Source organism: Sciurus vulgaris, assembly GCF_902686455.1.
Source record: "Sciurus vulgaris genome assembly, chromosome: 17".
NCBI lineage: Eukaryota > Metazoa > Chordata > Mammalia > Rodentia > Sciuridae > Sciurus > Sciurus vulgaris.
The window spans coordinates 72,365,183-72,505,910 of NC_136478.1; the positions used below are offsets into that span (position 1 = coordinate 72,365,183).

The following is a 140,728-nucleotide window of genomic DNA, read 5'->3' on the forward strand; positions in this document are numbered from 1 at the left end:
ACGAATGTAAGAAATGTGGGAAAGCCTTTAGGCAGAGCGTACATCTCGCTGTTCATTTGAAAATTCATGCTGGAGAAAAGCCCTATGAATGTAAGGGATGTGGAAAAGCTTTTAGAGAAAGTTCACAGCTGAGTACTTATCAGAGGATTCATACAGGAGAGAAGCCTTTTGAATGTAGGCAATGTGGCAAAGCTTTCAAACGGAGGGTGTATCTTGCCAGACATGAGAAAATTCACACAGGAGAGAAGCCTTATGAGTGCGCCAAATGTGGTAAAGCCTTTAGCTATACTACCTACCTTATAAGACATAAGAGTTCACACTGGGGAGAAGCCCTATAACTGTACTGAATGTGGAAAGGCCTTTGGCGATGGCTCGGCCCGTACAAAGCACCAGAGGCTTCACACGGGCCACAGGCCCTACATCTGTGTTAAATGTGGGAAGGCATTCAGAACAAAGCTGTCCTTAACTGTCACCAGAGATGTCACGTTGGAAAGAAGCATTGAAGGTGTGTGCATGTGGCAAAGCCTTCAGCTGTTGTCAGTTGCATGCTGTTCTTCAGAGAAGTCAGTCTGAAGGAAAAAGTGCAAGGAGCAAGGAGGGCTTTCAGTCAGGTTGGACCCCTTCACCTGCATGGAAGAACTCACACTGGAGCGCTTACAAACCTGAGGAGTGTGGGCAGCCTGCTGACGTGTGTGTTTGCTCATCTTTGGTGAGTCCTGGAGCTACCTGGGCCCCAGCCTCTGCGTGTCCCACGGCACCAAGTGCTGCAGATGTATCTGCTAGGTGTTTGGAATGCATCCCCTTCTGGTTCCCATTGGCCTAGTTGAAATACAGTGACTTCACCTGGACTGTCCAGTCATCCGTGACTGATCTGCACTTGATTTCATCTCCTCAGGTTCATTCTTCACGTTACAGTGTAGTGTAAATGTAAATGTCATCTTTTATTCTCTTTTTAAAACCCATTGTTATGAAATTTTAAGTTGTTGGATATAAAGTGCTTAGCATCATGACTGACTTTTAATTTAGTATCTTTAATATGGAGAACACCTTTCTGGTGATTTGTAGAGGCACACATGGAGGCCATAGCCCTGCGGTCACAGAACTTGAGGAGACAGGGACCCATGGGCATGCCTCTGCTGGGTCAGGGTTATCCCACGTATCCCCTGGGGAGGCATAGGTGTGGGGTTAAAGCAGGCAGGCATGAGTTCCACCAGGTCCAGTTGTCTGAGTGGTCACTGGCAGGCCTGCACAGTCCATCTTTGATGGGAACTTCACATTTTCAGGTAGATGCTTGGATGGTCCAATTAAAGGAAGTGGTGAAAAAGAGAGCCCAGTCTGCTAGATAGGAGAGCTGCTTTTAAGTTCCTGCTTTGCACCAGCTTGAGCTGTTTGGGCATGTTATAAAACAGTCAGTGCTGAAGGTGACTGAGAGCTAAACTTCAGTGACAATGCCAACACAGCGTGAAGTCACAGAAATTCACGACCTGCAATGTGTTCTTCAGGAAAATTATTTTAAAACAGAAAACTCTGCAAAGCAGTGTTAGTATTAGTACTAGGTGACCGTAACAATTTTGAAACTCTTGTTTTTTTTTTTGTGGTGCTGGGGATTGAACCCAGGGTCTTGTGCTTGCGAGGCAAGCACTCTACCGACTGAGCTATCTCCCCAGACCAATTTTGAAACTCTTGAGAGATCAGATGAGATCAGGTGTATTCGGGGTGGTATAACTGCAGACACAGTTTTGGAACTCTAGTTGTTCAGATGGGTGATGACTGACACGTGGATTAGGTGTGTTCGACATAACACTTAGGGCTCTCATGACTCTCAGGCTGTGTTTCCTTGTTGATAAAGAAGTATGACTGAAACATGGAACATGTTTTAGCAGCTCGAGTTCTAGATAGGCTGGATATTTCTGGATAGGCTGGCATTTGTTGGGGAGAACATATGCAGCAGTATATTTAGTCAGGGCAAAAATTAAACATTACTAATGTTTAATTGAAGAGAGAACCTGAGTAGTCCAGCCCTATTTTAAGACCTGAATTCTAAGATTTTAAACTTCCAAGGAACCACTAAGCTGTTTAGAATATAGAAAAAAGGTTGGAAACGTTCCACCTCTTTCATGAGGTTAAGCCACTCATGTTACCAAATCAAGGGAAAAAATGAAAGTACAGTTAACTTTTTTTTTTTTTTTTGCAGTGCTGGGGATTTGAACCCAGGGTCTTGTGCTTGCGAGGCAAGTACTCTACCAACTGAGCTATCTCCCCAGCCCTTAACTTTTTTTTTTTTTTTAAAGGATTTTCCTATAACTTTACTTTTCATGTGGTGCTGAGGATCGAACCCCATGCTAGGCAAACGCTCCACCACTGAGCCGCAGCTCTAGCCCTTGTTTTGACTTTTTGTCACTGTGACCAGAACACCTGACACTAACAACTTGAAGACCCAGTCTGTGGTCCGCTGCCTCCAAGGTAGAAACATCAGGGTGGAAGTGCGTGCAGCTGGGAAGTGGAGAGGGGAAGGGGCTAGAGGGAAGAGAGGCCCTTCCAGGGCGCATGCCCAGTGAACTACTTCCTCCAGCCAGGTCCACTGCCCGGTGGTTCATTCAGCTATCAGTGGACTGATCTGTCAGGTCAGTGTTAGAGTCCTGATGTCCAGTCACTGAGGCCTGCCTCTAAGCCTTGCTGCTTTGGGGATGTGCCTGCATCACGAGGTGTGTGACAGGCACACATCATACGTACATATGTATGTACACACAGCTTACCTGGGAACAGCCGGTAGCCCCGCACGCCACTGAAGTGACCATCTGGTGTTCCACTTCCCAGGGCCTCATTTGCATTAGAGACTAGAAATCGCTTCCCCAAAATGATCCTGTCCCCAGCACGCCCAGTGTCCTGACACAGGTAAGGACAGCACTTTGTGAGGGGACAGTGCTTCCGGCCTCACAGTTTCAAAGAAGGGGTTGGCTGTCTGAGAGCGGCCACAGGGCAAGAAGAACCCTGGCAGGAAGGGGCAGGGTTGGCATGCCAGGCTCTCCAGCCTGCTGAATGCAGGAATGTGGAGCGCTGGGCTGTCACTGAGGATAGGCGGGTCTCCACAGAGGAGTCATCTGCACCAATCAGATCACATGTGCACTCCTGGTGTGCACACTTGTAAAAGTCCAGCCCAATTCAAAATGGTGTTCCAACCTACGAGGTGGAGTGCTAGTAACACCTATTTGTAGACCACGTCCTGCATACTGATGTAAACGTTGCCAAACCTTTAGGAGTCTTTTATCTCTTCCTTGTTATTATATTTTGGTGCTAAATAGAGACTGGCCCCAGGGATGCTGTACCACTGAGCCACTGACTGAGCTATGATCTTCCCTTGCCTGCCCACCCTCCCAACCTTTGTGCTACTGGACATTGAACTCAGGGTCACTCTCCTGCCTACCCCTCTTGTGTTTTATTTGGAGACAGAGTCTTGCTTAGGTCCCCAAGCTGGCCTCACACTTGCAGTTCTGTCTCAGCCTCCCAAGTTGCTGGGACTGTAGGCATGTGCCATGGTGCCTGGCTCCTTCCCTAATTTCTTGTATCAACCTGTCACAGGGCAGGTCCAAGGAGTCAGTGGGACCTCAACTTAGCCCTGGGTAGGCCTGAAACTTATGCCAGTGAAAACAATTCCAGAAAGTGTTGGAAATAAGGCAGGGATTGAAGGACAGCAAAGCCGTACTCGCCACAAAGGCAGAGTGCGGTGCTCCTTGCCTTTCAGAAAAGACGCCATGGAGCCTCTCCAGTCATGTATCCTGCACAGTCTTCCCCTTGGGGAGCTATGGTAAACCTTTACTGGCTTGTTGATTGCCTGCAGGACGCGATAACTTGCTGTGATTACTAGTAGCTGTCTAGCAACAAAGTCAGTAGCCACTTTCACTTTGTTTAAAAGCATGTCAGGTATGAGACCTCAGACCAGGTGCCTCTGATGCACCAGATTACCTTTCACCCTGCTCTCAGACCTGGTGTGGGACCAGCATCTGGGTACCCCTAAGGATACCTTCCTTAACACCACTGACCTTTCTAACCGGATTCCCAAAAGAATTGCGGCCAAGTTAAGTACATACTGAAGAAAGGAGACAGCATAGACTCCCAGTGCAGCAACCCAGAGGGTTATGTGCAATGGGTGGCCTGCTGTTGTGAAGGTCAAACTTGGTTGATGGAACTGTTCCAGATTCGTGTTGTCCTTGCTTATTTCCTGCCTACTGGAAGGAATTTCATTAAACCTGAAGTTTTTTTTTTTAGGTTGAAAAAAAAAAGGGGTATATTTAGAATTAGACAGCTGGACTCTGTTTAGATGATCCCAATTTTGTTGGCAACATCCAAAGCATCATAATCAGGAGCCAGTCGAACGTACGCCTTCTTCTCTCCATCAGGCCTAATCAGGGTGTTAACCTTGGCCACATCAATGTCATAGAACTTCTTTATAGCTTGTTTGATCTGGTGTTTGTTGCCTTGACATCCACAATGAACACAAGTGTGTTCTTGTCTTCACTCTTCTTCATGGCTGACTCAGTGGTCAGGGGAACTTAATGATGGCATAGTGGTCAAGCTTGTTTCTCCTGGGGGCGCTCTTCCGAGGATATCTGGGCTGCCTCCGGAGCTGCAACATCTTGGGTCGCCGAAAGGTAGGTGATGTGCGGATCTTCTTCTTTTTATGGCTGTGGACACCCTTCAGCACTGCCTTCTTGGCCTTCAAAGCTTTTGCTTTTGCTTCAGCTTTGGGAGGGGCAGGAGCTTCCTTCTTAGCTTTCGGCACTGTCTTGGTGAAAAGGCTCAAGTTTTTTTTTTTTTTTTAAATTGGTATTTGTTGATATGTTCAATCTATCTACAAAGTACCTCCATCTATTTTGATTTGATCTCTTTTATCAGCATTTTATTTTTAGCATACAAGTTTCGTACATATTTTGTGGTTTACATCTAGGTACTTCGGGTGGTTGTTTCTGCTTTCACTTGGACCTGGTATTTTTGATTTTGATTCCTAAGTGTTCATTCCCTGAAGCACTTCCTTTTCCCATTCTTTTTCTTGTGGTTCAGATTGGATAATTTCAACTGATCTCTCTTTAAATTCCTGGAATCTTCTTTCATTCCCATTCTGCTTCTAAGCCAACTGATTTAATTTATATATATTTTTGGCACTGGGAATTGAACCCAGGAGCCACACCTCCAGTCTTTTTAATTTGAGCAAGGTCTTGCTAAATTGCTAGGACCTTGCTAAGTTGCTGGGGCTGGCCTTGAACCTGTGATCCTCCTGCCTTAGCCTCTTGAGTTGCTGGGATTAGAGGTCTACCCTACTGTGCTGGGCAAGCCCGGTGAAATGTTAACATGCTGTATATCCCAGTTTAAATACATTCTTTCGATGAAGTCCAGTTTATCATCATCGTATTGCCTTCCAGGAAAGCTCATGAACGTTCTTGATTTATAGTAGGTGCTGTGTAAATGCTTTTTACAGAAGGCAAAGTCTGTGTCGCAGCTGTCTGTCTGCAGAACTGCCTGTGGCACTTTTTTTTTTTTTTTTTTTTTTTTTTTTTTGCAGTGCTGGGGATCGAACCCAGGGCCTTGTGCTTGCAAGGCAAGCACTCTACCGACTGAGCTATCTCCCCAGCCTGCCCTGTGGCACTTTTTAATTCCCAGTCTGACTTTCCCCCTTTACTTATTAATGGTTGTGAATTATGTAACAGACTTCCCACCCTAGCACCCCTTGGTATGTTAATGGCTGCCTGCCTGTCCATTCACCTCTTTGTCTTTCCTAACAAACCTCACCTTGTACTGGGGGGATCTCTTGCCCCCAGGATTCACTGGAAGCCAACTGCACACTCAGTGACAGGAGACTGTCTTTGGCTAAGCCATTCAGAATAAGGCTTCTCCTGCCTGACTAGTACTGGCTAGCGGTGGGATTGTGCCATGTTGGCATTGGGCCAAGGAAGGATTGACGTCTCATGATGTGGTTAAAGTCCTGTGGACATAAAGCAAAATCCCCCTCAGAAAAAAGATCTCAAGTTAGGATGTTGTAGAAAATCAATATTTTCACTAGGTTGACAAGATAATTAAATTCACTGGACTAAAAATCACATCCCAAATCAAATGCCTGCCCCCCATCACACACACACCTGGTGCCGCCGATTGTACGAAGCTCAGGGTGAAGCTTCTCTGGTTCAGTCCCCAGCGCAAAGAAACATCAGTGCTGTGCTAGCGTGGAAGTGGGGCAGAACAGAGGCTGCGTGCGTGGTGGGGGCGCTGCCCTTGTCCTTCCTACAGCACATGGATGGACACCGCACCCCCAACCAGGTTCAGACACGGAAGTCACTTTGCGTACATCTCTGAGGACACAGGCAGAGGAATTTGAGACTGGTTTCAATCAAAACGAACTTAAAGCACGAATGTGCAGGCAAAGCTTTAACTGGGAGAGGAAAAGCGGGAGGGAGGCCTCGCCTCCAGGTGAGGGAACTGCCCCAACAAAAGATGGGCCCAGCCTGTCACTGCGCGGCTGCGCCTCGCCGTGAGGGCCCGGCATCTTCGCGGTAATCCTTTGCGTTTGGTCCTTGTGGAAGACTGTCCACGGTCACCAGGGCTAGAGAGGCACGCTGCGCCCTCGTGAAGTGGGAGCAGAAGAGCCGTTAGCGCCAGGCGAGCGCGGCCCCGCCGGGACAGGAACTGCAGGTCCGCAGCTGCACGTGCGGCTGGCGGAGTTGGGGGGTGGACCCAGGCCACGCCCGACCCTACGGAGCTCGGAAAGGCGTGCAGGGTGGCGGAGTCTGGGATACCGGGCACCATCCGGCGACACCCGTTAGACCAGGAGAAACCGAAGGGCGGCCAGAGAAACCAGCCCCACGTTCCCGCGTCCGCATCTCTGTGGTCAAGGCCAGCGGGTCTAGGCCAGAGCCGGCTTGTCCCCGCCCCTCCCTAAGAGCCCCGCCCACCCGCGGAAGCCCCGCCCCCGCCGCGCTCCGCGCTCCGCGCTCCCAGCCCGGCGTCGACTCCCAGGAGGCTTCGGGACGAGCTGCGCTTCCTGCCGTCTTCCGGCCCGGCATGGGCTTTCTCTGGCTGCGGGCGCGCTGCGCGAAGGCCGGCCCCGGGGGGGACGATGCGCGAAGTAGGCCGTGCGGACCGGAACCCGGCAGCGACTAGGACCACGCTTCCCAGCGGGCGCTGCGCGCGGCCACGCCCACTTCCGGCCGAGTGCACGCGAGCGCCGGTCGCAGGGCAGGGGCGGGGCGGGGGCGCGGCCCGCGGGTGCTGGGGCGGGAGCGCGGGTGTGGCCGGGGGCGTGTCGCGGGAGCGCCCGAGGGCGTTCGCGTCCGAGACCGGGTGCGCGCGCCTCGGGTGACATGCGGGGGGCGGCGGGCGCCAGCGCCCTCCCCAGGCGAGGTGGGCCCTGCACGAAGCCCTGGGCGGGCCGAGGCCCGGCGGCGGGCCCGGCCCGTGCCGTGCGGGGAAGGCCGCGTTCACGGGGCGGCCTCGCCCCCGAGGCCGGGCGAGGAGCGGTGGCCTGGGCGCCCGCGCGGGAAGGTGAGCGCGGCGGCGTCGGGCGCACGGCGACAGCGCGACCTCTGGGACGAGGGTTTGGGGCGGAGGTCGCCGGCCGCGCTCCCAGGCCGGAGCCCGGCGGCACTCGGGTTCGGACGCTCGGCCGGGCCGAGGCCAGGCGGCGGCGCGGGCGGCCCTAGGCTGGCGCTCGCCGGCCGCCGCGGCCGGTTCCCGTGCGGTCGGGTAGCGGGCCTGCCGCCTCCAGCGCGCGGCTCGGAGCGCGCCGCAGCGCCTCTTCCCCTTTCTCCCCTGCCAGCGCGGGTGTCCCGGGACGCTGCGCCTCTCCGCGAGCGGACCCGCCGGCGGGCGGCGGCGCCGGCAGCCCGACCCGGAGCCATGGCTCAGGTGAGTTGGCGGCCCTCCTCCGCCCCCGCCGCGGCCTTTCCGTGGAGTTTGCTGTTGGCGAGGTCTGTCGGGGGCTGGTGGCCGATGCCAGGCCTCCCGCCGCGCTTCGCCCCGGCCCCGCGCCGTTTCCAGAGGGAGTCTCGCGGGGGAAGTGTAGTCGGGACGCGCGCGGCCCTTGTGCTGTGCCGGGTGGGTTGGGTGCAGTCCCCTGAGCCCCATTTCTTTTTTCTTTTCTTTATTTCATGTTTTGGTACCTGAGAGTGAACTGGGGCGACTTACCACTGAGCAGGACCTGGCTTTGAACTTGGAACCGTGCCACCACGCCCCCTGGCTAAGCCCCATTCCTTACTCTCAGGGGGCTCTCAGCCAGTTGTCAGAAAGTCAAGGAGCAAGCAAGGTGCCAGACACCAGGCCTGTGACAGCCTCCTGCTTCTGCCCGTCTTCCCACAGCCTCTCCCCAGTGCAGCAGCCAGTAGCCCTGCCCAGACATAGCTCTTGTCATTCTCTGCTTGAAGTCCTCCAGTGGTTTCCCTGAAGAAGGGCCAAAATCCCTAGTGTGACCCACAGGCCCTCTCCTGGCTTCTTGTTATATCCGACATCTGCTGCTTCACCTCATCATCACTCTTCCTGAAAAATTGCCTTCTCATTCTTCTGAGCATACCATCTAAAATCTCAGAGCCTCCCACCACAATTCTTCAGATCCCTCTTCCTTGCTTTATATATTTATTTGAAAAATTTTAGCACTTTTCAACACACTATTTTACTTAATATATTATTTTCTCCTCCCCTATTCCCATACTTCATAGGCAGAGAATCAGGACAGTTTTGCCCCAGTGCCTGATACAGAAAATATTAGTTGGATAAATGTGTAAATATATTCAGTTCTCTTATGACCAATGTTTTGCTCTTTAGTATAGTGTCAGACTGGCCTTGAACTTGGAGTCCTTCTATCTCAGCCTGCAAGTTGCTGGGATTATAGGTGTGTGCCACCTCACCCAGTTAGAATAATCATTGTTAAACCTGATAATTGTGTCATCTCTTATTTTATTGAGAACATTCCCAGATGTTTTTCTTTCCCTGTGGACTAAGGCTTCCCAAACTTAGATGAAAACATAATACTTTTCAACTTATATTTGGATACAACAGCAGTTGAACCTCAAAAATTAGAATTGATGCTCCAAAAAAGTAACCACCCAGGAAAATAATCATCACCAAATATTTGTTTCTTCGTGTTTTTAAAACAACTGAATTGAGCAAAACAACAACAACCCTTTTTAATACTTTTTTTCTCTAGAACATACTTTTAATTCACTTTCCTCTGTAAAATTTTAACAGAAAGCATTTTTTCTGTATGGAGAGTTGCTTTTTTTTTGGTTAAATGTGTGTTTTCAAATGTTTATTTCATATGCATACTAAAGAAGAGTTAAGTAACTGAATTTAAGGCTGTACTAGGTTCAGATTCTGTGCTGTGTGATGCTTTCTCAGTGGTGTGCTGTGAAAAGGTGGCGCCCATTTGGATGGATGTCTGCGTGTGTAAATTGCAGCAACAGGAATAGAGTAGGACTTGGACCTTTCAGAGAGTGTACATCCTGAATCAAGCAGTTTAATCTATCTAGCAGAAAGTCTATTTTATCTTGTCAGAAGATGTGTTTTTTCTAGTGGTTCTTGTTTCACAGTCAGGATAGGATGAGTAGGTTGGTGTTAAACTATTTCTGTCCCTATCAAAGTTGAGGTGTTTTTCTGTTTGTACCAGGGATTGAACCCAGGGGCATTTAATCACTGAGCCACAACATCCTCAGCCCTTTTTATTTTTTATTTTGAGATAGGATCTCATTAGATTGCTTAGGGCCTTACTAAATTGCTGAGGCTGGCTTTGAACCTGCAGTCCTCCTGCCTCAGCCTCCTTAGTTGTGCGCCACAGTGCCCAGCAAGAGTTAAGCATTTTAATGGAGGCAGGGTAGCATGACAGTTAGAGGCATGGATCATGGAGCCAGGCTTCCTGGGTTCAAGTGTTAGCACTAGCATTTAATCACTGGGTAACATTTTCTTCAACTGTAAAATGAGGAGAATGAAAGGACCCGCTCCAGTGTTCTTGTAGAGACTGATTCAGTTGATTCATGTAGTGCCTGGCACATGGGAAGAACTTGCTAGTCAGCTGGCAGCAGCCTCATGACATCATGGCAGTTTTAGAAATTCACAGATAAGCCTCTTAGGTGGCATGCTTTTAAAAAATGTATATAACATAGCACAGAACGTGGCAAACTATGGCTTCTGGGCCAAATGTGGCCCGTCACTTCTTTTTGTATGGCCCATGGCCCACGAGCTGCAAATAGTTTTTACATTTTTCAATTATTGAAAAAAATGCAAAGGAGAACAGAATTTGATGACATGTGAAAGTCATATGCAGTTCAGCTTCAGCGTCCGTAAGTTAAGTGTCACTGAAGCACAGCATGCTTGTCCACTTCATACTGTCCGTGGCTGCCATATGCCACAGGGGTGGAGTGTCTCACAGAGCCTAATTATTTTTTCTCTGGGTCTTTGCGGAGAAACTTTGCTGACCCTGATGTCCAGCATGGGTGATGGAGTCAGACTGCTGAGTTGCAGCCCAGCTCTGCAACTGACTGACACTGATCCAGGGTGAGTTTCAGCTCTGCGTTTCCTCATGTGTGAAATGGGTTTGTAATAGCAGCAGCTATCAGGTGGTTGAGGGATAAAATTAGCTAACGTATGAGGGTGCCGAATTGTGTCTGGAACGTGACAAGGGTCCTCAGCTGCTATTTATAGCCACAGGCATCTGCTAATAAAAGTCCTTGACTGAGAAAATGTCTTAGAAGGATATGCATATGATTAATGTTGGGTCCCTCTAGAACACAGAATTAAGGATTAAAGAGGTGGAGAAGGGCACTTTTCCTTCCTTCCTTCCCTCCCTCCCTCCCGCCCCCCTCCCTTCCTTCCTTCCTTCCTTCCAACCCTTTTTATTTTGAAACAGGGCCTTACTAAGTTGGTGAGGCTGACCTCAGGATTCTCCTGCCTCAGTCTCCTGAATCACTGGGATTACAGGAGTGTACCACCTTGCCCAGCAGGGGACATTTATTATTAAGAAACAAATCAAAACCAAAAAGATCGTTCCCAGTTTAAGGAAGTACTTGAACTTATTTTCTTCTCTTTAGGAGTCACTAGACTCCAGTTTTCTTGACAGTGACAGGTAGTTAAAAATGGTGAAAAAGTGGGCATCATTTTCTCTTGGTATTGACAAATTTATAAAAATAATAATAGAGACTTTAAAAAAGAGATCATAAAAATAACTTGCTCTATTTAGAAAAGTGTGCCTGAAAAACATTTGAAATATTTGAAAATCTGAAAAAAGTCAGCATAAGATGGAGCAGCCAAGGAGTGTGCATTTGGAATCATAAGGCTGTGTCTGTGGAAGCCTGTCTTAGGATTGGGAGGGGGTCGGAGCCGGAGCCTGCCCAGTAGCAGCACTGTCTGAGCACCTAATTGTGTCTGAGCTAAAACACAGTTCCAAGTACTGCATGTGTGTTGGGGTGTTTGAGGTGTTAATACGTTTCAGCTGCCAGGTTTTCCTTTGAGAATGAAGGCATTTGACATCATCTGGTAGACAGTGCAGGTCATGATAGCTAGACATGGTCAACCAGGAAATTAGCGGTGGTTCTTCCCATCAAGATAAGTTTCCTCCCAAAAATCAGTAGCTTTTTTCATACCAAGGTCCTGCAGCTGGCACGGTTGATGCTGAGGACTGAGCATCATTTGCTTAGCTTAGATGGCTCAGGCATGTCAGTGTCCCTTAGCTCAAGGGTGGTAAGCAGTTCTTGGCTCTTTTTAGGTGTTGCCAGAGGGTTTGTACTGCATAGGAGCTTGGGAGATTTCTCCACAGAGCCGTCGTGACTCACCTCTGCACTGTTCAGTTAAGGTGCCCTCAGAGCTTGGTGGCAGGCTTGGAGTCGTGGTCGTGTCTAATTCTGCAGATGCCAAGCCTCCAAGGACTTTGGTTCAGGTGTTCAGTGTTGGATTTGTCAAGTGTGTGTTTAGGTGGAAAGCAGGGCACGTGTGACACAGTGAGGGACCTCACTCAGATGGGGGGTTGCTTACAGGTCTCAGAGGGAAGAGGGCAGCATGCCCGGCAGGGCCAGCAGGAAGCAGGGTAGCCAGTACCCGCATGCATGCTCAGCCAGCAGGGCCTGTGGGTGAGCCCGTTCTGGGGGTCCAGGGTGTTTCCTATCTGGGTTTCCCAGATATGATGGGGTGGGATTGGTTATCTGAGGGGAGGGCAAAGCTAAGTGGGGAACTGGGGTTACAGTGTTGGGCGTGCCAGGCTGGAAAGCAGGTCAGACGGCTTGGAGCATGGGGCCTTATCTGTCTAGAACACAGTGGGAACTGGGTGGGAGTTGCCCTGGCGAATGCAGGTGGCATGCAGTATGCCATGTGAGAGTTTGGCTCATGTGTTACTCCCACGTGCCTTGCATGCCCTACACACCTGTGGGCTATTGGTGCTGGCTCAGAGGCAGCTAGCGGGGCCTCTGCGCTGGTGAGGCTGCGTGTGGATCAGCCTTGCGGCAGCCTGGCTATGTGGCTTGTCAGTTGCAGTCTGTTCTTTGAAGGTCACGTGGACGCTCATCATTCACATCCACCTTCTGCTAGCCACAGATTCCAGGGGTCAGAGTTTGATGGCACACACCTTAGAATTTGGTAGTGCATAGAGTGGTATGCTGAAATCAAGTGGCGTGTGTGCCATAAACATCTGCCAGCATTGCCTAGGGTGGTTAGCACAGGCCATGACTGCTGGCCCCTGGGCAAGTGTGCTCCTGATGCCTCCCAGTGCTCTTGTGCCCCAAGGGCATACCTTTGTTCTTGTTCTATTTGTTTGAACTGAGATTGAATCTAGGGCTGTTCTATCACTGAGCCACGTCCCCAGCCTGTTTTATTATTTTTATTGATTGTTTTTTACTTATTATTCATTTATTTAAAAAAATTTAGTTGTAGATGGACACAATATTTTATTTATTTTTTATGTGGTGCTGAAGTTTGAATCCAGTACCTTAAATGTGCTCACTAAGTTATCCAGGCTGGCCTCAAACTTGTCATCCTCCTGCCTCAGCCTCCCAAGTTTTGGGTTACTGGCAGGCTTCTTGGTTCTTAAAGGTATTTTATTTATTAAAAACATTATGGGGGGTGCTGGGGATATAGCTCAGTTGTAGAGTGCTTGCCTTGCAAGCATAAGGCCCTGGGTTCAATCTCTAGCACCACAAAAAAAAAAAAAAAAAAAAAAAAAAAAATTATGGGGGGCTGGGGTTGTGGCTCAGTGTTAGAGTGCTTGCCTCGCATCTCTGAAGCACTATTACTGATCTTCAGCACCACATAAAGGTTTAAAAATATATGGGAGTTTTCATTCTTTATCTTTTAAGGTTTTTTTTTTTTTTTAGTTGTGAATGGACACAATACCTTTATTTTATTTTTATTTATTTATTTTTATGTGGTGCCAAGAGGCAAATCCAGCGACTCACACGTTCGAGGCAAATGCTCTACCACTGAGCTACAGCCCTAGCCCCAGAGATTTGCATTCTTATACACTCATTTTTATTTTAGAAAAAAATGTTAGATTTTGTTTTAATGAACATCTAGTAAACACGAAAAGTAAAATAAAAGTCTTTAGAACTCAGTTTGTGGCATAGCCATGCTGATCTCCTGAGGTTGGTCTCCAGGTTTCTTTCCCTATTCTTTTTTTTTTTTTCTCTGACAATCAACTGTATCTTTCCCCAGTCCTCTTGCATGTCCCCATTTTGAGAAATGCTCTCGTACCTATTGTATGTGGAACAAGTTAGCCTTATTATGTACTGTTTGGAATTGCTGTCACACCCACAGAGCTGCAGACTCCAAGGCAGGGGCTGTCTCCATGTCACTGTCTTGTCTGGAGGCTGTGACAGGAAGCCAGCTGTCCAGGCCAGGATGTGACTCAGAGAGAGCGTGTGCTTAGTGTGCTCCAGGTCCTGGGTCCTGTCCCAGCACCAGGAAGAGATCTTCAAATCACCAAGTATTTATCTTTTATTAAAACAAACAAACAAAAGGCAGTCCTCAGCCCTCTGCTCCAGTTTGCTGGGCTGCCCCCACACCCTGGTGACATGGAGGAGGCTTCAATAACACAAGTTCCCTTCCTTGCAGCTCTGGAAGCTCAATCTGGAGGTCCTGGCGGGTTTGGTGCCCTTGGCTTATAGATGGTGCCTTCACCTGTGTCCTTGTGCCACCGGTCCTTTCCACCATGGCCACCCTGTTATCTCTTCCTGGTGTCCGAGGGCGTGGCTGGAATAGGGCCTCCATCTGTATGGCCTCGTGTGACTTGAACAGTCTTGTCTCCAATACAGCTGCATTCCCACGTGCTGGGCGAGGACCTCAGCTTGGGAGTCTGGAGTCACAGTTCATCTGGTGACAACCCACCAGTCCTGTGTGGGCACAAGTGCTGGTTTAGTAAGAATGTGGTCTTGGCATTTCAGGGCCTGGTGACATTTGGGGACGTGGCTGTAGCTTTCTCCCCCGAGGAGTGGGAATGGCTGAACTCCACTCAGAGGCGTCTGTACAGGAGGGTGATGTTGGAGAACTACCGGAACCTGGAGTCTCTGGGTAAGGGTGGCCTTTCCTTCTTCACCTCTTGTCCTGTCCACTTTTGTGACCCAGGAGCCCTTCGGTCCTCTATCTCAGAGCCAAGGGGATGCATCCCACGTCTGGACAGGCCCATAGCATGAACGTCCTGTTTTTCTAACGTACCTAGGACTTTGTGCTTCGAAGCCCAACCTGATCTCCTCTTTGGAACAAGGAAAAGACCCTTGGGTGGTGAAGAAAAGGGCGACAGGAGGCCGGCACCCAGGTGAGTGTGGAGAGAGGGAGGGCTGGGGCTGCGCTTAGCTGCTGCACCCACTGTCCCGCCAGGGGCTCTGAGCCCTGGGACAGGAGAGCCAGGCCTCGAGTGTGGCTGGGAAGTCTTCACAGCCCTTCTCCAGCGTTGCTGCCTTCCTCCAGAGACAGCCTCCTCTTCCTGATGCCTCCTCTACTTTGTCGTTCAGACTTGTGGGAGCATTTATGTTCTTTGAAAAAATCTTCTGCTGATTCTATATAGTCTGTATGTTGTACTTTATTTTGGTTAAGGGTTTGGTTAATTGAGTCATCACTTTGGGTAAAGCCCTCAGGTGTTGGGTGGCAAGATGAGTGGCAGCTCTCGGGGAGATGTATCTGTGCATCACCTAAATGAAATAGCAGCTGGTGTTCTGCGCATGACAAGGGAAGACAGGGACTTGAGAGGAGGAGAGTCCCCCAGTGTTAAGCCAGGGCAGCAAGGAGTGAGTTGAGCCTGGACAGCACTGGAGTTAGGAGGGAGGGTCATCAGGGCAGATTTGGGCTTCAGGTGGACTTCTCAGTGCAGGCAGGCAGCGTGCTGCTACGTAGTTGGCTCTCAGAAAATGCCTGACTGGCTCCATGAACGTCCCCACAGTCATTGCAGTGACGTTTAGACTGTTGGGGATAGGAGGTGCCACCGCAGCATCATTTCTGGAGCAACAGTTGATTAAGTGGACAAGTAGACAAGGAGTGGAATTGAATATTTCTTTTGGAGGCTTTATTATAATAGGAAATGGTTAACAATTTTTCAAAGAATTGAGAAACTTCTGAGATCTTTTCGTTCAAGTCTTACTTCAAAGGAGAAGTTTTTATTGATGGAAAAGTACAGGTCGCTTGCAGTTATAGATCAGGAAGTCGTAGTGGGCCATCATCCACAGGAGAGTGAGAGTGACAGTCTGTGAGTTTTCAGTTCAGTGTGATCAAGTCACATCCTTGGACGGACTGCAGGACACAGCTGGTTTTCCTCCTGCAGATGTTTCGTCCCTTGTTGAGACCAGTTACTCCTGCATTTTCAAGGCCAGAATCTGGACTCTTATGAATTAGCATTCATAAAAAAAGGAGGCATGAGGAAGTAGAGGTGAAGCTTTTGTTAAATTAGAGAAAGAGCAGAAGCAGTTTTACTTAATAAAGCTGAAATGAGGATTGGATAGCATCTGCTTCCTGTTTGTGTCAGCAGGATCTAGAATGAACCCTCATCTATCTCTCTCGCGCTGCTGCTGGGGTGGAAACCAGGCCTCGTGCATGCTGGGCTAGTGCCCTGCCATGGAGCCACACCCCTGCCTTGAGATCCCGTGTCTCTTCATTTTCAGTTTCCTTTTCCAGTCTTGGAAAAGCACAGACTGTGAAAACACAATTTGCACCACTTCTTCAACCTTTAGGTGGGAAAGTTCATACTGTACCTTTTAGGACTATACCACACAGATTTAGGCACATTCATAGTCATTTGTAAAAACTTCCAAAATGACATACTTTTTGAGAGTTTTAATTCAGCTGGTTGTGCTTTGGATGTCTCCTTCTTGCTGTCACGTAACGGAAGAGATTTGCTTTCTGTCTTTCAGGCGTGGAGGCTGTGCAGAAGACCCAGGAGTCACTTCCAGAGGACTTATGTGAGGAAAAACCACCCCAGGCGGCAGCAGCAGAGGGGCCCGCACACTGTTGCCTGGAGTACTCTCTTTTAGGGGAGAACTGGGATTCTGATGCTCTATTTGAGACACAACCAGTAAGTTGGGAGATACTCAGGCAAGAGAAAATATCTTCACTAAGGAGGGCTTTTATGACCAGTGCCTGGGAGACACTTCCATCTGATTGTCCCCAGAAGAGAGGTACACAATCTTGATCCACTTCAGAAAAGCAGGGGGTAGCGCTGACTCGGTCGAGCCACCTGGGATCCTGCTGGGTGGGGACGTGTGACTTGGAGAGGGTGCCAGCACACTTGGAGCAGGCTCTCAACCTGCTCCCCTGCTTCCATCAAGTGTCTGTGACTTAATGAGGCCCTGTCATTGCATGACTGAGACTACTCAGCACCTAAGTCATGCTTCCTGGTACAGAGGGTGTCGTGGCATGTGGCTGTGGCCAGCCCACTGGGGCTACGCAGGCTCGCGGGTGTGATCTGGTCAGGACGTGTTCACACCTTTCCAGGGCTTGGTGACTGTCACCCTCATGACTATGGACTTCTCCCAGCAGCGAGACCCAGCTCAGAGGACTCTCTGTCAGGACGTGATATGGGAAAAGCATAGTGACCTGGGGTCCGTAGGTAAGGACCTCCCTCTCCAGATCAGAATCTGTCTGCCGGAGCCCCACTGCATGCCTCAGGTTTGCAGGTGGAGGTGGGGGAGGGTCTTCTGAGGTGCCGCCTGAGGTTTCTGTCCTGATTGCCCGATGAGAGTCTGGCCTTTGTGGAGTTGGAAGTTGGCATGTCATTGTGCTCAAGGGGTCATCTTTGATAGACCCTCCTCCTGATCGCAGTGACACTTTCCCATCCTAACCAGGAATGGGATCCTCAAGTGTAGAGTGCCCGTGGTGTAACCAGACCCGTCTCTTCCCCTCACACAGGACGCGGTGTCTCTAAGCCAGACATGGTCTCCTTCCTGGAAAGAGAGAAGGAGCCCTGGATGGGAGGCAGAGAGCTGGCTGCAGGCCTGTTCTCAGGTGAGTGTGGGGAAGTTCCTGCAGGTGAGAGCTCAGCTTTCGTCAGAGACTGGATTCTTATACAGGTTGCAGGAATTCCGCCAGGCCGCTCAGACCTGGGAGGAAGTCAGGCTCTGGGTCCAGCATGGTGCTTGCCTCCTTCCCTCCTCCTTACGGCTCATTCTCACAGAGCTCCTCTTCCACTTGACCTCGGGCACATGTGTCAGCCTCTCAGTTTGAAGGGACTTTTCGTGACCTCCACATGCTCTTGAGCATCTTTCAGGTGTACTCCTCTGTGGTTGAACAGCCCACTTGTTCCACTGCACACCTATTCCTATAAGAAGCACCTGCATGCTGTGTAAGGAGCCCTGCACCTGGTGTTGGCAGGTAGTTGGAGGAAGGGAGAATTCACACTCAAATCTGATGCATGTGTAACTGTATAGGTAAAATCCAAGAATCACCCCAGTGCAGATGACGAGACAGCAGGTGGAGAACTTGCAGGAAGCAGAGTTGGCAGAGTTCTGCCTGGGGATTTAGAGGATAGGAGACGCTAATCTCAGCGGTGCCCGTGTTTCAGCAGGACAGGGTAGGCAGCAGTCAGCACCAGAAGGCAGGGGTAGCTGGTCCTCTCGACACGAGAGAAGCATAAGAAATTCCTTTGAAGATAATGGTTTGTAGAACATGTAATTCTATTGCCGGTTTAGAGAAAGAATGGAAAACCATGACCCATCACAACACAGTAGCACACAGCTTAGTCTCTTCCATGGTGGTAAGCGTTACTTTTCACATGGTGGTGGTTATGTGTAGGTTCAGCTGTGCACCAATGTTTATGCTCCATGTTGACACCCGTTGCTTAGTTCAGGTTTCTCATGTTTCTTTTTATTAAAGTTTTCTTGATGTCAGCAAAAACTGCACCTTTGGTGACTGTCGTATCCCTGGATATGAGTGTCTGCAAGACTCTCAGGGTTTTGTTCTAGTGAGTTTGGCAGGGACTGGGAGTGTGGGTTTAATTGCATCCTGAAGCCAGATGTGGCACACACCTGTAATTCCAACAACTCAAGGGGCTGGGGCAGGAAGATGGCAAGTTCAAGGCCAGCCTCAGCAACTTAGTTAGACTGTCTCAAGATAAAAAATAAAAAGGGCTGGGGTTGTAGCTCAGTGGTAGATCTCCCATGGGTTAAATCCTCAGTACAAAAAATAAATGCATCCTCAAAATCTTGGATATTTATATGCCAACTCTTGCTTATTATTTGGTGAAAAATTATATAGCCTAAAATTACCATTTTATCATGAAAGATTCTGATATAGTCCCTAAATTTTGTTTTCCTCTTTGTTTTCTTTCATTGTATGTCCTTGTTTACACTTCTCTATTAGTATCTTCAGTGTTTTCTTAACAGTTCCAGTGATGTTTACATATAAGCACACTAATTCATTGATGTATTGTTTCAAATTATTTTTGACAAATGGTAATAAGTTTTAATTTTAATACATCTTTTTCAGTTATGACATAAATGTTTGAATTAAAAAATTTTTTTTAGTTGTAGATGCACACAGTGCCTTTATTTTATTTATTTATCTTTTTTTTTTTTTTGGCTGCTGGGGGTCGAACCCAGGGCCTTGTGCTTACAAGGCAAGCACTCTACCGACTGAGCTATCTCCCCAGCCCCATATTTTATTTATTTTTATGTGGTGCTGAGGATCAAACCTGGTCCCTCACACATAGTAGGCAAGCACTCTACCACTAAGCCACAACCCTGAAGTTTTATATATTTTCTATTATGGTTTCTCTATTTGTGTCCTTATAAACTTCATACACATAGCTGTGCTTCATTTTTTAATGGTTGTTTAGAAAAAAAATAAGGTAAAAAACAAACAACCCTTTGGGCTGGGATGTAACTCATCAGCAAAGCACTTGCCTCGAATTTGCAAAGCCCTGCGTTCGATCCTCAGTTCCACAAAAGAAAAGGCAAAAAAAAAAAAAAAAAAAAAAAAAAAAAGTACCTCATCAAAAAAAGCAAAAAATAAGGGCTGGGGCTGTGGCTCACTGGAAGAGGGCTTGCCTGGTATGTATGAGGCAGTAGGTTCAATTCTTAGCACCACATGTACAAAATGAATAAAATAAAGGTCCACTGACAACTAAAAGTATTAAAAAATAATGGTTGTTTAGTATTACAGTAAATGGATATGCACTATACTTTCATTTGCTACTGAAGACATTTGAACATCTGGATCTTCTCCAGTTTTTACCTATAATCAGCAGGTCTGTCTGCACATTTCCTTGCTTATATGTCAGAAAACCTCTTTGAGGCACATGCCTCCAGGTGGACTCAGGTGCTCAAAGTCCGTGTGTTCGAGTCTCGTAGGTTTTGCTATACCATCTGTGCCCATTTCTTGAGATCATCCCCAGTGCAGGCATTCTGTGGTTTTTGTTTGTTGCCAGGCTGTTTTCAGTTTGCATTTCCTGCTCCTGATGCTTTGAATTTCTTAGAGCTCGCTTCGGTGCTGTTTCTGTTGGGTTGCATGTCCTCCTTACCTAGTGTGGATGTGCCCGGTCCCTGCCGCCGTGTGGCGGTGTCTGCTCGCATTGCTCACTGCACACTTGTTTGAACTGGGTGTCATCTTCGTTGACAGGAGTGCTGACTCTGACTTGCAAAGCTTGTCTTCTCTCCACACTCTTGCTCCTACTTGGACACCTAACCTCCTTCCTGTCCTTTGCTTCCTTCTCTTTCCGCCCTTTCTCGCCATTCTCTTTGTCCTGTCTTATGTTGTATGGGCTGGTGTTCTTTATTTTATTGACATATTTTTATCATGGAAAAGTACACATAAAAATATAACTATTTGGTGGCATTAAGTACATTCACAATATTTTACAACCAAAACCACTATCTAATTCCAGAGATTTTTAAAAATTGCTCTAAAAGAAAACCTTAGGTCCATTAAGTGGTCACTATCCTTTTCCTCTTCTGCCCAGTCCTTGGCAACTACTGGTCTGCTTCTGTCTTTATGGATTTTTCTGTTTTCGGTATTTCATATAAATGAATCATATGATACATGGCCTATTGTGTCTGATTACTTTTGTGTGGAATGTTTACAAGGGTCATCCCTATTATAGCATGTACCAATTCAGCATTTCTTTTTATGGTTGAATCTGTTGTCTGACTCTTAGCTTATTGGTGGACACTTGGGATGTTTCTACCTTTTGACTGCTATGACATTTGGGCTGCTATTTTGGACACTATGTTTTTATTTAAACACCTGCTTTCAATTCTTTTTTGTTTTGTTTTGTTTTAGGTGCTGGATATTTAATCCAGTATGCTCTACTATTGACCTATAGCCCCAGCCCTTTTGTTTTATTATTTTTTTGATACTAAGGATTGAACTCAGGGATAATGAATGGATGAGCCACATCCCCAGCCATTTTTTTATTTTATTTAGAGACAGGGTCTCGCTGAGTTGCTTAGGGCCTTGCTGAGGTTGGCTTTGAACTTGCAGTCTCTCTGCTTCAGCCTCTCAAGCTGCCGGGAGTACAGGTGCGTGCCACTGGCCTGATAGCCTGAGCCATTTTTATTTTTATTTTGAGACAGGATCTTTCTAGGTGATTTAAGGTTTTACTGCATTGCTAGGGCTGACCTTGAACTTGGAATTCTCCTGCGTCAGCCTCCTGAATCACTGGCATTATAGGCATGTGCCACCATGCCCAGCTAGATCTTTGTGATATCTGTGAGTTGGAAATATTTTTTCCTATTTTGTGGACTATTCTTTTGTACTTTTTCTCCCTCTCCCTCCTTCCCCCCACCTCTTCTTTTGGTATCCAAGATTGAACCCAGAGGTGCTTACCACTGAGCCACATCGCTAGCCCTTTTTATGTTTTAGCAGGGTCTCCCTAAGTTGCTTAGGGTGACTTTGAACTTGTGATCCTCCTGCCTCAGCCTCTGAACTGCTGGGATTATAGGCATGCACCATTACACCTGGCTCTCTTATACTCTTATTTAAAAAAAAAATAGATATTGATGGACCTTTATTTTATTCATTTATTTATATGTGGTGCTGAGAATTGAACCCAGTGCCTCACACATGGTAGGCAGCCGCTCTACCACTGAACCACTGAGCTACAACACTAGCCCCTCTCTTTGACTCTTGATGGTGGTTTTTCTTTTTTGCTTGTTTTTGTTTTCTTTTTTGGTTAGGAGAGATTGAGCCCAGAGGTGCTCTACCACTGAGCTACATCTCAGCCACGTCCCTCACTTTTAAATTTTTATTTTGAGACAGGGTCTCACTTAAGTTGCTGAGGCTAGACTTGAACTTGCAGTTCTCCTGTCTCAGCCTCCCATATTGTAGGAATTACAGGTAGGTGCCACTTCACCAGCATCCTGATAGTTTTCTTGTGTGTGTGTGTGTGTGTGTGTGTGTGTGTGTGTGTGTGTGTGTGTGTGTGGTGGTGCTGGGGATTAAACCCAGGGCCTCATTCATGCCAGGCAGACACTCTTACCACTGAACCCTATCCCCAGCCCTTGGTAGTATTCTTTGATGTACAGAAGATTCTAGTATTATTAAAGTCCAATTTACTTATTCTTTTGTTGCTTATTTTGATGTTATATAAGAAACCATTGCCAATCATGGGTCCTGGAGATCAGCTGTGTTTTCTTTTAAGATTTGTATGGTTTAAACTATTAGAGTAAGTTTTTGGTTTTTATGGTTTGTGTTTTTTTTTTTTTTTTTTTTTTGTTTTGTTTTGTTTTGTTTTTTGTTTTGATACTGGGAATTGAACTCAGGGGCACTTGACTGCTGAGCCACATCCCCAGCTCTACTTTGTATTTTATTTAGAGACAGGGTCTTACTGAGTTGCTTAGTGCCTTATTCTTGCGGAGGTTGGCTTTGAACCCATCATCCTCCTATCTCAGCCTCCTGAGCTGCTGGGATTACAGGCATGTGCCACTGCATCTGTCTACTAGAGTAGGTTTTGATCCATGTTGAGTTAGGTTTTGTATTTGGTGTGAGGTAAAGATCTTCCTGTCTTAGTTCCTCCTCCTCCTCTTCTCTCTCTTTCCTTCCTTCCTTTCTTCCTTCCTTCCTTCCTTTCTCTTTCTCCCCCCTCCCCCCCCTTCTCTCTCTTTCTTTCATTGAATTCTGACCTCATGTGTACATGGCAAGTGCTGTACCACAGAGCCATAGCCCAGCTCCTCTTTCCCCAGTGATTTGTCTCAGAACCCTTAGAGGTCAATTGACTTCAGAGAGGACATGCAAGTGGATAGCAAGTATGTGAAGAATGCACAGAGTCCCTGACAGGGAAATGCTGGTCAAACCACAGTGCCACATCAGCACACACTTGTTAGGCTGGCCAGGCAAAAGAAGCACTGTGGTGGGAATGCAAGATGGTGTGACCACTGCACAAAACTGTGGAAGTTCCTCATGATATTAAAAACAGGAGTACCGTGTGATTCAGCAAGCTGACTTCTGGGTGTTCATCCTAAAGGACTGAAATCAGGATCTCAAAGAGATAATAGTACTCTTATAAATCCACACTGCAACACTATTCGTAATAGCCAGTGTGTGGAAAATACACAGATGTCCATCAACAGAGGAATAAAGGAAATGTGTATAAGCCCACAAAGAAATACCACTCAGCTTCCACAGATAGGAAATTCTGCCATGTGTGACAACACGGATGGACTGTGAGGACTTTGTGTGTGCTTGCTAAGTGACATAAGCCAGTCTCAGAAAGGTAAATCTGCAGGATTCTACCCACGCCATCAAATAGTCAAATTCACAAAATCTAGGAGTGGAATGGTGATAGGCTGTGGCTGGGGCAGGAGGACATGAGGAGTCACTAATGAATGGGCAATCAAGCAAGATGGAAGAGTGCTAGAAATCTGCTCTACACAACATTTCTCTTACAGTTACCAACAGTAATATTGTAAACTTAAAATTTTTCTAAGAAGGTCAATTTCAAGTATTCTTTCTGTGATAAAATAAAATTAATAAAGTAAAAAAGTAAAAATAGCTAAAATAATGATCACAATTTTATTGAGAAACCAGTTGACCTAGATGTACAGGTGTACTTCTGAGCTCAGTTCTGCTCCATCGATCTCTGTGTCTGCCTTTATGCCAGTGCCTTACTGTTCTGGATGCCAGCTCTGGAGCAGGTCTTGAGGTCAGGAAGGGCACTCCTTTACCTCTTTGGAAAAAATCTTTTCCAAGATTTTTTTTTTTTTTTTGACTGTTAAGGGCTCTTGCAACTCCACATGAATTTTAGGGTTAACTTTTCCACATGTGCACAAAGATCATTGGCATTTTGCTAGGGATTGCATTGGATCTTTAGATTACTTTAGGGACTGCTATCATCTTACCATTGTTAATCTTCTTATGATAACTGTGACAGCTATTGAAGTTTTCTTCAGTTTCACTCAGCAACTTTTTGCAGTTTTCAACATATAATTTTACACTTCCTTAGCTAAATTTACTTCTCAGTATTCTATTTTTTAAATGGGATTTTAAAAAATGAAATCGCTTTCATAATTTTGTTTTCAAATTGTTCATTCATAGCATATGGAAATAGAACTGATTTTGTGTACTTATTTTTTTTTCTGAATTCACTTTTCTGCAGTTTTCCCAAATTTGTTAGCTTTAGCTGTAACACTTTCTCATGGATTCCTTATGATCTTGTCCACGTGGGACTGCGTCCCCTGAGCACAGAGGTGGTTCCACTTCCTCCTTTCTGATTCGGGCGCCTTCTGTTTCTAGCCCATCTGACTGTAGCATCCAGGACAGTGTTCAGAGGAGTTGTGAGGGCAGCCTGAGTTTTGTCCTGATCTGAGGCAGAGAACTCTGTCATTTGATATTAGGAAAAAGTCTTTTTCTTTTCCATTTTGTAAGAACGTCTTTTTGATGCTCTGCCTTACTTCCCTCAAGACCAGTTGAATCTATAATATTTTTGAGAAATAACTATACTTTCACAAAATTCTCAGATGTGCTAGGTGATTTAGAAGATGTCAGGCACACTCTTCCCCATGAGCATGTAGTCTGAGATCAGACTTGTGCTTATTCAATAGTGTATATGAGTATAATTAAATATAATGTTAGTATTTAGTGTTACTATAAAAACAGTCTTCAAAAAAGAAATCAGTATTATCTCAATAGATGCAGGGAAAGCATTTGACAAAGTTCAGTATTCTTTCATAAGAATGTTGTAGACCTCTCAACAAATGAGGTCTACCTCAATACAGTGAAGACTGTTACGACAAACCCACAGCTAACATGTAGGTCAGTGGTAAAAGTGGGACACGTTTTCCTTAAGGTCAGGAACAAGACTAGGTTGCCCACGCTTACCCAATAGCACTGGAAGTCCCAGCCAGGCCATTAGCCAGGGAGAAGAAATGCAAGGCTATGAGTTGGAAAGAAGTGACGCTGTCTCCGTCGCAGATGACGTGCTCCTGTACGTAGAGAACTAAAGAAAGCCACACACAATACCAGCTTGCCAGAACTGAGACAGCAAAAGAAGCAGGATATACAGTCAGTATACAAAAATGCTTTTATTTCTATATACTGACAGTGAACTCTGAAAAAAACCCAAGAGAATATCACTTACAGCAGTGGCAGAACAATGAAACGAAACACTTAGGAACAAGTCCAGCCCAGGAGGTGAAGGACATGTACATTGAAAATCGTAAACCACCCATGAAGGGCCTTGAACAGTGGCTAGAGAACTAGAAAGACGCCCTAAGCTCAGGGCTGGAAGAATGAATCTTGTCCAGCTACATTGTTCAAGGTGATCAGCAGACTGAAGTGTGACCCTATTCAAAACTCCAAAGGCATTTTCACTGGAACTAGGAAAAAGAACCTGAAAATTCATGTGGAACCCCAAAAGGCCTCGTGTAGCTAAAGCAGCTGGAAGCGTCACATGTCCTGAAGTAAATCATGTCACAAAGCTATTATAGTCAAAATAGCATGATTTTGGAGTTAAAACATACAAGGCACGTAGACCACAGGAGCAGAGATCCCAGAGATAAACTCATGTGTATAAGGTCAACCAGTCTTTGACAGAGAAGCGAAGAATGCAGTAGCATAAGTATAATGTTTTCAATATATAGTTTTTGGAAAACTGAATGTCACATGCAAAAAGAGAAATAGATAAAAGAGGCAGGTTCAGGGCACATACCTGTAATCCCAGTGACTCAGGAAACAGGATTGCAATTTTGAGGCCAGCTTGGTCAACCTAGCAAGACCCTCTCTCCAAATAAAAATAAAGAGGGCTGGGGATGTAGCTTACTGGCAGAGCACCCCTGTGTTCAATTACCAGTATCCCAAAGCGAATTAATAAAACAGAAAGGGCTGGAGATGGTACCTCTTGGTAGAATGTCCCTTGGTTCAACGTGCAGTACTGAGGAAAGAAAAGAAAAATCAGGTCCTTTTACCATATGTAAAAATCAACCCAAAATGGATTGAACATAAGATCTATGAACTAGTCAAAAACAGGCAAAAGTTGCCTTGATTTTGGCCTTGGCTGTGACTTTCTGCAGGTGACACTGAAAGTGCAGGCAACAAAGCATAAATAAACGGGTTTCATGAAACTAACATTTCTGCAGAAAAGAAGTGCTGAACCACGCGGAAAGGCCGTGTACAAGATGGGAGAAGGGTTCGTGCACAGAAGAGGAGCTGAGAACGACTGCCAGGGACTAGGGCTGCGGAAATGGGAGATGTTGGGCAATGCCTACAAAGTAGTGCAGAGTGAATTGTCCAGGAGACCTGATGTAACGTACAGTAGTGACTGTGATGAATGATAACGTACACTTGAGGTTTGCTAAGAAAATAGCCTGAAGTATTCTCACCACACACACAAATGGTTAAGTATGTGAGGTGACAGGTGTGTTTATTAACTGTATCATGGCGGTCATTTCACAATGTAGTTATATCAAAACATTGTACACCTTAGATGTGTACAATTATTTGTCATCTATACCTCAGTAAATCTGGAAAAAAGTTTCTTATAAAAAAGAGTGGCATTGCAAGGCACCATTAAGAAATGACAGAGAAGTGAGGGTTCTTCTTTTTTTTTTTTTTTTTTTTTTTTCTGGCTTGTAGAGGCAAGCACAAAAGTCTGAGAATGATTACTGAGTTTGAGCAATCCATTACAAATGTATCTGTGTTCAAATATGTTGAATAAAATAAGGTTAAGAAAGACACCACTTTCTGGTTGTAGAGAAAGAATTGGATTTTCAAATAATCCTAATGATTGCCATAGCATAAGGGTCTTTTATGTGCTTTTGCATGCTCCTTTAGAGACCAGTGATGTGATAGTGAGACATTTAATGCCCACTACCCTAGCATCCAAAGCAGGGTAGACCAAATAGGAGGGATTTGAAGGTAGTATCACAGCTTCTCAATTCCCGCCTTTTCTGTTATTGGCTCCATATGTACTTGGCTTTTTTTGTACTTACCTTCTGGGCTCCTAAATGAATTGTTTGGAGTGTTCTTACATACTTTGTAGACTGCATGTTTTAATGTAATAGCTTTTAGAGCTGCAAAATTTGCATTGCATTCACCAATTAGTGAATTAGCTCACCAATTTTCCTTTTACCTGAGTTCTCTTTTCTTGCACATGATAAAGGGATAATTGTTTTCTTGATATATTTCAGGCCAGCGATCTGTACACGAGACCCAGGAATTATTTCCAAAACAGGACTCACATGCTGATGGGGTAACAGACAGAACTTCAAGTGCTGAACTTGAGTGTTCCACTTTCAGAGAGAATTGGGCTTCTGAGTGTGTGTTTGAAAAGAAGCTGGCACTTCAAGAGACAATTACTCATAACAAAGCCCTCTCAAAGGAGAGAGAGCATATGTATAACAAACCTAGAAGGTGGTTCCACTTGAATAGTTCAGAAGAGAGAGTTCGTAGTTGTGATTCAGGTAAAGGTTTTCAGAAAACCTCAGTGGTAATAATAAAACAAACAGGAATCTATGCAGGAAAAAAACTTTTCAAATGTAACGAATGTAAGAAAACTTTTACTCAGAGCTCATCCCTTACTGTTCATCAGAGAATTCATACTGGAGAGAAGCCCTATAAATGCAGTGAATGTGGAAAGGCCTTCAGTGATGGCTCATCCTTTGCGCGACACCAGAGATGTCACACGGGCAAGAAGCCCTATGAGTGCGTTGAGTGTGGGAAAGCCTTCATACAGAACACGTCCCTCATTCGCCACTGGAGGTACTACCACACCGGGGAGAAGCCCTTCGACTGCACTGATTGTGGGAAGGCCTTCAGTGACCACATAGGGCTGAACCAGCACAGGAGAATTCACACTGGAGAGAAACCTTACAAATGCGATGTGTGTCACAAATCCTTCAGGTACGGCTCTTCCCTTACTGTACATCAGAGGATTCATACTGGAGAAAAACCTTATGAATGTGATGTCTGCAGGAAAGCCTTCAGCCATCACGCGTCGCTTACACAGCATCAAAGAGTACATTCCGGGGAAAAGCCTTTTAAGTGCAAAGAATGTGGGAAAGCCTTTAGGCAGAATATACACCTTGCCAGTCACTTGAGGATCCATACTGGAGAGAAGCCCTTCGAATGTGGCGAATGTGGGAAGTCCTTCAGCATCAGCTCACAGCTCGCCACGCATCAGAGGATTCACACGGGAGAGAAGCCCTACGAATGCGAGGTCTGCAGTAAGGCTTTCACCCAGAAGGCCCACCTGGCCCAGCACCAGAAGACTCACACGGGCGAGAAGCCGTACGAATGCAAGGAGTGCGGTAAGGCCTTCAGCCAGACCACCCACCTGATCCAGCACCAGAGGGTGCACACTGGAGAGAAGCCCTACAAGTGTGTGGAGTGTGGGAAGGCCTTCGGGGACAACTCCTCCTGTACCCAGCACCAGAGGCTTCACACTGGCCAGAGGCCTTACGAGTGCATCGAGTGCGGGAAGGCCTTCAAGACGAAGTCCTCCCTCATTTGTCACCGCAGAAGTCACACTGGAGAGAAGCCTTATGAGTGCAGTGCTTGCGGCAAGGCGTTCAGCCATCGGCAGTCCCTTAGTGTGCACCAGCGGATTCACTCCGGGAAGAAACCATATGAATGTAAGGAATGCAGGAAGACCTTCATCCAGATCGGACACTTGAACCAGCACAAGAGAGTTCACACTGGAGAGAGGTCCTACAACTACAAGAAGAGCAGAAAGGTCTTCAGGCAGACTGCACACTTTCCCCACCATCAGCGGATTCATTCTGGAGAGTCTTCCACGTCGAATCCTGTGGATCTGTTTCCCAAATTTCTCTGGAATCCATCCTCACTTCCATCACCGTAGCCTCAGGATGTCATTTAAAAACTCATCTGTCTGCCCTTTGCTTTGATTTGTCCCTTACAAGTTTGTTCTTCATAGATTGATTTTTAAAAGTAAAAATATAATTAATTCATCTGTATAAAACGTATTGAAATCCTCTCAATGATCAATGCATAAGATGTACTTAGCACAGTGCTGGTCCATGCTAAGCATTCAGTAAACTTGCTGTGTTTCTTTATTTTATTTCTTTTTTTTTTTTTTTTTGTGGCAATGGGGATTGAACCCAGGGTGCTTTACTACTGAGCTGTATTTACAACCCTTCTTGATTTTGAGATAGGATCTCTAAGTTGCTGAGGGTGACCTTGGACTTGTAGTCCTCTTGTCTCAGTCTTCTGAACTTCTGGGATTACCAGCCTCTGTCACCCTGCCTAGCTACTTAGCTCTTAAAAAAATATTGTTGGACATTGAAAAGTTACAGTAGGGGCTGGGACTGTAACTCAGTGGTAGAGTCCTTCCCTAGCACGCCTGGGGCCCTGGATTTGGTCCCTAGCACCAGAAGGGGAAAAAAAAAGAGAAAAAGAAAAGTTATGATGGTCACCTTTAGTAAAAATGATGCATTGGGATAAGGGTAAAAACCAGATCTTGGGTCAGGAGTGGAGCTGTGCAGACAGTTGATGTTTGCCTGTGTTCCGTTAAAATTGGATTCCATGATGCTGAGATGTATTAGGACATTCCCTTTGATCTACATGAACGTAAGGTGATTTGTCCTTTTTGGTGAGAAAATTCAACTTTATGTTTGACAAGAGTCTTTGACAGTGTAGAGAACATGAATGAATAGGCTATTTGGAACATATCAGTTAAATAAAAATGCAAGATTTATATGCAAAGTTAAAACTATTGACGCATTACTAAAGAATGAGAAAGTCAGCAGGACTTCATCTATTTAAAATTATTCAGTTTATGAATGAATTCCAGTAAACGTTCAAAGTATCATTAACGCTGGATGAACCAATCTAGTAGCAGGGGTTAGCAATCCATGACTTGTGCCCAGAGTCTCAGTGGTGATTTTTTTATGTCCCATGATCTAAGATTTTAACAAATATTTATAAGTACTCTAAAAAATGAAAATGTTTCCAACATTGCATCATGATGTTAGATTTCAGTGTCTGTAAATAAAGTCGTGTTGGCATAGAGCCACCCTCAGTCACTCACGTGTGGTTGGGGGCTGCGTTCCTGCTACAGTAGCATAGTCAAGTAGCCCTAACAAAGACCCTCTGTTTTGCAGACCCTAAGATACCTGCTGCCTGAACCTTTCAAGAAAAATTTGATGATCCCTGCTGTACAGATTGCTGAAGAATGTTTGGCTCATGGACAAAATCCTGTCTGCAGTCTGTCTGTGTAAATAGGGTCTCACTGAACCGTGACTGTGCTCATTTGTTCACCTACTGTCTGGCTGCACTTACAGCAGAGGCAGACATCGAACAGCGGCAACACTGATGATATTTACTGGTTTTTTTTTTTTTTTTTGTGGGGAGGTTACTGGGGATTGAACCTTGGGCACTTTAGCAATGAGCTACATCCTCAGTCTTCTTTATTTTAAGACAGGGTCTTGCTGAGTTGCCCAGGCCAACCTCAATTTGTAATTCTGCTGCCATAGCCTCTCAAGTGGCTGGGATCACAGACACGCAGCACGACGCCTACCATGTTTACTATTCTTTTATAGAACATTTGCTGACTACTGTTCTGGAGTAGAGGAAAGTTTACAAAAGTGTCTAATTTTGTGGGGTAATACAACTCTTACATCAAAAAATTTAAAAAACCGACTATAAAACAATTTATGAAGAGATGAAATTATGAAAAATAGAACATGTCAATAAAAGAAATAGAGTTGGGGTGTGGCTCAGTGGCAGAGCACTTGTCTAGAATGTGTGAGGCCCTGGGTTCCATCCTCAGCACCACATAGAAATAAAATAAAGGTATGTGTCTACCTACAACTAAAACAAAGAAGTAAAACTTTTAGATGAAATTCAATACTATTTAAATGATTGTAAATTATATATCCAAAACCTAATTCCAGTAGATATGTTTACTTTGATGGTTGTTTGATGGTTGTCCTGAAACAACATGAGAAAGTATAAATAGGCAAGAATAACCAAGATGTATTTAAAATAGTTTTCTTTGCATATGATATTTAGTATATGATACTGGCATGTCAAAATTGGCTTAAATAGTTTTTACATATGAGATTTGGTATGTGGTGCTGCCATAAAACTGTGGCAGGCATACATGAAAGGATGTGTTCAGAATGTAGGACATATAGTCTTTAAATGTGAGAGATGTATTTATATCTCTATAAAGTCATTATCACAGGCAGAAAGAAAAGAAACCTTCATAAAGAAGAACGTACATTCCTTTTTTTTTTTTCTTTTTTTTTTGCGGTGCTGGGGATTGAACCCAGGGCCTCATGCTTGCAAGGCAAGCACTCTACCCACTGAGCCATCTCCCCGGCCCACGAACGTACATTCCTTAAGATAAATGTGAAACAGTTGTACTTAACATCTGTCATATGAACTCATGTGTAGGAGAAACAAAGAAAAGGACACCTTCATCAAGTAGGGCACATAGATCTAAAAGGCACATAAGGAAAGAGGATGCCTTCACCAAGCAGGATGCTGGTCCTGGAAGACACAAGAAAGAGGATGTTTCACCAAGCAGGATGCTGGTCCTGGAAGACACAGGAAAGAGGACGTCTTCACCAAGCAGGATGCTGGTCCTGGAAGACACAGGAAAGAGGATGTCTTCACCAAGCAGGATGCTGGTCCTGGAAGACACAGGAAAGAGGATGTTTCACCAAGCAGGATGCTGGTCCTGGAAGACACAGGAAAGAGGACGTCTTCACCAAGCAGGATGTTGGTCCTGGAAGACACAGGAAAGAGGACGTCTTCACCAAGCAGGATGCTGGTCCTGGAAGACACAGGAAAGAGGATGTTTCACCAAGCAGGATGCTGGTCCTAGAAGACACAGGAAAGAGGACGTCTTCACCAAGCAGGATGTTGGTCCTGGAAGACACAGGAAAGAGGACGTCTTTGCGGGTCTTCTAGAAGCTGTGAAGGAAGAGAACAGACCTGTGTAATGATTTAGAACTCCATTATGGTGAAAGTTACTAGAATCGTGTAAAAAACAAATGGCAGAAAATGTAAGCAATTCATTTAAAATATGCCACTTAGCAAAAGTGCCATTCAACATGAAAAGTCACAGGGGATCTTTGTGGCACATACTAAAAAGGTGTGTCACAGCTGCCACGTTCCAGTAAATAAAGAAGCTTTGCGATGCTCACACCTCAGTAAAGAGGAAAGTTCTAATGAAAATAAATTTTCTTGACTTTTAGATGGATTAAAATCTAAAATTTGAGTAACATGCCATCCTGGTATCAGTGTGAGATAGCAATGTGGTATGATCTATCAACATTGTAAGTGTGTGTTTCTTTTGAGAGTCATTCCAGATCTAGGAATTTTATCTCATTGGAATACATGTAATGTTTATGGCAGAATTTAAAAAGTTGTGACAAATGGGAATTCTGTGTCCTGGTCGGCATATTGACTAAATTGATATTTAATACATACTGTCGTTTACAGTTGGTAGGAAGAGTTTAGGGTCTATGTACGCTTCAGTAGAATTGTCCAGTTACTAGATGAAATGTCATTTGCAGAACCTTACGTATGTACTGATCTCATCGTCAGAGCCAACGTGGTATTGAGTAGATCTGTGGGAGCATGTGTATGTGAACACACTCACATTCAGTAACATGCTGAAATCTGTTTTTGTCTTCAACACACTTTTTTCCTGGCTTTTTTCTTTTCTGGTACTGAAAATTTAATCCATGGATCTTCTGACTGAGCTATGTCTCCATGTTCTGGCACAGGGTCTCACTAAGTTGCTGAGGCTGACCTGGAACTTGGAATCCTCCTGCCTCCGCGCCTGCCCTTTCTAGCTTCTTTGAGCCCTCCTCCTCTCCAGTGTCGTTGTTCCGGGAGCTGCCACACACATCTGTGGTCAGGCCGACCAGATGTCTTGGCCTTTGGAGACGGATGGCACAGGAGCAGGGCCAGCACTAAGGTTCATGAACGTTGTGGCCACATGAGTGCCTGCTTTCAGTCACAGTCATCAGCATTAGCTGGAGTGCTTATTGTGCCAGCCGTTAGTGTGTGGCTATCATTCCTGGGCCAAAAAGGGTTGAACTGAGCATCCTTTGGCAGCAACCTAAAGACTCCTGCGTCTGTCACTGGGGCCTGTTGACATGATTCCTGCTTTTCTCACATCTGGTTTTTTCACTTCTTTAAATCTGTAAGCTATCTGGTATTCTAACATTTAATTTCTAATTTTACATTAAAGTCAGGTTTTTTTGTTCTCAAAGAAAGCTAGCTAATACAGAAGTTGATGCTAGAGAATGATTACCAGGGAATAAAGGTAGAGTATAGATCAAGAGACAGAAATTACTAATCCCATTTTGTACTAGAAAGGCTTATTTTAAAAAATGTGTTTGAGACGGGTCTTGCTAAATTGCCAAGACTGGTCCTGAAGTTGTGATCCTCCGGTTTGGCCCCAAGTAGCTGGGAATACAGGTGCGCACCACTGTGCCTAGCCACATCCCCAGACCTTTTGTTTTGAGACACAGTCTTGCTGAGTTACTGAGGGTCTCACTACGTTTCCCAGGCTGCTCTTGAACTTGTGATCCTTCAATCTCTGCATCCCGAGTCCCTGGGATTCAGGCACTGCCACTCCCCCCCCCCCCCCCAGTGGGAAAGGTTATTTCTGATACAGTAGAATCATAAGTTCATCTGGGGCTGGGCTGTGGCTCAGTGGTAAAGCACTTGTCTCGCAGGTGTGAGGCACCGAGTTCGGTTCTCAGCACCGCATATAAAGACAATAAAAAATAAAGGTCCATCAACAACTAAAAAAAGTACTTAAAAAAAAACCTCATTGTGCGTTAGGGACTGGAAAGCACCTACCCAAAGCTGAAGGTGGTGTGAGGAGTGTTGCTTCCAAAAGCGTGTGATACCTGTTCATGATGAAGTCAGGTGATCACAGGTCACAGCAGAAGGCCACTTGATCTTGACCATGAACAAGGAATCGAAGCCAGATCTTTGTGTCTGTGCTGGGAAACGTCTCTTACTGCTTCCAACCACGGTTCCTCTCTGAAAACCAGACCTGCAGCAGGTGCCTTGGGTGCTGAGCTGTGATCACTGAATTCCCGGTAACATTTCCAGCGCATCATGCAATAAGGCTATCAAGAATGACTCACAAATCTTAACCTCCCCGTCCTTAAGAAACCTGCTTGCTGATTCTACTTACCTCCCTTTTGACTGAAAACTTAACTGTCCCTAAACAATTATTGCTTGGCTGGTAGCCAAAACCCAGAATTTAATATGACTTGTGATTTGGAATACAGAAAAAAATTAATCTCATCCAGATATACTCTCCTGTACCATACCATCAAAAATCTAGGGATCATTTTTCAAAATGTACTTAGAGTTATGAATTACTTTGCACAATATTAAAGACCTGAAGGACTTCAGGGCTTTACCTTGCTGGAGTGGCCATTCTGTCCACACCCTAATCGTGAATGTCAAGGTTGCATTGGGGCCAGCAGCCTCCCTGTTACCAGGGTGAAGAAGCACCAGAATGTGAAACTGTCTACTTTGGATGTGGAGTCTTCCCTTGTGAGTGGCTGGATTATAAGGAGGCAGTTAACTGTGAGAAGATGGTGAAATGGTCACGATAAACCCTCAACTCCAGAAGATTTTGATTTCTGGTATTTACCCTCCATTCAGCATATGTGAGACCCTGGGTTCAAGGCCCAGCAGGGGAAATAAACCACTCCATGGCATGGCATCTAGTCTCACATGAACTTGAAAGTTACTGGTATGGGCTGGGGATACACCTCAGTTGGTAGAGTGCTTGACTGACTCACACAAGGCCCTGGGTTCCATCCCCAGCACTGCCAAAAAAAAAAAAAAAAAAAAAAAAAGTCAATGCAGTGGGACTTGGCACTTGTACAAGAGCTGGGCTTATGCAGAGTGAAGGCTTGTGGAGGACTCCTTACCTGAGAGCACCTTGCAGCAGATGCATGGAGGTCCCAGGTGTGTTTTTGCTGATGGCTCCTGTGATGTGACTAGGTGATCACAAGTTCGTGCTTCCTGTTTTACTGTCTGGACTCAGCTCTGGGTTGGGACTGCCTGGCATGGCCTCACTCGCTTCCAGTCGTGGCTGTGAATTTTCTTTCTGGGAACAGAAATGATATGTCACCTGCGGCTTGGTTACTAAAAACAGGATGTACTGTCCAACTGGGAGGATCTTTATCTTATGTAATGACAAAGCTAAAAGACCTCTGTGTCTAAATCACAATTTGGAGGAGAACCCCTGCTCACCCAGAACCCCAGCAATGGATTACCATGTGAGAAAAAATTTATACTGTGGTAAGGCATTGATATTTGGGCTTTAATTGTAAGAGCAGTCACTGTAATTACAATCAAAATGATATCTTTGCAACTGATGTTCTTTTTAACATCAAATCATGGAATAAGAGCTGTGATGGTGTTGCCTACTCTAAAAAAGATCACCCCTTAGTGGTTTAAGGAGCTGTTTATCATCACAATGCTTTCACCTAGGGAGTCCAGCATAGCTTAGCTGGAACTCTAGTCCTTGATCCTTTCCAAGGCTGTGGCCATGCTGTTGGCCAGTGATGCAGTTATCTGAAGGCTTCATTAGAGGAGAATCTGCTCCCAAACTCTCATACTTGTTGGCAGACCTTGATTCCCAATGACAAGGGACTCTACAAGGCAGCTCATAATATGGCACACGGTGTCCTTGAAAGTGACTGAGCAGGAGGTGCCCCAGATGTAACCTGGGGTCTTTCTGTAACTCGATATTAGAAGTGGCAACCCCTCATCTTTGTATTTGCTTGACTGGAAAGAATCACCAAGTGCAGCCCATTTTCAGGGAGAGGAACTACTAAAAGGGTGTGAGCAAGAAGCGGCAGAAATTGCTGGGAACCAAGGGAACAGCTGCCCAACACATTCTGCCCTCTTCCAGAGTGACCGCATCACAGCCTCAGCTCAGAGTCAAGAATCTTGTCATCTAAATAGCGCCAGGTGCTTATAAGGCACAGGTACTTTTTATGTACAATTTCTCTCATGTGCCAGCCTTTGGGGAAAAAAAAAAAGAGCAAGCTATCTGCACATCTGCCAACACAATGGAATCACACTGGTCCAACAGTCCTGACATTTGGCCAGGCGAATGTCTGGAAATGCCTTGATTAGGTCTCCAGGCCTGGCCGTAAGGGCCACCTTCTAATATCACACTGGAGGTTAGGGCTTCAACATGGGGATTTGGGGAGGACACGTTCAGCCCTTAACGTGCTGCCATAGTTAGATGGCTAATGCTAAATTAGGTGATTTTTAAAAACTGAACACCTACTATGCACCGAACACTCTAGTCAATGAAAATGTAATCCTGAAGGGGACTGAAGCTTTGTGCCTTCGTGGGACTCTCATTCTAGCAGAAATAAAATGCCGTAGGAGGATGATAGCGCGTGTCAGGGCACAATGACTGGGGGCCCTGCGATAAAACGGCTCGCTGGCGCACGGAAGCCACAAGCGCGCGAACCGGGCGTCCAGCTCCCCGAGGGCCCTGGTCGCCGCCCGCCGGGTGAGGGAGGCCGCGGTCCTGGCGCGTCCAGCGGGCGACTGTGTTCTGGCCCCGGCCGAGGGGCACGACCCCTCTACCGGTCCCAACACAATTCCCCACCCGAGCCAGCGTGCCGGCGCTCCGCCGCCTCGCTTCCGGCCGCCGCCGCCGAGGCCACACTTCCCAGGGTCCCTTGCGGCCGGGCACGCCCACTTCCGACGGGGACCGGAAGTCGCCGGAGCCGGCGCTGAGCGAGTCCAGCTGGCTGTAGGAGTGAGCGGTGGGTAGGGGTTCCGGAGGCGGCACCCGGGTCCCCTGCGGGTCCGTGTGGACCGCAGCCGGGGGCTCCGCGGAAGACCCGCGAGGAGCCGCGGCGGCGACCTCTCCGGTTCGCCCGCGGGGCGGCGGGCGGCGCAGGACCGTCCCCACTCAGGGGAGACTTGGGCCCTCGCTGGAGGTGAGCGGGACGGATGGGGTGGGGCGCCCGGAAGAGTGGAAATTGAGGCCTGGGTGCTGTCCTTTGGGGGCAAGTGCTGGTGGACGATGTCCCTGGCCTCAGCGCTGGTGGATGCCCGAGTCCAAAGAGTTGATGTGTCACTGTGGTCCAGAGCGTGGAGCGAGTTCAGAAGGGGGCCTTGACTCGCCGAAGTCATTGAACCAGGTCCCCCGCCCGCGTCAGTCCCTGGACCCGGGGGAGAGAGTACCCTCCACTACAGCATGACTGCTGGGTCCTCTGCCGCTCTTTAACGACCTCACCATTAGGTTTCTACTCATGGGATCCTTGTCCCATCTATCCCCATGGAATTGGACTCGGGAGGTACCGAAGAGTCACAGCTTCGCCTAGAAATGTGGAACAGTTCCATCTTTTCTATGGCTTAGTCACCTAGTCAGTGCAAGAGAATATCCCCATGGTTCAAACTTCTCTTACTTCTCTCTGTCACTGTCTCCTGGTAATTAAAGAGAGAGGGGAACAAATTGCTGCTCCTAGCCATACCTAGCCATACTATTCTTTGCTTGCTTTCCTGTGTGCAGTTAGAATAGCAAATCTTTAATGAGTGCTTTCTGTGCCAGACCTTGTTGAAGACCTCTGGGAGTGTTAACAGCAAACCTTACAACTTTATGAAGTAGGAACTACCTTGTCTTCTTATAGATGAGGATGCTGAAGCAGCGGGAAGATAAGTAATCACTAATAAGTAGAAGAACTGGGATTCAGATCCAGGACAGGCTGATTCCAGAGCCCCTTCTAGGACTTTTTTCCTTCTGTGGTGCAGGGGTTTGAACCCAGGGCTTGCACATGCTAGCACCTGCTCTTCCCCTGAGTTGTACCCCAGGCCCTCCAGAGCCCCTTCTGTACTGGCTCTCATGTAGTCCCTTAATAACTGTCTGTGGTAGATATTCCTAACCACCTTTGACAACTGAAGAAACAACTCTTGAGACTGCATATAACATTAAGAGTTCAGATCCTCAAACTTCCACTGAGTTTGGAGTTGTATTAAAGTTTATGGTTCTCAGAGTTCTTTCTTACCATCATTATAATATCCTTTGAGAAGACAATGGAATTTGGGGGAAAGAAGCCAGAATTCATTCAGATACTGTACTCTTCCTGATTAAAATAATGGATTAGGGTCGTCAAGGAACTTCATCAAAACTGCAGTTTGTCACAAAAGCAAAACAAAAACTTAGGTCTCACGACAGTTTTGTTGGCACAGTTATCTGCAGTCAAGGACTTTTTGTTGTATCAAAAGGTAAGGCCTCTCTGGGAACAATGGTGTTCTCCAAGGAATTCTTCATATTGAATCTACAGATCCTGGCTTCTTGCACAGAGGGCATATTTTCTGGTGTCAAGCAATTCATTTGTGTGGTGGAGTCAGGTAGACCCTAGGTTAGTGCTAATTTTTATTAATTATGAGCTGTATGACTTACACAAAAGCCCTCACTTGCCCAGAGATTTCATTTGTAAAATGGTGACAATATCTTCTACTTTGGTGATTGTGGAGATTAAAAGAGATGATTAACATAAGCAGCATACCTCATACATCTCTGTGAATGGTCGGTGGCTGAGAGAGAGAGAGAGACAGGGAACCGGGCCTGGCTGTTCACCCTGAAAACCCAGAGCAGAGGGGAACCTAGCTGTAGGTTACAGGTCTTCCAGTGGTATCTGGTCTCGGGGTAGAGTGGGGTAGGGGCAAAAGCAAACAAGGCTGAAGGCTCGGGAGGGTTTCCACTCTGATTCCTGGTGCCTCGAGGTCTCACGACTCTCTCCTCCTTCAGCTCTGTGCCCATGAGGCAAGGCCCTTCTCCACATGAAAAGCCAGCGAGAGGTGGAGGTGACAGGAATGGAACTTGTTAAAGCCATGTCCCTGGTGAGTGCATGTTCCCTCTCTCCCCACTAAAGTCATGCTTTTCCCGCTTCTGTAGTTTGTTTTCTTCTGAAAATTGTCTATTTGAGAGTTCCAGGCGGGCATGGTGGCATACACCTACAGTCCCAGTGACTCAGGCGGCTGAGGCAGAAGGATGGCAAGATCAAGGCCAGCCTGAACAACTTAGAGAGGCCTTGTCTCAGAAAATAAAAGAAGAGAAAACCCAAAAAAACACTGGGTCACACCCTGGGGCCGGTTTCCCGTTTCCTCCATTTCTGATGAATGCTGGGACTTCAGAGAGAGAGTCAAAGGGTCCCGTGGCCTTTCAGAGGTTCTTCCTCTTCTTCCTACTTGGTGTTTATTTCTTTATTTACTCAAGAAATGACTCACCCTGAGACCTTCCACTGTAGTCAGGTCTTTCTGCAGAAGGACAGTCGTAGCGGAAAGTTGTAAGAGCCACTCTGTGCTGCGTCCTAAATCTCCATCGTGGCTCTCTGAGAGCTGGCAGTCTCTTAGAGAAATGGAAAGGCAGCAAACACATACGATGTGATAAATGTTGTGGGCAGAGTAGACTCACTGTGGAGTGGTGGGGAGGGCCACTGATAGTCCCCACCGTGCTTCCAGGAGAACTGGCAGGAAAGGTGCGCCCTCCCTTGGACTGGCGAAGATCGCCCTCTGGTAAGAGGGCTCTTCCTGCTCTGGCTCTCGCCTACTTGCTGAGGGATCCTTGTGTGGGGTGTGACCTGTGCAGCTCTGCTCACTGCCGAGGGGCAAGTGTTGGGAGGACCTGGTAGAGGAAGTGATTCCTCAGTCCCATCTTGAAGTAGCAGAGGAAATCTGCCATCACAGGTGGGATGCAGCGATTTCCCTCCCACAATGCAGTCTGGATTGTGCCAGGGAACGTTCTGCGTCCTTTTTTTTCTCTTCAGGGTGAACACCATAATCTACTTAAACAGCTGGTTGTTGTTCCATAGGTCAGTTGTGGTCAGCATTTTGCTGTTCAGTTGTGTTACAGTGATCATCTTTGTGGTTGAAGTTTTGCTCTCATATCTGATGATTTTCTTTGACCAAATTTCTAGTTTTGTTATGGTTTGTGGATTGGAGTTTCTCAAACTTACTTTAGCTGTAGATGGCCTTTATTTGAGGTATTTTTATGTGGGGCTGAGGATCAAACCCAGTGTCTAAGACATGCTAGGCAAGTGCTCTACCACTGAGCCACAAACCCAGCCCAAATATTATTTTCAATAGTAACATTTTTATGACTAATAATACAAGGTTAAGCTTAATTCATATTCTGAGTAAACTGATAGTTTCATCAGCAAATTGATTATTATATATATATATATATTTTTTTTATGATTTTTGCACCAGAGTGTAGGACTTTAAATTTGTCCTAAAGTCACTGAAGCAAAAAAATCATAAAACATTCTGCTTTCCTTTACAATCTCCCATTGCAAAACAAAACAAAACAAAAAACTATTTATAGAAAAAAAAGGTTTTTTCTTGTGTGTTTTTGTTGTTGATTCATTGTACACAAATGAGGTACAACTGTTGTTTCTCTGGTTGTACATGAAGTAGAGTCACACAATTTGTGTAATCATACATGTACATAGGGTAATGATGTTTGTCTCATTCTGATATTCTTCCTTCCCTCACCTAAAAAAAAACCAGTTTTGTACATGGGATGAAACAATATAAATTTAAAATTTACAGATAAGGGTTAGCTCTATCACTTATTTCTTTAAAAAGTTGGGTTTCTCCTTTGAAATGTCATCTGTGTGGATTTCCAGATAGGTCACAGGACTGTGTACTGTCATGGAATGTCTCAGAAGGCTCTGGCATTGAACAGGTAGCAGAGTTAAAAATCCAAGAGTCCTTTCTTTCTTTCTTTCTTTTTTTTTTTTTTTTTTTTTTTTTTTTTGTGGTGCTGGGGATTGAACCCGGGCCTTGTGCTTGTGAGATAAGCACTCTACCAACTGAGCTATCTCCCCAGCCCCCCAGAGTCCTTTCTCTCAAATGGAGTGGGGAAAGACAGGGAAGAAGAAACTATTCAAACTTTGTCGTTTCTTGTGGTCTCCCCTTCCCCCTCTGCCTTCTCGGCCACCACCCTGCCTCCAAAGCCGCCTCTGCCTCCACCACAACCCCCAAGGACACCTTCCCCTTTAGGCTTGGCCCAGTCCAAGGTGACTGATTCCATCAGTCTTGCCATCTTCCGCAGCCTCTTTGGCAGCTTTGGCAGCTCCCTCACTGGAGAAGTCTTTGTTCTGTTTTGAAGTCTACAAAACCAAACTCTTTGGAGGACCTGGTTCCTGTCAGTGACTGTCCTTGCATGAACAGAGCCGTCAGGTGGGTCCTTTAGAGCTTCATGGGTGGTGTCCTCAGGCAGACCTTTGACAGAATGTCCAGGGGCTGGCTTCCTGCACTAGGTGCTCCCCAGGTCCTTGCAACTCCAGCTTGATTGCTCTGCCCTCAATTTCCCCTTTATTGCAGGAAGTTAAAGCTTCTGTTTCATCTTCACATGAAGCAAACTCTATAAATGCATACCCTTTAGACCTGCTGTTTTGGTTCTGGGGTACTTTGATAAAGGTTTCCTTCTCAAATACTTCTGAAGAGTTTCTTCTGATGCATTGTAAGAGAAGTTGCATAAAACCAGAGTTTTTGATTCACCACTCCAAGTGCTGTTTTTTCCACCTCTGTAGTCTTGATTTCAACCTTTCTCTCCAGTGTAGTAGAGGAAAACAGGTTGCCCATCCATCTCTATTCCCTGTCTTCAAAGGTTTCTTCTGTGTCAGCTTCTGTCTTAAATTCAGTATAAGCAATTCCTTTGCTCTTCCCATCCTTCTGACTAATTTGATCTCCATGGCATCTTCAAATTCAACCTGGTGACGTTGTAAGGGAGATTTTGACCAAAAGTGTTCTTGCATCTTGATCTTTTTTACTGTCTTTTCCTTTTGGTTTCTTTAGTTTAATTTCAGACAAATTGATTATTACAATAAATCATCAAATTTAATATGTAAACTTAGAAAATCAATCAAATAAAAATAAAAATAATTTGAACTATTCCAAATTATTTTAATTTTATAGCAAAAATATTATGAGCAACTCTTGGAAATAGCATGACACTTTTTCTTAGATACAGTACTCCAAGAGGTGTACTGCCATTGGGACTTGTTTCTTGGAACTTTTAAATCAATCAATTCTTCCTTCCTTCTTTCCCTTCCTCCTTCCCTTCCTCCCTCTCTCCCTTCTTTTATTTATTTTGCAGTACTGGGGATTGAACTGGGCACTGTTACCACTGAGCCACATCCTAGTCTTTATAGTTTTTATTCAGAGTCAGAGTGTTGCTGAGTTTCTGAGGCTGTCCTCAAACTTGTGATCCTCCTGCCTGAGCATCCTGAGTCACAGGAATTATAGGAGTGTGCCACTGTGCCCAGCTAAATATTTTAAACAACAACATTGTTGTTCATTGTCAGGGAAAGATATTTTAAGACTGGCATAAAAGTTTGTAATGTGAACTCTGGAACCAGACTTCCTGAGTACAAATTCTAGCTCCACTAAATGCTAAGTGTATCACCTTAATTTCAATGTTCTGAAGTGTAAAATGGGAATAGTAATTGTATCTAATCATACAACTCTTGTGAGAATTAATGAGTTAATATGTTGCCAGTGTTTAGAAAAGTACTCAGCATATGGTAAACACTATATGAACAAGGCATCATTTGATTATTGTTCAAGAACTGAGTTTTTCATGTACACAGCACACATATATGTATAAGTTGAACTGATGTTGAAACACAAACCTAGAGAAGGTTGGTTGGAACTTTTAACCAAAATGTCAACATTCTTTACAGTATTTAAAAAAAAAAAACAGTCTTATAGCATCATATCTGAAATGTCCAGCCTCCCATTTTGAATTACGCAGCTTACCAAAAGACAGGGAAATCTTAATTCAAATGAGAAAAGGCAGCAGATACTGACATCAGTGTAATCTGGTAAATATTTTAAAGCAGCTATTATAAAATATTCTAACAAATAAGAGCGAACATTCTTGAAACAAATGGAAAGATCAAACGTCTCAGGGAAGAAATGGAAAGTGTAAATAAGAGATGAAAAATATACTAATCAAAATTAGACTTACTGGGTGTGCTTAAAGGGAGAATGTAGGTGATGGAGAAGAGAGTTGGCGAACTTGAAGGTGAACAGAAATTGTCTAATGTGAACAACAGAGAGGAAAAAGAGTGAACTGAGCCTCGGAGCCCTTGGGGTGATACCAAAAGTCTGACATATGTACCATTGGAATCCCAAATGGGGTGAAGAAAGTGGATTGTAGAGAAAAATATTTGAAGAAACAGTAACTGAGAATTTTTCGGCTTTGGTGAAAGTTATTAACCTGTGGACCATCAAGCTCAGCAAACTGCAGCACACTCAAAGGAATCCCTGCCCGGGAGCTTCAGAAAACACTGCTGGAAACAGTGTTTGAAGACAAAAAGAAATCTCAAGAAACGGCCAGGGGAGAACAGTGTGTAACATGCAGGTCAGAAGTTATTTGAGTGGTTGCAACTTCTTTTCAGAAGCTGTGGAAGCCACGGGCATGTATGCAAGTTTTTACAGGCACCCAAAGAACTGGCAACCCAGAATTCCAGGTCCTGTGAAATAACCTCTGGGATAGAATGTGAATAGGTTCTCATAGGGAGGAAATGCAAGAGAATCATTGCTAGAATTCCAAAGACTCATTCAGACAGATCCTCTGCTGGAGGGGCTTTGGAACCTGTGGAACGAGGACGTGCAGTGGAAATGGTAGATACTATGCGGAAACACAGCTGCCCGTTCTGAGCCCTGGTGAGCACGTCAGTGGTCAGGAAAACGAAGAGGCGAGGCCTGCTTAGCAGTGCCTGAGCCTCGGTGGTTTGGACTCGGAGGCTGTGTCTGGCTCTTACTCTCCATGCAGGGGAAAAAGTCTCAGAACTTTACTAGTGTCGAACCAGAAGCTGCGCCTGTTCTCCTTGGCCTCCTTTCTGCCTCCTTCCTCTTTTTACCATGATCACAGGTTACAATTTTGAGTGATTACCTTGTACTAGGCACTTTATATCTGTTTTTCATTTAATTTTCACAATACTTCCATGAGGTGAGTACTAAAATCATGGTCATTTTTTCAGATGGGAAAATGGAGACCCAGGGGAGTTAATTAACTTGGCCAAGATCACCCAGCTAGTCAGTGCCAGAGCCTGAATTCTTTGGAGTCTGAATTCGGGTCTCACTCAAAACTGGTATTTAAAACTCTTAACTTACATGTTGATACAAGCAAATCACAAAAGAAAGGAGAAACCTGTGCGCAGCCACATGGTGGATTCCTGCCCCTGCCAGTGCAGCCCTGTGACCAAGCAGGCTGCTCAGCGAGGCTTGGCCACCTGGTCTCTCTTGACCTTTTTAGCAGATTATGAGAAGACAGCTTCCCAGATGTGTTCCTCTCTCCTAGTGCAAGTATATTTTTATCTGAAAAGAATATTGGTAGGTGCTTTTTCTTTCATTTTCTAGGCAAGCTTCTTAACATCTCAAGAACACTAAGATTTCTTAGACAACATTGTGGAGATTGAAATCATGTTCACCACCCTTCCTTGGAACTCCTGCACAGTCCCAGGGCTCTTTAGTTTCTCCCTGTGGAGAGTAGACCCGCTTCTAGCACTTGGTTACCTCTTACTGAGAGTCTCATGCACACTATTGTGAGACACTTTCACCACCACAGAATTGTGAATGAAGACTGGAGAGCAGTTCTCATTGTCTCCCAACCTACAAATATGACTAGGTAACTTCCTGACCTGGTCATCTGGAACCTTGATGCCACCACTTAGAATGTTTTTACCCCCTAGTGGGAACAGCACAGCCATTTGCCGTAGGGCCACATGGTGGGGGTGAGCACCGATTGAGCAGGACCGTGTTTGTGTCATTTTAGAGCTTGGTGACTTTCACAGATGTGGCCGTAGACTTCTCCCAGGATGAGTGGGAGTGGCTGAGCCCTGCCCAGAGGCGTCTCTACAGGAAGGTGATGCTGGAGAACTACCGGAGCTTGGTTTCAGTGGGTGAGTATGAGACTGTCTTTCCACGGCCCAGTGCTCGGCAGCCCCCACGCCTTCTGTCAGCCTGTTCCTTCAGTGCCCCTTCTTGAGGACCTTCCATCCAGGCTCGCAGCTCTTGATCTCCACGGTGTAGCCAATCTTCGTATCTTATGTGCAGGTCTTTGCATTTCTAAACCAGACGTGATCTCCTTCCTGGAGCAGGAGCAGGAGCCCTGGATGGCACAAGGAGAAGGAGCCAGGGGCCTGGGCCCAGGTGAGTGTGGGCGGCGCCAGGGCAGGTCTGTCCAGAGGGCCTCTGGCGTGCCCTGGGAAGACCCTCTCACACCCCTCCCAAGGTGGAGCTAGTGATACGTGCTTTGAGCGCTCCTCTCTTCCCCGCTGACTCTGTGTGCACCAGGGTCTCTGGACTTGGGTTCCATTGATGTTTACCTAGTTGTGCTCCTACCGTTGTAACCGTCCTGCCCTTATCATTTCTAAATTCTTTGACAAATTCATGTTCAGTTTTTTAAAAAAATTGTTTTAAGTATTTTCCTTCTTTAAAAGATGAGTTTATTATGTTACCATATATTGTAGCTGTAGTCGTTCTTCTGCCTGTAATTATTTTTCTTTGATGTTTCTTTTATTATTTATTCTTATTTTGTTTATTATTATTATTATTGTTTTTTTCTTATTTCACTTCATACCACCCTACCTCTTGATTGGAAGAATTTTTAGTTCTCTAAGTTGTTACCTCTTTGTCTGTACATTTTTTTATCTGTATTTTAATATTCATCTAGTTGAAGGTCAGAACATTTCCCTTGACACTCCTGTGGAAGATGAATGGGTTAGTTCATGAGTGTTGACTCTTCCCATATGTCCCTTCCTTTCCCACTTTCACTGACTGGCATTTGGGACTGTTTTCTTCAGAAAACTTTTTATTTCTTCACTTTGTGTTAGAGCAGTTTTTCTGGTTTAGAAAACTAGATAAAAGACTACAAATACTTACCAGAAGCAGGGCACAGTGGTGCACACCTGTAACCCCAGTGACTTGGGAGGCTGAGGCAGGAGGATTGCAAGTTCAAAGCCAGCCTCAGCAACTTAGTGAGACCCTGTCTCAAAATAAAGAACAGAAAGGACTGGGGCTGTGGCTCAGTGGTTATGTGCCCTGGGGTCCAATCCCTGGTATGAAACAAACATACATTACAGCCAAAAACAAAAACAAAAGACCTTTGGAGGGGAAGGTCACAGTTTATTCTGTGGCCTGTTGTGTGGCCTTTTCCTGCTTTCCGTTCTCATAGTTTCAAGAAGGGGATTGTTAGCAGGTCACTTGTGGCCATAACTATGTACATTAATTGATAAGTAATTAAATAAACATCAAATTCAAGGTAGTAGAACAAGAACACAATGAATCTAATGAAAACCAGACTAAGTTACATAAGTGACTTGTACTTCTAAAGATAAAAGTGGGAATGAATGATCATAAAACAGATCTGATGAAAATAAATATGTGCCAGAAAACCAGTGAAATATAAAAACTGTCAGGGCAAATGATTGAAAACACAAAACTTATAAATATATAAGGACTTAAAACAATAATATGAATCCGTTTTCCTCAACACTCTAATTTGAAAACCTGGATGAAATGAATAATGTTCTAGGAGAGTATAAAGTACACAGCTGACTCCACAGAGAAAGAACATTGAAACAGACCAGCTTCCATCAGCAAAGTGTGGGACGTAGTCAGTGAATTGCCTGTCCCAAGGAAAGAAGGCACAACCTGAGACAGTTTTATACATCTATCCTAAGAAACCCTTAAGGAAAAGTATCACCATCATTTAAAATATTCAGGATAGAAAGTAAAAAGAAAAACTTAAAAAAAAATTGAAAACAGCATAACATTTGATGCTGGAATCTACCAAAATAGCGTCAGAAAAAGGAAATCTCAAATTCCAATTATAATATTGTTGTAAAATCTTGAATAAAAGGTCAAACACTGTAATGTACCATGACCAAAGAGGGTTTATTCCAGCAGTGCTGGGAATGTCGTCTCATCTTGTTTAACAAATATCAGAAGTATGTACTTCTTGTGGGCATGGTTGATTCACATGGTTTCATTTTGGAAGTTTCCATTCTGCTAGCATCGAATAAAGGACATGTGTGTTTTCTTAATACCTTTCAGACCTGGAGTGTATGTGGGTGACTAAGGAATCATCTCCAGATCTGGACAGATGTGAGGAGAAATTATCCCAGGCAGCAGGAATGGGAAGACCTAGCAGCTGTGGCCTTGAGTGCCCCACGTTAGGGGAGGACTGGAAGAGTGGAGACCTGCTGAAGAGACAGCTGGTAGGTCGGGGGACCTGTCCTAGGCAAGACACCCTTGTTGAGGAAAGAGACCATTCTACAATATCCAGGACAGGGTTCCATCTGAACACGATGTCTTACATAACACAGATTCTTCCCTTGGGGGAGAGAATGTATGATTTTGATAGAGATAAGAAAACCCATTCAGTTCTAAAAAAACACAAGCAAGTCTGTGGAGAAAAGAAACTTTTGAAATGTAATGACTGTGAGAAAACGTTCACCAAAATTTCGACTCTTACACTTCATCAAAGAATTCATACTGGAGAGAGACCCTATGAGTGTGCTGAATGTGGGAAGGCCTTCAGCCAGAGTGCCCACCTTGCCCAGCACCAGAGAGTTCACACGGGCGAGAGGCCCTTTGAGTGTGCCGAATGTGGGAAGGCCTTCAGCCAGAACGCTCATCTTACGCAGCACCAGAGAGTGCACACGGGAGAAAAGCCGTACCTGTGCAAGGCGTGCGGCAAGGCCTTCAGCCAGCTCGCTCACCTGGCTCAGCACCAGAGGGTGCACACAGGAGAGAAGCCCTTTGAGTGTGTGGAGTGTGGGAAGGCCTTCGGGGACTGTTCCTCTCTGGCTCACCACCGGAGGATCCACTCTGGGAAGAGGCCCTACCAGTGCGTCGACTGTGGGAAAGCCTTCCGGCAGAACGCTTCCCTGGTGCGCCACCGGCGGTACTACCACACTGGAGAGAGGCCCTTCAACTGCGTTGACTGTGGGAAGGCCTTCACAGATCACATAGGGCTCGTCCAGCACAGGAGAGTCCACACCGGAGAGAGGCCTTACGGGTGCAGCGCGTGCGGGAAGGCTTTCAGTCACAGCTCGTCCTTGACCGTGCATCAGAGAACTCACACAGGAGAGAAGCCCTACGAGTGTGCCGCCTGCGGGAAAGCCTTCAGCCACCGCGGCTCGCTGACGCTGCACCAGAGGGTGCACACGGGAGAGAAGCCCTACGAATGTGAGGAGTGCGGGAAGGCCTTCCGGCAGAGCACCCACCTCGCCCACCACCAGAGGATTCATACTGGCGAGAAGCCGTACGCCTGCCAGGACTGCGGCAAGGCCTTCAGCCAGCAGGCGCACCTGCGGCAGCATCGGAAGGTGCACAGCGGCGAGAGCCCTCACGAGTGCCGGGCGTGCGCAAGGCCTTCGGTCAGGGCGCACACCTCCCTCAGCACCAGAGGGTGCGCACCGGAGAGAAGCTTTTTGAGTGTGAGTGTGTGCAGTGTGGGAAGGCCTCCAGCGATGGCTCCTGTCTTGTTCAGCACCAGAGACTACACACTGGCAAAAGGCCCTCCGTGTGCCTGGAGTGTGGGAAGGCATTCAGACAGAGGACATCCCTGATCTGTCACGGGCGATGTCACACCGGCGAGGAACCTTACAGTGTGATGTTTGTGGGAAAGCCTTTAGCCTTCGTAAATCCGTGACTCTACATCAGAGAGTCCACACGGGAGAGAAGCCTTACGAGTGTAAGGAATGCAGCAAAGCCTTCAGCCAGACCGCCCATCTGACTCTGCATCAGAGAGTCCACCCTGGAGAGAGACCCTATGAGTGCACCGCGTGTGGGGGGGCCTTCCCGCAGGGCGTGCATTCTGGAGTCGCGGCCTCAGCCCCGCCCTCCTTACTCCCCTGACCGGCCTGTGGAGCCGGTCTTCTAAATGCCTCTAGACTGCCATTTCCCAGTCCATGCCCATTCATTACAGTCCACTACACAATGTCATTTTTTTCCAGCTCAGTCTTTTAAATTAAAAATACATACTCATGTTTCTTTTCCGTTTAAAATACTTTCTTTGAAATATATAAGGTCATCTGTTTCCAGGTTTGCACTCAGTCCTGACATATATTTGGTGCTACATAAATACTAGTCATTTAGGTTAGGGCTTCCTTACAACCATTTTCAGACAAGAGAACCAGCAGGTCGAGACAAGATGCCTGCAGCTGTGCAGCAGATTGGAGACCCCACCCTCCCTGTGAGTCATGATCAAGCTCGGAATCAAAAGGTTTTGATGCATAGGTAACATAGTGGCTCACCCTCCTGTAAGAATGTCAAGTACAGGCAGCAGCACAGGAACTCTTTCCTCACCTGACACTTAGAGAATAAGCCAGTTATAACAGAAGCTTCTGGAAGCACATCGGACTAGCCAGGGGATAGTGTTAGCAAAACGGAGCTAGGAAGCTTAAATAGGTTAGTAGCCATGAAAGAAATGGAAAAGGGCAGTTTAACACACACATAGTGGTACAGACAAGTTCTGGAGTATTTTCAATTGCTCTGGAGCATTGAAATACTACAGTAACTCCATAGTGCACACCTGTAAGCCCAGTGGCTATGGAAGGTGAGGCAGGAGGATTGCACATTTGAGGCCAACCTCAGCAATTTATCGAGGTCCTAAGAAACTTAGCAAGACCCTGTCTCAAAATAAAAACTAAAAAGGGCTGAGGATGTGGCTTGGTGGCTAAGCACCCCAGTACCAAAACAACAAAAAACACTGCACTGAAACTTCCCGTCTTGTTCCTGAGGTTGACAAGACATATCCAAACAATTAAATTTGAACATAGATTTTAAACTTATTTCTAAAGTAGTAAAAAGCTGCTGGGAGCAGTGGTGCATACCTATAATTCCAGTGCCTTGGGAGGCCAAGGCAGGAGGACCTCAAGTTCGAGATCCTCAAAAGGGTTGGGATGTAGCTCAACAGAGAGCACCTCTGGGCTCACTCCCCAGTGCCACAAAAAAAAAAAAAAAGTTGGAAGGCTGGATATGCTTCTGTTGCTTCTATGCGGAAATATACAAGTGGGTCTTGATATTTCTCCCCTAGTATGTAGATTCATTGATATTACAATATAAATCCCAATTTTTTAAAATCGATGATCCTGAGTCCACCTATCTATAGATTTGTGATTGCAGTGAGGAATGTAGTATGTGTTGGGAATTAGTAATCATTCAGTTGATGTTAATTGAGCATTTACTCATGTGCCAGGCATGGTTTTAGGTGCTGGGGTACAAGATGGACAAAAAACAGTACCCTCACAGATGAGTGGGAGAAAACAAAAGCTTGACTGCTATTTGACAAGCAGACACGTGCCATAATGAGAGGGGTTAATGAAGGTGCTGGGATGCTGGGTGTGGGTGTCTTATTCCTCAGCACTAAGGGGCTTTGGAGGCAGAGGGCCGGGGAGACGCAGAGGGAACAGGCCCAGAGGGCACACTGAGAGCCTCACAGTCCTCACAGGACGTTTGAGTGTTGAGGGAGAACTGGGTCACAGTGAGTGAGAGGCTGTGGGAGGAATTCTTGGTAGTAGCTTTGTTGAGAAATAATTCACATGCCATACAATTTTGGATAAGGCCCCCATCCCCTGGATTCCATGCCTCCAACAGCAGAAGGAAAGAGGAGCCCCCAAGCGCCACTGGTAGTAGCACTCTGTGGCTCTTAGTGTGTTCAGAGTTGTGTGACTGTACCATAGTTTAGAATTTCATCACTCCAAAGAGAAGTCCTCTGTGCTCTAGTGGTTAACCTGTCCCTGTAGGGTATGTTTCTGGAGTGCCCAGAGCTCTTGGATGCTGCCTGCGACAGTCCAGAGGTCCCTGTGAAGGAAGCTCTTAAGCAGAGCCCCTGACTACTAGAAAAGCAGAGCTTTCCAGCTCCCTCTTCATTCTTTTTTTTCTTTTTATTTATTTACTTACTTATTTTGTACTTGGGACTGAACCCAGGGATGCTCTACCACTGAGCCACATCCCCAGTCCTTTTTTAATGTTTTATTTTGAGACAGGGTCTCACTAAGCTTAGGGCCTCCCTAAGCAGCTGAGGCTGGCCTTGTACCTGTGATCCTCCTGCCACCTCCCGGGCTGCTGGGTTTACAGGTGTGTGCCGCTGCTCCTGGCTCAAGCTCCTCTTCACTCCTGATGCAGGGTGCAGGTTACAGGATGAGCAGCCTCATGCAGAGCACATACAGCCTTCAGATTTCCTGTGTACATGGAAAAGATTGATTTTTCATTGCAGTGTAGAGAAATGGATTGACTAAATGGTATTGGTACACTTAGCTCACTGGAATAACATTGACCTGTACTGTGTACACTAATGGAAACCTAAAAGATTAAATATTTAAATGTAGTGAAGTATAGGAAAGATGTAGAATAATATTTCTATACCCTTGGTTTGAGTCAAACCTTAAGCGTTACACATAACCCAGAAGCTGACATTAAGCTGAACAAAATTTATGTGGTGGGAAAACTAATGTTTGCCATGTATATAATGAAGGATCATAATTCCTGGCATTCAGAGCACTGGTACAAATTGGTAATGGCAACATCTGCAACTTAGGAAAATGAAAAGCTGATGGCCAGTTGATAGAAGATGAAATATAATTAGTTAAGGGAAACTACCCCACATCGTTAGTAATCAAGGAACTGCACATTCAAGTGTATATGTACTTTCCCTCCAATAGGCTGATTGTAAATAATAGAAGAGTGATGATCCCAGTAACGGTAACTGCATGGAAATAAGAATTCCACTGTTGGGCACTTAGGTTGTTTCTAATAGTTTACCATTAGATTTTTTTTTTTGATATTATGTTTAGCTCTGCTTGTACACTTTGGTTTCAGAGGAATACTGATTCATGTGGCATATATACACAGTAGTATAGGTAACCATCATTTAGGGTACTGGATAAATTAATCATGGTGTATTCCTTCAGTAGAATTTATGTGCTGCTGGAAAAATAAATGTAAATGCACATGTAGCCATGCAAGTCAGCTACATGAAAATGACATTGTGCATTATGTGCAAACCCAGCCTCAGAAATACAATGTGGCTCGGAGACATGTTTTTTTCTGTGCAGTTCCCCTTGCCTCCGTTGGCTGCGAGAGCTTATCTTTTCAGGTGAGTAACTGACCATGCTCTACTGTGTGGTTCTGCAGGACCTGGTCAGTCACTTCATTCTGGACTTTGAAAGGCAGTTGGCACTGCAATCTCCTTTTCAGGTCCTTTTCTACTTTTGGTACTGGGAATTAAATCCAGGGGTGCTTTACCACTGAGCTAAGCTTTCTTTCTTTTTCTTTTTTTGTTTTGTTTTGAGACAGTCTAAGTTGCTGAGGCTGGCCTGGAATTTGAGATCCTCCTGCCTCCGCCTCCCAAGTTGCTGTGTTTATAGGTATGCATCACCGTACCTGACTCTCTTTTGGTATCTAAAAAGGCAAAATTGCACCAAAATTAGATTAAAGATCTAATCTTTTCTATTTGAGAATGGGGGTTCTAGTGCGCTGAGACGAGGAGGTGGGTTTGCAGGCAGGAAAGGGCGGGAAAGCAGATCAAACTGGAGCAGAGGTTTCAGTTACTTTCTTTGTAAAGGCCAAAGCTGAGGGGCCTTCCCCATGACTGCTAGAACTGGCCTGTTTCGGGATTTGGCCATTCCCCCATCCTGATTTCTTGGAAGAGCAGATGTACAAGCCGATTTCTCTTGGCGGTGTGGCGTGGTGTGGCTCCAGCGTGGACAACTGCATTATGGTCTCAGCCAGCTCAGCCCAATCAAAGGCCCCCTGGAAATTTTGTTCAGCACTCTCTGGGCTCATCTGCTTCTTTGCCTGCCTGTGGCTTACAAATGTTCTACTAATAAACCTCCCTTAGGTCCAGTCCGCCGGCATCTGCAAAGTGTCTTCAGAGGGATCGGCCTCTGTCCTCCAGCTTCTCCGCCTCCCGCCCTTCCTCCTGCGCCTGCCCTCCGCTCACTGGTCCCTCTTCCCTGCCCCGTCCTCTCCTCTGACTCTTCCCCAGTACATCCCTCCCCACCACCCCATCCTCGCCTCTGCGTCCTCCAGCGCCCCGCGGAGGACGGAACCCGCGGAGGCCGCTGGGAGATGGAGAAGCGCCCTGGACCCCGGCCCGGCTCGGCGGGAAGGGCGGAGGGACGTGGAGCGCGGGCTTCTGGGAGGTGTGGTGCGGCCCTGTCCGCGCAGGCGCATCGCGGCCGGGAGGGCAGGCGGTGCGGTCATTGTCCCGGCACAGCGCGGGTGAGTCGGGCGGCGGGGCGGGCCCGGTCCAGCCCAGCCCACCCCGCCCTCTGCGCGGCGCCGCCGGGCGATCCTTCCCCCGGAGGGGACGGGCTTGGAGAGGCGTGCACGGTGCGGGCGAGTGCAGCAGGGCTGGGCAGGGAGTGGAGACAGCGCGTTCGTGGTTCCCAGCGTCTCAGCGCAGGTCCGCCTGGGGCACTGGTGGCCCTGCCTTGTGTGTGTGCCAAAGCCCTTCACACGCAGAGGCTTCATCAGAGTCCTCGTCTCGCTGGGAGTGTGTGGGGGCGACTCTGCGGGTGCCCTGGGTCTGAGTCTTTGGTATGATCTCTGTCCATGGTGTCTCCGCGCTGCCCGCGGCGTGTCCACCTGTGTCTAGCCTTTCCTTCTGTGTCGGGGGGAGTGGGAGTGTCCGCCAGCGTCTGAGTGTTTCTGGGTGTTTGTGAGTGCTCTCTGGGTGGGTGCAGGCGTGCAGCTGCACTTGGGTGTGCCCCTTTCAAGGGGCGTGTGCCTGAGCTGGGGACCTAGAGAGTCCCAGTCTTCTGGTCCACAGTTCTGTCCACCTCCTGCCCTCCTCCCTAATACTGTCCCTGGCGGGCAGGAAACGTTTGCAGGTGACAGGGCTGGGCAAGGGGCCGGTGTTTCTCTCCGACTCCCACAGGGCAGGCTCCAGGGTCTCACGGTCCTCACGGTCCCCACCCTTTCCACCACAGGAATTATCTCTCCAGGAGTGCGTTGAGCTGGTGTTGGTCCTGGCACTTTTCCAGTGCTTCTGAAACTGTCTTACAGATGGGGAAACTGAGGCTTAGACTTTAAGCGAATCGCCCAAGGCTACACTCAGGCATCCAGGTTCCAGGGCCCCTAAAGTTAGCCACCAGATAGGTGGGAAATCCTAACACTTTGTGCTCAGCTGAAACAGGTCACAGGGTTTTCCCTAAGGGAGGCTCCCCTTGAAATAGAGGACACGAAAGAAAGGAAGGAAATGCCAGGAAGCTCAGCAGGGGCACGAGAAGCCACTGAGTTTGCAGAAGCCAAGCTGGGTGCCACTGGCACCCCCCACACTCCTGGTCAGTTTGCTTCCAGGGAAGCTTCTGGGGGCTCTTTCTGTTCATGGGCAGCTTGCCCCATTAAAAAATAAATCTGAAGTTGAATTTTGTGATTCTATCAATATACAGACAAGTGTAATCCCGGCTGCATTAGACTGACCTTTTTTCTCATGATTTTAAAATAAATCAGACGTTTCCCAGGCCCTGCATGTGTTATGGGACCCTGCTCTGTGCGGACTGGGTAAGTCGACTGTGGTCACTGCCACAGTCCAGTCAAAGGAGCCAGTGTGATCTCAGTGCCGGGGTGAGGGCTAGAGACCATTAACCCGGAAGGAATATGCTTTAAAAATGAAATTCTGTTAAAAATCTTATAATGGGACTCTAAGGTTGCTGTACCCAGGGACACGATTCAGAGGAATAGAAAGGAAAAAAAATGATGAGCAGATCCCCCCATTTCCATTCCCCACCTCAAGGCACCATCCTGGCCTCACCTACCACTTCTGGAAACACTGGGCAGAAGCAACCTTGCCCACCGCCCAGTAAAACCTCGAACACGTTGACAGGTGCTGGACTGAGTTCTGCTTTCCAGAACTGACCCATGTCTCCTGGTTCAGAGGCCCCTCCCTTTATTGGACCTGTTCCTTTCCTAACAGGGATTCATTTGTTTCCATTTCCCCACTGGCTCCCAGTAAGGGGATGGAGCCCAGGGCTTCACATGCTAGGCAGGGCTGCCTTGCCCTTTATTTTATTCCAGATTCTAATTGCCCACATTGGCTGGTACTTGAGATGCTGCTGCCTCAGCCTCCCCGGTAGCTGGGATTACAGACATGTGCCACGGTGCCCCACGACTTCTTCCTGCTTCCTGCTTGTCTTTCAGGACTGCAACCCCTCTGGGGCACTGCCTGTCCCACTAATTGCCAGTCAGGCTCCTTTCTCTCTCTCTCTCTCTCTCTCTCTCTCTCTCTCTCTCTCTCTCTCTCTCTCTCTCTCTCTCTCTCTGCTTTACCTCTGAGGCACACCCAGCCCTTTTTAATTTTTTATTTTGAGACAAGGTCTTCCTGCTTGGGGCCTCAAGTTCAGCTCCAAGGTTACTTGCAGAAGCGACTCCGGCCGAGCCCCTGCAGCATGCCCCACTCCAGTCTTCTCCTAGCACACATCATCACTTCAACAGGGCTTCCTATAGAGGGTCGCCTGTCTTCCTCCCCAGAACACAAGCCCCCAGGGGGCAGAGGATCATCACTTTGGGATGGTATCTCAGAAATCTAGGACATCTGTCACGTCCAGGTGGTGTGGCTCAGCCAGTGGCAGGAGGAACCCTTGTTTCCTTTGGAGGTGACTCAGGCAGTGAGCGCCCATCTCCAGAGGCTGCCAGTCCTGCCTCGGACCCCAGGTGTCTGCCCTGACTTGTGCCAGCTGTCCAGTTTCTTCACATTTAGATCAGGCACTGATTCTTCTTCTTAAATCAACTAGTTCAACATGGCACCCTGCGACTGGCGTAAGGTGAGGCCACGTGTGGCTGTGAACAGGGGATGGCAAACGGATGGGACCTCGGGTGAACCTGCCGCTGGGAGCTCTGGGCAGCCACAGCCAGGTCTGCCCTTGGGAGCAAAGGTGGCTCATCCCAGTAGTAATAATGGCAGCATGAGGTCTGGGCAGCACCCAAGGGGCTAGGGCTGGGGCAGGGCAGCTGCAGGGGCCTTGGTCTAGCACTGGCCCAAGGAGACGGTCTGCTAAGGTCAGTATGGGAGCCCAGGGGGTCCTGCAACCCCAGAAGACTGTGTGTGCATGGGAGCAGCTATGTGAGGTGCATTTGGGGGACAGTGGGCTAGTGTTAAGCATGTGGATCCAGACATACCCCACCCCACTCCAGGCCCGGCTCTGATCTGGGGCAGTGGCTCGACTCTCTTGGCCTCAGTGTCTCCATCTGTGAAGTGGGTGGGCAGTAGTGCCCACTTCTGGGCAGGCAGGGCTCCTGTGAGATCACGTGTAGAGTGCCTTGCATGCAGTGAGCCCCATAAATGTTTGCCCTGTGTGTATCCTGTGTGCCCTCCGGAGGGGCTGGGCCTGCCCTCTCACCAGGTCTCCCTCTGTCTCCCTCACGCACAGCTCTGTCAGCACCTCAGGCCGGGCCTCTTCCCCTGATGACTGCGCTCCGGTGGGGAGATGGCTGCTCAGCTACTGCCTGATGCGACACTGGTGAGTCATGTCACCCCTGCCCTCCTTTCAGAATCTGGGGCCTGGTGTTCTGGGCTCTTGCCTCCCATTGGGTCTCAGCCTGCACAGGCCCCTCCAGGCTGTTTGTTGGATTTTTTTCCCATAAGCTTACTTTTAGACCAGAGATATTTCATAATGAAAGTAAATGGTATGTAAGCGCTCACTTAGAGAACCGTGGGCACTGTAGCTGATGTAGGACAGATGGGGCTGGACACCCGAGGAGTTAGCAGGAGGCAGGGTTATTGGCTGCAGCTGGCCCATTCAGAGTGCGGCTCATGCCTAAAACTTCCTTTGAACCCCAAGCCTAGAAATTCTTTGGACTTTATACCCAGCGGGATGGGGGCTTGGAGGTTCACATTTTTGCAGAAGTCTACATAAAAATATTTTTTTTTCTTTGAGTCTCAGAAAGTGCTTTTTGTCCCATTTCTTAGAACAGTTAGGGATTTTACAGGTTATACCACAGAAGCAGAGTAACATCCATCAAACCTGCAGGTGAATTTAGTTTTTTTGCAAGACAGAGCAGAGCAACAGGAAATAGGACTCTAACCACGTTGAACCCTTCTGCAGAGATCTTTGCTGATATTCTGTTAACAAGAAAATTGTGGTGAGGGTCTCTGGAGAAGCTCAACTAAGATGCATTTGTGTGGGAGGGGGTGCCTCACATGGTGACACAGTCCATTCACAGGCCTCTGCCCAAGATAAGCACAGGGATGTTGGAGTCCCATATATGATCTTCCTTCCTGAAGGATCGTTTTAAGTTGAGGAAGAAATGTTGTTTCTGCCGTTTCAACCTTGAGGGTTTTTTAAAATCCAGTCTTGTGCCCTGGGGATCCCCGACCTTTGAAAGCTACTCACGTTGCTTGTTTGGCTGCAGCACCGAAGGCGTTGCTGTCCATCCAGTACTGGTGAGCTGCTCCATGTTTCCTGTCGGGCACTGTATCGTACATAGCGGTGGGATTGTTGTCGTATGTTCACACACACACGGTGTAGCTATGGAATTTGACCAGTATCGTTCCCCCAGTATTTCCCTCCTCCTCCCGTCCCCCTAGTTCATTTTCTCTACTTACTGATCACCCTTCATTTTTTATAAGATCCTCCCACCTTTCTTTTCCTTTTCCCTCTCTAGCTTCCACATATGAAAGAAAACATGAGACCTTTGACCTTCCGAGTTTGACTTACTTTGCTTAACATGATGATATCTAGTTTCATCCATTTTCCTGCAAATGACATGATTTCGTTCTTCTTTGTGACTGAGTAAAACTCCATCATGTATATATAACACATCTTCTTCATCCATTCATCCATCGATGGACACCAAGTCTGGTTCCGCAGTTTGGTCATTGTGAGTGCTGCTGTAAACATGGGTGTGCGTGTACTGCTCCTGGCATGATGACTTCAGGGTACCGAGAAGCGGCCTAGCTGGGTCACATGGTGCTTCTGTGCCTAGTCTTTGAGGAGATCCATACTGACTTCCAAACTGGTTGTACTAATTTATAACCCTACTAAATTTGTAAAAGTGTTCCTTTTCCTCCACATTCTCCCCAGCATCTGTTATGGCTTATATTCTTGATGACTCATTCTAACTGAAGTGAGATGAAATCTCAGTGTGCTTTTGATTTGTTTTCCTAATTGCTAATGATGTTGACCTTTTGAAATATATTTGTTGGACGTTTGTATTTCTTCTTTTGAGAAGTGTTTGGTTCATTTGCCTCTTATTGATTGGGTTTTTTTCTGGTGTTAAGTTTTTTGAGTTCTTATATATTCTGGATATTAACCCTCTATCAGAAGAGTAGCTAGTAAAGCTTCTCTCCCATTCTGTAGGTTCTTTCTTTGCATTCTTAATTGTTTCCTTTGCTGTGCAGAAGCTTTTTAATTTGATGCCATCCCATTTATTAACCCTTGGCATTATATCCTGAGCTTTAGGAGTCCTACTGAGAAAGCTGTTGCCGGTACTTGTATGTTGGAGGGTTGACCTTATTTTTTTTCCAAAAATTTCATGGTTTCTGGTCTCATTCCTAGTTCTTTGATCCATTTTGAGTTGATTTTTGTGCAGGCTGTGAGAGAAGGATATAGTCTCATTCTTCTACCTATGGATAAACAGTTTTCCCAGCATCATTTGTTAAAAAGTCTGTCTTTTCTCCAGTGTATGTTTTTGGCATCTTTATCGAGGATAAGATGACCATGTCTATATGGGTTTATCTCTCTGTCTTCTGTTCTGCTCCATTGGTATATATGTATGTTTTTATGCCAGTGCGATACAGTAACTCTGTTACTGTAACTCTGTTGTGATATTGCCAGCATTGCTGCTTTTTTTGTTGTTGGTTTTTTTGTTTAGAATTGCTTTATTCTGGGTCTTTATTCTTCCAAATGAATTTTTCTAGTTCTCTGAAGAATATCATTGATATTTTGATGGAGATTGCATTGAATCTGTAGGTTGCTTTTGGTAGTATGGCCATTTTAACAATATTAATCTTGCCTATCCATGAACATGGGAGGTCTTTCCATCTTCTGAGGTCCTCTTCAATTTCTTTCTTCCATAATAATTTTATAATTTTCATTGTAGAGGTTTTTCATCTCCTTGGTTAGATTCATTCCTAGGTAATTTTTTTTTGAGGCAATTGTGAATGGAATTGTTTTCCTGATTTCTTTCTCAGTTGATTCATTATTGGTGTATTCTTATTGGTGATTCTATTGATCTTTGTCTGTTGATTTTGCAACCTTCTACTTTGCTGAATTTGTTTATTAGTTCCAGTGTCTTCTTGTAGAACATTTTAGATCTGCTGAGTATAGGATCATATTGTCTGCAAACAGTGATAGTTTGACTTATTCCTTCCCTGTTTTTATCCATTTTATTTCCTTCTTTGGTCTAATTGTTCTGGCTAGAATTTCTAACACTATGTTGAGTAGAGTGGTGAGAGAAGACATCTTGTCTTGTTACAGATTCTGAAGGGAACACATCAGTTTTTGCCCATTCATTATGATGTTGGCCTCTATGATGTTGTGATAGGTTCTTTTAATGCCTAGTTTTTTTGGTGCTTTTATCATGAATGAGTGCTGAATTTTGTCAGAGGCTTTCACTGCATCTATTGAGATGACTAAGTGATTTTTTTCCTTCTATTTATGTGATGAATTACATTTATCAATTTGCTTGTTAAACCACCCTTGCATCCCTGGGAAGAGAAAGTAAACATCTTGGTCGTGATGTACAATCTTCTTAATGTGTTATTGAATACAACTTGTCAATATTAAGGATTTTTGTATCTAAGGTCATCAGGGATTCTGGTCTGTAGTTTTCTTTCCTTGATGTGTCCTTATCTGGTTTGCTGTGAGTGTGATACTGGCTTCATAGAATGAATTCTTAGTGTTCCATCTCTTTCTATTTCATGGAATAATTTGAGGTGCATTGGCATTATTTCTCCTTTAAAGGTCTAATAGAATTCAGCTGAGAATCCATATGCTACTGGATTTTTCTTTGTTGGAAGAATTTTTATTACTGCTTCTATCTCATTGCTTGCTATTTATCTGTCTGCAGTTTCTACATCCTCTTGATTCAATTTTGGCAGTTCATATGTGTCTAGAAGTATATCCATTTTTTCTAGGTTTTCCAATTTACTGAAATATAAGCTTTCAAAATAGTTTTTAATGATTGTCAGGATTTCTATGATGTCTGTGGTGATTTCTCCTTTTACATCTCTAATTTTAATAGTTTGGGGTCTTCTTTCTTTTCCTTGTGTAGTGTGACTGAGGGCTTCTCAATTTTATCTTTTCAAAGACTCAACTTTTTGTTTCATTGATCCTTGGTATTTTTTTTAATTCTCAATTTCATTGATTTCAGCTCTGATCTTAATTATTTTCTTCCTTCTACTGGTTTTGGAATTGCTTTTTTTTCCTTTTTTTCCAAGGGCCTTGAGATGTATCACTAGATTGTTTATTTCGGATCTTTCTGATTTTCTTATGTAGGCACTCGTAGCTATAAACTTTGCCCTTAGAGCTGCCTTCATAGTGTCACCAAGATTCTGGAATGTTGTATCACTATTCTCATTTGATTCTAAGAATCTTAAAATTTCTCCTGTGATTTCTTCTATCACCTGTTCATCATTCAAAAGAGTATTGTTCAATCTCCATGTGTTTATATAGTTTCTGTGGGGTTTTGTTGTTGATTTATAATTTCATTCCATTATGATCTGATAAGATGCAAGGAATTTTATCAGTTTGTGTGTATTTGCTAAAAGTTGCTTTGTGGACTAAAATATGGTTTATTTTGGAGAAGGTTCCATGAGCTCCTGAGAAGAAAGTATATTTAGCTCTTGTTGGATGAAATACTCTGTAGATATTTGTTAGTGCTATTTGATTTATAATATTTTTCAGTTCCAGTGAGTCTAAACTGAGTTTAGATAGGTCTGGATGACCTATCTGTTGGTGAGAGAGGTGTGTTGAAATCACCCTGTATTATTGCATTAGGGTCTGAGTCTTTAGTTTGAATATTGTCTATTTTATATAATTAGGTGCACCAGAGTTTGGGGTATAAATATTTACTATCATTATATCTTCTAGTTGTATTGTTCCATTTACCATTATCAGGTGACTGTGGTATGAAATCTGCGTTGTGAGATATGAGAGTAGCAACTCCTGCTTTATTTGGGGGCTTCTTTTGCCTGGTATATCAACTTCCATCCTTCCACTTTCAGCCTGTGACTTTCTGCTTGTAAGGTGCATCTCTTGCAATCAACATATAGTTGGGTCTTGTTTTTTGATCCATTCTTCCAGCCTGTGTCTTTTCTTTGGATAGTTGAGACCATTTACACTTAATATTATTATAGTTTTTTTTTTTAACTAATTGTTGCTATTTTGTTTTATTTCCAGTGTTTCATTTGGTCCCATTTCTCATTTGCTTAGCTACTCTTCAAATGAGACACGTTCCTTTGTGAGCTCTGGGCTTTGTTTTTATTTCTTCTGTGTGAGGTATTTCTTTAAGTTCTCTGCTGCTGGATTAGTAGTCATGAATTCTTTTAGTCTGCTTACCTTGTAAGGTTTTAATTTCTACTTCAATTTTGAAGGATAGCTTTGTTGGATACAGCAATCTGGGTTGATAGTTATTTTGTTTCAGGACTTGGAATACAACATTTCAAGCCCTCCCAGCCTTTAGGTATTATGCTGAGAAATCAGAAATGATTCTAATTGGCTTGACTCCTAATGGGATCTGATGTTTTTCTCTCGAGGCTTTTGTTCTACATGGTAGGCATTTTAACCATAAAGCATCATGAAGAGATTCTTTTTTGATCTTGTGCTTCTGAATGCATTCTGTATCTGGATGTCATCTTATTCTCAAGGTTTGGTATTTACTGTTATTATTTCCCTGAAAAAGTTATCCACTCCATTAGCCTGCATCTCATACCCTTCTCCAATTCCAGCAATTCTTAAATTTAGTCTCTTAATGTCCCAGAGTTCTTGTATATTCTGATCATGGTTATTTCTGTTTTTTACTTTCTTTCTTTTTTTTTTTTTAAAGAAATTTATTTTTATGCAGTGCTGAGGATCAAACCCAGGGCCTCACATGTGCTAGGCAAGCGCTCTGCCACTGGGCCACAGCCCCAGCAAAACACTTGTTGTTTTTTTTTTTTTTTTTTTCTGGTGCTGGGGATTGAACCCAGGGTCTTGTGCTTGCAAGGCAAGCACTCTACCAACTGAGCTGTATCCCCAGCCCCTTTTTTTACTTTCATTACTGTCTGATTGTTCAAGGCTAGCCACTTTGTCTTCCAGCTGAGATTATGTTCTAGTCTATTATAGAGACTTTCAGTTGAACAATTTATTTATGTTGTCTTTCATTTCCAAGATTTCTGTTTTGTTCTTTTTTAGTATTTCTATATCCTTATTGAATTTCTCCTTTGTAGCCTGTACTGCCTTAATTCATTCAGCATTTTTCTGTGTTCTCTTGGAATTCATTGATCATTTTTATAATGATTCTTTCAACTTCTTTATCTGATACTTCATCCATGTCAACACCTTGGTGTCAGTTGCTGTTGAGTGATGATTTAGGAGGTGCCGTGTTACCTCATTTCCTGTATTCCTGTGCTGGATTTCATGGACGGGATTTCTCTTGCACTCTTATGTGTGGGCCTTTTGAGGACACAGTCTTTGCTTGCCAAAGTGTCCTAGAGTGATCTGGATTGAGACCCCTGGTATCCACAGCCTTGTGTTAATTCTGTTTTTTTCAGTAGTAGTGGATGTTCATAGGTGGGACCTGAGTGCCCCCCACCTAGCCATTTCTACTTGGGACCTGTTTGCTAAGGTATGTCTTTTTTCCTCTTCTATTCTTTAAGTATTGCTGAAGTTTGTGCACGATCACTGTGTGGAGCCAGGTGTGCTGTGTTTTGGCTGAATTTAGTTCAGCAGCATTGTCTCTCCTGAACTTATTGTGTCTCTGTAGATTTCCGCCCCTCATAGAAAAGGAATTATCACACAATAGTAATAACAATGCAAACAATACACAGCATCAAAATAAACACCAGGTGCCAACGTGCCTCCACAACACCTAATTAGCTCAAAAACAGGAAGGGGTCAGCAGTTGCCACAGCAATGACAGTGAGTGAGTGTGAACTCGATCTTGCCAGTGAAGGAAACGCAGGCCAGACCGACGCCCTCCACTGCGCAGTGGTCCAGCAGCATGGACGGTAGTTCTGAAGGACAGTGAAGGAGAGTTCAAGAAGAGAGATGTGATAAGAAGGTAAAAGAAAGAAATGGTCAAAATGCAAACAGAGAATGCAGAAGAGAGATCGCAGGGGGTGGTTTCTATGGACGGAGGGGAAAATAGGAGAAGCAAAGTAAAGGGGGATCACAACTGAGGACCTGGCTGTTAGCAGGAGAAGAAAGGCAGAAAGAGAACAAACACACCACAAAAATAAACCAAAGACCCCTTACCCCTCAAAAGATGTGCAAGGAAAAATAACTATCATAAAAGCTATAAATAAAAACAAGGGGCTGGGGCGTGGGGGGCTGGGGCTCAGCGGTGGAGTGCCTGCCTAGTGCATGTGAGGGCCCTGGGTTCATCCTCAGCACTGCATGTAAAATAAATTAATAAATAAATAGGTCCATTGACAACTAAATTTTTTTTTAAAGGAAACACATATTTATCTGTATATATGAACCAATCAGCAAGCACATCAAAAAAAAAAAAAAACAAATGCAAAAAAGAATCATTCTTCACTAAGGGCGGTCAGAACAGTCAGCAAGGATGGACGTCACTGCTCGCTGCCCTTGCTCGTTTCTTCCTGGCATGTCTGAGTGATGCGTGCCAGGCTGGGGCTTGTCAGCCGCCTCCTCCTGGTGCTGCTCCCTCGGCTGCTGCTGGAGGGGCCGGAGCTGAAGCTGGTTGAAATGGCTCTCCCAGCACAGGTAGGGTGGGGTGGGAAGTCCTGTCCGCACGGACCAGAGGGTGCGCCCAGAGTGGGCCACTGCAGAGCTCTCTGGATTGGAGTCCTGGCGGTGTGGCCTCAGGCCTCCTCAGTCCTCAGCGGCTGGTGGGGTGACGACTGCTCTGGAGCGATCAGATCAACACGAGCCTGGCGGCCTGGCAGTCCAGCCTTTTCTGCCCAGAGTCTGCTCTCAGGAGCACAGGAGTCCACGCTGGCAGCGGAAGCCAGTGCGCACACACTCTGCTGCCACAGACGCAGCCTTCCAGGTTCAGCCCCTCAATCCGCCCCTCAGGTTCCTGGCCTGCTTCAGCTGCTCTCGGGAGCTGCCCTTGGTCTCTCTGACTTGGGTCCCTTGCCACGTTCCTGTGCACATCCTGCGAGGCACATCCTGCAAGGCACACCCTAGGCCACATGGCAGGTGCTGGCTGGCCTGCGTAGCAGTGTGGCTGTGACCTGCTGCCATGGCAGCTGCTGCCGACCAGTCGAAAAACAGCTCACTTCTCAACACACCCGTCACCTCAGCCTCGCCTCAGCTGCGTTCGGCTGCTTTTTGGAGTTCACCCCTCTTGCAGCAGCCAGTTGGCTCCAACGAGCACTCTTTCTTGTTTGTTCTGAGCCTAAGAAGACTATCGATGCTAGTATTTCAGTGAATTCCCTCCTTAGCTACCCCGCTGAGGAGTACTCCTGCCAGGACCCTGAGCTCAGAGCGGAGTGGCTGGATAGGGCTGCCCTCCCTCTGCCATCGGGGATTCTCTGCTTCTTCCTAAGTGCATGTATATTCAGTAGATTGCAAGAGAAATTGCTGAGTCATATTAAAGGCAATAGACAAAATCCACAGGAAAATGGCTAAGAGAATGAAATTCACCTGTGAACTTCTCCCCCAAGGCAATTACCTCTGGAGAGTTTCAGCATCTGTCTGTCCTCCCCCTCTTTTGCATGCATGTTTTTTGCAGAAATAATAGTAACCTGGCTAGGTCGTCTTTGTGTTTTGCTTTTAATCAAAGACTCACCCTGGGGTTTCTGTATATGGTGTAAAACTGCTTTCTGACATCTGCCGTGGTGACTGCACAGGCTTGTCCTGTGGTTGTGCCCTGATTTACTTAATGGCTCCCTTCTTGTTGGACATGTGCTGGTCCCGCCAGGTGTTTCTGCTTATACACAGTATCTGGAGGGACGTGGGCAGGTGTCTCTCTTCCCTGTGTCTCAGGTGATGTCTTCAGGAGCGTCTCCTGAGAAGGAGCATTTATGCAGAAGTCTCCATGTTCCTGTCCAGGTGTGTGGAGTCAGGGCGAGTCCCCACTGACAAGGACCAGAGGGTCCAGCCGGCCAGCCACTGTCAGTTTTGGACTGCACTCTGAATATACAAGATTCGTGGACAAGTGGATAAATGGATGTAAGAGACAGGGATACATCTTGAGCATGATAGCTGACAAATGGCAGCACCATGACCTCTTTCCCAACTGGCAGTGTTTGTATGATTACTGAGGCTTAATTCTTAGAAAATGTTTATTAGCCTTTTCTTTTATTTACTTGTTTACTTTTAATTTTTTAACTTTAACTTTTATATATTTTGTATTTTAAAATTTAAAAACTATCTATTTAGCCCTTTCGTAGACAGGTGTGTGATTCACCTTGTGCCTTGCTGGTCTGCGGGAACCTTAGTATTCCTGCAGGTGGTGAGAAGCGTCGAGCCATAGCATAGACATTTGTGACAGCTGTTCTTCCGTGGCTTGCTTTTTCTCACATGCTTGATTTGTTTGTTCCACTGTATTTCTGGTTGCAAAGCATTTTGAGTCAGAGATTGAGTCTGTCTGTGCTGCAGGGCTCCTGGGCGCTCAGCCTGTGCAGGGTCTCCCGCTCGCAGGCTGCAGCAGCTGCATCTTCTCCTGCCGGCTGCTTGTCACCCGAGCACTCGGCGGGTCCTGGCTCCTGCGTCAGTGCGCTGTGCTGTAGGAATGTGGGTGTGGAGTCACTCGTGAGCCTGGCTGGCTGCGTCTTCACCTGGTAACTTGCTGGCATTTCTAGGGTGCCCTCAGCTGCCACAAAGTGCATCCTTTGGTGGGTTTGGTGAAGTCAGAGTTGTGCACCATCACCACCATGAATTTTAGATCATTTACTGCCTCCCCAAGACCATGCACTCATTAGCTCTCGCTCCTGTTTTGCCCCATAAACCTGCAGCCCTTGGCAACCACTGATGTACACCTGTCTCAGTAGATTTGTGTTTCAGATCAATGAAATCACGTAGGAGGAGCTCTTTTGTGACCACATTTTTCATTTAGCAAAGCATTGACAAGGGTGTGTCCGTTTGGACCACCAGAGGCCAATTGTCTGCCGCTGCATGATGCTCCACAGCGGGCACCACGTTTTGCCCACACTCAGTGGAACCTCCACTCGGCCCATCTCCACGCTTGTTTTGAATGACACTGACTTCAAAACTGAAACTCCAGAACTAACACTGACCCCCTGCCCCCGTTTGGCTACCCCCAGTGCTCACCAGTGGGATCCTGCAGCGTTGTGCCTTGGCATGCAGAACGCAGCCAGGATGTGTTCTGGCTGGGGTACCTCAAGGCCTGATGGGGTACCTCGAGGTCCACCGTGCTGTGGCAGGCTCAGAACTCCCTAAGACCACCTTGTGTTCCAGTGGGATGGATCTGGCTTTGCTCCCTGGGATGCTTCCACCTCCGGGCTGCGCGAGCAGTGTGTGTGAACACAGGTGCACAAGTGCCAGGTGTTCCCTTAGCTCCTGAATCAGGCCTGCCACTCCCCTGCGGAGGCCACCTAGGAGTGACCAGGAGGGGCCAGCCTCGCGAGGACTGAGGTTGGGATGGGCATTCCAGGCAGAGGAGAGCAGATGCAGAGGCGCAGGGTTGACCAGGAGCAGAGCAGATGCAGGAAGAGCAAGTGGGGAAAATCCCAGGGTTCCCCACCCGCCCTCGTGCTGGGTCCTGAGAGGCAGTGGCCTCTAAGGTTGGGGTCTGGGCCTGGAGCCAGCCCTGGTCTCCATGCCTGGTGTCCACTTGTTGGTGTGTGACAGATGAGACGACTGTTTTACTCAGCTTTTTGTTGCATGACAAAAGATCTGAAAGGACAATTAGAGGAGGAAGAGTTTATTTGGGGGCTCAACGATTTCAGAGTCTTAGATGCCAGCTCTGTTCCATTGGGGCCTGAGGTGAGGGAGAACATCAGGGTGGAAGTATATATTGTGAGGAGAACATCTGGGGTCAGTGCACTGATGAGGGGAAAAAAAGCCATAGCCCAGTGTCTCACCTCCCCACTGCTGCCTGGTCTCACACGCGAGCTGGTGGGGGCCATCTCACACCTAAACCATGGCAGGGGAACCTGCCCCCTGTGCCGGCTCTCCTACCACTCCTTCCAGCCTCCCTGGTCAGCTGGAAGGCGAGAGCTGCTCGGGGCAGGGAGGATGGCAGTTAGGAAAGGGCATGGTGTGGTGACAGGCCACTGTGGTGTCCTGTGGGTCTGCTCTGATCCAGTATGTGGTGTCAGTCTCTCGGTGGCTGCACTGGGCTATCAGGAGTTGTCCTCTCACCCTGGAGGCTGTTGCCTGGGCAAGATGTCTGCGGCTGGGGTGGTGTGTGAGTGGCACACGGCTGCCGTCCTGGCTGTGCTCTGCATGCCTGCATTCTCACCCTCTTAGGAGGCCGCCCGTCGTGGCTGAGGGCTGCCATTGCAGGACGACCTCACTGTGCTGAGCACAGCCCAGCAGCCCTGCTTCTCAGGGGGTCAGGATGCGCACTTGCAAACGTCTGGGGCACAGCACTCGATCTAACCCATGACACTGCCCAGAGCAGGGCCTGGCACCAGCCGCTGTGGAGGAGGTGAGGGCCACTGCTCTGTGACACTTCCGCCCTGCCGTGGTGTTGTCTGCATGGCCCACGCCTCTGCCCCAGGACTGCCCCCATGCCAGCTGCCTGACCTGCCTGCTAGGGCCCAGGTCTTGCCCCAAGGCCCTCTTGCGGAACCGCTCCAGCTCTCCCAGATGAGCTCAGCGTCACCCTCATGCTGCCCTCAGGAGGCGCCTCGAGAGCTCTCTTCAGACCTGCAGCGCGTGCTTCAGATGCCCTGGCTGACCTGCCGGTCCGGAGGAGCCGGTCCGGAGCCCCACTGTCGCAGCCCTCGCCTGGCGCCTGGTCTGGGGCAGCTCTGGAAGGCCCTTGGGCGGCCGACCCACCAGGGCAGTGCCTCTGTGGTGCTCCTGACGCACGTGCGCTCACCGTGGCTCCTTCCCGCCTGGTTCTGTGACTGTCCCTCCTGTCTCCTGTTTGTTCGATTTCCCTGTCAGTGTCCCACCCAGTAAATCAGTCACCGAGGAAGCTCAGTGGCCTGCACCGTGTTGGAACTACTTCAGATGCCCCCAAATCCTCTCCATGTTCCCAGCCACGCCTCCACACCTCTGTGAGCAGGGCCTCGCGGTGAGTGGAGTGGGTTTGCTTTGCAGGAATCAGTGACTCTCAGGGACGTGACTGTGGACTTCACCCAGGAGGAGTGGCAGTGGCTGGAGCCGGCCCAGAAGGACCTGCACAGGGACGTCATGCTGGAAGAACTACAGGAACCTGGTCTCGCTGGGTAAGGGGTGGCGCGTAGAAACACCGTGTGACTTCAGGACTGCAGAGAAACAGGAAGAGGGTGGCAGATTTGACAAGGCTCTGCCAGAAGTGGGGCAGGGCTGCTGGAAGGTGCAGCTGAGAAGCTGGCACGGGGGGTACGTTCCTGGTCCTGGCACAGCTTGAGGCTAAAAACAAAGTTGGTAGATGATGTGAAGATAATTTCCTTCAAATGTATAATTGAAGGGTCATGATTATACAAAGAACACCTGGGAATAAAAAACAAAAACACTAAGTGAAGGATAGTGTTTGGACCAAACTGGCAAGCAGGCAATTCCCAGATGCAGAAACACACGAGGTTACACTTTGAAGCTTTTTAAAAAATATTTTTTGTAATATCTTTATAGTTCTTTATATGGTGCTGAGGATAAAACCCAGGGTCTCACATGTGCTAGGCAAGTGCTCCGCCACCGAGCCACAACCCAGCCCTAAAGTTCTTGGGAACTTTTCTAGTGGAGCCTTCCAAGTCGAGATGCGAGCCCGCAGCGCGAGGGTTGGGGAAGGGACCCGTTTTAGGAGTGCAGCGTTGAGGCAAGGCTCTCGGAGGACGTTTAGCAGTGTAAGCCACATTTTTAACAATTCCATTTTTAGGGGTCTGTCCTTCAGGTGCTCTCGCGTAAGTGGGAAGAAAACCAAAGGAAAAGACCTAGTCGTCCAGCCACGCTGCAGACTGCGCACGCGCCCGGCCCTGCGCACTGGGGTGGGAACTGCCCCACCACGCCCTGAGGAGGGCCCGTCTCCTTGGAGGGTTGCTTAGGGTGCGGCTGACCTGTGATCGGGGCACACAGGGATGTGCAGTGCAGTCGTTCAGACACGTGGGAAACCAGGTCCATGACAAGAGCGTGTCCACCACCCAACCTTTGCCTCGTGGCCCTCGCGGGTCCTGCGCCCCCCAGTTCTTCCCCGTGGGAGGCAGTCGCAGCTGGGGTCTGGTCCCGTAGTTTCACTCGCACATTCTCGATTCTGCGACGCACTTTCCCGCCTGGCCTCTCTGACCCAGCGGTGTTCTTCACGGTTCTCCCAGGTTGCTGCATGTCTCTGCAGCCTTTTCTCTTCATTGCTGTGCACCCACCTTCATTGCATGTCACCGTGTGGCACCCACCATTTGTTACCTGCTGAGTATTGGGCTGTGTTCAGTTCATTCTGTCACACGCCAAGCCCCAGGGAACATGCATGTCCAGGTCCTTGGATCCATTCGGTTTCCATCAGCTGTGCCTGGCCTTTTCCAGTTTAACTCTCCATGTAGGTATGTGGCCTCGTCACCTTGGCCTTTATCTGATGTCCACTGTCTTCCCATGTATTATTTCTCTTCTGTATTATCTTTGGTAAAGTATTAAGCCTTGGGCATGCTTTCTTCACAATTATTTTAGTTGGGTTATGGTGGAGTTTTGAGATTCTTTATTCCTAATGCAAGTCTCTGAGCAGATATGCTGTGCAAATATTTCCCCTCCTTCTGGGGGTTCTCTTCCCTTTCTTTATGGTACCCTTTGAAATACAGTTTCTGATGTCCATGCAGTCTAGATTATGTTTTGTTGTTTGTGCTTTTGGCGCATATCTAAGAAACCATGGCCTGACCGAGCGTCTCGCAGGAGGCGGACTCCTGGATCTTCTTGAGGTCTGTTTTAGCTCTTCGTTAGGTTTTGGATCCACTGGGGGTTCATTTTTATGAGTGGTGTAGGAAAGGGGTCCAAGTTGTTCCTTGACGTATGGGCATCCAGGTACCCAGCCATTCATTGAACAGCAGACATCTTTAACTTGATGAACTCCAGTTTCTCAGTTGTTTTCTTTCATGAATAGTATTTTTGGTGTCAAATCTAAGAAATCTTTGCCCATCCCAAGGTCATAAGGCTTTCTTCTAAGTTTTCTTTTACAATGGGTACAGCATGGGCAGGGGATAAAAAGAGACAAGAGGGCTGGGGAGATAGCTCAGTTGGTAGAGTGCTTGCCTCACAAGCACAAGGCCCTGAGTTTGATCCCCAATACTGCAAAACAAACAAACAAACAAAAAGAGACAAGAACTGGGCATGGTGGGGCACATCTGTAGTCCTGCTGCTTGGGCAGCTGAGGCAGGAGAATCACGAGTTCCAGCCAGCCTGGGCAACTCAGTGAACCCATCTCAAAATAAAGCATCAAAAGAGCTGGGGATGTGGCTATCTGATAAATACCCCTGGGTTAAATAATCAGTACCACACGTACACACACAGGGAGGGAGGGAGCAGGAGAGAGAGGACGAAGGGACCCTGAGCATGGTCTTTGGGAGGTGAGGGAGGGAGGCAGCTCGGGGAGGGCCTGGGCAGGTCTGGAAGGCCCAGACTCCTTTGCCAGTGTGTTGGGTTCGATCTGACTTCACAGGGAGAGGTGCGTGGTGAAGAGGAGACTGGGGTGGGAGCACAGGGGAACCTGTGGGTTGCTCTTTGGGTGAGAAGTCTGTGGTGGCTGCGGGGAGCTCTGGTCCCACTCAGGCCGGTTGTGTGTCCAGTGGCACTTTCGTAGTCTGGGTGGTCAGAGGCGAGGCGAGAAGCAAGGGAACAACGAAGTCTCTAAGGATATATTTTAAAACTGTGGTAAAATGTACATAAAAGTACCCTTTCAGCCATTTCTAAGTGTGGTCAGTGCATTAGGGTCATTCACACCGTGGGGCAGACCTTGCCACTGTCCACCTGGAGAACCGTCCAGTTTTCCCAACCAACACGGACCTGCTCCTGCGCCTCCGCAGCGTCGGCCCCTGTCCAGGTGCCTAGCGCTGCAGGACTGCCTCCCAGGCCCCTCCTGTCTTACTGCGTCTCCTACAGGGGTCGTTTTTCTTCTTAGGCTCCCACGAGAGAGGAGCACAGGGACCCTCAGAGTGGGGAAGTGGGGGTTGGGGCGCCCCCGGGGCAGGACCCGAGGGCGGAGCACCCACCCCGAAGCCAGCTGCAGGTCCCCTCGCTTCGCCTGCGAAGCCAGTGACAGGTCGGGCTCGCGGGGGTGGGGCGACAGGAGTCGGGTCAGGAGCAGAGTCACCGCGGGCCTCACCTGTGGGCACCGGGCTCACTGACACAGCCAGCGCACCTGACGAGGGCAGGGACGGGCGGCCTCCAGCGGTCGTTCCTGCCCAGCGTTGGGAGCCTCGCCAGTCGCTCCTCCAAGCCGGCTCTCCTGCGTGTCTTGGGAGCTCACAGCCGCCCCTCCCTCCCCGGAAGCACGTCTCTTGTCCTCTCTGGCCTCCAGCCACGCGCATCCACACCTCGCTTCCCGGCTCGGGTGCGCTGGAGCCCAGATCAGAGCGTTGTGCTTTTTCGGCGCATCCCTGCCATGCCAGCATCTTGGGTCTCCTTTGCGCGGTCCCGCTGTGGATGCTCCTTACCCCCAGCATTGCTGACGGCTTCTGTTATTTTGTTTTGTTTTGTTTTTCCAGACTGGGGCACTAGACCTGAAATGAAAGAGTCGGATGCTAAGGACGACACTGTGAAGGGCAAGGCACCTGCCGGGGCAGCCTCGGGAGCGCCCGAGAGGACCCGCGCCCGGGGAAGAGCACGCGTGCAGGGCGGCTGGGGCGCGGGGCCTTGTGGGGAGTGCCAGCCCACTGTCCAGAGCGGCAGCCTGGCAGAGGGCCTTGCCTCTGAGGGCCCGGGGTTGAAAGCTTCTACCAACCAGAGCTGCCCCCGGGACCGCCTACCGCTGGAGGTGCCCAAGAAGGGGGCCTGCGCGTTTGGGATGCTTGGGAAACGTCCCAGCAGCTCAGGCCCTGGCAAGCGCCTGGCATCCTACAGCTGCCAAGAGTGTGGCAAAGCATTCAGTCGGAGTTCGTCCCTCATAAAGCACCAAAGGATCCACAGCGGCGAGAAGCCCTTCCGCTGCGACGTGTGCGGTAAGCCCTTCGTCGAGCGCTCATCTCTCACCATCCACCGGCGCGTGCACACGGGGGAGAAGCCATACGCGTGTGGGGACTGCGGCAAGGCCTTCAGCCAGCGCATGAACCTCGTGGTGCACCAGCGCACGCACACGGGCGAGAAGCCCTACGCGTGCCCTGTGTGCGGCAAGGCCTTCCGCAAGACCTCGTCCCTCGCGCAGCACGAGCGCATCCACACGGGCGAGAAGCCCTATGCGTGCGGGGACTGCGGCAAGGCCTTCAGCCAGAACATGCACCTCATTGTGCACCAGCGCACGCACACGGGGGAGAAGCCATACATGTGCCCCGTGTGCGGCAAGGCCTTCAGCCAGAACATGCATCTGACAGAGCACCAGCGCACGCACACGGGGGAGAAGCCGTATGCGTGCAAAGAGTGTGGCAAGGCCTTCAACAAGAGCTCCTCGCTCACCCTGCACCAGAGGAACCACACTGGCGAGAAGCCATACGTGTGCAACGAGTGCGGGAAGGCCTTCAGCCAGAGCTCCTACCTCATCCAGCACCAGAGGCTCCACATCGGGGTGAAGCCCTTCGAGTGCGCGCAGTGCGGCAAGGCCTTCAGCAAGAACTCGGCGCTCACGCAGCACCAGCGCATCCACACGGGCGAGAAGCCCTATGAGTGCTACGTCTGCAAGAAGCACTTCACGGGGCGCTCCTCGCTCGTCGTGCACCAGATTGTGCACACGGGCGAGCGTCCCTTCAAGTGCAGTGACTGTGGCAAGGCCTTCAGCCAGAGCGCGTACCTGATTGAGCACCAGCGCATCCACACGGGCGAGAAGCCCTACCGCTGTGCACAGTGTGGGAAGTCCTTCATCAAGAACTCCTCGCTCACAGTGCACCTGCGCATCCACACCGGGGAGAAGCCCTACCGCTGCGCCGAGTGTGGGAAGACCTTCAGCCGCAACACGAACCTAACGCGGCACCTGCGAATCCACACCTGAGCCCAGGAGCCTCCTGCGCCGCAGATGGACGCCAGGTGGGCGGGCCGCTCTGCGCAGGTCAGTGGGGCGGTGCCGACTTCGGAGCACGTGACTTGACCCCAGGAGGCCCAGGAATGTGGGCTGTCCTTGGACGGCTTTAGCTTGTGCATGCCCTCTTATGGAGGTCAGCAAGCAGGCACCTTGGGGACGATGTCAGGCCCCTCAGCCCAGCTGGAAATGGAATGCAGGCCCAGCACCTGGGAGTGTCATGAGAGCTTGGCAGATGGCACCTCTCAGGAGCTCTGTGTCCGCAGGACTAGACGGGACAGGTGGGATGAGGGTGAGCCGGCCGTCTCTCCCTTCCTTGTGTGCCCGGGTCCATGGTCCTGGCCTTCCTGTGGGTCAGGAGGGAGGCAGGGCTTGGTCCTTCCCATACCAGGCCAGCCTGTCTGTGGGACTCTGGAAGATACCACCTGTGGTGGGAGTTTGCCAGTTGGTGGTGAGGGGGAAGGATTTTTTTTTTTGTAGTTAGCAAATAACAGGACTTGCTTTGAATGCCAAAGTTAGGTCTGTTAGAATTTTTAACAATAAAACTTTCGATTAAGGGAGACTAGGCCATTTAAAGTGATCTTTCAGGTGTCAAAGACGAACGCCAGTCCTTGTATCAAAGTCACCTTGGAGACGGAGGGGAGAGTAGGAGGGAGGGAACCCGGGCTGCACCGGGTTCGGCTCCTCGTGGGGTTTGGTGAGACCCGCACTCCAGCGCAGACTGTTCCTGTGGTTCCTTCAGCAGCTCTACATGAAGGCACCTGCCTGGCCCGTCCTGCTGCTGTAAGGAAAAGCCCTCTGGCGGGTGGTCTATGTGCCGAGGAGAGCTGGGAAGCCGAGCTGCCAGGTCTGGCGTCTGGCGAGGCCGTTCTTCACAGACGCCTTCTGTGTATCGGCCACGTGCTCCCTGCCAGGGCACCAGCTGCAGTCTCGAGGGCCCTGCCCTCAGGGCCTCTCCTCCCAGAGAGGAGATTCCATGTGATCTTCATGTGATTCCAGCACCAATGCGAGGGGCCCAGGTCTGTCAGCACCTTCCAGTGAGCTTCCCAGGCTGACCTGAAGCTTTGCCTGCACATGGAGGCTGCTGCCCCTGTGCCTTCTCTGGGGCCTCTTAGGCTGCCTTTTTAAATGTTGTCATTTGATACAACTGGTTCTTACTGTCCTGGAACTGCTAATGTTCTGCACTCTTCAGCACTGGGGTATGTGGAGAATAAATGATTCATTTAAAAATCACTTTTGTATCAGCAAGTACACTTTGTATGACAAGTAGGAAAAAGTGCCATTCTGTCATGTATGAGCAAGCTGGACGGTTTTTCAACTGTCTGGAAGTTGATCGAGTGTCAGGGTGGGCTTGATCCAGGCACTCGGTATTGAAGCCATTGCTCTGGCTCTACTGTGTGAGCTGGCTCCATCCCTCACCCGACTCCCTGGGGCTCTTGCTGCCCGCAGCAGCTCCCTGGGCTGCACATGTTCTGTCACATCCAGATGGAGAGGGAAGACTTCTTCCAGTCACTGGGGGGAAATCCTAAGCGTCCTTCTGTCAGATTCACCAGGAACGGATCTCTGCGATCAGAGATGGCTTGTGCCGGGTAGCTCAGAGGCAGCCCTTTCCTCATTCCCAAAATAACTACGGCGAGGGTGCTGTCGACACCTGACTGGAGTGACACCACTGTGCCCTTGATGTGGGTGGGGTCACTCCCACCCTCACTGCAGTAGGGGACACAGCCGTGCTCAGAGAAGACCGCTGGGTCATCTCGTCGCGTCTCGGTCAGCAAGAACTGGAGGGCTGGTCCTGCTGCCGATTGCGCGTGCGAGTGGGTCTGGCGGCACGTGTGCTTGGAGGCCCCTGCCACCTCTGTCCTCTGCTGTTGACCCGAGGCAGTGCAGGGCCACAGTGCAGGAGTTCTGCTTCCTGCGTGTCCTGTGTGGCTGGCATGCCACACTGCTGCTGCCAACAGGATGCCCAGCCCCTCGTGGAGGGGGAGCCACGGGGGCCATCACCACAGCTGCTGTCCCTCGGTGGCACGTGCACGAGATGTTGCGGGGCCACCCACGGGTGTGTGGTGGTGCGGAGCCTGGAGGAAGTGGCTCCAGCTCGGCCTCGCGACCCCAGCATGGCGCGTGTGTCTCCTGGTGCCTCGGATCCTCATCTGGAGAATGAGGAGAGCTTGGGCTGGGTGCGTCCTGCTCCCCTCGCCCTCTCCGTGGTCAGCGGTGCGGGTGCCGGAGGGCGGCAGGAGGCAGGCGCTGTTCCCACCTGGGCCTCTCGCCCACCACTGCCTGACTTTTTCTTTTCATGCTTCAGTTTCTTCATCTACAAAGGGGTGACAGCACCTGCAGCTGGGCCCCAGCCCCAGCCCTGGACCCCACACGGTGGCATCAAAGCCCCAGACCAGCCAGTGACGGTGTCCCCAGAAGGCTGGCCGCTGACCCTGCTGGCATGGAACCACTGCGAGGACTTGGGTTCCCAGACACACCTCGGGGGAAACCGAGGCAGGCAAGGCCTGCCAGCTGGGGAGGGGCCTTGGGGAAGGGCTCATGCCCAGGTCCCCAGCAGGGTAACCAAGGCATGGCCAGTGGCCCACTGACAATGCAGCCTGGGTGCTGCGTCCTCCGCAGCCCCCGATACTGAACAGTGCTTGAGGCCACTGTCCTTCAGGGTGCTTGGAGCCCACAGCTCCTGCCCAGTGCCCCTGGGCAGCCACCCACCGTCCCAGGCTGCACCCACTCGCGCAAGACCTGCGCACCCCAGCGCTCAGGGGAGAAGAGCGGGTCCAGGTCACAAAGCCATCAGATGTGCCCTCTCAGGCACGTGACTCTTACTATGAGGGTCATTTATTGAGCACGTACCCCATGCAGGTCCCACGGAGCGTGGCACTCACCTGCAGCCAGAGGTGGCTTCGGAGGATACCTCTGGGAAGGGCCTCAGCAAGGTGGAGTGGCATGTGGTTGTGCTTTGGTCTCTGTTGGGATCTGAGCAGAACAGTCTTGGTGGGCAGGGGACAGGCAGAAGGCAGTGTGCGGGCCTGGGAAGAGATGCCCTCCCTCAGGGAAGGTGGGCGTTTGCTCATAGGGATCGCCTGTCTTACCGAAAGGTGGAGGCAGAGGAAGTGGACCTGTGGGAGGGGCAGTGTGGAGCTGATTCAGTGTCATAACATGAGAGGCCATTAGTGAAGTGGGAGGAGAGCTCTGGGTCAGGAAGGGCCTGAGCTGCTTCTCCTCTCCCTGCTGGTGGTGAGGCAGAGGCCGTGCAAAGAAGAGCGTGGATGCCTTGTGGATGAATGCCCAGACGCCTGAGAGGCCAGAAGCTCCAGGGGCGGGCAGCGAGCCATTGGTTCAGCAGATCAGCTGTGTCCAGGGGCTGTTGCAGAGGGGGAGAGTCCCCACCCCTAATTTCTGAGCACGGTCAGAGTGAGGAAACGAGACGAAGTAGGTGTGGCCTTGCCCTCTGCAGCCAGGGAGGTGGGCCTGAGAGAGGGACACTAGAGCAGAGACCGTAGGCAAAGGGAAGACCGCTGTCTGCACCTGGAGAGCAGCATTCTGCACCTGCCCCTGTTCACAGAAGCAGTGCTTGGAAGAGAGGAAAGCCGGCCACACCCAGGCGTGCGTCCCTGGGAGACTGGCCAAGTAGCTCAGGGAGCCCCTGGAAGAGAAGTGGCAGGGGAAGACGAAGAGTGTGACAGGGAAACACTCTCAGTGACAGTACTGTGCACACTCCTTCATGTGTTTTGAAAAGTGAGGGGCTTCAGGGGCCTTCACCCAGCAGCCGCTCACCAACGTGCGTGGAGCAGTTCAGTAAATTAGCCACCTTCCTCCACTCGCTATCTGCTCTGTGGCAACTGCTCCAAATGTTAGCAGTGTGATTCTTCAAGTGGCCTTCTGTGCTGGACTCCACTGGGGGGTCTCAACTGACCTCACTTGTGCAGCTGTGGTTGCTGCAGGTCAGCTGTGGGCGGGCTGCTCTTGAATATCCTGGACTGGGTGACTCACCTCTTCTCCATGGCCTCTGACCCTCCAGCAAGTGAGCTGGAGCCAGTGCATGCTGGGAGGGAGCGGGGGTTAGAGGAGCAGGAGGAGAGAGGAGAGAGGCAGGAGGAAGCAGGCTTCTCGAGGCTTTGGCTTGCTCCAAGCATGCCTGCATTCACATCGAATTTCACTGGCCAAAGCAAGTCGCGAGAGCATCTCCTCTCAAGCTGGAGACAGTCACTCTGCCTTTTGGTGGGAAGAGCTGAAAATCCACAGTGCAAGGAGGCACGTGTCCAGTGCGGGGTAGAAAACTTGAGACACCTTGGTTGTCTGCCCCGTCAGTTTAAGCATAAAAAGTCAGGAAGAGTATATAAAATTTGATAAAAAGAAGACATGAGGTTACAGGGACTTTTACCTTATGTATTTTAAATTCAGTGTTGTTTGAATGTTTTGCAATAAAATTACGTTTTAAATCATCTCAGTGTGGAAGTCTTCAAGCACATGCTGTAGCACTAAGAATGTTATAATTGACCCCGTGTGTCCATAACCCAATTTCAGTAGTTCAGTGTATCAGTCTGGTCGCATTTAACCCTGCCCCTTCTCTGCTGGTTTATTTAACCCCAGTCCCAGCTACCTTGTCATTTCCTCCATCAATATTTCAGTGTGAGTCTCCAACAGAAGAGAACGTAAAAAAAAAAAAAAAAAAAAAAAAAGAAACTTAGCCACTATATGAGTATCACACCCAACAAAATGAACAGTCATTCAAAATACCACCTAATGGTCCCAGTCAGTTTCCCCCAGTTGTCTAAATGATGCATTTTAAAGGTTAGTTAGAAATGGGTCCCAAATAAGGTTTGCCGTTGTGTTTGGCTTAAACATCTATCATTCTTTTTAAGTCAGGAAAAATAATGTTTTTGGAGGGTAAGAAACAGAAGTACTGAAACAAAAATTCAGAGTGTCATTAGTGAAAGTATATTATTTAAAATTCGATATTCTTACTGAAGAAAGGGGGAGCTAGTAACAGGAAAAAGCTGGTCTGTGAAGCAAGAGAGACCTGGGTCACACACCAGCCAGGCCACACACTTAAGGACACGACCCTGGGCAGTCACCCACCTCTATGAATCCCTGTTTCCTCCTCTGGAAAAATGCTCTGCTTAGATTTCAGGGCTGCATCTAGTGGGGGAGAGAGCACAGCATTCTTATTCTAACTTACCTGAAACTAGGACTTTACTCATGTCTTTTAAAAGGAAATGATGAAGTTTGCAAATCATACCTCTGATAAGGGATTAGTATCCAGAATATATAAAGAACTGCTAGCACTCAACAGCAAAAGCAAACAATGCAATTCAAAACCAGACACAGGTCTTGGATACACATTTCTCCAAAGAAGATGCACAAGTGGTCAGTAAGCACATGAAAAGATGCTTAGCGTCATTAATCATTAGGGAATAGCAAGCCAAAATGACAGTGAGACACCTCGCACCCCCAGGATGGCTACTATTAAGATACCAACATCTGTAACAAAATAAGTATTGGGGGCTGGGCAGAAGCTCAGGGGCAGAACACTTGCCTAGCACGTGTGAGGTACTGGGTTCTATCCTTAGCACCGCATTAAAAGCAATCAAAGGCATGCCGTCCATCTAAAACTACAAAAAATAAAAAAAAAATAAGTGTTGGTGAAGTTGGGGAGAAATTGAACTCTGGTGTGCTACTAGTGGAGATATAAAGCAGTACAGCCATTATATATTCCTATCAGAATAGTGATTCCTCAGAAAATTTAAAGAAGAATTACAATACGACCCAGCAATTGAACCTGTGAATGTATACCCAAAACAATGGAAAGCAGGGTCCCAAATATGAGTCCACTTTTGTTCATAGCAACATTATTTACAATAGGTAAAAACTATAAGCAACCCAAGTGTCCATTGACGGGTGAGTGGGCACACAGAATGTTGGTCAGCCTTAAAATGAAGGAAATCCTGACCCCTGCCACAGCAAGGGTGGACCTTGGACATCGTGCTAAGTGAAATAAACCAGTCACAGATGGCAAAACTGCGGCTACCCCTACCTGAGGTGCCCAGAGGCATTGGACTCAGAGACAAGTGGGGTGGCGGGTCCCTGGGCATGGGGGGACAGCGTGGGGAGTCAGTGCTTGGTGGGTGCAGAGCATCCCGGGACGCGTGGCAGGTTGGTCGTACAACAGTGCGAAGGACCAGCATCCCGAGCTGTGCACTTGAAAAGTGCTGGGTGTGTTTTGCCACAATAAAAAATCAAAAAAGGTAGGAGTGAGGTATTTTAAGAGTTCAGGATGGCGTAGAGAATGACTCGCCTCCCATGTATTCACCACTCGGAATGATCTAGATTCTCAAGACGCATGTGGGTATGTCACTTTGATTTTAGAAAGAATTTTCAAGTCACAATATATCACTTGCACACAAATCCAATGTACTCGCCCAGGTTTCCTGGCTACAGGTGTTCATTCATTTTGCCCCAATCCTTTTTAAAGTGTACCTAATTTTCCACTTTCTTTATCATTCAGTTAAGACCTGATTTGATACAAAACTCAAAAGGATCAGATAAATGACAAAAAAGCAAGTTGTCCCCATCTTCTCTTCCAAAGCCCCTGGGAATTGGATTATGAGAATTCGTTTCTTTCCTCTTCCTCTGTTCCTCCTCTTTCCCTCTCTCTCTCTTTTGTGGTTCTGGGGCTTGAGCCCGGAGTGCTCTCTGACTGAGCTACATCCCAAATTCATTCTGTTTTTATTTTGAGTCAGAGTCTCCCTCAGTTGCTGAGGCTGGCTTTGAACTTGCCATCCACCTCAGCCTCCTGAGTTTCTGGGATTGCAGGCACGCACCACTGTACCAGTCTGAGGATCAGTTTCTTTTGAATCCCCCATGAGACGTGGGATGCATGCAGCATGTGTGCACACACAGACAAGCCCCACAATTGATCCTAGTGGGCCAGCAAACGAGAATCAATAATCAATGGCAGGACAGTTTTCCTCCTACTGGTGGTCCAGATCCACTGGAGGCATGATCCAGATTTCCAGATTTCCATAGCAAGCATGCTTCTCAGGAAAAGGCAGAGCAAATGCAGGTTGGCAGCCCATGAATGGAGCAGGGACCTGTCTGGGAGAAGAGGGCTTCTGCAGAGACCCGGGGTGAAGGGGAGCATAACACTGTCATCACCAAGTTCTGCTCCCTGGGGAGCTCAGGTCTGGGGGTGAGACCGGGAAGGGGAGGTGTCTGCCCTGTGGAGCAGAAGGCGAGCCAGGGCAGATGTCAGAGCTCCCAATCTCTGGTTTGAATCCTGACTCTGCCATCCTGCCCCCATGGGTAATATGGCCGCACGGTGTGTGCAGGCATTGGGAATTAGGGGGAGAGTGCCCTTTCCTTCTTGCCTCTGGGAGGGCAGGCTTCATTTCTCCCACTATCTTCAAAATTATTATTTTACTTCTTGAGAGTTAAGCAAATGCACTTTCCTTGTCAAAAGTGCATTTTAAGGAGATTTCCGGCTGCCCACCCTTCATCCGTCTGTCTGGTGGGTGGCCGCTGCTGGGGTTGGTTGTGCAGGTGGGGAGTGGTCTGGCTTCATGACTGCGTCCCTGTGTGCCCCGCGGGACAGGTGTGATGGCTCTCCTGAGAGTGGGAACGTAGCAGTCTTGGTTGTGGAGCGGCCCGGGAGTGTTGTCCATCTCATGTGGCAGCGCCAGGCGCGTCAGCGGCTTACTGTGAGCCTGCACTGACGTTGGGCCAGTAGTGATGACTAAGTTAATTTCCTTAATGCTATCAGGTTTCTACCATTTCAGGGTCTCTCACTTTGAAATGCCTGACAGTTTCCCATGTGTTTGGATTGCCTTCCTTCTTCTTTGTGAGAGTCAAACATGCACCGTGTAAGCCGTGAGCACTGTGGAAACAGCTGTCTCCTCAAGGCATGCCATCGTCAGGAGGAGAATCTAGGTCGCATCCCGAGTTCAACCTGAAGTAACAGAGCCACCCTGTCTAGTCCTGGTCTCCAAAGAACAAAGCATGAGCACTTCCTGAAGGTTGGACTCTTCGTGAGGTGAGTTAGCCCTGAGCCTGCCATGCTGAGACCTGAGGGTGTCGCAAGCCCCCTGGACATGCAAACATTTGATGAAATTACCCTTTTATTTTTAATTGTGAAGACACATGTAATGTTGGTGAACTTGGAGATGTTATGAGTTTTTTCCTTTTAAAGTATGTGTTTTTGGTTTGGCAAGTTTTTACATACATTTCTGGGCACCCATAGAAAATATCTAACTAGATTTTACGTGCTGATGGGTTTTCTGACAAATGACATCAGATTACATCTGCAGTTCTATAACTTGCCTTCTCCCACAAGATGTGTCTTGGAGACCTTTCTGGATCTATAGATCTGCAAAGATTTGTTTTGTTCTGTGAAAGTAGGGTAACAGCATTACCAGATTAGTGGGGTCTTGGGAAACACAAAGCTACCTGTGTGACTTGGCTCATAACGGTACTCTTGGGGATGCCGATCCCACCATTCCCCTCTGCCGGGATGGAAGGCAGGGCCTGGCACATGGCTTGCTAGGCAAGCGTTCTATCAGCCTCACCCCAGCCCCTTGTTAAATTTTTATTTTGAGAGAGTCTTGCTAACTTGCCCAGGCTGGCCTTGAACTTGCCTCAGCAAGTTCCTCCCGCCTCAGCTTCCTGAGTTGCTGAGATTACAGGTGAGCACCACCACGTCTGGCTAACCCTGACCTTTCTGAGTAGGTGTGCAGGAGAGTCTGGGCTGGGTTGGAGGACACCTCTCTCCAGCCAGCGTGGCAGCTCACTGCCCTGTGGCTTCAGCACAGGCTCCCAAGTTGCCCAATGTGCTCATCCTTTTCTCCTCCTTCAGTGTAGGTGGAACAAGAAGTCCTTGGGGACAGATTGCCCTCGCTAAATCCTGGACACGCTGCTTACAATGTGAATTTGGGCCCCTCCTGGGGATCTAAGGGCCCCAAATGACTGCTCTTTGGAAATAACATAGATGTCAGCCAGTTTGAGAATGGCCCCTGAAGGAGATGTGTCCACACAGGGTGGTTGATCCCCTGAAGTTGTTTCACGATGAAGCAGACCCTTTTCCTGTGGGATGACACACACTAAAGGATTCCCTACTGGGTGCCCCAGGACACTGCCTTCTGAGCCATAGCAAATGGACAGAGGGGTGGACCAGAGATCCTGCCTGTGAAGCCATCTCAGGGCAGAGTCTTGTTCACCAGGGCTTCCATGATCCTGTATGTCTCAATGGCCAGATCATGAGCTGTGTGTCCAGCCAACCAATGGGTCTGGTCGGGGTCATTTTCTTTTTAGTTTAGTGATTTACCAAGATTAAGACATTTGGATTACATACATCCCAATGGTCACCTTTCATTTGTTCAGCCCTTCAAAGCAACATCTGTGGAGCATCAGAGATGTGCTAAGAAGGGTTGCAGGTGCTGGATGCTCAGGGAGAATTAAAAACATAGTGCTTAAACCACAGAGTCTAAATTCTAGAAGGTAAGGCAGGCAATAAGCAAGCAAAAATATATAATGTGATGAGCCCCAGTTTCTTTTGAGGGTTGGGGTAGCCATTCCACTGGATGAGATATGGCACGAGCGGGTATTAAAGTGGCTTGGAGCCAGATCTGGGTACTCCCTGAATTCACCAGCACATAGTGGTGCTTTGTGAATTCTTGTCTTTTGAATGATGTGGGAAGCTGTAAACTTCCCAGTGATGATATTTTTGTAAAGAACAAACTTGTTCATTCATTCAAGCAATGTGTGGGTGGATTTTGTGCCAGGAACTCATTCTTGAAGAGCTGCACAATTTGGAACCCACATAATTCAAGACTAATCATAGCAAAGGGTGGTGGGAATGTCTATTCGCCAGCTAAAGTGATGCTAAAATAACAAGCACAGCTTACAATGTGCATCGTTGGCTCTATTTAAAAATGTGGACTTTTGAGGAATTTTGAAATTGCACATCTCATCATTTCAAAAGCTGCCACCCAAAGCTAGTGATTTAAAAATTTTCTAATAAAATCTAGTCATGCTGCATTTCTACAAATTGCCAATCCTGTTCCTCTTGTGACCCCACCTTGCAACGTGAAAGCTAGTGCCTTGCCAATCACGTGTGCACAAAGCCCACTCCGCCCCTTTCCTGCTTCCCCTGAAACCTGGACACATCTTTTCCTCACTTGATGTTTGGCAAATCCCCCTCTCCCGCCCCCATGGCTGTTTTGGAGATCTCGTGTTAACAATTTGAATGAACTTGTAGCCAGGCCCTACTCTCCTAAGGGCCAAAACTGCCTCTTGAAAAGGACTGTGCAGCTTTTCTCCTCAGTCGCTTTCATCCCACGCTCGGCAAGTTTCCCAGAGAGCTGTTTCCAGGCAACAGCAGGGCTTTTCCCAGGCGGAAGTGTGTGGGGGCGGGGCGTCCTCTCCAGCCAGAGCAGGCGGGGATTCAGCACCGCAGACAGCGCACGCCACGACGTTCAGCACCGCGGACAGCCCCACGAGTCCGCTCCTTCAGCACCGCGGACAGTCGCGGGCGTATTCCGCCACCGCCTGTGCAAGACGTATTGTCCTCAGGAGCCGCTTGTAGCGCGTTCGCGTCATTCAGGCCTTCCTGGGCTACGCCTAGAGGCGCAGGTATCCCAACACGCAACACGCCCAAAAGGGAACTCATAATTTCCCCTGCAAAACCCTTGACCCTCCTGGGTGAACCGCAGGGAGCTCACTTGCCTTTCTTGGTTCCTCCCTTCCTCTCACGCTGCACACGCATCCACCAGGTGGTCCTCTCAGCTCCGCCTGTAGACTGCATCCAGCATCTGCCCTCGGCTCTCACCCCCACTGCTACTGGACTGCTGGCCACCTCATTCATTGTAGGTGTCTCCTAACTCTTTCCAGCAATCCCCACTCCCCACGGCAGGTCCAGTTGGCTTTTCAAAATGCAAGTCAGGGTTATCACTCCACTCCTTGTACACTGCTGTTGCTTCCCGGTGCATCCACTGCCAAATGCAAAGGCCTTCCTATGCTTACAGGACCCTGGCCTCCCCTCTGAACCTGCATCCCATCCCCCTCCCTTGCCTGACTTCTGTCTACCCTGGCCTCGTTCGTTTTTTTGAAACTGATGTTCTCTGCCATGGATTCGTGCCTAACTGGCTCCTCCCTGCCTTCAGGTCTCAGGTCAAAATGTCATCTCTCCTAAAAGGGCCTTTTTCATGCATCGCGTGGACCTCTTTCATGCATCGACCTCTTTCATGCATCACGTGGAACTTAGCACAAACTGCATTTTGTTTTACACTCATGCCCTCCCTTGTCTGTTGTCTGCTTCCCTCATCGGAATGAAGGTTCCACTGGGCATAGACATTGGCTTTCTTGGTCACCCAGAACAGCATCTGCCAGTTTTTTAATACCTGTTGAATGAACAAATGAATGAGTGAGTGAATGAGTTTCCAGTCTGCATTAATCTGTCTTCCCAGCTAGTCACAGAGCCCCAAAAGGTGTCAACAGCACTCTTGTCCTGCAGAGTCATGGTCCAGGCCTTGAGGGTCGTGTTGAGGTCCCCAAGACCACCCCTGGATCTGATGATTCCCTGGCACGACTCACGGGCGTCCTTATATTGGCATACTGGCAGCAGCGACTTTCTACAGTGAAGTGACAGGAACAAATCAGCAAGTGGAGAGGCCCAGGGGCATGCCAGCTTCATGCCAGCCCTCGAGCTGACATGAGGCCGTGGCGGGGGTGAAGATGCAGCATGCTGCAGAGGGGCTGGAGGACAGGGACCCACGGCTAGCTCCGTCTACTGCCTGGAGCAGGGGCTCCAGCCATGGCTTTCCGATCTGGATTTTATTTCCATTTCAGGTTTTGACACACGAGATTGATTGCCTTTCCATGTAGAGGACTGCTGTAAGGACATTTCCTCTTAAAGGCAGCTCTAAAAAGGTCTCAGGAAATGAGTTCATTTAAAATAAAAGTATGATGGAGCTGAAGAAATAGCTCGTTTTAGAGAGCGCTCACCTAGCGTACGCAAAGGCCGCGGTTCGAATCCCCCAGGCCTCAGAGGGACATTTAAAATAAAAGTATGAGGTCAGTGGTACCTCAGACGTTGTGGGAATCGGGGTGGTCATGAAGGTGGTGTCCAGGAGGCAGGGGACAAGGAGGCTCATGAAGACAGGCTTGAGAAGTGCTGAAGGAGTGGAGTGGGGTTCCAGACTGCACTCTTCACTTCTCTTCCTTGAAAGCAACGATACCCTAGGATGTCACTCAGTAGCATTCTTTCCTCTGCGACTTTATTGTAAGGAGTATAAGGATCAAACCCGGAACCCCCTTGCCGAGGACCTGGTGTTCAGTGACTGCAATAATACTAGGGATGTTGGTCACGAGCACTCAATATATGTGAGGTGCAGTCACTAACTCATGACACTCATGATAACATTTCAGGTAGGAACTATCACTGTCTCCATTTTGCAGGTGAGGAAGCCGAGACCCAATTAACACACTGCCCAGAGTCACATGCTCGTGTGCACCTGGATCTGTGTTCTGGAGGCCCAGGGGGACCCTCAGGCTCCCTGGGCATGCAGCCTCCCTGGCCAGGGCAAGGCTGGACAGCTCCCTGGCCTTTGCCTTCCATGTCAGCAAAGGAAGTGCTGAGGGCTGAGGAAGCATCCCTGTAACTCATCTCTCCCTCTTCACACTCCGGACCACCCTGGGAAGAGCTAGAAACCCACCCGCAAAGACCCCTCCAAAGAAATATTCTCAGGCAACCTTGTGACATGTATGGAAACTTGAGAAATTCGACCTCAGTCCTCCACTTTCTTACTCTGTGTCCTCTGGACAAATTACTCAATTCCTTTGTGCCCTGTTCCTTCTCCGTAAAATGGGGACAATGATACCTACCACTTGGGGCCGTTGGAATTAAGTGGCATAATGTATGAAAGAGGCCTTTGCTGGCAATATCTGTTGTACAGATGACAATGGTTTTGATGGCTTTCTAGAGTACCAATGAAATTCAAGCATCTATCCATTTGGTAAAGAAAAGAAAATCCTTACTTCACACCATTCAGCAGATTTCCAGAAGGTTCAAGTAACTAAGCATATACAAGACAGTAAGGTATGATATCACACAAAAAAAGTGTGTTTGTAAGATCAGGGGGAAGAAGGACATTTTAAATAATACCATAAAAGCAAAAGGCAAATTGGATTTTTTTTTTCAAAATTCTAAACTTCCAGCAATGTGTAGATACAATGAGAAGATAAGGAACAGGGTGAGGGTCAGTATTCACCACAGATAGACTGACAGGCAAAGGGTTAATATCTAGAGTGTAGAAAGATGGACTGAAGCCACTGCATAAGCCGACAAGGAGACCAACAGGTGACTCAGGAGAAAAAGTAAACCTGGTCAACACACGGCTTGATTCGCTTCATGTTGTTAGTAATCCTGGAAATGAAAATAAGATTTCCAAGCAAAACTGCTCTGCCCGCTCCCCACCACACCTATGTTAAACGTTAAGAAATGCAATGTAGCTTCCCTGAGAGCCGCTGGGCCGTGGTCACTGCATTGTGGAAGTCTGGTAGCGATGGTGGTGGAAGTAACAGTAGCAGCCCTTTTGGGAGAACCGTGCGTGCGGCACTCATATTTTTACCTCCACAGTAGTCTTGGGGGATGGTGATCATAATTTCCCCCACTTTACAGAATGCTAAACTGAGGCACGGAAGTGTTAATATCCCCAGGACATTCTAGTGGCAAGTGGCAAAACCAGTCCCTGACCCCAGGCAGGCTGGTCATGTTTTCTGGGCGCCCTCCCACTGTGTAAAGTAGAAAACCACAAAGGAGCGTGTGCAAAGCTTTTGGCCTTAGTGGCGACTGCAGCAGGGAACACGACATAACCTACGTGCCCATCAGCTGGGGATGGACGGCTCATCCATTTTGGCAGGACCCTCAGGGCCTGCACAGTACCTCCCCCTCCCACGACCACACAGCGGGCACAGGGTCCTCGTCGTCCCCATCCTCCTCCACGTCCTTCCAGGTGCAGGCTCCTGGGGTTAGGGGCGGGAGGAGGTCGCTTTCCCTCCCCTCTCCCCTACCTCCCACCTCCCACCTCCCACCTCCCACCTCCCACCGCAGCCTCCGCATCTGCGCAGCCGCAGTCCGCGCAGCGCCGGCTCTGCAGTGCCCGGACAGGGTCTGGTTGGGGAGGGTGAGTCCTTAGAGGGACCCCACCGGCGGGAAAGGGGAGGGAGAACGGGCGGGGGGCGTGGGCAGTGATCCAGGGAGGCGTGCGCGGGTGTGACCGTGCGAGAGTGTGTATGCGTGTGGGGCGGGGGAGAGGGGCCCAGCGGCTCCAGGGATGGGATCTGGAGAGGGAGGGTCTCAGGCCATCCAGTGGGAGGGGGCTGGCGGCTTCTGTCCAGGTGGGGTCCCTTTCTCTGCTAACCCGGGTTTGCCCACCCGCCTGTGGATTGCACGTGAATTTCAGCCTCCCCGCAAGAGGGGAGAAGGGACCCAGCACCGAGCGTGCATTCGGGAGTCTGAGCGCCCCCGCGGTGTGCGCACGTGCGCGCTTGTGTCTCGGGGTCCCAGCGTCTCTGTGCTTGGCCCTCTCCATCTGCAAGCACGCCCGCGTGTGTGCGCTGTCGGTCTCGGCACGTGTGTGCCACTCTGCAATGGCCAGGAGCACGGCTGTGAAGTCTCACAGGCGCAGGATCCCCGCCCCAACTCTCCTGAGCCGTGTGCTAGATGGAGGGCCCTCCCGTCCGTGCAGTGGAACCGTACCAGTACCCGAGAGGGAGAATGCGCCAGCGTTGGGCGCTGGGCAGGATCTGCACCCAGAGCGCTCCGGCAAACGTGGTCGCCAGCATTGGTATTACTAGTGTTGTCGTGGGTTTGCTTTGCGCCTCAGCCGAGGACCCGAGAGCATTGAGGCTATGGGATGTGGGTCCCTGCGCGCCTCCCTCTGCTCCCCACCCCATCCACTGCCAGCCAGTTTCTTCTGACCTTGACCCGTCTTCTCTGGGTGTCACCCCTCCTACCTGCGGTTCTCCTCTTCCTGGGCCTCCTCCCATGATTAGCCATGTTTCATATTAAAACGGCACTTCCTGGGAGATGGCGTTCCCTCGCGCTCTTTTCCCTCAAGGCATATATGTATAATTTCCTTTTTTTTTTTCTTTTTCTTGAGGAAAGTCCATGGTGACAGCCTCAGCCTTCCTGGTCTGGCACTTACACGGCAGCCCTCACTGAGGTTGCAAATGGCCACCCAGAGCTAGCTCAGCTTCATACCTGTGCTGTGTGGCTCATGAGTATCTTCTTCTTAAACACCTGAAATAGTCAAGGTACTGTCTAAAATGCAGAGGAGGTGGGGCACAGCGGGGCCCACCTGTAGTCCCAGCAACTAGGGAAGCTGAGGCTGAGGATGGCAGGTCCAAGGCCGACCTCTGCAACTTAGTGAGACTTTCTCAAAGTAAAAAGTGAAAAGGGCTATGGGCGCGGCTCAGAGGCAGAGTGCCCCTGGGGCCAGTCCCCTGCACCACAAAAGTAAGGTAGAATGCAGAAGAAGGCATCTTCTATTAAAACGGGCTTCTGGCCCTCTCTTGAGAAGCCAGAAGGTGGGAAGCCCCGCCCCAGATCTGCTGGGTTTCCCAGGGCAGCTTCTTCCAGCTGGGCATGGCTCTCTTTGCCACGATCCCCCGACTCCTGATGTCCCTCTCCATGCCACACATCAGTGTTTGCCTGCCTTGCAGTGACAGCATTTGTTCAGGCCTGCATTTCACCTCCATCTTCAGAAGAGTGGCCTGAAGGAGGGACAGGAGCCCCTGTCACTGCTGGCACACCTATTGCACTTGTGTTACCGCCAGACCCTGCGTGCATTTGGTTCGGACCCTTACAGGCAGGTTCTGACTGCCGGCTCTCCACAGCGTCTGCTGGGTTTGACCCTGTCTGCTGTCCTTCAGGAGGACGGAGCTATTGAGGGCCTCAGGCGTGTCTTCAGTGTCCAGCACTCTGCAGGGCTCTGGTGCAAAGTTCTGGCTGAGAAATGGCTGGAGAAGGCATGTCCGCTGGACACCCATGGGTGGCAAATATTTATGGGGTCCCACGGAGGTGGTGCTCACACTCAGCCTTGAAGGACAGGCAGGGTTCCTGCATCCTCCAGAGTCTGTGCAGAGATCGCCTCTGTCTGGGTAGGAAGCTCAGCGCCTCTGAGTCAGTGGCCATAGTTTTACCCTCCTACTTCACACTGGTGAAAACCGAAGCCTGCAGGGTGGGCGTGACCTGTCCCAGGTCAGCAACAAGTGCGTGGTGAGTGGACCTCCCTCCTGCCCCACCCGCTGGCCCTGGAACCCTCTTCTGCCTCCACACGTCAGTGAGACCTGTGGTGTTGGTCTTCCCGTCTTTGCATGAGCGTCAGAGCAAATCTCAGCCCTCACACCAATTCACCCCTGCATACGCAAGAGCATCTCCATGGAAACAAGGTGCACCATGCCTCACGTGTCAATCATGCTGTCCGCATCACGTTCAGCAAAATTAGCGACAGTTCCTTGGTATCATCAAATCTCCAGTTTTTCATAAAATTTACATGATTTTCTTTTTTAAAAATGTCTTAGTTGTTGATGCAGGTTAATGGCATATAGAATGAGAATATTGAAACCGTCTCTTTGATGACAGACTTCAAACCCCTACCTGGCAAATTGGTTGTTCTGTGATGACAAAGGAGAAAGTTGGGGCCGCAGGCTGCTGGGAGGGCCGGGGTCCTTCTCCTGGTGACAGCGCATCACGCTTGTCCATTTTCCTTGGCCATCGAGAATGCCGAGACAGGGTGCTTACAAAGAAAAGCGGTTTATTCACCCCACAGTTTTGGAAAATGGAAAGCGCATGACTGGTCTGCCCTGGCGGGGACCACCTTACTGTGTGACGCCCACAGCACCTGGTGGGAGAGGCCACACCAGCAGACAGGCAGCCAGAGAGGCTCCAGGGCGGGCTTGCCCTGGAGACTGCCCGGGGTGGCTGGAGTGCCTCATGCTGCCCCTCGAGGTCGGTGTTGGTGACCTGAGGCCTCCCGCTAGGCCCCGCCTCTTACCATCACCATGCTGGCCATGTCTCCCACACACGGACCCTGGGGACAAACCATGAGCCAGGCAGGGGCCCCAGGGGGACTGTCTTCTAAAGACCTGCGACTGTGCTCAGGGTGTGGATCCTCCCTGCCGCCCCTCGGTCCCTCCAAGCATGCTCCGCCATGCCCCTGGCACTGTGTGCTGCTGCCCTGGCCTCTCTCTTCCCGCTGGGGCGTGGATGGCATGGCGGCGCGGGGCCCGGCCCCACCTGTACTTCCTGACTGCGCACTGAATGGCCCAACGTCTGTCAGTCCTCAGGTCTCGAATCCTGTGCCGGGACGGGAGGAGAAGCCGGCCCCAGAAGCTCCACGTCCTCCTGGGGAGATGCAGAGCCTCAGGCCTGAGCAGACGCAGGGGCTGCTGGAGCCCGAGAGGGCCTCGGCGCTGCTGCCTTGGGAGAGCAGGGCCTGGGAGAAGTCCCCCCAGCCCACCATCGCCAAGGACTGGGCGGCGGTGGAGGTCGGGGCCTCCGGCGGTGAGAGTGATGGGAGAGGTGAGGGAGTGTCTGTGGGAGGTGGGCAGGAGCGTTGGCCGCGCTGGGGAGAGGCACCCTCACTCCTAGCTGCTGCTGGCTGGCTAGCCGGGTGGGATGGGCCACGTGTCCCCAGCCATCCTTCCCGGCGCACACGGCCGCTCAGAGCAGCAGGAGAGGTAGTGCTCTGCGCTGCGCTGGAAACCCCGTCGCTACTCCTCTGCCGTTGGCCAGGATGAGCCACAAGGTCAAGCCCAGAATCAGCAAAGCAGGGCGCTGCCAGGGGCTAACATAGGGAGAGGCCACAAGCCGGGACAACTGGGGGCACAGATTTCCCACAAGCACCTGCTGTATGCCAGGCACTGTGTAGGGGTGCAGATCCAGTGAGAGGGCTGACCAGGGCTTAGATTCTGGGGGAGACCAGAGTGACCAGTTAGGAAACCAGAGGGAGGTCTGTGTGGTGGTGCCAAGCCTCACAGATGACCAATGGGATGGTCCATGGAAAGCAGCTTGAGTCCGTCATTGCAGGAGCTGGGGCAGCACTGTGGGCAGCCACAGCAACCCACTGCCACCCACCCAGAGGCAGGAGAGGGGAGACCAGGCAGGCCACAGCAGGCACCTTGCTGTCCATGCAAGACTTTCTGTATGACCGAAGATGTGGAAGCGCTGCAGGTCAGGAGAGGATGACTTCGTCCCCATTCTAGAAAGGTTCCTCTGACTCAGGGTTCTCAGCTGGGCTGGATTTTAAATGACCCCTCCCCTGGCTTTCTTGGGGGACATCTGCTGCCATCTCATGGGTAGAAGTCCATCCTATTCTGCTAGACCCATGGGGCTCACTCAGCTGGGACCCTGGCCACCAAGAATTACACAGCCACATGTGGCGGTGCCCAGGGTGAGAAGCCTGCCTGAGTGTGGGAGCCACGAGGGAGAGGAGAGGAGTGGAGACGCGGCCCACGTCTGAGAGGGAGGATTGGCCCCTGCTGGAGTTGTGGGGAAGGAAGGAGAAGAGAGAGACCAAGGGTGGCCCTTGAGCTTTTGACCAAAACAGCAGGACAGCTTGCCATTGGCTAAGATGGGGTCATCTGAAAGACAGCCCACTGCAGAGGGGCTGCACTGTCCGGCAGGGACCAAATGGAGGTTAGGTGTGCCAGGGAGGAGGAGGCTTGGGCCCTGGTGGGCCAGTCTTCCCAGGACTATTCAGCTTAGGGATGCGGACACTGAGGTGCCCTGGGGGAAGATTTCTCCAGGAGGCTGTTTTCATGGACCGGTCATCCTACATGATCCCCTGTCTTTTCATTCTGCTCTCTCACTCAGTTTTCGATGCAGGCCCATAGAGAAGCAACTCTTACCTGCTAGACAGGTGAAGGAACAGAGGCTCAGGGGGAAGAACACATCAGGTGAGCCAGTATAAGACCAGTGGTTGTAGGGTCAGAATGCTCATATCCTGTCTACCTGAACTACTCCGGCCAGTGCAGGTGGCAGGAGGTCAGCAGAGAAGGATAAGATTCCAGTAGCAGAGTGAGAGGGATCCACCTCAGGTGGCCTGGGCACTCTCACTCGTGGCTCCTTTATTCTCTACTCCTGCCCCCATCCAGACTTGTCTTCTCAAGAGACTGGACTTTCCCAGGACTGGAGCTCAGTGGAGGAAGATGATGAGTCAGAGGACTCCCAGGTAGGTGGAAGGGGTCTTCTCTTCTTTCCCACAAATATCTCACCCTGAAGATCTCAGTGGGCTGTCATGCTTACTTCTTCAACCTGGAATTTCCATGCCCCATGGAATTTCCAAGAAGTGTCTTGTGGGACAAAGCACACATTCTTATGGTGGTCAGACACAAAGTGATATATATGTAACTTCATCCACACATGCCCTCCATCCCTGTACTCATAAACCCATCCATCCATGCATCCATCCATCCATCCATCCATCCATCCATCCATCCATCCATGCATCCATCCATCCATCCATCCATTTACCTATTCATCCATCCTTCCATTCATCCATCCACCCATCCACCTACCCACCCATTCATCCATCCACCCATCCACCCATCCATCTATCCATCCATCCACCCACCTCTAAAACATCCACCAACAATTCATCCATCTGCCCACTGCTATATCCACCTACTCGTCCATATCCCTATTACAACCATCGGTCCATTCGACCACCACACCTATCTGTTCACTTATCTGTGCATCCACTCTCCCTCCTGCTTGCCTTCTACCTCTCTATTCATCAGTCCATCCACTGCCCATCCACTCCTCCACCTCCCCATTGAGCACCCACTAATCATTCATATGCTCACTCACTCATCTACCTGTCCTTAATGCCCTACTCACTTATGTTCCCATCTCGTCCACCCATGCATCCAGTTGCTACATGCATTCTCATCTACCCTTTTAACTACATACCATCCATCCATCTCTCCAACCCACCTACCCCCACACACTTGAGAGGCAAGTAGCACAGGGGTCATGAGGCTGGAGAGGAGTGGAGGGCCATAGCAGGTGAGACCATGGAACAACGGGGTGGATGACACAGGGTCTTGTAGACCACTGTGGTCATTTGGGAGGACGCATTCAGAGCATTGTGGAGATCAAGGAGCAGGCTTGGAAGGAACACAAGGTCAATTTAGACATGCTGTTTGAAGAGGCCTCTGTGAGGTCTTTCACTTATGCATCAATTCAAGGTTCATTGAAGGTCCTGGTTCTGACCCAGCTGAGCTTTCTGCATGGACAGGTTCTCTATAAACACAAGCAGGTGCAACACTTGCAAATTCTATCCAAGTGTCTGAGGTTAAGAGAAAAAAGAAATGCTAGTGCCCATAAACTTTCCCTGGGGAAGGTTGCTGTGGCAGGTGAACGCATCCACAACACGCATCCACAACACTAGAAAGCAGGACAATGGTTACGTCTAAGGTGGGGAAGAAGAGGGTGAGAGGGAACCCGGGGACGCGGGGTGCTGGAGATGTTCTGGTTCTAGGAGACACTTCATGCAGGATTCACCTCTGAGGATTCCTCAGAGGTCTCCCACGTCCAAGGGGGCATGCCTAAGGCCCCCCAGTGGTGCTTGAAGGGTACAAATCCTGTATGTGCTGTGCTTTTTTCTGAATGTGCATAATTATGATAAAGTATGGTTTATAAGTCAGACAGCATAAGAGATGAACAACAATAACTAAACAGAGTATAAGTGGTGTTTTAAACCTGTAAGATTTTCTATACCAATGACATTTTGAAATTTTCATCTATTATTCTGAAATTTCCTCCTATGGAGCATAGGTGTGTTATTTTTGTATATTTTTCTTATATCTAGTCACTCTGCTGTACAGTTTTAATTTCAAACAGCTTCTCCATTGATGCACCGTTTCTTTTCCAATCAAATAATCTATTTTCCTGCAAGTGAAGGTGGTGGCCCCTTCCTCTCTGGTGTTCACACTTGTTCTCTTCTGTTTCAGGGCTTTGTGGAGTGGTCAAAAGCTCCACAGCAAACGACCATAGTCCTGGTGGTGTGTGTGCTGTTTCTGTTCCTGGTTTTGACAGGGATGCCCATGATGTTTCACATTTAGCTGTAACAGTGGTTATTGTTTTAAGTTAGATACCCTGTGTCATTTTAAGGAAGTGTCCAGGCTAAAAATCAGGAATGAGTATTAAATATCATCAAATGCCTTCAAACATCCATTGATATGATTAAAAAAAAAAAAAACTTTTTGGTATGAGGTTTTGCATTGCTGTATTTCATTGAAATTGAGACTTCATTGATTGTAAAACACATTTTAGTTTGTATACCACTGAGAAATGGTAATTAATTGCAAAATGTCACCAATCAGAAGACTCCTGCTAACTTCAGAGAAGGTGAAAACAGCTTAGGTCTGGGGACTCTGGTGACTTCCTGACACCACAGGTCTGTACATTCTTAGGGCTGTGTGCACCAGTCTTTCCACACTAAGTTCTGTGTCTGTGTTTTACGTGGGGCTCTTGTTCACAAGTGAGATTGGTGCTATCTTTATGAAGTTCCAGCATCATGGCGAGCTTGCATCACAGGAAGACCTGAGTCCGTGTCGCTCTTTTTTGTGCTTTTGAATACCTTCTCCAGTTTGAGAAGTCTCAAGCTCTTGACAGTTGAGAAGAATCCACCAGTAGAGGGGGCAGGTCCCTGAGCCATGGAGGGAGATGTCAGCTCGCTCCTGGGCGGCTTTCTCTGTGCCCCTGTGATGTCCCTTTATTCAGAGCTTCTGCGTCTTGGCTTCCTTTGGATGATCTCAGTGGCCTTTTATCCCCTACAGGGTTTTTCATTCCATAGACTTTTTCAGAGAGCTACCTTAATTATGCATCCTATTTTATAATTACACAGAAACTTTCTCTTTGTGGTGTTCTATCCCCATTTTCCTTTCAACTTCTGTGGTTTACTTGTAATTGATTTGTCAAAGTTTTAACAGGCTGATTACTGTTTTTCAAAGGATCAGTATTATTTATTTATATCCATTATTTCTCACTTGCAATTCATTTTTAAATATATTGTGTTTATTTTTATTGTTTTTATTCCTCATCTCAACTTTTAAGTTGAATACTTAATCTATATTCTCTTTATTCTTGCAATAATAGAATATTTAACAATATAAATGTTCGTCTGGATATAGCCTTGGCCGCATCTCAAAGTTTGATGATTCATGTTCATGTTTATGTAGGTTTTTTCCCCCTAGTGTTCCTAGAGAGCACTTTGAAACTCAGTGATTTGGCTAATGTTTTGCTTAAAATAGTTTGGTTTCTGGTTTTACTGCACTGTGAACAGAGAGTGTGGCCTATAATATATGTGCTTTCAAGACACTGTAAAAAGCTGTTATTGTAGCCTAGGACATGTCCAATTTTTGTCGTGTCAGGAACATTTAGGATGGACACGTGTCCTGTGTCTGTGGGATCGGAACTCCCAGTGTCTGCTGACTGACCAGGCGCTGTCAGGCGTGTTGTTCAGATCCACATGTTACTTGATCTGGCCTACTGCATCTGTCAGAGACTAATAAGATTGTGGGAAAATCTGTTAGTACCATTGTTTATCAATATATTTTTATAATATTGGCTTTATGTATTCAATAGCTGTGAAATCAATGCAAATAAGTCCAGCACTGCTGTCTTAGCTAAATGGGCAATAATGTAATACATCAAGCACAGTTCCAGGCATACAGTAGGCACTCAATAAATGTCAGTTAAAACCTGACCCTGAGTCTTCTATCAAATATGAAGGCTTGTCTTCAACTCAGCCCTTGTCTTAATCCTCATCTAATGCTGGTTACTATTATCATTCTGCTCTTTTAAAAATCGTGTGTGTGTGTGTGTGTGTGTGTGATGTGTGTGCTGCATGTGGTGTGAGTAGTGTGCATGGTGCACGCGTGCGTGTGTATCTTCTTTCCTCTGGGCGCTCCGTGGGCTGCCACAGTGCTGGGTGTCGGTGGAGGCTGTGGATGTGGAGACTCAGGACCGCAAGGAAGCCGCAGCAGACGTGCTGGTCCTGGGCTGGGTGCGGGAGCATCTGCCCACGCCCAGTGGTCCTTGGGCACCACAGCCAGATGCCAGCGTTAGGCACGATTTCATCCCCGCACTCTCCCTGGTAGCCCCTGTGGCCGCAATCCTCACACCAGTCTCCTGTCCTGCTCCTGCCAGCCTCCCTGCTCCCTCTCTGTGGCCTCCTCCCTGCCAAACCTGCCTCCCAGCTGCTTCTCACATGCGCACAGCGCCTGTTCCTGGGAGCTGGTCTCACCTCAGGTCTCGTGGCCCTCCTGGAGGTCTCCCCGCGGACAGGCTCCAGCCCCTGGGCAGCACGCCCCCCTGCGTGCCTCCTGTGCTGGTCTCACGGCTTGGGGCAACTTTAGCCCCAAACCCCACTTTAGCGCGGTTCCCTGGTTAGCGGCCCCAGGTGGCTTCGCGAGGGACTGGTCGTGGACCCAGAGTGGCATCAGGATGTGGCATCTGGGGAGCATCCGCAGGGGATGCCAGGAATTCCACAAGGCCGAGGTCACAGGGAAGTGCGGGATGCCCATCCCTGGCCCGTGGCGGCCTCTGGGACTGACAGACTGAGGAGGGAGCGGCGGCTTGGGGTTGTGAATTGCTGCACACTGCCCCCAGGTGCCTTGGCATCCTGCCCTCAATCAGCACACACGGATTCCCTTCCCTCATCAACTTCTCTGCCAATCCTCGAGATTCTCAAGCTCGGAAGTACTTTTTAGAATGATTCCTTTGGAGGCCTGAGGCTGGCTCCCTCCACAGTCCTTCTACAGCCGCAGAGACTCGGCAGACCCTAAACAGCAGGAGGGATTCAGGGCAGACTCTTGCTCCCCTGCAGGGCCAGGAGCTCACCGCCAGTGGGTCAGTCAACACTGAGGCAGGCAGTGCCCAAGAAGCGCCTGCTGCCCAGGGACTCTGGGTGGAAACCCCCAGCCTGCTGACACAGCCCAACGCCTGCTCAAGGGGAGAGGCGCCCTGGGCCCACTAGGCTGCTCCTGGAAAGGATTCCACAGCCCCGCCCCCGCCCTCAGCCTGGTGGTGGTCGCTGAAGGTCCAGCTGCTGGCTGAAGGTTCACCCACTGTCTTGTGGGACCTGATTTTGCCCATAACTGTAAACTAGGGTTCTACTTCATGCATTCATCCATCCACCCGACATTTCCAGAGCACCTACTGTGTGTTGAGTTCTAGGCTGGGTGATGTATCTGGCACAGGGAGGAAGGAGCCCACTGTGTGATCCCTGACCCTTAATGGCTCTAGGGCTGGTGCTGGGGGTGCACAGTTATTCATTAGGACTTTGGGCATTTCTTGAGGACCTACTGTGTGCTCAGGCCTGGACTGGACAAAGTTTGGGTGGGAGGGAAGCACCAGACTATATGGTTCTTCACCCTGCTGGCTCCTGTGCTGGTACTGAGGAGATGCTCCTGTTTATCTGGCATCTCATCAGGGCCTCACCAGGACAGCACTGGGCTGTATGGGGCATAGGGAAGAGAGTATGTGTTGTCCCTGACCCTGGATGGCTCAGGTTCTGGTGCAGGGGATGGACAACTATTCATTCCTATTCATTCTGATCCTCGGCAATTCTTTTTTTTTTTTTTTTTTTGGTAGTGCTGGGGATTGAACCCAGGGCCTTGTGCATGCAAGGCAAGCACTCTACCAACTGAGCTATATCCCCAGCCCCAAAGCAATTCTTGTGAACATACTGTGTGTTGGGTTCTGGGCTGTGATGTGTGGGTCACAGGGAGGGACCAGCTGTTGGTCCCTGAAGGGCAACAGGGCCTGGACAAAGGTTTGGAGTTATTAATTCCTCAGCCTGACATTTCCTGTGTGCCAAGACCTGTGCAGGGGATGTCAGGATGCAGATTAAAAACAAAAAATAGCAGAGCAACCTCCGCCCCCCAGTTCTGGCTCCAGCTTCCAAGACGGCAGAAGCTGGCGGTGTCTGTACTGATGTGCCTGAGCTTTGTCTGTGTGCAGGTCTGAGTGCTCATGGAGCCTGTTTCTGCCTGGATTTCTCCCTGTGTGTCAGTGGCTCTTAGCTTTCCCCATTATGCACATTAAAAACAAAGTGTGTTTTGGTTATTTTCAAGCCTTGAAATTTTTTTTTTTTTGATAAATTATATCATTTTCAAACTTTTCTTATAGTGAAGGTAACAATAGCGGGGACACAGGTATAAGATTTCCTTTTACCTTCCTTTTAAAAATACATTATAAACCACACAAAATGTCTTTAGTGCAAGGAGATCTTGTAAAGTGAGGAGATTGTCACTCTTATCTCACCTTGTGGCAGGCGGATGGCATTAACGATTCCCACGTCACAGGCTTCCCCCTACCCTGCTCTGGGAGCTCGGAACTGTGCTGCCTGGTCCCCTGTCACCCTTCTGGGCCCTGAGAACGCACCCAGCTTAGATGCGAGTCACCAGAGGGACAGTTGAATGTGGCTCGCTGCACCCTCTGGACCAGAGGGAACCGCCTTGCAGGTGTGTGGGGAGGACCACGTCCTCCTGGCAGGCCGTCCCCGCTCTGGGCTCCTCCTGCACATTTTCTCTGAGCACACTTCCTATCTCAGATCCAGATGTCCTTTTCAGACTGCTCCTTTAGTAAATATGCGACTTCACCCAAGGAGCCGAACCTCTTACTCTCACTTATTAAATCAAATTTATTGGACAAATGCCTATTAGATCATAACGTGAATGATTCAAAGGCCAGCATTTCCGTGGGCCTGCCTGCCTGTGCACATTCACAAGTTTGCCACGAGGTGGTTAAGACTGCTCTGGCAGTCATGGGGTTCAGTCGCAGCCTGTGTTCTTTGCTGTGTGACCTCTGTAAGTAACTGAGCTTCTCTGAGCCTTGGCTTCCACAGGGCACCATGGGGACATGTGGGACAGCCTGTGTCCCACAGTGCCAAGGTTGGAAGTGAGGTGTAAACACGAGGTGTAAGGGACCCTCCACGTGCCTCAGCTCTTACTCTCTTGCATGTCCACACCCGTGTCTGTTAGGTCACTGCCGAGGGCAGGCCTCTCCTGGTGAGTACTCAGGTGTCGAGTTAGGCATGGCAGCGGGGAAAAGGGGTGCCCGCACGGGACGCACGGGCGGGGCCTCTTGTTGGGGTGCGTCCTCTGGTGTCGAGTGAGGGCTGAGGAGAAGCGAAAGGCCTCGCCGCACTCGAGGCAGGCGTAGGGCCACGCGTCCGCGTGTGCGCGTGGGTGCAGCCTGGGCGACAGCCCTGGCGGAAGGCCTTGCCGCAGGCCGGGCACCGGTAGGGCCGCTCGCCTGTGTGCGTGCGCTGGCGCTGCGTCAGATGCGACACCTGCGTGTAGGCCTCGGCGCACCGGCCGCAGGTGTACGGGTGGCTTCTCACCCGTATGGAGGCGCCGGTGCTCGGCCAGCGCGGCGCTCTGGCTGCAGGGCTTCTCCCCGGTGTGCGTGCGCCGTGCTGCGTCGGGCGCGGTCTGCGTGAAGGCCTTGGCGCACTGGCTGCAGCCCTAGGCGTCTCCTCCGTGTGAATTTGCCGGTGGCAGATGAGCGTCGAGGAGAAGCGGAAGGCCCTGGCGCACTGTGAGCGCTCGAAGGGCTTCTCGCCCGTGTGGGTGCACTGGCGCTCAGTCAGGGACGAGCGGTTGCGGAACGCCTTGGTGCCCTGCACGCAGGCAGAGGGCCGCTCGCCCGCGTGCCCGCGCCGGTGCCGCGTCAGGTGTGTGATGCGCGTGAAGGCCTTGCCGCAGTCCCCGCAGCGGTGAGGCTTCTCGCCGGTGCGTGCGCCAGTGCGACACCAGGCAGGAGCCCTGGCTGAAGGCCTTGCGGCACTCAGGGCAGGGAACGGCTTCTCCCCAGTGTGGATTCTCTGGTGCAGGATGAACGCCGAACAGTACCTGAAGGCCTTCCGGCAGTCCGCGCTCCTCCACGGCTTCCCGGGCCTCCACCTCGCTCCCCTTTGCCAGTACCAGTGTCCTTCCTTGGCGCGCTGGGGATGCCCAGCTGGGTGGCGGCAGGGCTTGATGTTCTTGCAGCTCGCCCAGCGCTCCGCGTTCCTGGACGGCCTCCCCAGCACCTCTCCCTTGTGGGCCACTGGCTTCAGGTAGCTCTCCTGGTTTTCCCGTGGGTCCTCAAACTCGCCTTCCTCTTTCCAAGGACCTCCCAGCTCGAGCCCTGGGGGCCGCACTCAAGGTCCCCTCCATCCTGCTCCCGGGTGCTGCCTTGATCTTCTAGGTCCTCTCTGGATCTGAAAGGAAAGACTTCAACAGCTGCCATTCGCCCTGGGCTGCGGACTAAGAGCTGGCTCCCGGGACCTGCCTCCCCCCACTGGGGTCAGTGATTCTCGCCCTGGTGCTCACGCCCTGGGTTGTGGGAGGTTCAGAGCATCCTGCTCCCCACTCTGGATGCCAGTGGCGTTCTGCAGCTGAGACACTCAGAATGCTCCAGACAGTGCCAGGTGCTCCTGGGACGGAGTCGTCCCTGGCTGGGGCTCACCGAACTGGGGTATGAAAACAAGTTCAAAAAGATCCCTGGCCCCTCACATTAAAAAAAAAAAAAACAAAAAAAAAAAGCATAAAAATAAGAAAAATCAGAAAACAACCTGTCTTAAACATGACCTGTGACCTGGTGCCACAGACTGGATCATGTCACCTGCATGCCTATGTTGAAGCCCTCACCTTCAAGGTGACGGTTTTTGGAGGTGGGGCCTTGGAGCTTTGGAGAGTTGGGCAGAGAAGGCCATGAGGATGGAGCCTGAGTGGGATCTGTAAGAGAGGAATCCCCCTCTGCCACAGGAGGACACCGGGAGAAGGGGCCCTTTCCCTGCACCTGACCTCAGGCTCCGGGTCCCAGAACCGTGGGGCACACATCTGCTGTCCAGGAGCCATGGGCCTGTGGTACCCTGTTGCAGGGTCCTGCCCTTCGCAAGGGCTGTCTGCTGTGCCTGGAATGCCCTTCCCCAGCTGGGGCACACTGAGCAGTCTTCTGACGGGAGACTCTGGGGCTGGGGAGAGTGGAGTGAACGTCCGGGCGGAGAGGACCTCAGTGCTAAGCTCCTGATGTGGGCCTACCACGTATGGGGTGGGGGGTGTGCTGGAGCAGAGCAATCAAGCTATAAAACAGGAGATGGCGTTTGGCAGGGGTGAGGGTCAGAGTGCAGGACCCTGTATGCGCAGCAGCAAGGCCCTGTGGTGGGGGCTGGGCAGGGCGGGTCCCAGTGCCCATGCCAGCTCCACAGGCCACCCCCAGGCCCCACTGGCACATGGGGCTCCAAAGCAGGCAGTAGTGCCCACCTCAAGGTCCCAGGAGCACCAGGTTCTATCACTACAGGTGTGGCCCTTCTTGTGGCTTCTATGCCTCAGTGGGTCCAGCTGGCATCTGCAGGAGAAAGAAACGGGGACCATGAAGGTAGAGGCTGGGGCAGACACAGGTGGCCAGTGAGGATGTGAGGATGGTGAGCGGTTGGGTGAACCTGCAGCAGGAGCCCGAGACGGGGACACAGACATGCTCAGCGTGGTAGAGGAAACTCACAGGGAGTCTTCCCCACACCAAAACCAGTTCTTCAGGCCCCTCTGGCTGCAGGCACACGAGCCAACCCCATAAGGTGCGGGGAGCAGTGGCAAGGCTTCCCACAAGCCCTGCTTGGGGCGGACAGTCTGCCTGGTCAGACGGTGGGACTCAGAAGTACTCTGCCTACTGTCACTGTTTACTGTAAGGGATCTGGCTCAGGAACAGCCTAGTGGAAGATGCATAGGGCAGAGGACACTGGGTGGGACATAAGCGTCCACATTGTCTGCTGGTGTGCCACCCTGTGTCCACCAACCTGAAGCTCACCAAACCCTGACCTTTAGGGGTTCTACGGAGGTTTCACCATGTAGATGGGACTGATTCCACCCTTGGCCACTGGTGATGACCTCAACCTCCAGCCCCTGTGTGTGCATGTGATTGGGGGATGGAGATGAAGGTCGTAACGCTTCAATCAGGGTGGGTCCTTGGCAGTGGGCTTCCACCAGAGGCCACCCAGAGGCCCACCAAGAGTCAACTTATTAGCATAAACACAGGGCTGGTTGAAAGGGGTTTCAGCATTGTGAATAATGGAAGATGCTGCTCTTACCCCATCACTAAGGAAATACAGTTTTAGAAGCTCTATGCCAGGAACTGGGGACAATGACCAAATTTTTTTCACTTCACATCACAGATAGGCACATACATTATGTTCACAGTCACATATAATCATAACCCAGGGGCTAGTTATATCACATGCATGTACACAGACATGCAGGAACACATGGGTCCCCACAGGCACCTGCAGCACCTATGCCTGCTCATGGGACTTGGGGCACAGGTGGCTACAGGTTGCCATCCCATGTGAACAGGTACACTCAGGAATCAAGGTTGCATATGCCATCCTCTTCACACAGGCAGGTCACGTACTGGGAAACTACCCACAGGAGCACACCTGGCCACAGGCACAGTCGTGCCTGGTGGGCATGGTCAACGTGGGTATGGTCTTCGTCATGTGCAGATCACACACAACATTGCGTGCCTGCCCTGTGTCTCACAAACACACAGTGACACCCTCTTTGTACAGAGTGACACAGGCACACTGGGCCACCTAGCGTCGTGCTAGCAAGCATACTCGGACACACAGACGGGGGATTCTACACCTCGCACCCTGGAGGGCGAGTTCCATACGCGCCCAGTGAGCCACACACCCGTGTGACTATGTGTGCCGAGGCGATATGCAGAGATGCCCAAATGCAAGCACACATGCTAAGGTACACACCCTGTTTCACCTGCAGACAGGTCACTTCACTGGAGTTAGCAGGTGTAAACAAGGATGCGTGGGGATGAGCTCGCACTGTCACACACAGTCACACCTGCAGGGGTGCACGCCGGGGCTCAGAACGTGAACCAGCAGCCGCGCACGCTTTCGCGCATGCGCACATAACAGCGGCGGCCCCCTACTGGGACCACCACCACAGGCCTCTGGCGGCTCCCGCAGAGCCGGACGGAGTCCGGTCAGCTGCTCCTTGGTCTGCAGCCTTTCCTGGCCCTCGCAGATCCTGGGGACCCCACTTCCCTCAGCAGAGCAGAGGCCAAGGCCTAGGCCGCTGCACACGCGACCAAGTGGACCCGGTGCGGCTTGCGCCTGCGCATAAGCACAGATGCGGCCCGAGCGCAAAGCCTACGACTCCCAGAAGGCCCTGCGCGCACGCCTGCGCACCAATCAACTGACTGGTCGTGTCTGGGTGGTCAAAACTACAACTCCCAGACGGCCATGGAAGGGAGGGAGGGAGGAGGGAGGAGGGAGGAGGGAGGAAGGGAGGGAGGGAAGAAGGGAAGAAGGGAAGAAATGAAAGGAAGGAGCGAAAGGAGGAAAGAAAGGGAAGGAAAGGAAGGTGGGAAGGAAAGGAAAGGAAGGGAAAAGGGAGGGGAAGGAAAGCTAGAAGGAAGGAAGAGGGAAAGGAAGGAGGGAAGGATGGGAGGAAGGAGGGAAAGGGAGAAAGGAAGGTAGGGAAGAAGGGAAGGAAAGGAGGGAGGGAAAGGAAGAAGGGAGGGAAGGAAGGAAAGAAGGAAGAATGGAAGGAAGAGAAGGAGGAGGGAAGAAGGGAAGGGAAGGAAAGGAAGGAAGAGGGAAAAGAAGGAGGGAAGGAAGGAGGGAGTGGAGGAGGGGAGGAGGGAAGAAAGGAAGGAAGGAAGGAGGGAAGGGGGGAAGGAATGAGAGAGGGCGGCGAGTGCGTGCATTAGGCGAGCCTAAACCGAGCTGGAGCTAACTGCTCTCAGCCACCCGCACAGGCCGACCCGCATTTGCCCCGCGGGGATCCGTCAGCGCGCCAGGCTGCGTAGCATCGCGGGCACTGCTGCCCGGAAAGCGCTGACGCCGCTGGCACCCGCCTTCACAGGGCCCGGGGCTGACCGCGCGGGAGGCGCCCAGGCGCGGCCGGAGCTGCGCTGTGGGAGGCCCTGGGACGCGCCGTCGCTGCGTCTCCCCCGCGCGTTTCCCGAGCCCAGGTGCGCGGCGCGGAGGGGCAGAGGGTCATCTTGACGACGTGGGACCGCGCCCGCGCTGTCCAGAGCCCTCGCTGGCGTCTGGCTGCCCTCCCCGCGGCTCCCCGTCACCACCCGCCGGTTGAGGGGATGAGTGCGGGGCCGCCTGGTGTCCAGGCCGCGCCCTTGCGGTGGCTAGGTCCTGGGTTTAAATGCTGCGCCCAGCCGCCACCAGCTGTGTCCCGGGCGGGTTATCTAGCCACACCTGTGACACGGGCGTGATGGCTCGTGGAGAGGATGTGACCCTTTCCTTCCGGGCGCGTTGGCGCACGCCTCTAATCCCAGCGACCCAGGAGGCCGAGGCAGGAGTTTCACAAGTTCCAGGCCAGCCTCAGCAACTTAGCAAGACGTTGTCTCAAGATAAAAATAAAAAGGGTTGGGGATGTGGCTCAGTGGGGGAGTGCTCCCGAGTTCAGTCCCCAAGACCCCCCCTCAAAGTGGCATTTTCAGATTAAAAAAAGGGGACACCCTGTACTTAACCCCCCTAAGATATTACTGAAAAAAAATAAAGCAGAGCTATTTTAACAAAATGGCTAAGCAACTAGGTCAGGATACACCACATCACTTTAGGTCCTGGCCTTGGCCAAACTTCCCCACGTGGTCCACCTGGGCTTGGGAAGCCCCTCCTCTTGGCTAACCTAGAACATGGTCTTTGCTTCCCATCTGCTTAACTATTGGGCTTGACATCTTGACTGGCACATTGGGAGGCCTTGATCATCCAGGTGTATCTGCACATCTCTGGGTGGGGGTTGGGGGCATTGAAGGAGACTTCTGGAGAGAGCTCCACTAACAAACTACATGCAGGCCCGTTGGCACCTAATGAGGGCAGTCCAAACCCCCATGCCCAACCACAAGGACTGAGAAGGAGGGCAACCCTGGAGTACCTCCTCTGGAGGAGCCCAGGACACCTCCCTTGGAGCTCAGGGACAGGACTGGGCCAGGCATGCAGGCCTGGGCTCAGGGCCAGATAACTTAGAAACCTGCTGTGAGCCCGGTGGTCCCCTCTAAAACACAGATGCTCAGGACCCAGCTCACCACAGCTGGGGCCGCTGGGGATGGCTGTGCTCACTTTACTGTCCACTAGAGCACCTGTGCAAGCATCATGGGGAAGAGATGCCTCAGGAGGAGGGTCCTGAGGAGTTCCTGGAAAGAGGCGGGAACTGGTCTTAGGACCACAGGATCCTTAGCATCCGTGATAGAAAAAGAATTTCAGCATATGTCCCTAGAGACACATTCAGGGAGGACTTGGTCCGTCTCAAGACAGACTCATGTTGGGGTTCCTGGCTCTTCCAGAGGAACTTGTGGGGCACGGGAAAGTGTGGGAGGACCTCACTCTGGACATCTCAGGATCCTCAGGTGGATGTGGTCTCCATTATTTGATAGAAAACATTGCAAAGTCCCCTGAATTATATATGGGTTCTCAAAATATCAGATCTCTCTTTGCTTAATCTGTTTATTGGTGGGATTATTAACAGTGCACAGGGTGATTTTTATAAATGGGCAAATGTATGGTTAACTTTAAGATTTATAGCCGGGTGTGGCAGCACAGGCCTGTAATCCCAGCAGCTGGGAACCTGAGGCAGGAGAATCACAAATTCAAAGCCAGCCTCAGCAACTTAGTGAGGCCCTAAGCAACTCATGGAGATCGTCTCTAAAATATAAAAAAAGAGCTGAGGAGATGGCTCAGTAGTTAAGAACTCCTGGGTTCAATCCCTGGTACAAAAAAAAAAAAAAAAAAAAAAAAAAATTAACAGATTTCCCAGAAATTTGGGCTTGACAAGCATGAGTCATGGCAGCCAATGAGGAACTTCCTTCCTTTATGTCTCCTTCCTACCTGTTTCTTTGATTTCCTCTACCCTACCTCAGGGAGAAGAGCAGGGTGTGGGATCTGGTTGGACCTCATGTCCACGTCCACACCAGGGCTGTGGGATGGCCACCCTCATGCACTGACCACCAGAGCCAAGCATGGGTTCATTGCCCCTCGGGGAAAATCTTATTCAACGATAAAGAAAAGCTTGCAGCATTCCAGTTGAAAACACGTTGTCCTGTTTTGCTTGGGCTTCAGAGGCCAGGCTGCGATCTCGCCAAGTGCCTCTGTCACTGCTAGATGGCACTGCGGGGTAAGGAATAACAGCTCGGCCCAGAAAATCGCTGTCCAGGAACTCCGCCTTGGCAGAATGCACATACCTAGGAGTCACCTCTTCACTAGCAGTAACCCTCGAACATGGGCTTTGGAGTTTACGTTGCCTGTTTAACTCGGTACTCGCCGTTTTAACTGTTTGAGGGTACGTGGGCAACACTGCACCCCTGTGGGCCCACAGGCACCCCCGTTGCCTGCCGTGCTCTTTAGTCTTGCAGAGCTGAGCAACACACATCACAGACTCCCTACCCCGTCCCGGCTGACTCTGACACCCCAGGTTGCTCACATAAGAGGCAGTGTGTGGGGTTCTCTCGAAGGCTTGCTGGGTGGCGGGAAGGCTCGGCTCCTCCTCCTTGCCGCAGCGTGTGTAGGCTTGTCTCCTCTGCAAGGCCGTCACCTGCCCAGGGTCTGGGCTGCCTCCCCTTGCTGAGACCTGAGCCTTGCTGCCGTGAACACGGTGTGCACTATCCCTTGGAGGCCGAAGTTCTTCGGGGTAGATGTCCTCCCTTGGCATTGCTGCACTGTGTGAAAGGTGCCAGGACTTCCACACAACTTTCCGCAGTCAATGCGTGGTGGCATACTCCCTCCCACGCTGTACAGAGCTCCACCACCTTTGTCTAATTCCTGCTGGCATTGTTATTTTCTCTATTTACCTACTTACTTATTTGGATAGTGACCATGAGGGCATGGATGTGTGGTGGTTCCTTCTTTCTTTCAAAAAGAAATAATAGTATTTTTTCATTGTTCAGGAACGACAGTTACTTGGTAGAGGGTCGGTCGCATGCGCCTGCTGGGCCCCCTGCAGCCTCTCACTCCTTGGAACCAGATTCTCATTTCCTCTGGCACACGGACCTTCATGCGGTGCCTGCTTTTCTTCACAGCAGCCACTGACAACCTGCTTCACAAAGACACGCAAAGGGCACGTGGAGAGACCTGAGGTGGAGCTGGAGCCACAGGGCTGGCAGTTCCCGTGCCAGCTGTTTAGCGTGGCTGGCTGGCTCTAGGTGTGCAGCCACCTTGCAGGCAGCTGCAGCTGTGGGTGGAACATGGGTGCAGCAGGTCCTCCCTGGAAGGGGGGTGCAGGAGCTGGTCTGTTGCTAGGCAACACTGGGTCCCTGGAGATGAGTCACCAGGAAAGAGAGTGGGGAGGGGAGGAGGAGGGGCCTGCCTCGCCCAGCAGAGAGGAAGGAGGGGGAAGGGTCTGTGCCTGAGAGTCTTTGATTGGCACCTCCTCATCGTGTATTTGTCACAGAGGAGATGAACTGGTGGAGCCCCGGATGGAGACCAGGGCAGCTGCAGGGGACCCTACTGGATTCTGGTTCTTGTTTGAGAGGATTCCAAGCGAGACTCTAGACTGAGTAGAAAAACAAAAGTAGCAAAGTTCATTAGGAGGCATAGGAAAAGGAGAAAAGGGGACACTCTCCAGGGAGAGAGCGGGTCTCAGAGAAGAGGGAATGCCCCTCTTGCCCTCCAGTTGCACTGGAGTCCCAGGGAAGTTTCCAGAGTCTCGCTCTTGACTTTTAACGGACAGCAGAAGGATATCAGACTTTCAAGTCTCCACTGCATGTGGTAAGGCTCCAGGCAACTCTGGGTCCCTTTGGCCCATGCTGACTGGTTCCGATTGGACCTGTTCTTACAGATTTTGAGGTCAGGAGCAAACATCCTTACATCCCTGAGTTCTGGAACTTGGTCTGTACCGCCACCCCAGGGTAGCTCATGTACTTCTCCTGCAGGTAACAGGTAGCCTGCTGGGGAATGCAACCTGTCCGATTGATGCAAACCAGGCCGGGCTGCTTTAAGAGAAAGCATGTGGGGTCGGCACAGCGGGTGGCTTGTGGGCTCACTCCCCTGGCCTTGGCCCGTGGGCTCACTCTCCTGGCCCTGGCGTGTTCCTGCTGCTTGCTCTGTTGCCTGCTGTTCACAATCATTTCTATTGTTCATCTACGTTAGGCCCCTAGTTCCCAAGTGCAGTTCCTGGCTCCCTGGAGGGACTCAAGGCCCTTTCAGGAGGCCTAGGGGTTCCAAATCAAAATCTAAGAATGTTTAGATTTTACTGGTCTATTTCTTCTCATTTTTTCTGCATGACATCACATGCAAGTGCTGAATTTAAGAAGCAGGTGTGAGAATTCAGCTGTCCTCTACCTAGGAGGACATTGAAGGGATTTGCAAAAATGTTGGATATCTTTATTCATAATTAATATTTGGAAAACACAGTTTTCATACGGTATATATTATGCTAAGATATAATAGATTCCTTACTTTTTAAAGTTCTTAAAATTAAAAATATCCAGCTCAGTCCCTCTGAGCCCCACTTTCTGCACCTTTGAGGTGAGGCCCGAGATGGAAAAGAGCTTGATACAATAGATTGTGGCACGTTTCTATTTTAAATTACTTGTACAGTAACTATGAAAAAACCTTAATTATTTGGGTAAAGGAGGATCGGAGAGAATCATGTTTCACCTTCCTGTGAAATTTCCCCCGAACCTCTGTATCCACAATTGTGGAAACAGTGCTGTCGTGGTAATTGTTCTAGTCCTCCCGTCCCCATCTCTGTTGGTGACATCACTGTCTGCTCCCCCTAGTCCTTGAACTCCCGGGTGTTGGGCTGTCCCACCAGCGCTTTAGGCAGGTGAATAGTCTCCGCGTAAGCCCGTGACTAAGGCTGTCCACGGGCAGGAGAGGAGACCGTGAAGGCCTCACTGGAAGGTAGGGGAGGTGGCCGGTTTCCACCGAGACCGTCTAGGGTGCAAAGCGAGGCCAAGCTTCACTGCTCTATAAACAAAGAGAGAAGAAGTCTTCAAGTGCCGATGGATGGCGGTACTGCCACACAAAGCCTGGCCATGTGTTTCTTCTGTCACTCAACAGTCACTTAGCACGTGCCAGTGATGAGGACAGTGTGGGGGACAGAGCAGGCGCCGAGTGTGTACATGATCCCTGCATTCAAGGGGAATCTGCTGTGCGTTCTGGGAGCCTGAGTTCCCTGGGTGTACTGCGCTGACCATTGCCAAGCTCAGGGTCTTGTTTCCCCGGGGGAATAGAGTAGTGCCCGGTCGCTCGATAAACAGCCTTCCTGAAAATATCAGGCTACATTGAAAGATGGAGAGGGAAACAGAGAGGTGGAGAGACCTGAGGTGGAGCTGGAGCCCCAGGGCGGGCGGTTCCCGCGCCAGCTGTGGAGCGTGGCTGGCTGGCTCCAGGTGTGCAGCCACCTTGCAGGCAGCTGCAGCTGTGGGTGGAACAAGGGTGCGGCAGGTCCTCCCTGGAAGGGGGGTGCAGGAGCTGGTCTGTTGCCAGGCAACACTGGGTCCCTGGAGATGAGTCACCAGGAAAGAGAGTGGGGAGGGGCGGGGGAGGGGCCTGCCTCGCCCAGCCAGCTGCAGAGCCAGACGGGGAAGGGCCTGCACCCAGGTCCTCTACCCAGTCACTGCCCGTTGTGCATTCAGATGGCCTCCACTCAGGGTCTCATTATCGTTCGCATGCCTGTTAGACCAGTAGCTCCCGAAATGTAGTTCAAGGCTCCCTGGAGGGAACCAAGACCCTCCTAAGGGGTCCACACACTTCCAAACTATTTTGCTAAGAGTACAAAGGTGTCATTTACCCTCCTCCTCCCCAGCTTTTCTGAAGAATGGCACATTGCAAGTGTTTGAGTTAGACGCCTAGATGAATTCGAATACAGCTGTTCCCTGCGATGGAGGACATCAAGAGATTTGCAAAAATGTCAAACATGCCACCCTAGCCACTGGTCTTTGTGTAGCAAATACAACCATGACACATGGTGGGTTTTTTTTTTTTAAGTTTAACATTCAGCTTTACTTTAATATGATATTTGTGGATATGAACCGGGTGAAGAAACGTCCTGGAGGGGTGCTGGGTGGTTTTCAGGGGTAGAAAGTCCTCCTGAGATGAACCGTTTGAAGGCAGCCATCTTAGGTTCTGTCCTTGCCTATGCTTCTCCGGGTGGAAGGATACAGACATTCAGGGTTTCTCCCGCACAGTGCCAGGTCGCTGTGACACTTTGCCACTTCTCACTGATCCTCTGCCTGGGGAGATGCCTGGACCTCACTCCTGTCCACTTGCAGGCTGCCTCCCGAGCTGAGGCCATTGAAGGGGCTTCTGTGCACTTGCACTTGGGCTCCAGTCACCAGGACCCTGGGGTCTCACTCAGTACTGGGCCAGTGTCCTGGGCCTCATCGCACCCGAGGACGGGGCCTGAGGCAGGTGAGAAGGCAGCCCACAGGGAGGTGACCGCGTACAGCAGCTGGGAGGCTTTTGCATTGCTGCAGCAAATATAATTTATGGATATGAGCAGATGGAGGTCAGTAAGAACAGAAAGCCACTTTTTGTGTGTGAAAACGTCTTCAATGAGCGCGTGCCTAGTTGTTAAAACAGACCCCTTTCAGGTCGGAGTAGGCGCAGTTCTGTCCTGCCCCACAGAGGTCTGACCGATTGTTCAGTTGCCCTTCTTCCCTGTGCTGTGAGTTCCCGGAGAGCCCGGGAGCCTCTGCCGACGCACCGCCCCTGCCTGCTGCTCACGCACTGGGCGGCCGGCCCGAGGCCCGGATCTAAGATCTGCACACCCCTCCGCTGGCCTGGGAAAGCCAGGGTGCTGGAGAGCAGCCGGGACGGTGCGCAGGGGCTCAGGGAGGCAGGCTGCAGCAGTGTCCACGTCCCCTCTGAAGGGGCCCTTGCTGCTTATTTTGAAAGGGACCAGTTTCTCTTTCCTCTTCTTCTCCCTCCCTCCCTAACCTGGGGGCCCAGAGCAAGATTGCCCAGGGTTATCTGCCCTCCACAGCGGGGGTATGTCCCTAGAAGAAATGGGAAATGACTCTCCAAATTAACCAGTGGATCTTAACACACCGCCAGGGAATCCTGGCACCCCTGCCAGGGCACACCTGCAGTGTAGTTTTTGAGTCACCTCTTTCAAAGCCTCTTTCAAAGCCAGCTGGGATTCTGATGGGCAGAATCCCAGCCTCTGGACAGGACTCCCTGTGCTGCTCCTTCGCTAGCAAAGCAATAAACCTTTATTTCCTTTTTCTCAAAACGGTGTCACTGTTCTTGGATTGGCATCAGGACGAGGACTGAGCACCCGAGGACGGAACACCCGGCGATCTCGCGACCCATTGAGGGGGTGGCGGGAGGGACGGAGGAGAGTCACTGTGTACAGCGGCACAGCCAGGCGGGAGCAGAGCCGCCAGCACAGGCTGGGTGCAGTGCGGGACAGGGAAGCAGCAGGCGCGACACAGACTGGTCCCTTCCGCCGAAACCCCCAGACCTGTGGGCTTCTGAAGGCTCAGGCCACGTTCTCTGTCCCCATCAGCCTGCTTAGGACTGTGCGCAGGATGAGTGCCCAAACCCAAGTGGGGAGGCCTGCTTCCCGGAGTGCCTGCTGGACATGCCAGGGACCTCCCGGGGTGGTCAGGATGGGGTTGGTGACGCGGGTGTGGGCTCAGGGCCAGGCGGCCCGGACCTGCTCTGAGTCCCGCCATCCCCTAATAAGATAGTCACCCGGGACCGGTCTTGCCGCTAGGGCCGCAGGATGGCGGTGCTCATTTGGTCCTGCGCTCCGACGCGGCCAGGGAAATGAGCCGGTGTGAAATCCAGCCTGCACTCTCTGCAAAGCTGTGTCCACACCACGACTGAGGGACTCCCGTGTCACACGGACCCCTCCAAGTCCTACTGCCCACTGAAGCCAGCGTCCCCCAGCAAAACCGCGCACCAGGCCTGCGAGCGAGTGCCCACAGCAGCCCTGAGTCCCGCCGTAGGTCCCTTTCATCTGCCACCAGGCGGTTGGCACTTTCTGCGGGGCTTTGATCTTGTTTTACTAGGGCACGGCACTAGATGGCATTGTTGCCTAGCGGGAGAGGTAATAGGCCTTGCGTTAACATTCTTTAGCTTGCCGTTTTATTTTTTATTTTTAATATCAAAATTAAAATATTTTCTTTTTCTTTCTTTCTTTTTTTTTGGTATTGAGGGTTGAACCCGGGATGCTTAACCACCAAGCCACATCCTCAGCCTCAAACATTAATCGATTTTCTGTTTTCTATTGAACATGTGTGTCTACAGCCCCTGGTCTGCAGAGACTATCATAGCCTCGTGAAAGGGTCAGCATTTGTAAGATGCCTCTTAAATATTCTTTTTTATAAAATAATAAAACTTCAAATAAATGTTAGTTACACTGAACATGTTGAAAAAGTAAGAAAATAAAGGTTTAATTTTACTGTAACTACAATATACATGAAGTCCAAAGGGAAATCAGAGTCTTCCAATAAAGGCTTCCTATAAGGCAAAAACACAATCTAAAAACATGCTGATCGATTCGCGTTCTTCCGAATGTACAACATATTAGTATAATCTTTTGTGGCTGCCATGTAGTACGGCACTTGTTTTTCACAGTTGCCAATTTTATTGTATACACAAAAATACAGCACATTATCTCTGGAGAAAACAATGGGAAAAAAGTCGTTTGCTAAGTTACAAATTTTGCAGGGACTATTCACAAACAAAAACTGCTTAGGAGCGTCTGTTGCTTTAACTTATGCGATATGTGGGTCACCCAAGTTCTACATCCCTTAACTTCGAGCTCCACTAGCTGAGTTCTAACAAGCACATCAGTTAAAATGGCACGCGGACAAAAAACAGGTCACCGCAAACAGCAAAGACTATCCCAACCCTCTACGAACAGTGCCAAGATTACAACCGCTTAGTTGGTTGCATATGTCTTAAAAAAAAAAAAAAAGAAGAAGAAGAAGAACGATCCTAAGTACTGTGATCTTCCTGATTAATCAAGCTACCTCGGGTTTTCAGCGTGCCTGCGGGGGGACAGGGGGAACTTTGCAGCAAACTGTGTTTGAGTTTTTACAACGGCATCCAGGCCTGTTAGCCCGGTCATAACACCCCTGGCACAATTTCAGGCAACCCTTGGCTGGAAGATAACACCATAAACAAGGCAAAAAGAGGGACAGGACGCCCATGGCCGACCACCGCGCACAGCAGCGGGCCTGGCCGCAGGCGCAGGGGCGGTCGGCGCAGGTGTCCTCGTCGTCGTCGGAGCAGTGGTAGAAGAGCCCCTTCACGCAGCACACGCAGCTGGCGTAGTCGACCACGGCCTGCGCCGAGCAGAGGCACCGCTGGCGGCAGATCCAGCGCGACGGCAGGGCCCGCGGGCGGGTGCACTCCCGACACTTGCACTTGCCACAGTCCGCGCACCTGTGGGCGTGCAGGCCCGACTCTTCCTCACCCAGCGGCTTAAGCTCACCTGGCCCGAGCTCGGATCGGGGCTGCACCCGGACGGTCCCGTCAGCAGCTGGACCAGAGGAGAAGGACGGTCCCAGCGGTCTCAGTTCAGAGGAGCCGCTGCCGGCGCTCGCCCGCGGACCGCTTCGAGGCCCCGAGCTGACCGTGCGGGTGGACCTGGGTCCAGGCGCTCGCGTAGAAGGACGACCCTGCGCGTGCTGGAGCCTGGGAGGCGGGCGGCGCTCGGGCAGCCCGCGGAGCCGCTCGGGTTTGTGCCCGGCGGCGGGGCGAGAAGCAGGCTTGAGTCCAGGTTTGGGGGCCGCAGTCGGTCCCTCCGTGTACTCATTGGTGTTTCGGATGGCTCTGGTTTGGTCCAGAGACAAGCCGAGTACCTGCGGGGAGAGTGCGTCTCTAGGGTCGGGCTCCCCGCGCTGCCTGCCACTGTCACCCGGCGCCTGTAGCAAGGGCTGAGACCCGTGGCCACGCTGGCCTCCATCCGGCCGTGGAAATGCGGTCACCGCAGTAGACTTAGAACACATCTGAACTCCTTGAGCGCGGCTTTGCATCAGCCCCTCTCCCTTGAATTTTCTTTCAGAGATGTACAAATAAGTCCAGTCCTGAAGCAAACTTTCCCCCTTCTTTGCAAACTCTGCTTCAGTTCAACTTCCCAACAATCGCGGAGAAAAATCGAGAGAGAAATTCGGAGCCGAGTCCCCCGCCGACGAACACTCCGGTGTTCAGAGCTGGAGACTACACCCCTTCCAGAAGCGCACGCCGAGTTATTTCCTCTTTTTCTCAATGAACAAGAGGCCGAAGCGCCAACGGCAAATCCCCTTTCCTGTCAGATTAGCCAATGAGAAAAGAAACGGCCTTACAGAGAATCTAAAGCCAGATCACCAAGTCGTGCGGCCCGTTCGCGTCTGAGCAGAGGCGGCGCGGGGGCGCGGGGCCGGGCGGGCGTGGGGGGCCGGCGCTGCGCGCTCCGCTGGCCCCTCTCTTCTGCTCGCGCTGCGGCGCGCAACTCCAGCTTACGTTTTAATTCCGATAAAATACACACAACATACATTTACTATGTTAAGGAATGTTTACTTGTGTTGATTGTTATACACAGTCTTGCAAATTCTACACTTTGATATTTAAGTCAGGGCATGTTGGGCATGACTATGCTTCATTCATTTTCAGTGCACGGTTCCTTGACATTAACTGCTTTCACGCTGTTTTGAGGTCACCAGCGCCTTCCACCCACAGAACCGGTTCATACCATGGAGCCGACAGTCTGGACCACCAGCCTCGGCACTCCTTCCCCTTCCCGACCCCTGGAACCCACCACTCCACTTTGTGTCTGTCTGTGGGTTGGGTCAGTTCGTGAAGCTTCCGTGAAACAAACACCGCAGCTGGCCCCGTGCTTGATTTCACCTGCCCAAGGTGTGCCCATGCATAGCAGGTGGCCGAGGTGCTTCCCCATAGCCGAGTACCTTCCACCAAGGGTCAATGCCACATTTTGGTTACCCGTTGTTGGTTTGGCTCTCAATGGACACTGGGATGTTCCTGCTTTGCCTGCTGTGAGCAGGAGAGCCCACACGTGTCTTCAATATGTGCTTGCAGTTTTGGGGGTGTGCACTCGGCGGGGAGCTGCTGTGCCACATGTAAAGGAAGCTACTTCATTGTTCAGTGATGGCAGTAACTGGACAAGGGCTGTGTGCACACAGGTGCTGCTGCACTCCTCAAACCCTGGCACCTGGTGGAGCATGCCACCCCCCATGCCTTCACATGCGGACTGCATGCGGTGCCTGCTTTTCTTCACAGCAGCCACTGACAACCTGCTTCACAAAGACACGCAAAGGGCACGTGGAGAGACCTGAGGTGGAGCTGGAGCCACAGGGCTGGCAGTTCCCGTGCCAGCTGTGGAGCGTGGCTCTCTGGCTCTTGGTGTGCAGCCACCTTGCAGGCAGCTGCAGCTGTGGGTGGAACAAGGGTGCGGCAGGTCCTCCCTGGAAGGGGGATGCAGGAGCTGGTCTGTTGCCAAGCAACACTGGGTCCCTGGAGATGAGTCACCAGGAAAGAGAGTGGGGAGGGGGGGGGGAGGGGCCTGCCTCAGCCCAGCAAGCTGCAGAGTCAGACTGGGAAGGGCCTGTGCCTGAGATTCTTTCTTTTTTCTTTTCTTGGTGGCAGGGATTGAACCCAGGGACATCTTACTACTGAGCCACACCCCAAACTTTTGATGATGATGATGATGATGATGATGACAGTCTCACTAAGCTGCTTAGGGTCTTGCTAACTTGCTCAGGCTGGCCTAGAACCTGTGATCCTGATCCTCCAACCTCAGCCTCCTGAGCCGCTGGGATTACAGGCATGCACCACTGTGCCTGGCCCTGAGATTCTTTTACCATCTCTCATTTGTGCATTCAGACAGTCTGCACTTGGAATTTCATGTGTATTATTTATGCTTCTAGCCCAGTCAATTCCAAAATTCAGTTTAAGGATCCCTTGGGTAAGCAAGATCTTTCAGCAAATCCACAGGTTCTGAAACTTTTTCCTTAAGAGCATTAAGATCTTGTCTTTTTTGCTTTTCAGTATATCTGTGTGTGATGTTGTGAGTGTTCAAATTAAGACAGAAAAGCAAATCCATTTCTTCTATTGAGGAAAAATTACAGGGATCCTCAAATTGTAAACCAACATCAACCACTTTTATTATTATTTTTGTCTGGAAATCATAACTGTTATCCATAAAAGTGTGTTGTCTTCATACATTAGAGTTTGTTATAGGTTTAAGTTACAAATGAAAACCTTTTCTTCATGTCAATTTATAATGAGGAAATATCATGCATATAAACCATTTGAACAGAATCTATTGGTATACTCAATAGTTTTTAAAAGTAGAAAGGGATTCTGAGATGTCAAAATGTAAGAATCATGGCCTTAGTTTGGATTTCTAGATTATTGGTAATAGACATGGTGCTCATTCAACAGATGCTAGCTCTTTCTCCGCTTTGTATAACGCTGTGCCGTCTGGCTGTCCCTCTGTCTGAAACTCCAGCTGGAGGTGGACGTCCAGAAAGGGGCAGTGTTACCTCAGCAAGATCGGGCTCTTCAAAGTCAGCGAGAGCTCTGTGCTCCTGGGTGGAGCCTGTCCTGCGCTCTGGACTTTCCTCCGCACGTGCGTCCCCCACGCAGCAGCCGCCTGCTTTGTGGATTGATGGACCTGGAGGGTCCGGCCTTTCACTTCTTGATTCCTCCGTATGTTGGTTGGTGGCTTGGTCCATTCATTCGTCTGTAATCGTCCTTAGTTCACCAGTCTGTTCAGGCATAGATTTGTTCTTTGTTTCTTTAGTTGATCCGTTTAATTCAGCACACACTTTGGAGCATCTGTGAACTGGCTGCAGACTGAGCCCCAGACGTGAGCAGGGTCCACAGGCTGTGTCCTCCAGGAGTCCCCGGACTAGGAGGATCTAAAGCAGCCGGGCGAGTCAAGTGTAGCTCTCCTGCGTGCACCGCATTCAAATCAGCGAGAGCGGCAGCGCGGACCTGCCCTCCGCCGGTGAGGGGTCTCGCCCCGGCGTGCCCGCCTCTGGAACGCCCAGGAAGTGGGCCGCCTGCCGGGCACGTCTCCCTGGAGTTTGGGGACCTTACTCCTGCCTCTGCCGCCGCCCACTTACCCATCTGGCCTCCGTGCTGAGTTCGCGAGGCACGGTCGAGCAGAAGTCTTCTCTTTTTCCTTCCTCTCAACGACATGTGGGCGAGCGCAGGGCTTCGTCCAGTCACTCCGTCGAGGTGAACTAATTCGACTTTTAATTTTAAAATTCACACACATAAAACCAACTCTGGGTGCTCGGTTGTGTGAGTTTTAACTCGTGCACGCCGCCGCCCGCCGCCTGGGGCTGGTGCTGTGTAGACCTCAGGAGTCGCTCAAGGCCACGGTTCAGTCCGCGCCCCTGGTGCGGGCGCAGCCCTGGCCATCGTGAGCCTTTGCGGGGTAAGTACAGAGGCTTCCCGCAGAGGCGCGGGAGAGCCCAGGGCCGTGCGGGGTGCCGCGCACCGGCGCGGAACTGCTAGGCGCCCACGAGACGCAGCTGTGGTCCCTTCTCCAGTTGCGACGAACTTTGTTCAATAGTTTCGGAGAAATAAAAGACCCTGGAAAACTAAAAACTCAAAGAAACCCCCGACTCCGTTAGCAGACTAGCCCTTGCCTTCGCCACGGATCTGCAGGCGTGCTGAGCGCACTCGCCACGCGTCCAGGCCGAGGCTCCTGCACGCAGCCCTGCCGCGCTTCCTCCTCGGTCACCCGGACTTGGCTGATTCTTCAAACCCTGGGCCATTCCGAGGCACTGAGCTATGTGCATGGAGCATGTAATTAACTCCTGATTTGTGGATATTTACATTATTTCCTTTTTTTACTACAATAAAGTATCTTTTTAAACCTTATTGTACATACATCTTCGCACACCTGTAAGATTATTTCCTTAGGATGACTATCAAGAAGTAAAATCTCTTGTAAAATAAGGACAGATATTTAAAATAATATTCACAGCAAAGTGCAGATACAGATGAAATATAAAAGAAACAGGCAAGCTCCATCCCTCATTCATTTACTCGTGAATTCCACAGAGGCTTGCTATCTATTCCCAGAATCTTTTTTTATGTTTGTCCCTTAATTTTTTTTTAATTGGCGCATCATAGTTGCACATGTTGAGGGGATTTGTTGTTGCATATTTGTAGATGCACACAATGTAACAATACAATCTGGTCAATATCACTCCCCCGTACTCCCCCCCCCCACAGGGTCCCTTTTCTCTACTGATCTCCTGTGATTTTTAGGAGCTCCACCCCACCTTTTCCTTTTCACTCTTTAGTGTCTGCACTGAGAGAAAACATGGACCTTTGACCTTCTGAGTTTGACTTACGTCACTTAACATGATGGTGTCTAGTTCCATCCATTTCCCTGCAAATGACATAATTTTATTCTTCTTTATGGCTGAATGAAACTCCAATTGTATATTTGTCACATTTTCTTCGTCTACTCATCCACTGAAGGACACCTAGGCTGGTTCCATAGTTCAGCTATTGTGAGTTGTGCCGCTATGACATGGGAGTGTAGTGTCACTGCAGTAAGATGACTGTAATTCTTCAGGATAAACACCAAGGAGTGGTACAGCTGGGTCATACGGGGTTCCATGCCTGGCCTTTTGAGGAGCCTCCATGCTGATTTCCTTAGTGGTCGTACTAATTCGCAGTCCCACCAACCTTGTAATAGTGTGCCTTTCCCCTCATCCTCTCCAGCATTTATTTTTGTTCCCGATGACTGCCGTTCTGACTGGTATGAGATGAATCTCAGTGTAGTTTTGATTTGCATGTCCCTGATTGCTAACAACATTGAACATTCTTTCATATATTTGTTGTCCATTTGTATTTCTTCTCTTGAGAAGTATCTATTTAATTCATTTACTCACTTATTAATTGGGTTGAGATTTTGGTGTAAAGATTTTGAGCTCTTTGTATAGTCCAGATATTAACCCTCTATCAGAAGAGTAGCTAGCAAAGATTTTTCCCATTCTGTAGGTTCTCTCTTCACATTCCTGATTATTTCCTTTATTGTGCAGAAGCTTTTTAATTTGATGCTGTCCCATTTATTAACTCTTGACATTATTTCCTGAACTTTAGGGATCCTGTTGAGAAAGCCATTGTCTGTGCTTATATACTGGAATGTTGACCTTACATCTTCTTCTAGGATTTGCATAATTTCTGATCTAATTCTGAAGTCTTTGATTCATTTTGAGTTTATTTTTGTGCAGAGCGAGAGAGAAGGGTTTAGTTTCAGTCTTCTACTACAGACAACCAGTTTTTTGAGCACCATTTGTTAAGAAGTTTATCCTTTCTCCAATGTATGTTTTTGGCACCTTTGTCAAGAACGGATGACCCTATATGTGTGTGTCTTTGTGTCCTCCGTTCTGTATCATTGGTGTATGTGTCTGTTTTTATGCCAGTACCATGCATTTTTTGTTACTAGAGCTCTGTGGTGTACTTTGAAGTTAGGTATTGGGATGCTTCCAGCATTGCTTTTTTAGCCTAAAAGTGCTTTGGCTATTCTGGGTCTTTTATTCTTCCAAATGAACTTTAGGACTCTTCTTGCTAGTTCTCTGAAGAATGTCATTGGTATTTTGATGGGGATTGCATTGAATCTGTATATTGCTTTTGTTAGTATGACCATTTTAACAATATTCATTTTGCCTATCCATGAACATGGGAGGCCTTTCTATCTTCTGAGGTCTTCAATGTCTTTCTTCAATGAAGAGTCATCCATAGGTATTTTTTTGAGGTTATCGTGAATGGAATTGTTTTCCCGATTTCTTTCTGAGTAGATTCATTGTTGGTAAATAGGAAAGTTACTGATTTTTGTCTGTTGATTTTGTAACCTGCTACTATGCCAAATTTGTTTATTAGCTCCAACAGTGTTTTGGTGGAGTTTTTTTTTTTTTTTTTTTTTTTTTTTTTTTTATCTTCTAGATATAGGATCATATCATTTGTAAACAGTGACAATTTTCACTTATTCCTTTCCCATTTTATCCCTTTTATTTTTCTATTCTTGCCTAATTGCTTTGGCTAGAATTTCTAGTACTATATTAAACAGGAATGGGGAGAATGGACATCCTCATCTTGTCCAAGATTTTAAAGGAAAAGCTTTCAGTTTTTCCTTATTTATTATGAGGTTGACTTTTTAAAAAAAAATATATATAGCCTTTATGATATTGATGTAGATTCCTTCTATCCCTAGTTTCTTCAGGGTTTTTGTCATGAATGGATGCTGAATTTTGTCAAAGGCCTTCTCTGCAACTATTGAGAACACAAAGTCATTTTTGTTCTTAATTCTGTTTATGTTATGAATTACGTTTATTGCTTTGTATATATTAAGCCATCCTTGCATCCCTGGAATAAAACCAACTTGGTTGTGGTGTATAATCTTCTTAATGTATTGTTGAATATGATTTGCTAATATTTATTAAGTAGTTTTTGCATCTCAGTTCATTAGGCAGGGATATTGGTCTATAGTCTTCTTTTTTTTGTTGTGTGCTTATCTGGTTATGGTATGAGTGTGATACTGGCTTCATAGAATGAATTTGGAAGTGTTCAATCCCTTTCTATTTCATGGTATAATTTGAGGAATATTGGCATTAGTTCTTCTTTAAAGGTTTAGTAGAATTCACCTGAGAATCCATCTGATCCTAGGCTTTTCTTTGTTGGAAAGTTTTTTATTACTGCTTGTATCTCATTATAAATTATTGGTTTGTTTAGGTTCCCTATGTTCTCTTCATTCAGTTTTGGCAGATTGTATTTTTCTAGAAATGTCCATTTATGCTATATTTTCCAATTTATTGGATTGTAAGTTTTCAAAATAGACCCATGATCTGCTGGATTTCTGAGATGTATGTGGTGATTTCTCCTTTTTTTAATCTTTAATTTTAATAATTTGGTTTTTCTCTCTTTATTTTGGTTAGTTTGGCTAAAGGTTTCTCAATCTTTTTTTTTTAAAGAACTGATTCTTTGTTTCTTCAATTCCTTGTATTTTTTAAAATTATCAAGTTCATTGATTTTAGCTCTTATCTTAATTATTTCCTTCCTTCTATTAGTTTTGGAATTGGTTTGTTCTCCTTTTTCAAGATCCTTGAGATACATCATTAGATTGTTTGTTTGTGATCTTTCTGATTTTCTTATGTAAGCACTCAGAGCTGTAACTTTCCTCTTAGAACTGCCTTCATAGTATCCCAGAAGTTCTGGTATGTTGTATCACTATTCTCATTTGAGTCTAAGAATTTTTAAAATTCTCCCCTGATTTCTTCTATCACCCATTCATCATCCAAAAGAATATTGTTCAATCTTCATGTGTTTTTGTAGTTTCTGTACGTCTTTTTGGTGTTCATTTCTAATTTTATTCCATTATGATTTGGTACAAGGAATAATATCAATTTTTTTTTGTATTTGCTAAGAGTTGGTTTGTTACCTAAAATATGGTCTATTTTGGAGAAGGTTTCATGAGCTGCTGAGAATAAAGTGCATTCAACTCTTCTTGGATGAAATATTCTTTAGATGTCTGTTAATGCCATTTTACTTATAATATTTTTCAGGTCTAAAGAATCTTCCCTGAGTTTGAAAGGAAAAGTAACCAAAATGGGGAGAGACCTCAATGCATCAGCAATGCTTTCTTTATTAAGCAGCAGAATGGCACATTTTCAGGAAAGGAAATATCAACTGGTAACTATAGAGGTCTGAGTCTTATAGAGTTTACTGAGAGTTAATCATGAAGACTTAAACATAACAGAATGTTTGGTGTGACTTAATCATAGAGACTTAATCATAGCGGAATGTATTGGTTGGGTGGTCAGCGGGAACAGTTGTGAAAGTCCAGAGCCCATTGTTTTCCTTCTGTCTCCCAGGACCCATTGTCCTCATTTCTCCCTGGAGGCTGTTATTCTCCTTTTCCTTGGGAATTGTTCCCGTTTTTCCCTGGGGGTTGTTGTAGTCCATATCCTTCAGAGTTTATGTCTGGGTGATCTAAGTAATAGTGATGGATACCTGTTGAAATCACCCAGTATTATTGTACTGGGTTCTAGCTGAGGCTTCCATTTGACTAGTATCTCTTTTATGTAATTAGTTGCACCCACCTTTGGGTCATAAATATTCATTTTTGTTATATTATCTTGTTGAATTATTCCCTTTACCAATGTGAAATACCTTTATTTGTCTCTTCTGATTAATTTTGATGTGAAATCTGCTTTGTGAGATTGAGAGTAACTACTTCTGCTTGTTTTGAGGTTCCATTTGCATGGTATATCAATTGCCATTCTTTCACTTTCAGCCTGTGGATTTATTTGCCTGTAAGGTGCATCCCTTGTAAATAACATATAGTTGGGTCTTGTTTTTAAGGCCATTCTGCCAGCCTATGTCTTTTAATTGAAGAGCTGAGACCATCTACATCCAATGTTATTATAGAGATGTTTATTAATTCCTGCCATTTCAATTTATTTATCATGTTCATATTGGTTCTGTTTCTTATTTGCTCAGGTACTCTTCAAATGAGATTTATTCTTTTGCAAGATCTGAGGTAGGTATTTTTTTATTTCTTCTGTGTGCTGTATTTCTTTAAGTAAGTTCTGTAGTGCTGGTTTAGTAGTCATGAATTCTTTTAGTTTCTGCTTATCTTGTAAGGTTTTTATTTCATCTTTGATTTTTAATGATAACTGCTGGCTATAGCAGTCTTGGTTGACAGTTACTTTCTTTCAGGACTAGGAACACATCATTCCAAGTCCTACTGGTTTGTAGAGTTTGTGCTAAGAAATCAGAAGTGATCCTGATAGACTTGCTTCTAAATGTTACCTGATGTTTTTATGTTGAGGCTTTTAAAACTCTATCCTTGTTCCACATGTTAGGCATTTTAATTATAATGTGTCATGGAGAGGTTCTTTTTTGGTCTTGTCTATTTGGGGTTCTGAATGCCTCCTGTATCTGGATGTTCATCTCATTCTGAAAGTTTAAAAAAATTTCTTAACTATTTCCCTGAAGAGTTTATCTATTCCATTAGCCTATATCTCACAGTCCTCCTCAATTGCAATGATTCTTACATGTGGCCTTGTTTTGTTGTCCCAGAATTCTCATATATTCTGATAATGGTGACTTGCTTGCTTTTCTTTAATCTTGTCTGAATGTTCAAGGCTGGACACTTTGTCTTCAGCTCTGAGATTCTGTCTTCTGCATGATCTACTTTCAACTGAACATTTGATTTATTGGATCATTCATTGCCAGGATTTCTGTTTGGGTCTTTTCAGTATTTCTAACTCCTTATTGAATTTCTCATTCATATCCTATACTGACTTCCTTAATTCATTCAGTTGTTTTACTGTGTTCTTTTGGAATTCATTGATCACTTTTATAATGATTCTTTTGAATTACTTATCTGATATTTCACACACTTCAATATTTTGGGTCATTTACTGGTGAATTATGAACTTTAGGAGGTGTGTGTTAACTTGTTTTTTTCATATTTCTTGGTATCCTGTGTTGTGTTTTACGTATCTATTGTAAGGGTTTTGTCTTCTGCTCTAATGTGTTGACCTTTTTAGGGCACAGTCTTCATTTGCCAAAGTGACCCAGAGTGATCTATTGAGACTCCTTCATAGATGTGGTGTCCACAGCCTTTGTGTTATTTATGACTGTTTTTATTATACCAATGGATGTCCATAGTCTGGAACTGGGGGCCCACCATAGTCATTTCTACTTGGGGCCTCGTCTTTCATTTGGGTTTTTGTTTCTTCTGTGCTTTGAATTAAAATATAACTGAAGATTGAGTGTCATTAATTTGTGTGTGGAGGAAGGTGTGCTGTCTTTTGATTGAGTGTAGCTCAGCAGCAGTTTCTACCCTGTGAACTTGTAGTATAGCACCTCACAGAATAGGGGGAAACAAACAATAGCAGCCACCAATACAGACAATAAACAGTATTAAACTAAATACTTGATTCCTACTATGGCATCTACAAAGTAAATTGCACAAAATACAGAAATGGTAGGGGTCAGCAATTGGCAACAGCAAAAACAATAAGTAACCATGAACTATATCTGGTATTAAAGCAAATGATAGGTGTCACCTATACATCTATGCATCTATGCATTAATACTTGCAACAGCATTGATGATGGGGGCAATCAGCGCTCAAAGATGAAATACAGTTAATTAAGAGAAAAGAAAATGTGATAGGAAGGTAAAAAAGAGTTTGCAATTTAAAAAATTAACAGGGAGAATGCAGAAGAGATGTAGCATGTGATGGTATAAGGAAGGTGGAAAAAAATAGAAGTAACAAAGTACAGGGAGAGTGAAAGAAACAACAATAGAATTTGGCTGTTAGCAGAAGAAAACAGAAACAAGAGAAACAGACAAATAAAAACAATACAAAACAAAACCAAAATATACTGATCAAAAACCCTAACCCTCAAAAGACAAGGCAAGGAAAAATAACTACATTAAAACTGCTAAAAATGAGAAAAAAAGAAACAAATGTGTACACCTGTGTATGTCCATGAACCATTAGCGTGGCAAAAACACATGAAAAGCAACAAACAAAAACAAAACAAAACAAAAAATAAAGAGTTTTTAATAAGAAATTAAGGAATCATTGCCACTGAGGTGGTCAAAATAGTCAGTGAGAGTGGATAGTCACTGTCTGCTAACTCCTTCCATTTCTTCCTGAGCTATGTGCTAAGAGCAAGAGCAAGGACCAGCGCGGTGAACCAACTCCTCTTTTTGTTTGCTCACCAAGCTGCCCATGGAGTAGCCCAAACCTGAAGCTGTTTAAAATAAGTCTCAGCTTCCCTTTTCAGCAGTATGAGGTGGGATGGGATGGGAAGTTCTGTCCACTGGAGTTAAAATTTTTTTTTTTTAATCACAGATCAGATGGGTGCATGCCCAGGGCGGGGCCACTGCAGAGTCTGAGTGGAGTTTTGGCAGGTGGGGCTTAGGCCTAATCAGGTCTGGGGGCTTTGTTGGGTGGTCACTGCTCGGGAGAGATTAGATCAACAACCCCTAGGGTCGGGCAGTTGGTGAGCTCTGCTGGGAGTCTGGGGCTCAGGAGCTCCCAGGGACTCTACTCACGAGGTAGGGAAGCCAGTCCTTTACCCCCTGGCTGCCCATGAGCACAGCCTTCTCAGGCTCAGTCCCTAGTGTGTTCGCGCGACTTCAGATTCCCAGCCCACTGCCGCTGGTCTTGTGAGCCACCAGACACAAAGAAAGAGAGCAGCTCCCCTTTGCTTTTCTGACTTGAATCTCCCCGAGTAAAATATGCTCTGTGCTTGTTTCACTTCCGTTCTGCCAGGTTCACCCTAGGCCCCAGGTAGGCAGTTTCCGGGAGAGCTGAGCAGTGCTCGCTCTGACCTCCTGGCTCGCTGTAGCAGTGGCAGTGTGGCCACCTCAGTGGCTCTGCCTCAGGTCTCCAAGGCCAGCTGGGGAACGTGGGGCACTCTTCAAGCACCACCGCGCAGTGAAGCCTCTGGGTCAGGTAAGGGCAGTCTGATTTTCTGACCTTAGGATTTTCCGAATCAAATCTGCCCATCATATTCCTCTGTGTTCTCTCTTCCTCTGGGCTGGACCAGGGCCACCTCCCCTGCTGCGCTGCTGGGCTCCAGCGTGGCCTTTCTTCTTTGTTGGATGTACCCAAATTTCTGAGTCTCTAAGACGCTCTGTCCAGTATTGAGTTTTAGTGAGATTCCTCTTTCGCCCACCCCTCAGCGAAGCACTACTCCCGCTGCCTGGATCCCGAGCCACAGACTGACTCGGAGTGCAGCCTTCTTTTAGCCCACCATCTTGGATCCCCTCCCATAATTTGTTCTAGGTTCAGGGGCACAATGACACAGAAGGGAAAATTCCTGAATTCAACCCTTTCCAGTTAGGGGTGGAGTCATGGATATCAGCAACAAGTGTGCAAATAAATAGACAGAGCCCTTCAGTGGAAACCTTAGGACCAAAGTGCTGGATGTTTGCCACCTGAAGAGGCACCCGGGCATCTTTAAGGCAGAGGATTCTCCAGGGTAGTGATTGCGAAGCATCCCTGACAGGAGTTGTCAGCATGCCTTGGAGCCAGAGTCACCACCCAACAGTCCCCTCGATGCTCCCCAAGATAGTCCTCACGTGGGCCTGAGAAGAATCGCCTCACCAGGCAGGGAGTGGGTGGAGGGACTCACGACACAGAGCAGCAAGGCAGAAAGCCGGGTTCATGCCGGATGCTGAACAAAGGCATGTCCTTTCCACCTTTGCCTCTGCACACCTGGGGAACTTTTTCTCACTGTGCTCCTTCCCAGAGAAACGCCTTCCTTCAAGTTATAGAGGTGTCATCTCTTGTCCCTTAAAATGACAGCATTCAGCTTGGGTGTCAGGGTAAAGGAGGAGGCGAAGGCACACACATTTATTCTCCCTCACCTGTTGGAAGCTGTGACCTATACACTCCTCTCTCCATCACTGTATGGTGTATTCATTGTCCCTATAATACTTGTCGTCTCTACCCACACCACAGCTGCACCCTTTTAAGTTAAATTTGGTGATATATTGGAAATTTGAGCATATCAGTATGATTTTCCAAGTGATTTTTATCTGTTTTAGAGAGAGGATCACAACTTCTATAGGTCATAACAATATTCATGGATGGATCACAGTTGCTTTTTCCACTTCCTTAATTATCAATATTTAAACTGTTCAAAAAAAAAAAACAAAAAAACAAAAAAAAGCAAAGGAATGCAAAAAAAAAAATAAACTGTTCTCCATCTTTTGAAATGTAACCTAGTACTTATGCTTTTTAAACATGTATTTGAAAGTGATTCTGTATATCTCTCACTTTTCACACATGACTGTATCTGCAGGATAAATTCCTGAAAGTTTCAAAGCTTGGTGAAGGACACAGTCAGATAGAGTTTGAACGGGCAGAAGAGTGAACTGGTTGACAACCTGGAGTTTGGAATCAGACTTCTGAGCACAAATCTTAGTTCATCCATATATGACTGTAAACAAAACTTACTTTAAAAATTAAAAGAAAGGGCTGGGGATGTGGCTCAGCTGGTAGAGTGCCTGCCTTGCAAGCACAGGGCCCTGGGTTCAATCCCCAGCACCGCAAAAAAAAAAAAAAAAAGAAAAAGAAATAAAAGAAAATTTAGCCAAGCATTGTGGTGCACACCTTTAATCCCAGTTATGCAGGAGGCTGAGGCAGGAGGATCACAAATTTGAGGCCAGTCTCAGCAACTTAGCGAGACCCTGTCTCAAAATTTAAAAAATAAAAATAAAAAGGACTGGGGAGTAGCTCAGTGATAAAGTGCCCCTGGATTCAATCCCCAACAAGACAATAAATAAATATTTAAAATTAGAAAAAAAAAAGTATGTTTCATGAGGAAAAATAAATGTTGCTAAGATAGAATAGTATAAACCTACATTTGTATGATTATTGCGTTGGGTGGGTGTGGAGCTGTGATTCCTGGGAGCCTACAGTGGAGTATCTTCAGGCCCTTCTCAGGTGCCATGTCTCCCCATTGTCCTAAACTCACCCAACATCCATGTCTATAACGCTTGCCTAATGATTGTGGGCATTGAAGGTTGTGATCACAGTAAGAGGGATCATTCACTATTCTGAGGGGAAAGGAGATCTTCCCTAGAAAGTGAAGGAAGAAAGTGCTGGGGGAAAAAAGTGACCTACTTCCTGTCCAAGAGGGAGAGGAAATAATATCTAAGGAGAAGAAATGGGATGGAGAATTATGGATGGGTGGATGATGGGTGAATAGAGAGATGACAGATGATGGATGGATGATGATGGATGATGATGGATGATGGATGGATGATGATGGATGATGATGGATGATGGATATATGATGGATGGATGGATGATGATGGGTGATGGATATATGATGGGTGATGGATGATGATGGATGATGATGGATGATGATGGATGATGGATGAAGGATGGATGATGATGGATGCATGGATGGATGGAAAGATAAAACTGTATCAGGTGAACACTCTTCCTGCTCTCCTCCCATGTTCCTTAACACACCTGGAAACAACAGAAGTCTAATCCAGGAATTTCAGGCTCCTTTATTTCACAAGGAGAATACTTGCAATCAGGATTCAGTCTGTCACAGGACCTAAAATAGAAGAAAGCCCTTGCAAGGAGGCTCATGCAGTCTTGTGTCTAACAACTTTCAAAACAAGAAATGGAGAAGTAGACTGTTTTCTCTTCCTCTCTCTGTCCCCTATAGTCTCTGCCTCTTCTCTCTGAAAATCTCATGGGAATGGACTGAGCAGGCAAGGGAAGGACGGAGGACATGGGAGAACTGGAGTAATCCAAAGCCACCTTCTCCCTGCAGTCTCTGGAGGACCATGTGCTTATTAGCAGTAGGTTGGACCCAGAAGGGGAGAAATTTCCAGCTCCCTTGGAGCCATTGGAGGAAGGATTGGCATGAGAGTTTCCTCAGGCTTCGAGTGTGCAGGTGTTCACAGACCACGGTCCCCACGTGGTTGCATGCCTGCACCCCAGCCAGTCAGTCACAGGACCTTTCCCAGGACCTCGTTCCCTCTCTGCGAAATGGACAAAGCGCTCCCCATTGTCTTGGCCCAGAAAGGGCTGTTGGTGTGGAGTGAGGAGGCTGCTTGGTGTGGGAGGAAGAGAGAGGAGCTGCGCTCAGAAGCCTCCGGGCACTCAGCGCTGGACTGGCCTGGGGAGACCACCTGTGGCCTCGGTGGGGTGAGACAAGGCGAGGCCACTCCCACGAGGTGAACCTGGACAACAGCCAGCCCTGTGGGTGCCAGGTCCTCTCCCCTCCTGCCGATGTGGGTAGGCTGCTCTTAGCCCCCAGAGTGCGGCCCCTGCCCTCGGGCGCTCCTGGTGGATAGCATATTAAGGTTCCCGTCACAGAGTGACCCCATTCCCAACAGCAAGCCTGCTTCCTCAAGCCTTCTCCCGATCGGATCGCCCCGCACAGTCCAAATCCCAGGCCAGTTCTTTCTCACACCCCCGAGGGACAGATCCCGCCACTCCCCAAGAAGCAGCTCTCTGCTCTCTGACAATAAACCCAGCTGGAGAACCGCCTGCCCCGTGTTCCTGGCGGGCAGGTGCGCTCATGTGTCTGGACATTTCTCCGCCCACACACGTCCACTTGCTATGTCCTGCTGCCAGCTGGGCCACTAGAGAGAAATAGAGCAGGCAGAGTCTGAGGAGCCCACGGGGCTAAGGAATGAACTAACAAGAGAGCGTGAAAGTGCCAGACAGCAGGGCGCTTGAACCGCAAGCCACCCAAGGCTCCGACCCCAACTCTCCTGCTTGGGGAGACGGGTCTTCCCAGAGCAGGGAAGGATCTCCCTGCGGCCAGGCGGTGCACCCCTGGTGCACCCAGTCCTCACCCTCCCAGCCTGCAGAATTGTTCAAATAAGCCAATGACTTCCTCCAAGTGCCAGGGGACCCGTGTCCCTCCTTAGCTCCCAGCCTGCCTCTAGGTTCCCGGTGTGTCTTTTATCCTGAAAGCAGCCCAGACTCTGCATGTGGTGGTGAGGAGCCTCTCTCCAAGGAGGTGGCCTTGTCTGGGGCCTGAGTCATGGGGAAGACCAGAAGAACCACAGAGCACTGTCTCCACTCAGCAGTCGAGCTGATGTCTGCACCGCACGGGCAACAGAAAGAGCGGGAATCCATAGGAGATGCTCTCCACACAGTGTGTCCCAGGGAGTTTTTGGTGTCCATGTGTATTTTGACATTGTAGAAATGCCAAAAGGTGATTCTACTGTTAAAAGGAACTTCAGTTGATACTGTGTTCTCTTTCTACTCATCTCTAGTCAGCCTTTCCACTGCTGTTACCAAAAGACAGACAGGACAGTGTGGAGGAGGAAGAGCTTGTTTTGACTGATGGTTCAGAGGTTCAGTCAATGATCCACCGACTCCATAACTCTGGGCCCGAGGTGAGGCAGAACATCGTGGTGGAAGGGTGTGAGGAGGAAGGCAGCTCAGGACATGACAGCCAGGAGGCAGAGAGAGCCCCACTCACCAGGGACAAAATACAAACCCCAAGGCACAGCCCAGTGACCCTCCTCCTCCAGCCACTCCCAGAGTGCCTCCGGTCCCCACCCAGTTAGTGCCCACCAGTGGATTAATGCACTGACTAGGTGCAGGTCTCAAAACCCAACCATTTCACCTCAAACCTTCTTGCAGTGCCTCACACCTGAGCTTTGGGGGATACCTCCCATCCAAACCATAAGAGCGCTCTGGGGTTTAGGCTCCAGTACTTGGGAAAAAAAGAAGAAGGAGGAGGGGGGGGGTGGACCTGTGGGGGAAGGGAGGAGAGAGCGGGAGGAGACACTGGGGAGGGAGAACCACATATGCAGACAGGAGGGGCTGCCAGGGAGGGAAAGAGGCAGAAGAAACCAGACAGGGATGGGCACAGGGAGGAGGCCAGCCCTGGACATCTGCCACCATGCGGGTCAGAGCAGATAGGAAGTTGGGCAGGACGGGGCAGGAGGACATGCAGGGGCACTTGGGAAGACCACAGCAGAGGATGGGGCAGGAGGGCAGAGACACGGACAGAAGGGAAGCAGACGAGAGCGCAAGGAGAGGGCAGAGGAAGCTGAGAATGGACTGAGATGTTTAGAGAGACCCACGCGGAAGAGGAGAGGAGGGGCAGGAGGGAGGCGGCAGCGAGAACCAGCTCTCCTCCCGGAGGCCTCTGCTCTGCACCCCTAGGAGGGAGGCCTGCCCCCGGGGCTGGGTCAGCCTGTGTTCAGGGGCGAGGGTCTCCCACAAAGCATCATTAACAGTGGCCAATTAGGGCTCCCTGTGGGCACCTGGTCCTGAGGCACAGACAGTGGGGAGTCTGGAGACAGCTCCTCCAACCCCTGCATGGCCTGCCTCTCCGAGGAGCCAGGTTGAGGCTTTAACTCATCTGTGTGAGCCCAGCCGGGACAGCCTGCTGTCACCTTGGCCTCTGAGCCCTGGGCCCAGGTGCCAGGAGCCCCAGACACGCTGCCCACTGTGCTGGGGCAGTGTCTGCCTGCCCACGAAGTGGCTGTGAGGCTCTGGAGCTGGAGAGGAGGCGCTTCTGCGAGTGGGCGAGTCTGGCAGACTCCCGGGGAGACCTGCAGGTGGGCCACGAGGCGTGCTGAGATTCAGGGATCCCACGTGGAAGCGGGTCTGTGGGTGAAAGTGTATAGGGGCGGTTTTTCTGAGGCCCGTCTTCCCCTCTTCAGAGTCTCTCCTGGCCAGGAGGCATGTGCTGCTTCCTCAGCCGGCTCTGCTGCCTGGCCTCCCTGCAAGCGACTTCAGTCAGCTCATAACGGCTTAGGGCACCGGGCTTCCTGGAATCTCAGGTCCAGTGGTGGTACCTGAGCTCCAAATCCACATGTCCAGCTGCCTGCTGGAGACGCTGTTTGTGGACCCCACAGGCCCTGGAGAAAGGAGCAAGCCCGAGACCGGGTTCCCTCCTCAAAGTGAGCCATCGTGGACAACACTCTTAGCTGCAGGTTCGTGAAATCCCCGGAACCCTTCACGCAACTGCATGAGGCACGTGCCCAGGACCAGACCACACGCACACTGAGGCTGGAACCCCAGGTCCTTCTCAGATTGCCAAGGGCCTGTGAACCAGAATACGTTGCCTGAGTGCACTTTCCCAGGCACGCCTCCCTGCCGGCCTGGCCCTGCCTGCCCCTCCTGCCGTCCACGCTGCCTCTCCTCCACTCTCCACGCCCAGCCACTGGCCTTGGGCCTTGCCACCTCGCCTGCAATGCCCTCTCCCCAGCTCCTCTGATCACTGCTGGTGCTGGTCTACCAGGTGTCACTCATGACTCCTTCAGGAGACATGGCCACCCTGAAAACCTGGGCTCTTTAATTGTAAGCTTGCTTGTTGGCTCTGTCTCCCCAACAGTGACCCCTGTTGATATCCTGGAGAGAGGCAGGATCCTGCAGCCTCTGGTGAACCTGGAGAGAGGCAGGATCCTGCAGCCTCTGGTGAACCTGGAGAGAGGCAGGATCCTGCAGCCTCTGGTGAACCTGGAGAGAGGCAGGATCCTGCAGCCTCTGGTGAACCTGGAGAGAGGCAGGATCCTGCAGCCTCAGTGAACCTGGAGAGAGGCAGGATCCTGCAGCCTCTCTGGTGAACCTGGGACCCAGCTCAGTTCCTATGCATGTCCACGGGTGCCCAATACACTTGGATCAATGGGTGAACAGCTGAGCACATGGTCTGAGAAGCTGAGAGTGAGTGGGTGCTGCCGGGAGGTCAGCAGGGGTTCCAGGTTATGAAGGACCACCCGAGGGTGTCTGGGATTTTCCAGAGAGGTACGACAGGACGCAATCCATACATTGCCTGTGAGCACTGGTGCCGCTGTGCCTGGAGGTGGGGTGAGGCAGGAGGACAGGGAGGGCAGGACCTCAGGCTCCTGACCACTCGGCAGCACCCCTCTTCATTGAGGGGAGCTCATGAGAGTCCACCCTGGACCTCAGGAAAGACTTCTGCCATGCTTCGATACTACGCCCGCTGGACATTTTAGCATGCTTCTTCCTGGGGCCTCTGTATCACCAGTGAAAGTGCGTTTGACTGTTTCAGCACTTGCCCTAAAGCACGGTTTCAAAACATACTGAACGGGTTTCCCTCGGGGCCTTTGAGGATTGGTTCAAGGATCGGTCGCCCCTGAACTCGTATGTGAAATCTGATGCACAGGATATTTTCTGGGGGCAGGTCTTTGTCTTTGGGTGGACTACAGAGAACAAGCGGCCTATACTGGCTACAGCATGGTGTGGAGGGACACTAGCAGTAGGTAGGTCATGTGACAAAAATCACAGCATCGGTGACAACTGCAATGGACGTGGGCCCTTCCATTGGACAGGCACTTCTCTGGGCCCCTTCTCCCAAGGAGTGGCACTCATTCTCCAAAGGAGTTTGAGGGTTGGTGCAGAGACTGCCCTCCCCGGGGGTGGGGGACAGCCAGAGAGGCAGCAGCTGTACACAGCAGGTTGCTTGCAGAGACCCACAGCCACTGACCAATGTTCTTTTTAACAAATGTCTCTTGGGCACCTCCTCACTGCCAGGCTCAGGCCAGCCTGGGACGCAGGTGTGAAGGATTTGGAAGGTGGCGGCCCCTGTGATCCTCCTGGAGAGGTCCTGCAGAAGAGGACCGGGCAGCTTTGCCCATGTACTGTCTGCACTGGCCCTGCTCCTTCCAACCCCGCTGCTGGACAGGATTTGCTGACCGAGGTCTGGCGCCCAGCTGTCACCCACAATGGACCGCCGTTGACCCAGCCGCTGGTTCTGAGGAGGCAGAGGAGGAAGGAGCATGAGGGTGAGAGGGGAGAGGGGAGAGAGGTAGGGAGGCTGAGGAGGGAGGAGGAGGGAGGGAACCCAGAGGCAGGGGCAGAGTGGGGCCTGGGGGAGGCACTGGAGCCAGCCTGTCTGCAGGGACTGGCAGCGGGAGGGGTAGGGGGCAGTGAAAGCCCCAGGGGAGAGGACAGCAGAGGACGGGGCAAGAGGACAGGGGTCAGGTAGAGACAGGAGAAGACAGAGACACGCAGAGAGACCTCAGGAAGGGAGGGTGGAAGGCGCAGGAAGGCCGTGCAGGGTTGGGAGGGACCAGAGGAAAGGGCTGCTGAGGAGGAGAGGGCAGCTCCAGAGGACAGGGCTGCGTGAGGACATCCCAGCAGAGGTACAAGGGCCCTCACTATGCAAGCCTGGAGGCTCACAGGCTCCAAGCACAACCCTGGGCCCCAGGTCAGAAGGCCTGGCACACAAAGCAGGAGAGGGAGCAGGCGAAGGGACTTCAGAAAGGGGCAGGGGCGGGGTGGGGAAGAGAAAGGGCAGGAGGACCACAGCCTCAGGCTGATGGCTGACCACCTTGCCCGTGACTGAAATTAGGGCGCTCATCTGCAGGGAGGGGGCCCTTGCGACCCACTGTGCCCCCACACACCTCTGCCACCTGGCACTGCCCTCAGGGAAGACCAGACTTTGAGCCAAAGGTCAATGGCAAGTGGTAAGGCATAATGCCCCAGGGTCTTAGGAGGACTTAGATGGAGCTGAGGTAGGGGAAGCATAGGGGGAGGCGTGGAGCAAGGAGGGAGAATAGGGAGTGTCATCTGGGGAGAGGTTCAGGCAGCCACGGAGGGGAGGTAGACAGGCCAGGAGAGACAAGTACTAGGAGGAGGGGGGAGATGGAGAGGGAGGGTGGAGAGGGCGGGGAGGATGGAGAGGAAGGGGGAGGATGGAGAGGGAGAGGGAGGGAGAGGTGGAAGAGGGAGGGGTAAGGCGGGGGACGGAGGGGGACGGGCCATGCGACCGCAGTAAGAGGAAAGGACCAGCGCCAGCACCTAGCCCTACAGTGATGGTGGCCTCCTCTGCCGGCAGAATGGACTCGGCCGCGGGCAATGAATCGGGGACCCCGGATTTCGTGCTGCTGGGGCTGTGGGCCCCGCCGGCCCTGCGGCCTCTGCTGTGGACCGCGCTGCTGGCCGCCTATCTGGCCACCGTGCTGGGCAATGGCGCGCTGGTGGGGCTGATCGCGCTGGACCGGCGGCTGCAGCGGCCCATGTACCTCCTGCTGTCGCACCTGGCGCTGCTGGACGCGGCCTACGTGAGCACCACGCTGCCGCAGGCGTTGGCTCACATGGCCGCGCGCCGCGCCCGCCTCTCGCGGGCGCGCTGCGGGGCGCAGCTCTATTTGGGCCTCTCCCTGGGCAGCTGCGAGGCGCTGCTCTTGGCTGCCATGGCTCTGGACCGCAGCCTGGCGGTGTGTCGGCCCCTGCGCTACACCGCGCTGGTGACCCCTCTGCGGTGCGCCGCGCTAGCTGGCGCCGCCTGGACGCTGGGCTTCGCGCTGTCGGTGCCCAACGCGGCGGCCGCGCTGCGCCTGCGCTTCTGTGCGGGGAGGCCGGCGGTGGACCACTTCTTCTGCGAGCTGCCCGCGGTGCTGAGGACGGCGTGCGCAGACACCACCGCCAACCACAGGCTGATCTATGGCCTCGGCGTGCCCACACTCCTGGTGCCCCTGGCCTTCATCCTCGCCTCCTACGCCTCGATTCTAGTGGCGGTGGGCAAGCTGCCTTCCACCAGGAGCCGCCTGAAGGCCCTGTCCACTTGCAGCTCACACCTGGCTGTGGTCGGGCTCTTCTATGGCACGGTGAGCGCCATGTATCTGCGCCCGCGCGCCTCCAGCGCCCTCCCCGCCAGGCAGCACAAGCTGGTGGCCGTCTTCTACCTTGTGGTCACGCCTGTCCTGAATCCGCTCATCTACAGCCTTCGAAACCGCGAGGTCCACGTGGCAGCCCGCCATGCCCTGGCCCGACTGCGGGGCGGCCGCGCTGCGCTGGGCTGACTCAGCCGCGCTGGAAACAGGGTGACCTCCCAGGCTTGCCCCACTCCTTGGAACCGTTTGTGCACCCTTGTGAACTATAGAGGGGTCTGCCAGCAGTTTTCACAGAGGGACGGGCATGCATGACTTGTGAACATCGGAATGTGAATTTTATCTGATGTTTGCATGTCACAAAATATGATTCTTCTGTTGATTCTTTCCCCAGCCATTCGAAAATACAAAAGCCAGTTTTACATAGCAGACCTGGACTTAGTGACCCCTAAAGGGGGCAAAGATGGAGGTGGAAAGATTATTGTCAGGATTAAATAAATAAGTGTCTCTGCTGTGATGTGCAGCATTTTTTGACCTCAATCCAGTGTAAGATGGTCACTTTCTTGGCCACCTGTATGTCACAGGCAGCACCCCTTTCCTGCCAGGGCCTCCTGTAAGGGCCATAGGCACTGCAGCTCTGACTTCGGCTGACCTTGAGGCGGCATTGCTGCCCCCATTTCACACAGGACAAAAGGAAGGCACTGGGAGTTAGGTGACAGTGTAGCTGGAGGTGAGGAGCGAGAGTCAGATCCAGGCAGAGGGACTCTGGGTTGTGGCCTCGACCTCCTGCCAGCCTCACCCCCTCTAACCTCATCTCTTCCCCCTCCCACTGTCCTTCCCCTATGCGTCCCTCTGTCCCCTTTCTACAGATCTCTAATGTGTAGATGTGGGCATTAATGTGGACCTGGGCATTGGTTTCAGTGTGGTCCTGTGTGCACACACGGATCCAGAAGGATCATATTGTGGCTGTAAGGGAAACGTCCTATAAGCCCTGAGCAGCTGGGTCTGCTGTGCCTTGTCGTCAAGCAGCCTGTGACGCAGTCCCATGACCACAGCTGGCACAACTGTAAACAGGCGTCAGCTGCAAGGTGGGAGCCCAGTGCCCGGGATCTCACCACTCACTCATCACCCTGCACGCACGAGCACTCTCAAGAGGAGCGGGACTGCAGGCTGGGAGGGAGGTGCCACCCTGGTCCAGGTGTGCAGGGACACCAGTGGCCCTGGTGTGCACTGGTGGTGTGAGTGAGCTAGTCACTCACGAGCGACTAGTCACACACGTGGCTCTGAGGTAGGAATATTTTAATGCTCAATTTAGAAAAGAAAAAAAAAAAAGCTATGACCAATCTGGGGAGTCTGACGGCCGAATCTTCTCGCGCACCCGCCATAGCTGGTGGTCATGATTTTTTTTTTCTGCAACACGATCCTTTAAGGGGTGATTTCTGCCACTTGTCATTGAAGCACAGCGTTTCTACAGGGAAGAGCGCAAACTTCGGGCATGGAGCTCCCGTGAGGCAGCCTGTGGACACCACCCCACGGCCTCCCGGTGCCCGCCCAGTCCCCTGCACCCCCTTGCCCAGCCCCGAGGAGTAGAGGTGACCAGCTTTGAGCTTTGGATAAAAGCAGCCATGCTTCACTTAATAACTGCTGCTCCCCAGAGTCAGCAACAGGAGGAGAGCATGCTGCAGGGTGGGCGGACACTGGCAGGTGGACAGCGAGGCCCTGGTCCTTAGGATGTGTGAAACTGCTCCACAAAAAGAAGGTGCGGGGAGTTCAGTGAGTGTCCAGCGGGGACTCACCAAGCGCCGAGCGGTCAGTGCTGTGCTCGGGTGTGGGAGCCTGGCACAGCCGTGAGCCAGACACGAGGCTGTGGTCCTCTCTCCAGAGAGGGGCAGCCAAGGAGCAGGGCCCTGTCCACCACGGGGAGGACTCTGGCAACTAGACAGGGCTGGTCAGGAGGGCGCGCCCTGCTCCGAGGCTGGCACAGGTGGGCTTGCTGTCGTGTCTGGAGGGCGGGCGAGGCTGAAGCACAACATGGCTCTTAGCAGGTCACCACAGGGGCCGCGTGAGTCGGTCATCCTCTCCTAGGTACAGCAAGAGAAAGGAAGCACGGACCTGCACAGAAACACATGTGCGTTCACGTCAGCGCTGCTATCCCAGCCGGAGCGGAAACGGCTCCAGAGTCAAAGCTCCAAAGTCAACTTGAAGTCCTGTGAGGCACATCTCCACTAGGCTGTTAAAGTGAGCAGCCCCCAGGAATCCTGTCGCCCTGCACCAGCCACTGTCCTGGGCACTTCTGAAGGTCGACCGAACCCATTCCGTGACCCTGTGAAGTCTGTCCTATGTGAACCCTGATCATAGGAGGACAAACAGAGGCACAGACAGATGAAGTCACTTTGCAGGATCACCCAGCAGGAAAGTGGTGGAGTGGGTCCAGAAGCACACGGACCTGCTCCAAAGGCAGCTTCTTACCCACGGTGCTTCACCAACACTGGTGACCCTGTCTGGAACCAGGGCTCCTTGTGTTTCACCCAGTGGGGGTCCGGCAGTGGCCTTCCCACACCCTCCCTCAGTTCCCTTCATTCAGTCACCAGTGGAACCTGAGCTGAGCATCATGTGGGTTTTCTGTCCACCTACCCAGGTTGTGGACTGCTCCACATGTGCCTGAACCCCACTTCAGAGTTCCAGGCATAGCCAGGCGTCGCTGGGGTGCGGGGGAGTGTGGTTAAACGGGAAGACATGAGGGTGGGGGTGGTCAGCGTGAATTTCAGGGGCTTTGGCTGACCGCCAGGGGAAGGAGTGTGGATTTCTCCTGGGGAGACCGGAGTGGGATCCAGCAGACCAGGAGGGACCCGGGAGGGGAAAGCCTGGGAAACAGGAAGTGTGGTGAGGGCCAAGCCCCAGGCCACCAAGGCCCACACTCCTGTCTCCCTCTGCCTCCACACAGGCGCAGAGGCACCGAGTTGGTAATGAGCAACATCCTCTGAGGGGTAAATCCTCAGGGTGCGCACCTCGTGTCCAGAGCCTGAGATTGAAATCTCGGATGGCTGGGATCCCGGGAGCTCCGGATCGCGGGGTGGCTGGGGCTCTTCCTCAGCAGCAGGCAGACAGAGCTGCAGAGGGTAAGCAGGCTCCCAGGAAGGTCAGGGGACAGGCTGCGGGCGGAAGGAGCCTGGGGCTCCGTCTGACTGACCAGACGGCCACGCTCTCTGGACTCCAATGGCGACTTGGGCCGGGCCTCACGCCCCTGTCCTTCTTTGCTCAGGTCCATAGAGAGCGGTGGAATTTTAAATTTTGCAGTTATGGGCAAATACCTTTTCTTAACACAAAAGGGACGAGTCTGAAGTTCTCCCTGGCTGTTACCACCAATGACAGTCCTCCCCTTTGAGGGAGCCTCCCTTCTTGGTTTGGGGAATGCCCTTTCCTACATTTTCTGTGTATTTCTATTAATATATTTGGGGCTGAAGGAAAAAACAAAGACAGTTCTGGGGGGCGTTTAATGTGAGTGACGTCAGAACTTCCTTCTGTCCGCCGCTTGCTTTTCTGGGACATAACACTTCTGATTATCTTCCACGTAACTGTTTCCAGAACACACTCCTTCGAAACTGCAGTGTGGTGTTCTGCATGGTCCACCGGACCTACTGCCAGCTTGACCAGCCCCCTCTGCACTTAGAGAACAGTGAGGCCCACGGGACTCCTCGCCGCGGGCCTGATTCTAGGGGGAGCGCAGCAGATTTGACGTCTGTGACAGATGCGGGGCTGCTGTGTTTAGAAACAGCGGTGACCCCATGGCCACCACCTGTCATCCCTCCCGTTGACCGTCTGTGGCTCGCTCTCTGGCTGGTATTTCTCTTTTCAAGCTTTAGGTCTCCCTGGGCTTTCATACCCACCTGTTGATGGAGGCCGAAACCACTCTGGGTTTCTCAGCCTTTGTTCCACCAGCATTTGGGTAGAGCCAACGAGTGGCTGGTGGATGTTGTGCTTTGTAGGATGTTACCCACATCCCATCCTTTATCCACCAGAGGCCAGTGGTACCCCATTCATAACAGCCAACAAATGTCACTGCACATGCCGAATGTCCCCAAGGGGCTAACTCACCCCCAGCTGAGAATGACCAATGTACAGGGTCGAACCCAATGCTTACAAAACGAGAGAGGACAGATTAGAACTCAGAGGAGCAGGAGGATGCCCGGCACTGGGCACCTGAGGGCACTGGTTTCCCCATAGCCCTCGTTTCAGGGTTTGGCGTATGTGGAAGGGGACTTGCTGGCTGGTGGTGTGAAGTGCGCTGATTTCTCGGCACAGCCTCTAGTCCTGGGGCATCACAGTGGACCTGGGCTCCTGGAAGGCAGGGACTAGCTTCCATGTTTCAGAGCTTCCTAGGTGGTGGCTGAAGCGCTGGCACCTGGTGTTATAGGAGAACCAGGGCTGGGGAGCAGTTAAAGCTGCAGAACCAACCCTCACGCAGGAGCAAGGGCAGCAGGGAAGGAGACCGCAGTGAAGAAGCAGACTCAGTTCTGAATACAGATGGACAGGTGGGGACTTCCAGCCAAGGCACAGGTGGGCCAGTGGACAGAGCCACTGAGAGGAGACCTCAGGCGACAGGGGCATTTGGCTAAGCTGACCCTGGATTCTTGCTGAGGCCATGTCAGGGTGACCAGACACCTAGGATGGAAAAGGAGTTTGTCAGGTGCTGGGGAAGGGGACTCTCTCCCAGCTGACTTGATGCCTGCTGAGACTGGGCAATGCAGGACCAACAAGGACAGGTGGAAGCCCAAGGTCAAAGCATGGGGCCCAGGGCAGCCTGACTGTTAGCTCCAGGTGTCTTGTCCCAGCTGGGTGAGGGAGGCACTCCCCAGCCCCGGTGTGCACCTCTCTGCCTTCCGTGAACATCTCACTGCTCTGCGTGGGAGTCTTTGTCTGCTGCCACCCTGGAGGAGGGACTCCACCCTGTAGCAGACTGAATGCCACTGAGCATCTCTCAGGTGCTAGCACTCTTCTGCCAGAGCCGGACAGGGCAGCCCTCTGGCCATCGTGTGCTCCGAGTGGGGCAAGCAGCCTGGCAACTAGGAGATGAACAAAGCGACTTCAGGCTTCTGTTAAAATACCCAGGTGGTGCCATGGGAGGGCTGTGTGTGCTGGGGAGATGTTTCAAGAGGGTCACTGGGAAAGGACAGAGGAGGAGGGCCATCTCAGTGGACACTGGCAGGAAGAGAAGGAAACAGTGACAAGAGGAGAAGCATCTCAAGGGCATGGGGGAGCAGGTACAAAGGCCCAGGGCCAGAAGGAAATGGCAGTGTCACAGAAGAGAGGGTCTTCTGGAC

The 140,728-nt window shown here is 49.6% G+C and overlaps 5 protein-coding genes and 1 pseudogene across 17 annotated transcripts; 4 read left to right on the forward strand and 2 right to left on the reverse strand.

Moving 5' to 3' along the window:
- Positions 1-4,253: 4,253 nt before the first annotated feature.
- LOC306648580 (large ribosomal subunit protein uL23-like) lies at positions 4,254-4,807 on the reverse strand (annotated as a pseudogene). The gene has a single exon. The product of its transcript is annotated as a large ribosomal subunit protein uL23-like (transcript).
- Positions 4,808-7,105: 2,298 nt separating this feature from the next.
- ZFP28 (ZFP28 zinc finger protein) lies at positions 7,106-30,715 on the forward strand (the record flags this gene model as incomplete). The annotated part of the gene is made up of 8 exons (XM_079118742.1): positions 7,106-7,114; positions 7,165-7,893; positions 14,400-14,526; positions 14,675-14,770; positions 16,356-16,516; positions 16,936-17,050; positions 17,350-17,445; positions 27,057-30,715. 8 exons carry the CDS (start codon positions 7,106-7,108, stop codon positions 28,724-28,726), a joined length of 3,003 nt encoding a protein of 1,000 aa, XP_078974868.1. The 3' UTR covers positions 28,727-30,715.
- Positions 30,716-36,197: 5,482 nt separating this feature from the next.
- LOC306648085 (uncharacterized protein) lies at positions 36,198-73,598 on the forward strand. Of its 11 annotated transcripts, XM_079117813.1 has the most exons (7): positions 36,852-38,751; positions 44,699-44,825; positions 44,980-45,075; positions 52,775-53,475; positions 56,307-56,396; positions 68,283-68,410; positions 71,846-73,598. In XM_079117813.1, the coding sequence occupies exon 7, from the start codon at positions 71,866-71,868 to the stop codon at positions 73,276-73,278; it is 1,413 nt and encodes a 470-aa protein (XP_078973939.1). In that variant the 5' UTR covers positions 36,852-38,751; positions 44,699-44,825; positions 44,980-45,075; positions 52,775-53,475; positions 56,307-56,396; positions 68,283-68,410; positions 71,846-71,865; the 3' UTR covers positions 73,279-73,598. The 11 variants fall into 11 exon arrangements, with proteins under 11 accessions (XP_078973938.1, XP_078973935.1, XP_078973936.1 ...); XM_079117815.1 differs by lacking the exon at positions 68,283-68,410; XM_079117814.1 differs by lacking the exon at positions 52,775-53,475.
- A 13,815-nt stretch (positions 73,599-87,413) lies between these two features.
- Positions 87,414-94,521, forward strand: SMIM17 (small integral membrane protein 17). 2 transcript variants are annotated; one of them, XM_079117338.1, is made up of 4 exons: positions 87,414-87,479; positions 90,639-90,880; positions 92,455-92,531; positions 94,315-94,521. In XM_079117338.1, the coding sequence occupies exons 2-4, from the start codon at positions 90,712-90,714 to the stop codon at positions 94,423-94,425; spliced, it is 357 nt and encodes a 118-aa protein (XP_078973464.1). In that variant the 5' UTR covers positions 87,414-87,479; positions 90,639-90,711; the 3' UTR covers positions 94,426-94,521. The 2 variants fall into 2 exon arrangements, with proteins under 2 accessions (XP_078973464.1, XP_078973465.1); XM_079117339.1 differs by having other exon boundaries at positions 90,639-90,862.
- An 18,796-nt stretch (positions 94,522-113,317) lies between these two features.
- Positions 113,318-114,289, reverse strand: LOC306648582 (protein sprouty homolog 2-like; the record flags this gene model as incomplete). Its single annotated transcript, XM_079118743.1, has 1 exon — positions 113,318-114,289. One exon carries the CDS (start codon positions 114,287-114,289, stop codon positions 113,318-113,320), a length of 972 nt encoding a protein of 323 aa, XP_078974869.1.
- A 20,344-nt stretch (positions 114,290-134,633) lies between these two features.
- Positions 134,634-135,599, forward strand: LOC306648584 (olfactory receptor 2G3-like; the record flags this gene model as incomplete). The annotated part of the gene is made up of 1 exon (XM_079118744.1): positions 134,634-135,599. One exon carries the CDS (start codon positions 134,634-134,636, stop codon positions 135,597-135,599), a length of 966 nt encoding a protein of 321 aa, XP_078974870.1.
- Positions 135,600-140,728: the final 5,129 nt, after the last annotated feature.

Coding starts and splice junctions, on each gene's coding strand:
- SMIM17 (XM_079117338.1), top strand. CDS start 90,712: ATGCAGAGCCTCAGGCCTGAGCAGACGCAGGGGCTGCTGGAGCCCGAG. Junction 90,881..92,454: donor CGGTGAGAGTGATGGGAGAG/GTGAGGGAGTGT, acceptor GCCCCCATCCAG/ACTTGTCTTCTCAAGAGACT. Junction 92,532..94,314: donor ATGAGTCAGAGGACTCCCAG/GTAGGTGGAAGG, acceptor CTTCTGTTTCAG/GGCTTTGTGGAGTGGTCAAA.
- LOC306648085 (XM_079117809.1), top strand. CDS start 38,692: ATGAAAAGCCAGCGAGAGGTGGAGGTGACAGGAATGGAACTTGTTAAA. Junction 38,752..44,698: donor TTGTTAAAGCCATGTCCCTG/GTGAGTGCATGT, acceptor GTGTCATTTTAG/AGCTTGGTGACTTTCACAGA. Junction 44,826..44,979: donor CCGGAGCTTGGTTTCAGTGG/GTGAGTATGAGA, acceptor TCTTATGTGCAG/GTCTTTGCATTTCTAAACCA.